This window comes from Pecten maximus, chromosome 6, assembly GCF_902652985.1.
Source record: "Pecten maximus chromosome 6, xPecMax1.1, whole genome shotgun sequence".
Taxonomy (NCBI): domain Eukaryota; kingdom Metazoa; phylum Mollusca; class Bivalvia; order Pectinida; family Pectinidae; genus Pecten; species Pecten maximus.
In genome coordinates this window covers 40,503,878-40,641,945 of record NC_047020.1, presented here as the reverse complement: position 1 = coordinate 40,641,945, position 138,068 = coordinate 40,503,878, and the positions used below count along the sequence as shown (strand labels likewise).

Below are 138,068 nucleotides of genomic sequence, written 5' to 3'. Positions count from 1 at the left end.
GCGGTGTCAAGTTTGTTCAAATGGATGACTTTGACCTACATTCAATGTCAATGGGGTCAAATATGCTTGGATATTCAAAAGATTTCTTCTCAATAACCAAGATGCTCCGAGATTTGATATTGAATATGTAGCATTCTGGAGTAAATGGATACCATGTTTGTCCAATTTAATTGCCTAGATTTACATTCAAGGTCACATAGATCAAATATGCTAAAAACAAATTCAATAACTAAGAAGCCAAGAGGCATTATGTTGTGCATATAGCATGCATGGATAAAGGTTACCAAATTGTCCTAATGAATAACCTTGACCCTCATTCTAGGTTAGAGGGGTCAGTATGTTTAAAAAAAATCAAAACAACTTCTTAAAAACAGAAGACCCTGTGATATTGGGCCTGCAGATGAAGGACTAATAGATTTGTTCAAATGATTTACCCCGACTTATATTCAGGGTAACATACATTTGACCAATGATATGCCGGGTATAAATGGCTGCCAACCCAGGATGTAGATATTTAAATAAATGTGTTTGACAACTTCCTGTTAACTTAAAGACCGAGGTATGCTCCATAGAATGTGTTTGGGGCCAAAATTCATTAGAGCAGTATATGTGCTACAGTATATACATGGCTATTTAAATCTAAACGTGTCAACTATGTGTTTATCTTTTCCACTTTAGTATTGCTTACATACTGACTTTTTCATACAGCATTTATTACCGCAACCCACTCCAAACAGCCCTCTTATGGTCGACTGGCCACGAGAGGGGATTACGTTTGAAGTGCAGTGGACTGTGGTAGCAAGTGATTTATTATCCAAACTTTTCCATTTTGAGAGGTTGGGAGTCTGCAAAAATATATGCCATATGCTGAACACAAAGCTTCATCATACAGCTTTCTTGCCTTTCTAGAGTTTATCAGTGACACTAGAGACACCACACAGCTGTTTAGTCCTTCTAAAGGTCGTCAGTAATGTTAGGAGCATTATACAGCCTTTTTGTCCGTCTAGGACTCGTCAGTGATGCTAGGGACATCATACAGCAGCTGTTTCCTCCCTTCTCGGACTCGGCATTGATGCTAGGGACATCATACAGCTGTTTCGTCCCTTCTCGGACTCGGCATTGATGCTAGGGACATCATAAAGCTGTTTATTCTTTCCAAAGGTCGTCAGTGATGTTAGGAACATTAAACAGTCTTTTCGTCCGTCTAGGAGTCGTCAGTTACGCTAGGGACTTCATACAATTGTTTCGTCCTTATAGGACTCGTCGTCAGTGATGTTAGGACCAAACGCGTGGAAATCCAGAAGGGAGTAAGGGAGATAAGATTATTTAATATTATACTATAAATATAGAAATGATGTAACACTTTCCCATAATTCTAGATAGATATGAAATCATATTAAAAGATATATACTCGGATAAAATAAGATATTATACATTGCACTCTAGACTACAGTAAATGTCGGGGGTAAGGCAAATCTACAATCAGAGCTGAACTCCCAGTTATATCAAAGTAAGCACCGAAATGATACAACGAAATGTGAATATAATCATATACCTGGCGATAAATCAAAATCCAGGCCCGTGAATGGAAGCATACCTGTATGACTAAAAAACTATTGATGCCTAATCAAGATAGTTACCCGATACTCGCGTTCATGTTATGCAAACGTTACCTGCCAGTATATAACAGTTCAAAGCACTGTATACATTATCAAAATATTATAATTTAGAATATCAATAGTGTATCATATGATAACATAATTTTGTTATAAAAGATAAACACTGATAAAAACTAAACATAATTTCAACAGATTTACTTTCAAAGTTCCATCTCTTTTATATTTCGATTGTTGTAAACTAAAATAAACATGATTGAAACACCTTTTAATACAAATTGACAGTTAGATATGGTAGACCCAAAATAATTTAAATTGATCATAAAGCTATTTTATCCTCCTTTGCCTCGTCAGTGATAATAAATGAGAATTTATCTTATTTTATTCGTGACGTTATCAATGACTTTATGACCCGATGATTCCAAATAAAATATTTCAGAATTTCATACTTTAAAAAAAAATGCAATTATTATTCAATAAATAATATTAAATGTTAATTTGGAATTCATTAATAATTGTCTTTTTTGAATCAATTAAATTTCATTTACGTTCAAAATATCTTCTTATTTTTTTAAAAAATCTTATCATATATTAAGTCATCATCAGCTTTAGATTCTAAATAAGTAAAATGATACCTCGATATGTTGATTTCAAACATAGACATTAAAAACATATTCCCAGATGTAGCACCATTACAATAAAAATGTTTCGTCTCCAAGCGACATCTTAATCAAGTGCATTTCGAATCATATTGAAATATTACCTGTCCTTACCGCAGGACGTCAACTCAAATTAATTCTTGTTTTATTATGCAATTAGAGTGAAATAGATAAACTGTATAGTTACAAACCTGCCCCAGAAAAAGAAATGATGACGAAACAGCAAAACAGCATAGAAACGATCATTGTTTTAACAAGGCAGCAACACCATAGACTCCTGTTGGGTTTTCTGGATTAAACTTCCTTGTTAAATTTGTATTGTGTGCGCATTTCTCAATGTCTCTAATAATAGCTAATGATATGATCGACTAAGGATTAGTAGTAAGCACTCTCTGATCAATACAAAGGGGCATAGATTATGCCCCAGTAAGGGAATTTAAAAATAAACTTATTCCCAAAGATTTAGACAAACTATATCAACGTTAAACATCAATAAATGATTTGGAATACTAACTTTGTGTGCGATGCTCGTTGATATGATTGGCTGTTCGTTGCCATTTTGAGAACGTGACGTAACGTAGATTTGACCTAGATTTACAGAAAAACAAAAGACATTCCCGAACACTACTCTTACGAGGGTTGATTGATATGTTATGAGCCTCGTATTGAAGGGGGTGCTCAAGGATGTTTTTTTTTTTTAAATCTTACTATTCTCTGACTATATAGGGCCATGTACCAAAGGACTTGCCTCATTTGGTTTGTTTATATCGACGAGGTAGCACTTAGGTAACCCTTACATGCAGTTGATGACTTTCTGCACAGCCAAGACAAGGAGTTATATAAAAGTGGCATTGAGGCCCTTAAACACCGCTGGCAAAAGTGTATAGATTATGTTGAAAAATATTACATCTCTGGCAAAATTCAAATCCTTCAATATGAGGCTCAGAACTTATCAATCATCCCTCGTATCATTCTTGTACGCTTGGAAATATAAATCTATATTTTAATGATAATTTCAGTCGTTTTTACGATTTTCAGTTAGAATTACGATTCTGTTTAAAAGTGTTGTTTTTTGTTAGGTTTTTAATACTTTTGAGTATGAACCCGGTATTACCCCCAGAGTTATTCTCCCTCTCATTATTGATGGATACCCCACGGATAACACCTCCTATTCATGGATGAGTATCCAGAAGGGTTATACCATTAAGGCAGCCAAGGAATCCCCTAAAATGCCCTGGTCCCCTGAGTAGGTTTTAGGTTTACTTTTATGCGGCCCTGACTTCGATTTATCACTAGTGCTCAGTCAGATTTGTTTTCATCATTAGCAGTAACTCGTTGTAAGTATCAATGTCGACTTCTTTGACACATTCGCAATTGCGCCGATCTACTGCTGCGTGAATTTCTTCTCTTTCGTCCTCTATGACACATAACATATTCAATTTCTTCCGGACTAAGTTTACTTTAATGCATTAGACATTCCTGTTAAAGTCGTACATTACAGTTGCCTGTCGCCCGTATACCCATCGCCGTTTCTCCATTTTAGTTTTTTTCCTGCAAGTGGTCAACTGTACCTTGTCGCAATGACGAAATCATTTTGTAATCTAACATCCGGTATGTTGTAAATCAGAATCACCCCTGTTAAAGTCTATCTTCTCTACCGTAGTTGGTTTTAAGTCAACCAGGAGGTGTCTTATGAGTTTCTAAACAGAGTGTTTAAATTTTGATCATGTATTATCCAGGCTCTTCTGGATACATCTTTGTTGATAGGGGCATGACGCTCTGACCGTAGTGTTTCTTTTCTGCGTGGGATCCTTGCAGAGATTTTCTGTGGTGGCTGCCTTCTGTAAACAAATCGTTGATACGTTTGTGGTTACCGACAAGGGACATGAGCTCGTTTAATACTATGACATATCGGGTGTCGGGATCAAGATCCCATAGGTCTTAGGTTATTACCCTAATGATCTCGACGCAAGAATTCTCAGATAATATCATACAAGGCTTGCTATCTTTTAAAATGCAATATAATTTCGCTGAGGTCTCGGACAGACTCTATAAGACTTTCCCTGCAGTATCTTTTCTACAGAAATGTCGTACAACATGGAGTTCTTCCTGAAATTGTTATAGAGAACAGATGTTGAAACTTGAAACGCATAGCATGTGATGAACATAGCATCAGATGTTAATGGCGTTCCAAATAGTAAAATTAGTAGAAAGTTTCCAATTCCTTTGTTGTGCATTTTTCCTTGAAAAGAAAATCGTTTTGCATTGACTACACTTACGCATGTCCTTTTGGTCTGGCGTCTTGGGCAGTAATGACCGATTTCATTTTAATGGTATTTTATTCTGGTAGCTGTTTATCTGAAAATAATGGTGGCTGTGATGATGGTAGTGGCGGTGTTTGGGGTTGTGTAGTGGTGGTGATGGTGGTGGTGATTATTATTGATGGTTGTGGAGGTTTATGGGGTTGTGTAGTGGTGGTGGTGGTTGGTGGTGGTGGTTTGTGGTGGTGGTGAGGTGTATGGGGATGTGATGAAGATGATGTCTGGGGTTGAGGTTGATGCGGTATATTGAGCTGTTTTTGGCTGTGGTGTAAATATATTGGGTTGCGTATGGTAACCTCAGTGCGAATGGTGTATATGGGTGGTGATGGTGGTGGTGGTTATGGTTGTGGTAGCGGTGGTAGTGATGTTGATATACAGAATATATACAGATCTTCGTTGTTTACGCCTTGGCTATAGATATAAATTCGTCTTATCGTGATCAATATTAATTCGTTCTACCCTAATTAATGTGCAACACACCTGTGCACACAATAATAGCAGCTGTCTTTCTTATCTTGATCAAAGGTAATTCAATCACTCATAAAATTATAGACATTACAGGTAAACTTAAACCCTACTTGGTGATACCCTATGAGGTCTTGGAGGTATAACCCTTGGCGTTTTCATAAATCTAGAAGGGATACATGTATAACCCTGGGACATAACCCTTCAGGAAGAACCCTTGAAGGCATAGCCCTTTTGGTTCATGAGGGCATAACCCGTAGGCTCCTAGTCATGACAAAATGGTCGGAAACCACACCCTATACTACGTGCAATATGACATGGACGCTTGCTGATATGAAAACCACATGCACCACTTTCACGACTAATTACCCGAAAGGCAATATAGAAAGGTTTACACGTTGACTTTGTTTTATTGTTTGCTGTATAAACTTTTTGCTTGTGTAAAAGTTGTGTTAAATTGAGAGCATTAACCATTGTTTCTACTAATATAAGGTGTCAAATATTCGAGGATTAATAAGTGTTACCGCAATACTTTTCCAGATCAACAAAAGATGAAACTTTCGAGAAAGGAAATTAAAGGCACTAACTTAGTCATCGCTATACGATACTTTTGATATTAGGCATGAACAAAACTCAACAGATAGTTGACGATATGGCGTTATTATTTGGGATTTCGTTAATAAAATGGTGATTCCGTGGTCAATATAATATTTTGTTGTTGTGTTTTTCCACTTCAGAAGGTGATATACCCACATATAGTTTTCGACTTTTTTCGACAAACGCATTATGCTATTCAATGATTATCCGTTGTCAACACCCTGTTTCTCATTACGAGGTCTTTTAAAATGGATTTGATCTAAATTAGTTTCGAAACGAAACAGAAGACAACCTTCCTTAACATTGGCCTTATTCTGCTTATCCAGTCAAAAATTTCATATCAATTTATATTTTGTTTATGCTTTGACCTTGATTAAGACTTCTTTTTGATGAGCTCTTTTTTCTATTTAAATTTCCGTGATTACAAATTGTTACTACAAATTGTATTGCATTTAATTGTTCCTTATATAATATATCACAAAAGTTGTCAATGATTGTTGGCTGTTTTGAATGAGTATCATACATACTTTACCAGGTTAACGGGTTATTGGAGCAGAAGAAATACACAAGTACTTGCATTGACGATAAAATTGATCGTGTGCAACCTATCTTTCTTTATTAAACAAATAACACAAAATAAGTCACTCTCAACTTTATTAGCCATTTAATTAAACACTTGCACGTCTGTACATAAATAATAGCTCATATCCATCAAGATAAAAAGAAAACTAACTAACAGAGTTATCACAAAAAGTTTCAATGTATCAAATTGGGAATTAAAATGTAGGAACGTTTCCATTAATAAATTGTTATATCACATCTCATGAACAGAGACTGACAAGAAAGTCATATACGGTATATGCATATATACATAAATGAAAGACAAAGTAGAAAGGTTAACACAGGTATAGAACAATTCAATCACTGGGAAAATATATCAAACGATTTTCAGTTTAACATGTCTGCCATAATTGTGATAGCTAAAACTAACGATTCTGTACATATATAAATAATTAATCTCAACATAACTTTAACCTGATTCCATTATGGATTTAATATTTAATAGTTATAAGATTTTATGTTTGAAAGTAAACAGCTGTGCTTCAAATCTGTCAAACGACATATAGTTTTCATTCTTTTGATTGAAATGCATTTTTTTCTTGATATCTACCAGTCCATTCATGAAATCATAAAATATAGTTAACTGATGAGTTGTCTTGATATTCCATCATGGCATTCCGTTGTCAACCCTCACGTTTATGACGTCACGATGGGAAACCCATTACTTTAAGTACTGCTTCCTGGGGATAGTCATGATCGGGATCGACCTGAACATTGACAACTTGTCTTTTATTAGCTTTGAGCTTGCAACTACAATAAAAGCAAATCTTTATGAGAAAACATCAAAATTGATCACAAATAACATGAAATTATTGTGGACTGTTAAAAACAATTTTGTACTTAGATATTTGATTTTTGGAAAGTACAATTATACAAGATTATATACACATATACGATAAATGTAATTAAACCTGCATATATATGTATACGTACACAGATTTAAAATAGTATTGTTTAACATGCATGTGTTCCACAGATCATTGGTCTGATTTTACTCATGCGATGAAATCGAAAGCACTTATCTATATCACATTATATTCGGTAATGGAAATTTTCATTACTTGTTTATTCGTTATCATTTCATTGATTTTCATTCTCGGTTGATCAATTGAAATGTCAACACATAGGTTAATGTGACCTACTTTTGGTACAACACACTTTTTCACTTTGGTGAACTCATACCCAAACCATGAAATTCCAGTGACAGTCAAGGTAGAAAGTGGAGCTCAAAAAAGGTTTTTCTCTGATGTAGTTCAAAGGGCAAAATGTAGGTCAGAACGACCTACATTTGGAACAAGACACACCGCCTTGTCTAGGTGAATAGGTGTTGAGTGTGTGATGTTTCATTGACAAGTAGTGTTGGAAATAATCAGGACAATTTGTTCTATGATGTTCGAAATGTAGGTCAGAGTTGCATTCAACTTCTTTTCGTATATTTCATTTTTGAAAAGGGGACGCATTTGAATTTGTATGTATCATCACTACCAAAAATCTGAACCGAATTGGTCCTGACTGAGGACACATGTAACTTTTCTGACTAATTGTGGACTTCATGAAGTGAAGTTTTATTTTGTTGCTTGTTTGCTTGGCTTATATATCTAAGTGGCAGAAGTCTAGTGCACGTGTTATTATTACACGAGAGGTCTATAGATTGCTACGCAGTATTATTTAGGTTACTTGCGGCTATAGAACTTTGGCGTTAAACTTTTAGAATTAGGTGAAAAACTAAATTATTAAACTTACCAAAGGAGTAAGATTATCAAAGCTATTACAATCGAGAGAAGTACCGCTACAAGTGGGCCAACCAAGGAACTTGCTGTTGGGCTATCTTTATGGGTATCTTAAATATAAAACATACAAACATAAAGTTACATTGTCATATGGTGATAAAATAATTCAATTAATTACTGATTTATTACTAATAACTGTCGTTGGGATGGCTTAATAATATTCCAATTCAATCAAAGCAAAAGTGACATAATTGCCTTGCCATTAAAACATTCAGATTACTTTCTTTTTATATTGTTTTGTTCTTTTTCCTCTTTTTTCTGTTCTTCTTTCTTTCTTTTATTGTTTTTGTTTTTCTACTATTTGGGTGTATGTGTCGACGTGAATCAATCCGAGTTCCGCTTTTTTATAGCAACATAAACGCCGTGTATCGAAACTTTGTGAGATAAATACAAGCATGCGCCATATCTAGGTCGACAACGGCTATTTACTTTATTTGTGCAATATACCATCTACATAGCGGATCACATAAGTGACACATTCTTTATAATTAGTAAAAAGATGTTCCGACCTACCTTTGTTGAATGAATTTGAGCCAGAAGTAACTTTTCCTGTGTCACCAAGGGTGGTAGAAGTTGAAGTGGTGATAGCTGGATCTAATTTAAGAAAAAATATGAGAAGGAGATACAAATTCTGAGGAAAGGCCGATAAAGCTAAAGATTCGTACCCTCAGGAACACGTAGGATTATTGCCTTCGTACTTTTAAAGGGGCATTCTTTTAATTCGTTTGGAAATCGGAAACATGCACTATTTCTATTGATGAAAAAGATGTCCGACAGATGACAATATGAGTGTCTGTGCCTACATGTAATGGAATTAACACCAAAATGTACAGGAAAACGGCTGTTCGTATACAAATACCGTATGTCTTTGCGGTATTTAGTGATACTTCGGGTAGAATGAAGAATTTTCAGGACTTCATACTGGAAGAACTTTGGTTTATCTTGAGAGTAAAACTGTCTTATTAATGTAAAGATTATATTATTTCCTACTTGGAAAAAATACGTATTTTCCATTAAGTTTAATTTTGACGACCTGAACTTTATTCAAACGTAAGAAATGCCCCTTTAACGGTAAAATGTTAATCTATTTCTGAACAAATTTTGTATATTTTATATATTAAGGCCTACCTGTTGTGATTGGACTTGAGCCAGAAGTACTAGTATTAGGCGGATCTAAAAGAAATATAAAACAAATCATGAAAAGGATTTACTTAGGAGTGACTGAAGACTCGTTAACTTCCGAAACATATGGGTTTATTCTCCTTGTACAGTTAAAAGATGAAATGTAAATATTTATCTTGAATATGTTATGTCTTCTTATTTGATGATTTTGATTTAATATACAAGGCGGTTAACGGTATTCTCTGTTTCGTTTTATATTTTCACATATTTATGTATTTATGTATTTATTTATGTACATATATATGCATATGTATAATGAGTCATGTAGTAATAACAACAGCACAGAAAACTAAATTGTCGAATCTACGAGTCAATCCGTCCCTTTATCAACACAAAAGAAAATTACAAATGATCACACAAAGAAATAGAACATGAAACAGTTACATAAGTTAAGTAGATAAACAACATAAATAAACATTAGCACAAACATTACGATAAATAAGAAGTGTAGCAAAATCTGCTTCTAGATATGTATCACAGAGAATGAAGTTCCCTTCTTTCATGCATTACATTCAGAAACATACATCTGAGCTTTACATACACTGCACACCTGGCATACACCTTCTTTTTTATGTACTTATTTCACTCAGATACGGTAATGTTAACGTTTACCACTGTATTGCTTAAATGGAGTTTTCAACACTGGTCCAGTAGCCATAATTTTGAAGCAAGTCATCTCGGAAACCTCTAAATATAATGATAAAAAATTCCACCAATTTGAACTTTTTTTATATGGGGGCCACTATCTTGTATTAAATTCAGGACCAAAAATTCATCAAAATTTACAACAAAATACACACTTGATTAACTCCTCCCGACAAAACAGGCTAGCAAACAAATAACTTTTTTTTCTACATATTTCACATCTACATGTATTGCCCAACCCACACATAAAACTTTGGAAACTTCTCTCACCTAAATATCCAACCAGTAGGCCCCGATGCATTCACCTTCCTATTAAATCTTCTGCCCAAACGGGAAAAACCCACAATCTATTTTTGATTCGGTTCTGTGGTCCCTTTAGGAATCGTGTTACTTACCGAAGCAGTATGCCGACGCACATATAGATGGATGTACTAAATGGTATACAAAGAATGAAAGACAGTCTTTCACTTCTATGTTCCATGATGAATGGCAACTGGAAAATGCGGTACGTAGACACATCGTAACGTTTGTAATCGTCCCAGCGCTTGGGAAAACTAGAATATTAAAGAAAAAAGACAGAAAAAATAAATAAATAAAGATAGGAAAATAAAAAAATGAATTAGAATAAACTAAAATTATCAAAAAAATATAAATAAAAGAGAAATTAAAAAAAAAGATAAAAGAAAAAGTGCGGCTTTAAACAATCGTTTAGTCAGGGAGCCTCGAGTTCAAGTATCCCGACAATGATATGCGTTAAGGTTCAGAAAGTACTGACGTACTAATGTTCGTTTGAAAAACAATTTTGTATATTATGAAATTTTTTGAAGTATGGTGCACCTGTCCATCTAGACTTTTATATTTCGTTAGACCAATATATATACTGACGAGTCCTAGAACAAAACAGCTGTGTGATGCAGTTTTTGACATCAGTGACGAGTCCTAGAAGGACAAAACAGCTGTATGGTGTCCCTAACATCGCTGCTGACGAGTCCTAGAAGGACAAAACAGCTGTATGATCTCCCTAACATCACGGACGAGTCTTAGGACAAAACAGCTGTATGATCCGCCTAACATCATTGAAAAGTCCAAAAAGGAAAAAACAGATGTATGGTACCCTAACATCACTGACGAGTCTTAGAAGGATAAAACAGCTGTATGATCTCCCTAACATCACTGAAAAGTCCTAAAAGGACAAAACAGTTGTATGATGTCCCTAACATCACTGACGAGTCTTAGAAGGACAAAACGACTGTAAGATGCAGTTTAATTATTATTTAGCTCTATTGTATCTAGCACACATTTGTATTGGTTGTTCAAATACCTTGTGTAACTTTGGTACAATTATTTGCAATTGACTGGACAACTACGTGTTATGCGTATTGTCAATTGCACTGTGTCTATCTTAACCTGAAGCCTCAAAGTCGTCCAATGATTTAAACGCAACTGTCCATGCCATTCACAGTATACTTATTGTTGGACTACAGGAAAGTTATTGGACATATAACATAATCGAAGATTCAGGTAACTTATTGGTCAGCTTCAAGTGACTTACTGGACGGACTATTCTACTTCTGCTAGATACATTACATGGATAACAAATAATGACAATGTAACTGTATGTTCAGATTCCTTAAACCATGTAAACTCATATTGGTTTGGTTACTTTAGCAATATAACATATGGGTCACCACTGTTAAAGGTTAAGATTAAAAAAAAAATCCGTCATAGATTCAATACAGGCATTTAATCTTAATGTAACGGTATAGCCACCAGATGGACTCTGTTTGTAGAAGTGATGTAGAGACAGCCTCCGTTTAAGCAATTAACACTGGTTTTAATGCCGTTATAGTCGATATGGCAGCAGGATGTATGGTGGGCAAATGGCATGGGAAACCCGTTAGGGTTCACATGATACATTTGTCCACCATACATCTTGCTGCCATATCGACTATAACAACATTAAAACCACTGTTCAATACTTATATTTACATTGTCTTACCATTTTCGTCAACTTTGAAAAAAACCTAAACCAACACAAAAAAAACCCCATTTTTTTTATGTCACATGACCCACTGGGTGTTATAGCCTGACGCACTGGGTGATATAGGCGTATGGTGGCAGCTGCCTCTTAGGGAACAACCAACCAATTGAAAAAATATATTTTTGAAACAGCCCCTGTGTATAGAAAGCTGTGCCAAGGATAAAATGTCTGGCAGCCACTGATTGACCAGTATGTTATGAAGGGAGAAAATAGATATGTAGCCTGATAGGTAACTATCAATAAGGAATGTTGATATAAATTTCGTAAGTCCGATTGATTTTTTTCCCAAAAGTTCAGGTAATAATAATTAACAGGTAAACATTTAAGATTTTTGAGATTTTTTACTGCGAAATTCACCCATTTTCTACCCTGGAGAAAATTTGAGCTGAAGGACCCAACTTTTTTTTATTATGTGTTATATCAGACCCTAAACTTTTGTTATAAACCATAATTGTAATTATTGAATTCAAGAATTTGAATGAAATACTCCGAAGCATTAACACTAAAGTCTATGGGAAAACAATTGGTTGGTTAGTCCCTATATCATTATGTCAATGGGAAATGCGAAGCAAATATAAATATATATCTACGTAACCGGTGAGGATTATTGACATCTAATTAGTGTATACTGGAGAAGTAAGTGGCCTTATCAAATTGATGTGCATGTGATACGGAAGAATGTACCTCAGAGTTGACATTCCTAAAGACCAAATTTTATAGATAATTAATATGATAGGAACAGTAAAAACAAACGGTAGAGCTCAGTTTGGGCAGTCATAGATGAGGGTTGGCTCGGTTACACACCTGTATTAAACGCTAGTAATGACGACTCTGGAAAATAAACATATATCAATGTGTTGGGCGTCGTGGGTGTTGTGTAACAACCACATTATCGAAAAACTGAAAATTGGTAAATGGAATGTTCAGGAATTTGTAAAGCAAATAACTACCATCGTCCATCCATATTGGGAAGCTTGTGCCGCAAGAGTCTAAGGAAGGAAAAGAGGTTGCTATTTCCCCAAGTTTCTCAGATGCAACACGGTACCAAGCAGGTAAAATAGCTACGTCACAATGCGATGGCGTTGATGGGCCTTTAACATAACTGGTAGACCTCCATTCATCAGTCAGGATCAAGTGATTTGTCGATAGACATGGGTCGTCATCTGAATTAGAGTATGAGATATCAGCAAAAACAATGATCCAAATACACTTTATGATTGTGCCCTAATCAGGGTTAAACTCTTTAACTAATAGCTTGGATTTTAAGAATTTGTTCAATCTTCTTGAAAGCTACAGTCGTGTTTATTTGGTTTACTTTTTCAAAATGAGAACATTGAAAGATGCGTCTTAAGGTGTTAAAATCTTGTGTGTTTTTTGTCCAATCTTTTTACCTCTGAGAAGATTTAATATCATCAGAAACAACTGAACTATTTGATATTATACAAATCTGTTTTAGAAACAATATTATAGGTTTGTTGATTGACCAGTACACAGTCAAATTTCTTCAGGTAAATTTGACCTGAAACTGACCTGAATTTTGACCTGAATATGACCTGAAATTGACCTAAATTTGACCTGAATTGACCTGAAGACATTTTGCCTGTGTAATAGTACATTGTTACTCAAAATGGATAAAACGAATGAAATCACTGTGTAATCACACGATATTACAAGTGTTTGCTCAACATTACGTGAACATTGAGTATACATTTTAGCTCGAAATTGATAATCATCATACACTGTCAAAACTAGTATTCAATGTTTAAATGAATACGCATAAGTAGGATCTATTCGTTCTCAGAAGGTTTTGAACAATTTTTGTTAATTGTATATAAGGTGTGCACATGACGGTTATGTGATATAGGGACATACACACACACATATAAGAACAATAGCATTGTTCTTTACTAAAATAATGGTATATTGTTCGTTAAAAATTCTATCTATATACATTCATATATCATTTTTCTTGTCATCTTTTAGCAAATTCCGATGTACTTTATGCGTACAATGTTTATATACAACTATATAACGGTGATATATTAATTAAACTTGCGTTTGATAATAAATAAATAAATAAATAAATGAATAAAATAAATAAATAAATTATAACTTGATGATTCAAATAATTTCTTGATCAACTTTGTTAATTAAATCATTAATGATTCAGAGTAAAAATAATTGTTTTTACACACTAATGATAAATATCTTCTTGAAAATATAAAGGAATATAATACTTTCGGATTTCATGTCATTCCTGATTTTCGAACTGATAAATGTAAAAAGTAATTAACAAATCAGGTTAATTAGTATTCGCCAACATTCTCATTTACAAAAATACAACCAATTTACCAAACATGGGGTTACATTAAGTACTTTTCCTTTGCTTTATTGGCATGCCCCGCCACTTAGAATCATATGGAAATGCCCAGAACAGTGTTGATACGCAATATTTGGTTATAAATTTAAGGTTAATTGAAAACAGACTAAAATGATTAGTTATACAAACCTGATCTTGCATATAATATGATTGCGAAGGAATATAATACCATAGAAACACTCATTGTTATACGAGACCGGTAAATCAAGTAGGCCTGTGGTTGTTTTATGTTTAAACTTCCTTGTTGATTAAGTTCCTAATAATAGCTTTAAAATACCCGGTCAGGGTCTCATTGTTTTAGTGCTTGGTATGACGCGTCATTTTGCTTTGTTTGGAGTAAGAACTTAAGTGAACAATAATTTATTGTAGTTTATGGAGAACTACACAAGCATTTAACGTTTATTTGGTTTAAATAAAAATTGCACTAATGCATGCACAAGTGCAAATGTATTCTACTGACGCTGATGTAAGCATGAATGAAATTGTACATGCATTCACACATGAATAAACGGGTAACATTGCACCTGCGTTTGTTTAACATGAGTATAGGTGTATAATTATATGCGTCCTGCTACCTAAATGTACAATAGTTACGTGACGCCAGAGATCTCATATTAATAAACTCTGTATTGCAGGCAAGCTAAACGATCAAAAACATTAAAAAATGCTTTCTGCGGGCTCTCTTTTGATCAATGTTTAAAAAACACAAAAGCAAAAAAAAAAAAAAAAAAAAAAAAAACAACAACAACAACAACAACAACAAAAACAAAGCTACAAAATCAATCTAGAATCAAATAATATAATTCCATGCCCTTCAAAAAACCATGAGTAAAATGAATAAACCAACAGTGTAATTACAATTGTAATTGTACGTGTTCATTACACCACGACGATACAAACATTTCTATCCACGTGCATCTGTATATGCAAGACACATGTGCATGAATATCAAAAACTAAAGATAATCCGAATATATATATATGCAACGATAATTCATAGAAAAGTTTCAATAAAAAAACATGGGAAAAATCATAAATGTACCGAATAGCAAGCATTGCTCCAAATATAAGACCAATACTTTTTCCACTAGAAACTGATGGTGAACAAACGTCCATCGCTTAAAATAGGATCATTGCAGCTACATTAAACAACATTCGGGATATAGATGGCCAAACACGAAACATGTAACTTCACAGAGAAAAAAACATGTTCAGTCGATTCCTGGCCATTAACCTGAGTAGGTTTACGTTTTCCTCGGTAGAACAATCAAAGCGGATTCATCTACATTGACGAAAGGGGATTTGTGATCTCATGTATGAACAAAATTCATTCTGCGGTAGCGATGGCATGACATATTGAATATGCAGTTTGCATCTGGCCAATCAATGAAGATCCTCGAGGAATTCACATTGTCTGTCCTTTAATTTCCATAGATTTATGTAACTGATATTATATCTTCTCTGTTTCCTGTCCATCTTATTTCGCTTTTAATATTTTGCAAATATTTTCGGCCGTCTGTCAGTTTTCATAGAGCAACCATGCATCTTTGCTTGTCTAATTTTACCGAATTATCAATATTAAACCCGAAAACAAAATGATAAATTGGCGCATCACAATCATTACTTGCCATACAAAAATGTACTGTAAATACAATTAGGAGAACCATAATATTTGCGGAACGCATTCAGCGCGAAAATAAGATTATCACTAAGGTATATTGATATATACATTTACAATATTCCAATTTATTTTTTAGTCTGTTGATATCTTGGCTACTTTTTATATTTTTAGAATCCACATACTGTTGTGGAACCAATTTCCTTTACTGATGTCATTGATTATTCGCCCATTTTCTGATACGGTTTATGTATTATATTTAGATATTTGCCCCTGAAATGTAATTTCTGAAGAAATGTCAGAAAATGTTTTTATTTTGGAATATATTAACGTTTATCCTGCAACTGCCACCGCATTGTCGGAATACACCCACCGTTTCTATTTTTGCTGTATACGGCAGTGACGGAAAACAGCTGTATTTTGGAATCTTAGCACGTGCGTCCATTCGACTGACCTACTTCAAAGTGAAACAACGTTTAAAAGGCGAACATATTTTTGTCATTTTTGACACCGTTTCACTTCAAAATGAGTATTTCGCCAAGGCTCGCCACTTTTGTCTTTCTTTACCCTCGCCAAAATACAACTTATATTTTAAGACACTGACCATGTATTCTCTATATATATCATTTAGCTTCCATATGTCCAAACAAGGTCAATGATCGCTGCATTTGGAATTGTGCTGGAAAGCTTCAAACCGTCAAACAGTACATTTGACACGTATAAAAATAAATTGATATGAAGTTTCCAAATGTAATTTACGTATAATTCTAAATTAAACAATGTAAAAGGTTAATAAATGTTTTATTTTCGCGTACCGCGAATTTATATCCTTCGCTATTATTTGAATGAAAATAACACCTTTAGATAGCGCCACTAAGCTATATACAGCTATATACTATTAAGGTCAACGGATCAAAGTGAAACTTCCGGAACAACATCTACATTATATCCTATTTGCAAATCAGTAAGCTTTTATAGACAAACATAGACAAAAGACAAGATTCAGATCCGTATCTTATCATGAATCAATATTGTTTAATCGAGTAAATGTGTTCTTCCAGACCTAGCTGTATGTTCTGGCCGTCTCCATCTACAGGAGTTTGTGCCATACGCGCTACATCTACTGGCAGTCTTCATTTTCAAGAGTTTGTATCACACGCGCAACAGCTACTAGCAGTCTTCATTTTCAAGAGTTTGTATCACACGCGCAACAGCTACTAGCAGTCTTCATTTCCAAGAGTTTGTATCACACGCGCAACAGCTACTAGCAGTCTTCATTTCCAAGAGTTTGTATCACACGCGCAACAGCTACTAGCAGTCTTCATTTCCAAGAGTTTGTTCCCACACGCGCTACAGCTACTAGCAGTCTTCTTTTCCAAGAGTTTGTTCCCAAACGCGCTACAGCTACTAGCAGTCTTCATTTCCAAGAATTTGTTTCACACGCGCAACAGCTACTAGCAGTCTTCATTTCCAAGAGTTTGTTCCCACACGCGCTACAGCTACTAGCAGTCTTCATTTCCAAGAATTTGTTTCACACGCGCTACAGCTACTAGCAGTCTTCATTTCCAAGAATTTGTTTCACACGCACTACAGCTACTAGAGGCCTTGATTTCCAAGAGTTTGTTTCACACGTGCGACAGCTACTAGCAGTCTTCATCTCCAAGAGTTTGTGTCACAAATGCGATAACTGCTGGTTTTCTCATATTCGAAAGCTTGTGTCACACGGATGCAGTTATGTTCCACACCCGGATAGTTGTCTTGTTTTCACATGTCCTTTTGTCAGGTGTGTATGATATAATGAACTCAATTCAATTAGTATATTTAGTTAATTGAGTTAAATGAACCAGGTAGCTTATGACAATAATCGATTAGTGTTTGTATTTATTTTCATGACATAATTTTCGATAACCACGTGAAACTATTTTGATTAATTTTATCCAAATTTCCACACAGATTACAGGTGATACTGTCAATTTTGTATATTACAGTGATAATAATTCCAGGAATTATTTTTTTAAAGAATATTTGGTTCCAGCGTATTTTTTTATGGACCAGGCGAGGTTCTGCATCTCAATTATTTTGATATTCCATGCTAGTTTGAGTTGATTCCAGCTGGCAACCAATGAAACATTATCAAAAATATTGTCACTTTGCTGTATAAGATATAGTAAATTTACATTTTAAATGAACATGAAATCCAGGGGTAGTAAATTTCATTATTTTCATGCTACCTTTATACCTCTATAACTTTTGGTTCTGCCACTCCGAGCCCGTTGCTGAGACAAAATTTTAGTGCCTCTTTGATCAGGGGAAATGTCACGCCAAATTTAAATCAAGTTGGTTGTGGGTTTTTATAAGAAGTGTGCGTTTGTTGTAACGACGTAATTATGACCCTGGCCATTGTTACCGTAAACTCTAAATACGTTACCTTGTTATTTTGATAGGCGTTGTGACCGGGAAGATATTTGCATATGATCCCGACCAGTCTGTTCTTGACTTCGTAACATCCTACGTCAAACTGTCCAGTTCCGCTCACAGTAAAATCCATTGTGGCGCGATTTGCATGGTGAAACTCAGTACGTGCTCTTACTACGTATATGACGTCACTACAAACACATGTTATGGACGGCAGGATGCATTGGTAGAACGCAACACTTTGGTCAATCTAACGACCGTGCCTACATGGACAAAAATGATGGACATTACCAACAGACAGAATGGTATACTTTAATGATTAGTTTGACATATTTACTGTGTAGTAGGTAAAAAAATTACTTTTCCTTTCGTTTTGCCTTTTCTGAAAGTCAAACGACTGATTTTGTCCCCATTTTATGATTTTAAGTAAGATTTAAGATATTGATGCATGTCGGCATTCTATTCTTCCTTTTGCATTTATGATTTGATGGAATTGATGAAAATGGTCTGATTGATATACAAATTATGTGTTTACATGTAATCTAAAATCTGTTTCAGAATTCCGGACGTGTGTGTTAGAGAAGTCAGGGATTCTTGTAGGAAATACTAGCTGTATATACATGTCTGACTCAAAAATATCGGGATTTAACGCTGACAATTATTGCTCGTCCTCGTCTGTCTCTGGGCGTCTGTTTGAGCCGAGATCTGAAACCTTATCAGACAATTACAAGCTGCCTTTGCTTGAGCATGGCTATACAAGTAAGTTTGCCTTGATATTGATAATTCAATTATATTCTTTACAAAGTAAGAAGGACTAAAGGGCTGTATGATGCAGTTTAATTCAGTTTTTGTCTACTTTCTATCTCTCTCGTTTTAATGTAATTTGATATCTGCAGTGTAATTTATATGACCTTTAACCTCACAAAAGTCACATCTACAGGTCTGTCAAAAATGTCAATAGAGGCGATCAGCAATTGGCATTGTCCACGTAAAGTGAAAAATGAAATCGTTAAACACAATGCATTGAAAAAATATGCCATGCATTTTTATTAGTATTTTCGTGTTTTCAAAATTTAGCATTTTCATAGCATCTAAAAGAACATACAATATCAATCTTCTCGTATTTTTTTCAAAGGTATCCATACATATCTGTATTTTGTAAACATTTTGTTTTATCGTCTTTAAACAGTAATTTCATTTCGTTAATTTCCTCCACAAAAACACTTACACTGACTGCTTCATTTTCAGACGACAATCTACCTTACTGGATCGGACTACATTACAACCCATCCAAGGCTGTTTACTATTGGCTATCGGATGGGCTGGAGGCAAACTACACCGACTGGTGCATTGATGAATGTGCTACTTCTCCTCCCCAACCCGATTTTCCAGCCTCCCAGTGGTGTACGGTCACAGTATTTTTACACAATCACGGAACTTTCGGTTGGTGGGATAAACCATGCACGGCGACATTCACCGCAATTTGTGAAATAACCTTATCATAATGTCAGCGAACTAGTACTGCATGACGGGTGTCGTCGCTGAAATCAAATATACTTACACTTCCGGGACGCCAGGTCAAATTTCGTGCATGTATTTGAATGAAGGTTCTGTTAGCATATCGATATTCTCTATTAATTTTTGCATTTGAAAATTTGTTTTGTTCTTTCTATAATGCAATTAGTGTTATAGAAATCAAACGATAATTAGTTATCATTTAGGCATACACAGAGTTTATCGTAAAGAAGGAGATTAATTCAAATAGAATGGTGTGCAAATGACCTCTGACACCGTCATCACGATTTAGTGGTATATATAAAAGCCATGCTTTGTAATATCAAAGCAAACACAGTTTCATTCCATCATGGTTCAGAAACGCAAATTGATTTTTTGTATTGTTTATTCAAAAGATTAATGGTTGACACCATCCAGTATGATTCTTATTCGCTTATTTCTAACCATTACACTCATATATCACTCAAAGCATGTACTGTGTTCTTTTCTAGTACAAACATGCACCCTCAATATGCTTTAGGTATTCTATCTTTTTCAAAAAGTAGATTTTTTTTCCATTTTTTTTATACATACGGTCCGCCATCGTCATATTTCTTCCACAGGTTACCCATCACAATAAAATATCAATATCTGGGTACTATTTCATGTTTTCTATAAGGTTCAGCCTAAAATCGATTGGATATAACGTAAAGTGGAAGAGATTAAGAGCATTCAAGCAGACTTGAGATCTTCCATTGATTAAGTATCTCGATAGAGAAAATAATCCTATCAAAATCAACACACACAAAAAATCGAGATGTTGCTGATAGTTACTAAGAGCTGCTAGTTGATACTAATTAATGCAAATCACTTCAAAATCATAATTACTAATTACCAGTAAACACTATCTTAATGATGATCTCTGCTTGATAGTAAAAACTAATTACAGGAAATAGTTACCTAAGACTAAGAAATGCTAATGCAAATTGCTTTATTTATTGCCAGTCCCTTTAGATAAAACTTTTTATTGCGGCCAGTATCGCATGATATAATATATAATTTTAATAAAATATACAATTATTTATATGTATTATATAAGGTACAATATGATATATGATATAATGTAAAATATATAGTATACTGTACAATATACAAATATTTATATAATGTATAATATAACATAATGTATGATATAATATAATATATAATATGCAATTATTTATATAATGTATAATACAATCTATAATATAATGTACAATATTATATATAATTATATGCCAGGAGAATGTCACGATTTTTTGTCATTCCAGTTTCATAATGCATTAATTAGGCACCCTTTCATATCTAATAGAAAATTGCATCAATATTTGTTAAGCACAGAGATTTATATTACGATAATAAACATACAAGGCATAATATCTCAAATCAAGTTCATAGTTAGCTTTCAAACGAATCTAACTCGTAGTGTTTGAAGCTAACAATACTGAATGGAAAACAACTATTGATATAGGTGTATTAGAAAATGGATTCTCCTCCGGCGTACTACACATGCGCTAGTATACATACACCCATGAGTGTATCCGGTTGAAATCTACACAATGTTGTCAATCAGTTATCGATTAAACCACCTGGACATAAAACGGGTTGATGTCATGTTTATACCTGTTTTATCCGTGTAAGACCCAACGGATTCCACCACACAGATGTAAGGGTACGTATATTCTTGCAGATACATTCATATTGTTTTCTATATATAGGCCTTGATCTCGACAATAGGTACCGGTAGATACACTACATAAGAACCGTATTCTAATGACCCAGATATATGCTAACCACCTACTTATATTGCTGTTCAACAATTCGGTAACACATGATTGAGATAGAACTGTATATCTTTATTTATAAAGAAAATGATATACGTATATATGTGTGGGTGTCTCTAGATCTGTGTCTGAATATGCCTGTTACTTACACAGGTAGATCTACCCTGTGTTATTCAATACAATGCAACAATTAGCAGATCGTGATATACTGTTCAGTACCCGGATGTAAATAAAATAGTATCACGCCCGTGTGACGACAAGTACAATTGCTATGTATCCGGGTTTACTAAATTCATACTTAAATGAGCTATCTATTTATGGGTCTTTGGTAAATTCCTTTGAGGAATGAAATGCTTATAAATCCCATTTCTTTTTCTGATAGCTATCACAATGAATTGTATTGACTTACTTCATACGGAGGTCTATTGAACGGAAACTTTGAACCATTTTTAATCGGGAGCATCTATCTCATCTGCCTTTCTTTGATGGCTTTTTCTTCCAAACATTTAACATTGGCATAATTCCAACAAAAGTTTTTGGACAATTTTGAACGGTAAGTCCATAACCCATGGACTAATATAGGTCCATATTATATCTATTTCATGAAAGAAATTCTTAAAAGAGTTCAAATAGTTGTATCATTTCCATTCTTTTTGATGCAAAAAGTCATGAAAATCACACGAATTTGATTATTTAACAAATAGTGAAACAATAGCTAGATCCACCTACCTTCAATAAGGCTTGCCATAACTGTACGAAAATCAAGACAATTATTACAGGTTTATTAAAATACTGAAAGGTAAGGATTAAAGCAGAAATTGGAATGAAAGGTCAAAGGTTATTTGCTGTATAATACAGTTGTACCAATGGGCATTTCATTCCTAAGCAAAAGCCATCATCATCATTGTCGATTTCATGGGGTGATGAATGGAGTTGTTTCGAGACAAAATCAATCAAGTATTTTTCTGAATCGAAGCATGTATTTGGACTATTTCGAATACCTTACAAGATAAATTTATATGGGCTTGAACATTAAGTAATTTATTGGGTACAGGAAAAAGTTGATGATTTTTATCAGTACGTTAAATAAATAAGAGAAAATATATTAATTTTCGATGAGTCCTGATCAAATCAAAGGCGCATTTGGGACTAAAAATAGCTAATTATTTTAGGGGGAAAATATTTTCACTCGGATTTCGCTGACTTCTAAGGTAACTAAATGAATATGTGACATTAATGTTTTTCTTTTCTTTTTTTACGTTTTGGGACCGTGAAAAAAGTATTTACCAAAGACACAAGACATTAGGACTTTTCAATTCGAACTAGGAGTAAGATATAATAGAGGGAAATAATGAAATGATGCTGAGAGCCTAAATTTTTGATACCTAGGAGGCAAAAATATTTGTTAATTGTTAACTCTTTTTTTAAATTTTCATTTGCAGGGACTTATCAGCTCAATATTTTTAAAATGCAGATACCGTCTTGTATACGTACCTTGATTAAGGTCGAGGCGTTGATTCTGTACGGTTTGCTATGGATTTGCCTGATGACCGTACACTTTCAATTAAACTTCATCCCAAAACACTACCTCAAACAAACACAGGAACTGGCGCAAGAAGACTTTGAACAAAGGAGAGACAATAGGGATAATGATAACCATGACAACAATGCGACGAAAAAAGTGGGACAAGTTTATACAGGACCGTCTAGTGCTGAGGTTATGAAGTGGTTCATCCATGGACCGAAACTGGTTCAGTTGCCATTGCAATCTCGTAAACATCCACATCTTGTGTCATATGACGTCCAAAAGGAAGTTTGTCATCGAGGTGCGGTTCATCTATTGATATATATACAAAGTGTTCCACAAAATACCCACTACCGTGATGAAATCAGAAACACTTGGGGTGGGGTGCACAACTTCAAAGAAATTTACGTAGAACGTGTTTTTCTTGTCGCTGAAACGGAAGATAAACGCATTATGGAATCTTTAGAAAAGGAAAGGAAAGAACATGACGATATCATCATCTGCCATTTCAAAGACACTTTTAAAAATTTGTCGCTCAAAGCGATAACCTTGCTAGATTTCGTAAACAATCGTTGTACTCAAGCCAAATATATACTCAAAGTTGATGATGATATATTTGTAAATGTTTATTCACTTGTAGAAAAATTTGTTCCACTATTAATGAAAAAGCCAAAATCTATTGTTTGCCAATGCAAATATAATCACAAACTTGTCCTTGATCGGAACAGTAAGTGGTATATACCCCCAGAAGTTCTGTCCGAGTCTGACAAGGGTATCTTACCTACCTTCTGCTCAGGTTATGTAGTCCTGTTTACCAGCGACCTCGTCCCAATGTTGCTCGATGCCTCTTATACCGTTCCTTTAGTCCCCGTTGATGATGTATACGTGTTTGGGTTTCTGCTCAAGAAGGTAGCAGATGTAAACTTCATTGACGGTTCGGACTCTTTTACACTGAATCAGGAACTCGGAATGGATGAATATCAGAACAAAACGAAACCAATACAGCATTGTGTAGTTAGTGTGTCAGAAAAGGCCACACATGAAACGCTTTGGGAAAACACTATTGACAAAATATCTCCATTTGGGAGAGAAATTATGAACAAGAATCTATTACCATATGAATACTAATTTAATTTTATGTAACAGATTTTTTTTTTTTGCATAATTTAATCGAGTGTTTGGAGTTAAGTATATTATATATGTAAAGTCACTGCAAACGGCATGTTTTATCTACTAAGACACTTCATCCTCTATAATAAGCATATTACACTAACATTAATATTTTTACAGTTTTACATACAAATCGTAACTATTTTTATTTTATGATCCGTTTTCGAAAAACAGATATTGAAAAAAATCTTGCATTTTGATTTTCAAGATAGAGTTTTGTCTTGATTTTTTTTTAAAGATTAAAATGTAGATGTGTTTATTGACAGTAAATTAAGTGTTTTTAACAGCATTTGATGCATTTTCAAAACAAACAAAAAACAATTAAACGAGCATATTATAGAATGTTCTTGACTCTCTTAATGAGTTTGCAATGTACATGTATGTTTCCATTCCATCTATAAAATATTGTTTAGACTATGTAATGATGTTTTCAGTTAAGTAACGGCAATCAGTACTTAGTAAAGTGGGGTTGCCACTGCCCCGCCCCGCCGCTTTTACTACTGCTACAATCGTTATTTAATCAGCATAATACATTTACCAAGAGATTATCCAATGATTTCTATTTTTGTAGATTTGTTTTTTTATTTATTTTTGTTTTGTTTTATTTTTTGTTTAAAATTTTAGATTGAACATGTGGTATATAAGCTAGCCTAGCTAGAGTATAGACAAATAATTGAAAAAGAACTCGACACGCTAATATGATTTTCCCCCTAATTTTGAGTTTAGAAGCCTACAATTGGATATCTGTATTTTTAATCTTTTTAATAAAATTCTTCTATATAGTTTATCAACTCTATTGATTAGTGAAAACATGTTCATTTTTTGGTGATTTATTGGGACAAAACACCCAATATGTACCTGTGTGGTGTGCTATTCTTTTATACATAAAAGGTACCCTTAGAATACGTTCATATACTTATGTACATAGCAATATATTCAGGAGAAGATAATAAATGTGTTTAATATAAAGCATGTCCCTTTAATGCTTCAAAGTGCCTGTCTTAATTCAGTTATTTCTTTATTTGTTTTGTTATTAATGTTAAATATTTACAAATTAAGGTTGTGTGTTTGATTAATTATTCTTGGTATATATTCTTATCATAAAACTTAAATTATGTTGTGTACCTCGTGTAAATAATATCAAGGTCAATAATTTGCTTGCGTTTCACGTTGAATATTTTCAAACTACTGATATAACATGAAAATGGTTCACATTTGAAGCGATACTGAAATGTGTCAACTTTTTAAAGAATTGTTTATTTTACAAATGTTTTTAAAACCAGTTTTGTGAATAATCTATTCTGTCATTTTTAAAAGAAATTTTACTTTTATAAAATTTTCAGAGATTTTATACTTTATTTATAGGTAATGAATTGTACATACTATATCATTTTATCCTGTTTGAGATGGCTAATAACGTCAAATTATTGGGTTGCAAGTTCGAAATCTACGTGGGACAGTTGCCAGGTACTGACCGTAGGCCGGTGGTTTTTCTCCGGGGTACTCCGGCTTTCCTCCACCTCCAAAACCTGGCACGTCCTTAAATGACACTGGCTGTTAATAGGACGTTAAACAAGACAGACCATACTAAACGTCAAATTATATTATGTCATTGTCCATATTGTTCGATTTTGAGGATAAGATTTATCTGCTGTTTAAGAGAACATGAATTAAAAGAAAGAACAGTTGTCTACTACATAAATGTCTTAAGAAAATCCCAATATCCTTTATTAAGCTAGAAGTCAATGGCTTTTAATGATAGTTAAAAAATATCATTGTTTACAGAAATGTCTGCATATGTATTATATATTTTGTCACAACAAGTAAACCAATGTTATTTTTAACTATCGCAAGACGTATCGTTCAGTTTAGATAGCTTTTGTGTCTTGTCAAGGGGTTGAATTGCCCTGATAATCGTCAAATCTCTTCGTTCATACTGGTGTTATAGTTACGTATATCTTGATAGGAACAATAAGATTAACATGTTTTTGTTTCGTTTCTTATAATTTTGGTTTGATTTCTGCTATTTAGAGTATACTTGTCTGAAATTCTAAACTTTTGGCTAATATACAACACAAAAAAGTTTAACTTTCGCCGATTATATTCATGATCAGGTAAAACTTAATTTTGGCAAGTAAAGAACTATGCTTAAGACGTTGAAATTGACAGTGAAGGAAAGTATCAAGTTTGAATTACAAATTCATTTTAAGGCGCAATAGAATATCGAAATATTCTGTCATACGAATGAAATATACAGTGTATGTTATATTAAACGGGAAACCGCTCAGATTTCTTTTTATTGCATTTTATATACTAAAAAACAAAATTTGAAACATCGAAAAATCAATAGTGTCAAAAAGAAAGTGTGAGAATCAGTAACATAATTCAGGACGTCATCTCTTTGTGGCGTTACTCCACGTCAACTTGACGGCGCCATTTTAAAAGGACTGGTCAACGCAATCATAAAAGCGTTTTCTGCTGTTATCGGAGAATCTGTGCACGAATAACTATCGTTTAGTGAGTATTCGGTCAAAAGCTAGTCTGAATATTTCAGAAATACAGCCAAATAACCAATTTATCTATCTTCGCTTGGAAAAATCGGCAAGTTTCAATGAGATGAATACAAAGGTTCGCTCTGATTGGTCAAAATCGAGAAAAAAGCCCGTATATTTCACTGCAAAACCAATATTTTCACTGCAAAATTTTATATTTTCACTGCTCGTCGCTGAAGTTTTATTTTGTTAATAAATATTATATTTCCCTGGCAAAAATGCAATAAAATAGAATATAAATGGAAATATTCTGTGACGATAGTAAAATTAGATACGACTTGCATCCTGAATATGCTGCACTATCAAATTGTTATTGTATATTTGCAAATCACTAGAGTTTTCTCTTCAAATTAACTGAGTGTGTAGAATACTCGACTTATTGTTATGCTATTGTGTTGGTTTAGAATTCTATCTTTGTGAAAAAAAGCTCTCCAAAGTAAGAAGTGATATGAAGTTGTTACTGTAAAGATGTTTTATATTTAATGTATTGTTATTATAAGTGTGATTATTTATATAATCTGTATTAATATTCAACGTGTATATTTTGTAATTAAAATTTACGTATCAAGTGGGATTCTTTGTTCTATTTGTTACTAAAACACTGACGTCTGCATTACGGATGAAAATACGTTTACTTGTGCATGTACATGTTTTGTGTGTCATCCATGTGCACTCAATGATTACATAATGCTAAAACCCAGTGAGTTGTCAGGATGTACATTCTCAATGCCAAATTAATGTATCTGATATATGAAAATAAGATATTTTGAAAACTTTGTGAACTTTATTCAAATTCTAATAGTTACCTGATGAACAATTAAATCCAAAATATGTGAAATTCGTTAAAAAAAAGTCGAAATATTTCCAACACTTAATTGTCAATTGATAATATCTAGACATTTAATGATTATAAACACTAAAATTCCATATCAATTTGCGGTAACTCCTGGGCTCCTTATTTAAAGTTTAGGGGAGGGACGTCCGTCGCGCTGACACCGGGGTGACAGCATTAGCTCACGGTTACTCGATCGTGACCGGCGAGCTAAAAAACGTAAGTTTGATGCAAATATTGTGGGAAAACGGCATTTCCTTTAGCTCTTAAAGCACGTTTTTCTCTATTCAGCTTTCTATTCTGACCTTGATGTGCGTGACACCATGACGTTATGAAGGAAGATCGTTTTAGTCCGCTACCGGTGAAACAGGGGACTATAGGTTTCCTTTCAGTCAGTCAAGGACATATGTACCCGACGCCAAAATTCGTCAGAGCTCTACCGGTTCATCCCTTGAGAGATTTTGATCAAACTTTACACAATGATAAAGTACCATAATATTTCGGACAAGTCCGAGTTTCAGGATTTTTGGTCGCCATGGTCACTGTTATTGCCAGGAGCCGGTAGGCTAATGTTATAAATATAAAGCGTACATATGTATCTCTTCCAAGACTCCTTTTCTCCCTAATGACTCCCTTGGCACTGCCTCATTTTTGTGCAAGCCTAAGCCCCCCCCCCCCCCCCCCCCCCAGGTTGTGGCATACCGAATTAGCAGTTATTAGGAATATCTTAAGATTTTGTCTTCCCTCTCTCTTTTGCTTTTGTTGTATTTTTTTCAAATTTTATTCCTGAGTAACGTTCATCACTTAATGGGGTGCATAAGAAAACTCAACAGGCTCATTCCAGTGTCAGTGTTAAAAGACTAGTATGCCAATTCAAATCTGACAATTGCACAATAAAGACTATCTTTATGTTGTTGGACCCAATCAAGTAATCCTCAATCTTAAATAATTTTCTTGTTTTGATACGACACTTTAAACAATACTACAAAATACAAAGACAAAGACTTGACTGTTTTGGGGGTTGTTTATTGTATTTTGACATGACAATGCATAAGCTTTTCGGACATCTTAATGGGAAGATAAAGATACGGGAAAGACACTTCAATGTTCTAACACTCTTGAATACATGTAAATTACTCCACAAATATACATTCACATTTTACCAACAACATAAGACCATTCTATAGTAATATATCGTCGCGACTAAAAAGTCACTCTATTTCTGATGGGACTGATCAAAATTCCGGACTGAATAGAAAAAATGCATCACAAATAGGTTGAGTCAATTTCAGTACTAAAATAATAAAAACACATTTAAATATGAATATATAATATATATCGTTATTATAAGATGGTTATAATTATTTCCCCTGATACATCATCCATAGTTAACCCTATCTCACCACAAACAGTATATATGTATCCCACTTATATATATATATTTTTATCCAACCACCATATTATTGAATTTATGATTTTCAAACATACTGATAATGATCCATATTATCGACTCTGAAGTACTGTATACAATAAACGTTTATGTCAAATCTGATTCATCAGGAATAAATTATGGTAAAGAAACATTTTTACAGATTGTGTAGTTGCCAAGTTCAACACGACCAGCAAGGATTTACTCAACGCTAATGTGACTTTTATATTTTAACCAATCAGGGGTTATTAAACTGTTTTTCTTTAATCAGAGTTTATCCAATTACATTTCAGCCAATCAGAGTTTATCCAATTATATTTCAGCCAATCAGAGATTATCCAATTATATTTCAGCCAGTAACAAGACTATCCAAATACATTTCAGCCAATCAGATGATATCCAACTATATTTCAGCGAATCAGAGAAAGATGAAGTCATGTTCTAAGCCAATCAAAGAATTTTCCAACTAGGTACAATTTAACCAATTGAAGTACTAACCAATAGTTTTCTCAGCTTTCTTCAGATGATAATCCGACAACATTCCTAACCAATAGGATCACAATTCGACCGTGTCCTCTACCAAATCATGCAAGGTCACTGATTAAAATATAGAAAACCCGTTATTTCACTCAAAACCCAAAAGACCAACGAATAAATATTCATGAATAACAAAAGAATATATAATACATATGTTTCCCTCTATATATATGTACTTATTAGGCAATATAATATATAAAGCATATAACAAGTAAATTATGCTAAAAATAATACTTTGTTAATTACCCCATTTAAAATAATCAGCAAACAACTTTTAAAAAAATATATATATTTTCATTTGATGAATTGACAAAAATCTATCATCAAGGCACTATTACAACATCAGCTGAAAGCACGTGCAAATTAACCTATTTTTGCATTTCATTCATCATCGGACACCCACGGTTGATTGCACTACATGAAGTGTATATTGAAAGTGGGAATCCAAAGATGAATTTCAGTGAGGCAAAGAAGCGCAGATCTAACTGCATTCAAAAGCAAACAATACCGTACGATAACTAGATTTTTTACCAAATATATAAAGCTTTGCAAAATAGATATATTTTCCATTTTTTTTTTAAATCACAAAGGAACAATTTTTACTATAATTTTGTACAATTGTAAATCACAGAGATTTCTCGATTACTTTATTAAGCGAAAACATGATTTCGCAAACGTTAATCTTTGAAATCACTTTAAATTCAAGAATGATGCGCTTTTAGAATCAGACTCTGTAATATTCCTAAATTCCTAGTGACAAATAGCTTGGCTTCCATCTAAGTGTTATTTTCGACTGATCTGAATTCGCGATTGACTCTCCTTGCGCATTAACGCGAACATAAATCACACGCGAAATATAAGCGATTTACATCATTCATGAACAATATAATCAACTTGTACAATATAGATTCAGACACTGAAAAGAATACATTTGTACGACAATAATTATACGGTATCATATTACTATAATTCTTTATTTCTTTTATCAAAATCAATTGGTATCAAACAAAAAATGACTTTCCCAGGCACATCTTATGTATGATTACAAATAAATCAAATTAAATGAAAAGGCACAATATCTGGTAGAACATTTGTAAACACCCACAAAATAAAATTTTAATTCTTTACAAAAAATACTCAGAATTTGGTATGTAAATCAAGATTATGGCATTTTATCATGATTGGAAGATTTCACCATTTTGGCATATGGTATACCTGCAACTTCAAGGCCAGGTATGATGGAATTCTGTGCGAAAATTAACTTCGTGAAGGTATATATTATAGGCTTTAAAATACTGATTAAAAAATAGTATGGTACTTAATTATCTGTCAATAGTCAACATTATATCAGATTTTAGTGACATAATATAACAAGTGCCTAACAACAAAGTACAGTAGTTTCATCATCAAAGATTTTTTGTGTTCATCTGCATACAGTATAAGGGTTACTATCTTTCAATAAGCTTCTCCATATATTTGTAATAAAATATATAAAACAGAGTCAAGTATATCATATATAGATATATGTAAAAAGAGACTAGAAAGTTTATATAAATATATCACTTAATAAAACTGCATTGGTTCATTTAAAAGCTTTATGAAATATGCATGTGTAAAGTAACATTGATAAGATTTTAAAGCAGACATTTTTGTAAATATCTGTAAAATTTTGATGATTAAGAAAATATATTCTAGGTATGGATTAAAGCATTGTCAATATAGCAAAGAACTGCAAAGAAATCTTTGTTCTCAGTAAATTACATTTATCATGATTCTCTTTAATATTCCATGTAGATTGTCCAGGTTTTTTGAAAGAAATTTTATCTGCATTCATTCAACAGCTTATTATCTCCCTTGTTTAAATTGGAACTTCAGAAGCAGACACCCAACAAAAAAATGTTAAATGAAATCTCTTTTTTTTTTACAAGTTTAAGATTGCAGAGAAGGTTATATATTGATTTTAATTCATAAGAGTTTAAAGGATGAAACATTTAAAGGTAAAAGGACATAAAAAAGACACAACCGCTATAATGCTGCATTCTGTCTGATATATATGGTCTGGATATTTAACAAAAATACAAACATACAATATACTAGAATTGTATAGATTTGGTTTTTCTATGCCTCAAGTTTTAGTGGTTTTACCAAAAGTTCAAAAGCAAATCTTTATGTTGTCTTTTAAAACAATAATAAAAAAAATCATCTGAAACTATCAATCTTTACAGTATGCATTTATTAATAATGAAAATAAAGTGCTTTCAAACAAATGCACACCTGTCAAACCTGGAAAAATATGGACTGGAATCTTTTGAAATAAATTGGCAGTCTCATGCAGGTACATAATTGGTCTTGAACTGGCCCAGATTATTGAAAATGAAATAATTTTATTGTTTTTATTCCTTAAATCTGATTATTATTAATACTGAATTATAAGTAACAGAAAATGATGTTTTAAAAAGATGATTAAGCATCAAAGTAATTGAATCAGAGACGTGTATGTCACTGGCACAGGTGTACAGCCAAATCTCGCGACACAAAGCTTCCGCTCCAGATAACAATTGAGGCATGAGATATGGAGCGAGACTTACTTATGCTGCCAATCTCTGTGATATACAAGTCTCTGATTGAACTTAAATAATTTTCAAAACATCTCTATTTCCTGAAGCCAGGCTGCAAACTTGAGTCTCCAGTTTTTCAGTTTTGACTCGCTGACAGGTGTACAGATGACAAAATGGCTACTGTTTGTACAGATCATGAAAGGCAGTCTTAAATGGTAAACTATTAAGTTTTGGTGGTAAATCTTTCTAAACTATTTTCCGGTTTAAATTTATACACATAAACTAGCCTCTAGGCATTAGTTACCACACATAATGAGTGCATGACCACTGGTCACTCACTGGTCATTCCGTTGTCACTAGGGGTCACTAAGGTCACAAAAGGTCATTCAGGGTCACTCAAGGCACATGATGATGAGGAATGTTTGGGGGCCAATCAGGATGCATTAAGAACTCTCCGCGAGTTGCCTGGGGAACAAATCGAATACGCCTCATGGAGTTAATCTCGTTGGTACGTCTCTCTCTCAAAGATCCGGAAGTGGAGCCAACTCGCGAAGATAACTGATGATCAGGGTTGGTCCGGATGGACTGAAGAACTTTATTTAACGCATTGCTTTCTGAAAAAAAGAAAGAAGAAAAATCAGTTTCTCTGATTCTGAAAAAAATGTTGATGGTGTATCAAAACACTATATATAATTTAAAGCATGATTAATTGACTTAAAATTAATATTTTATGATAAATTTTAGGTTTTGCTAAATGAAAATTTTAACATTTTCTATATACATATATATTATTCAGAAACATTAAAATAATATTCTAATTAACAGTTTTTGAAAATTCATCACAAATTACAGTAGTTCAGCTTGGTAAAATAATGAAACATTTTGGCTTTAAAAAAAAAATGTTTTGTGGGCAATTGTCTTTGTGCATTTACAATTGTAGAGTACCACAAAATCCACTTATATTTAAAAAAAAACATGTCAAATTTCCACTGCTTATAAATCCCTGTACATAAACAATGTACATGAGTATGGTTTAAATGATTGAGAGAATCAAAAAAGTTAATGCAAATAAAATTCCCTCTTAAACTGGTAATTTTGCAGTAATTCATAATCTTAAAAAGAAAGATTTTTCAATACTTCAAAAACTACAAGAAAAGAGATTCAGCAGCCCAAGGGCTGGCTGTGACATCCACAAAAAACACCCCACCCCCCACATACCTGGCGATCACATCAACCATTCTATAAATATTATATGCATGCACTAAAATAATATGTTTTAAGAACTACATGAACTTCAAACATCAGTTAAATACATTAAGATTTATTCATGAAGGGTTCAATAAAGTCAAATGTCTATTTCTGCCAATGAGATTAATTTTCAAATCTCTATTTATCAAATAAATCCTTAACAACTATTAAGGCATAGGTCACAACAAATCAGTAATATGACTATTGTTAACTTAAACAAATTCCTACATTGTTATAGGATGAATGTGGATGGCATTAAATGACAGCTTGACTATTCTATTCTAATTTTGATGATATTTATTAAAAAATGTAGCTAGTATATAAAAGCAGGTGGTCTCTTAATGCAGGTGGTCTCTTAACACAGAGAGTCTCAAAACACTGGGACTCTTATCACAGTTGTCTCATAACACATGTAGTCACATAACACATGTAGTCTCTAAACATATAGTCGCCTTTAAACACAGCAATTCTCTTAACACATTGGCTCTAAACACAGTGGTCCCTTTACACAGGTGATATCTTATCACAAGCAGTCTCTTAACACAGGTGGTCTCTTAAAACAGAAGCTCTAAACACAAGTTGTCTCTTAACACAGTTGGTCTCTTAACACAAATTGTCTCTAAACACAGGTAGTTTCTTAAAACGGGAGCTCTTAACACAAATTGTCTCTAAACACAGGTAGTTTCTTAAAACAGGAGCTGACTGAACAAAAGTTGTATCTTAACTGTTAACAAGTGGTCCCTTAACACAGGTGGTCTCTTAACACAGTGATCTCTAATTAACACATGGAAGTCTCTTAACACATCAATTTACAGGCAAATTTTGATTTGTTTCCCCCAAATGCATGCAATTAAACAACTAAAAAAGACTACAAATTAAAATACACATCAGTCCATATACATGTACATGTAAATGTACATGTATCACTGTCAAACCACAACAATTTGTTAGGGTGTCCCACCACACTGGTTATCAGAGGTACTTACATGTACCTCGGGCTGACTAAGGCAGGCGACCAGGTACTAAATACGACAGGTGTGATGTATGTATAGACTTATATATAAGTTACAGGGACTTGGAAAGAATTCTCAATACAAATATATATATATAGACTGTGAGGTTAAGAATTTAAGTATCAAATCCCTGTGAATACAGCGTTTTGATTGTATGTACAAGTATTTAAAGAATCTTGTCGAAAAATTTAAATCATTCATCTTGACCATGGTCAGAAACCATTAAGTGACTTCCTATCGATTCTGCTTCGGATAATTTGCACCTGAAATTTGGTTTGGTTCCGTTTGTTTAACGTCTGATTAACAGCCAGAGTCATTTAATGTCTCAAGGTAGAGGAATGCCAGAGTACCCAAGAAAAACCACCAGCCTACGGTCATGAAGTACCAGGCAACTGTACCATATGGGTTTTGAACTTGCAACCCAGAGGTGGAGGGCTAGTGATAAAGTGTCGGGACACCTTAGTCTAACAACTCGGCCATCGCAGCCCATTGCACCTAAGACACTGGCTTAATATAATGACTTGACTACAAATGAGCTAAAAGGAACTTCTCCTTAGCCAAGTTAGTAGGAAGAAGCTATAGACAATATACTGGCCGGGTTACACCGAAGACATACCAGCTTCTCTTTAGTACAGTATCAGGAAGCGATCTTTCATATAATTTATTTTTATGGATGAAAGGTGCAGTAGAAGAAATTACTTTCTGATGACTGTGGATTGAGTCATATCTATTTGAAATGCCTTACCATCAGCTCCCGCCATTTTCATCCACCTGTGTAGCGAGGGCATGTCTGTGTTTGCTCTCTCCAGCTTTGGAACCTGGACAAAAAATATACACTTAATATTTTTTATGAGGACCATATGATAATGATTTTGATAATGATTTTATGTTCTTGATATAAGCTACTTCATCATGGCAATATAGTTGTTTCAGAGAGAAGTCCTTATCTCCATGGTTACTGGGCCTTTAGATACCAGCTATATACAATGTACAATTGTCTTTCTCAACTCCCTGGGGAGCATGCAGCCGGAGCTGCCATTCAGAGCTAAAAGCTTGAATAGGACACTTCTAACATTACCTAATCTCATTATCATTTATATAAGAGTCAAATACAACACAATAGAATGGTTCATGTTCAAGGATACAACACAGCCCATGCTGGGACTTGAACTAGTAACCCTTTGACCACCAGCCCAGCATTCTACTGCTAGAACACCATATACAAATTGTATATGCAATAAAAGAATATTTTAGAATTTTATTTTACCAGTAATTAAATGGAGAAGATTTCGAAGAATGCATGATGAGGTTTTCTCTAAATGCTCAGGAAAAATATGGGTAAAATCACTTAATCATGTCCCAAAATTAATCCTGCAGTTGTATATACTGGTCAAGGGCTTAAATTTATCTAATTATTCTTGTAAACATACTTAATTTGATGCACTCTAATTTTAGCACAAATCCAAACTAAAACAGGTTAGTAGAATATGATAAATTAATGCAATGAAGATAAATTACAATTAGGGCTATCATAATTCAGTAGAATGTATGCTTCCATGCAGCGCAAAAACTGCTAAAATAAAATTACCACTAAAATATGTATGTTTACAGTATATAACACCAATTGAACACTTACTGGTGATTGTAACTTCTTGTTCTGTTCTTTAGATGCTCTTGTTCGTTCATCCTGCATCATATTCATGAGTTGGAACTTATCTGTAATAGACAAAGAACATGTTTGTTAAATATGTCATTTCTTCTTTGTTTGTCTTTCTTTCTTTTCTTTAATGTTTTTCTTTCTTTCTTTTTTCTTTCTTTCTTTCTTTCTTACCTTTATCATCTGCAATTTTTAGCCAGGCACTTGCTGCTTGTGCTTCTGTTGCAGGGAAAATTTCTTTCAAACCCTATTAATAAAGAAAAAATTCAGGTGTATATTAGAATAATATTTCTCAAGGACTTTATTGCACTTTCATCATATATATGTTTCAGTTAATTATCTTGTTAACTTAGTTTTTAATTTCAAAAGTAATTAACAGATTTTAGGGCCTAATCCATTGTACAGGAGAAGAAATTCACAATAATTGATTGTGGATTTAAAAATTGTTTGGTTTCATGCTTGTCATCAACAAATGATAATCGAATATATGTAGATGAATAATAAAAAAAAAAAACAGCCAAGTAACACTGGTATATTGATTTGCCTTTTAAAGAAGTCTTGACTTACATCATCAGCATATTGGTTAATCGCTACTGTTTGTGGCCGTGCGACGTATTTCTCACGGATTAGTCTTCTCCTGATGTATTCATCGTCAGGCACAACTCCATCCACTAAAATAAATTAAAAATAAATAAATAAACAAAAATGGTTAAAACATTACAGAAAAGACTGTTCCATGGTTTTATAACACAAAATAGTGAAAAAACCTACTGGAATATGTGATAAGTTCATTTCAATTCCAAATATCGATAATAATGACTGTCACATCACTTTGTCTTAATGTAATGAAGTGACTGCAACCAAAAAGACTATATATATAATTAAGTCCCATAGTCATAATAAATTCTGTGTATCAAACAATCAAGGCTTGTTTGCTAAATTAAAATCAAAGTTGCTTTCTACCTCTATAGACATCTTTCCCCAGAGTAGCATCAGGATTTTGGAGGCCATCAATGTAATGAAGTCTATTTGTCAAAAACACTCTGAAACAAAAACAAACCACATATATTTAAAATAAGATCAGGAATGGTCATCATTGGAAGGCTGCTTAATAGCATATAATTTTAATATTTATTCTTCAATCAATCCATATATACTAGCTACTGTTCAGTTAAATTCCCAACAAATTCAATTTCATAGTCCTTTAATAAGCCCATCCATATCTATTGATGTTCAGTAAAATTACCAACAATTCAATTTCATTGTCCTGTAATATATATTGCTATTCAATAATTTCATTGTCCTGTAATTGCTATTCAATAAAATTCCCAACAAATTTAATTTCATTGTCCCATAATAAGCCCACTCATTTTTACTGCTGTTCAGTAAAATTCACAATAAATTAAATTCTGTTGTCCCCTAATAAGCCCACTCATATCTACTGCTGTTCAGTTAAATTTCCAACAAAATTATTTCTGTTGTCTTGTAATAAGCCCACCCATATCTACTGCTGTTCAATAAAATTCCAAACAAATTTAATTATGTTGTCCCCTAATAAGCCCACTCATATCTACTGCTGTTCAATAAAATTCCAAACAAATTTAATTATGTTGTCCCCTAATAAGCCCACTCATATCTACTGCTGTTCAGTAAAATTCCCAACAAATTCAATTCCATTGTCCAGTAATAATTAAGTCCACCTATATCTACAGCTATTATTGAACACTCTTGGCTAGCAAAGTAGCCTCCAACCCAGGCCATCTTAAAATCCACTTGAGGCTGCTGCAAATACAACCTTTAATATCCATCCTAACACCAGCAATCATTAAATCTTTAGATGGACAATTGTACTCATAAAACTGACCCATTATACAAAATGTGCCCAGTGGGCCCAGTACACTCTTCTATATCTATCCTCAAATAAGTCTGCCGTCACATCGTATTAACCTGCGATGTTATTTTGTTAAAACCTTTAAGTTATATTATCTATTTATTTATTTATTCATTCATTTACTTTTAGCATCTGTACACCACCTAAGATGTTTCCTAATTAATAATAATAGGCCCTCGGCGAATTAAGTATCGGCCGTGGGGGATCGTTTTTAAAACATTACAATTTTTTTTTTTTTTTTTTTATATCTCCTATATTTGTGTAACTGTTCCATGTTCTATGTCTATATGTGATCGTATTTAATTTACCTGTGTCTTGATAAAGGGGCAGATTGCCTCGAAAATTCGACAATTTACTTGTCTGTACTGTCGTTATTACTACTTGACATATATATATATATAAAGATCTCCCCAGTATAAAAGTTTAGTTTTACAGAACCACTTTTAGCTTACTACATTTGTACATGTATTTCAAAATTGATGATTCTGCAAAAATTAAGAAGATGGTTTATTTGTGGGCAGGGGCTAACTGATTTACTGATAGTAATACAGTATCTATTTTTTTCAAAGTTTCATGGTCAGTAAAATACATTAAGTTAATAATTTTCAAACTTCATTTTTGTATCTGTTCTTTCAAAAAGCATATTTATCATATTCATATAACCGAACTAAAATATTTTCTTTTCATGAAAACTGTTTTGTAAATCGACTCTCTTACTAGCAAACTAGCTTGTAGGTTAGTGCTGGTTGTGCATTTGAAACTCTATCATAAAAGCGTATACCAGGTCTTTCAATTTGTGGACCTTAAAATACAAGCTTTACAATAAATGTTTAAACTTCATTTTTGTACCTGTTCTTTTAACAAGTATATCTATAATACCCCATTATAGTCTTGCCAAGTTAAAATATTTCCTTTTAATGAAATTTGTTTGGGAAATCAACTCTCTTACTAGCAAAGCCTGTCGTAGATAGTGGGATGTGTATTTAAAACTCTTTGATAAAAGTGTACAACCTATTTAAGTCTTTAAATGTAACATGTATGTATTTGAAAAGGAACCCTAACAAAAGAAGCGATTATAAATTATTCTTCAAATAAAGTAAAACTGTTTTCTTTATGCATTGCATTTTAATCAATTTCAATATCAATAGACCTTTACCAGGTAACGTTAGGCTGAATGAAAATAATTACTTGGTTCTTCTAACAATAGTTTCTATATATTATAGATGGGGGAAGAATAGCTAACTTATTTTATTTTCTGTATCATTTTATTGGTGAATATGAAAAAAAAACCCAGATTAGGACATTTTTTTTTTTTTTTTTCAACCCAATCTTGTCCGTTTTCATATAAACTGGTTCAAAATATGGGAAACAATGATTTATTTTGGCTCTTTGTTTTTTTTCACATAATTATCATGCGCTCTTATTTTATGATTATAATGAATATTACAGGAGAAAGATTGTTGGTGATTCTTTTTTCCACAAATTCTTCTCCCAAAGAATAATGAGGGAGATTTTTACTTTATTCAACCAGGAAAAATATCCGAGATGAAGGGGCCTTTTTTTCATTTCAAAGCAGAAAGGGAGCCGGCCTGAGAACCCAAGTAGTTTTGTTTAGCCGAATGGCTATTAATTTTAAATTTGCCAACCAATTCTTTGACAAAAGTTTCAAGCATATTGAAAGTTAGACCTGTACAATGTGTACACTTTTCATGTAAGTGAACAGATTAAAAATTGTTTTGTTCCATCTCAATATCCAATATGGCTATCACAGTCAAAGGGCTATATGTAGTGAGTACTTGCTGTACTATCTACTAATCACAGTTCATTTTCCTGTGTATGGGTTGATCGGTTGAGCGTTTATTAGAAGTCATGGGTTCGACACCTAGCAGAAGAAGTGATTTTGATTGAGATATAATCATGTTACATACATATAAATATTTTACTTTATCTATAAAAATGAAGAAAAAAAAATTAAAAAATGAAAATATGATCCAGTACAGTCTAGACAGACTCAAATAACAAAAAAATATTAGTAATAATTAGAGGTATGGTACATAGACTGAATTGGTATTGTCTTCAGGATATATTATGAGATTATAAATTCATGTATATATATATAGACTTTTGGGTTTTTCACAAAACAACCCTAACTATGTTGGTGCAAAGTTAATGGACTGGGTCAAATGTCCAATAATATAATGCTTCTACCATGTTTATTGTTAATTAATGAACCTAATGAACACCTGTAACTTGATGGGTGAAATACTTTTGAAACATTATGATGAAAGTTTTAGCACATAATGAAGTGTATATACTACAACACTCTTGTCAATGTTAGCTTTGATCTCAACTTCATTCTTAACAAAATACTGACAGTATAATTTCTGGATATTTTCTGAGGCTGACTTAGATTTTAATTGACATTGATGAAGAAAAAAAAAGGAATTCCTGGTGTAGCTGCATGACCCTCCAGCCTGTAATCTCCTGTCTTGCCCAAATTTCCTCTCACCAGAAGCTAGAACAGGGGATCTTATATAATTATCTGTAAAGATGTGTAAGTTCAGGTGTTAAGGCCAGGGGAAACTCTGGATCGCAATAACCTAGTGTAAGTGAAGGCAAATCATAGTGACGAGACTGAAACTCAAACACAGGACCTCACAATATACAAAGATGCTCTAACCATTTTTGTTATATTGTAACAGTAAGGAGTAGTGAAAATATCCTGCCCGTACCAGGCTTCAAACTAACAACCCTTCACTGTCAAGGCAACAAAGTCTAGTTCTGTTAAACTAAAATGAATGATGCTAGTCCAGAATTACTCTGACTGTCTATATGAATACATATGTATATCCACAATATACATGTATATTACCTTATCTGAGAGAGTGCACATTTCATTCCAGTTTGATACAGTGTGACAATATCAGATCGAATGCCAAAATGTAATTCTTTTATAACTCTTGATGTTTTTTTTTTTTATTTCCATTAGTTTATTTATTTATTTATTTGTTGTTTTTTTCTCAATAATATCATATATAGATTCTATATACATTGTACATGTGCAATGTAAAAAAGTTTTTTTTTAACTCTTTATAATATGGTATAATACCCCTGCAAAGAAATAGGCTCAACACTATTATATCAATTTGATATAGAAATTAATTAATATGATTAACGCCGAGTTTATTATTATATAGAACTTACAGAGGTGGATGAGGCTTATTTTTTCTTGTTGGTGACGTTGGCCTGGATTTTGTCTGTTCATCCAATGATCTCCCTTCATAATGGCAGTTATATGATGTGGCATATGTAGGTTTGGCGGACCACACATGTCGTGCGTTTTCTCTGATGTGTCTTAGTTCTCTCACATCTGGCCTTGGGACATTTAATAAAGCATGCTCCTTCAACATTGTCTTATCCAAAGGAAACGCTGTTTTAGCTCTTCTCAGATTTGTCACTGGTTGGCCAAATCCTGGCAATATATGTCCCGTCGCCATAATTAAATATGGGTTACTTATATAAAAACCTGTATTACGAACGCGTATACATGCGCGTGTTTTTCATTTGCACTCAATATACAGGTAAAGTCAATGATCTTATCTTCTGTTTATGTGCACTAAGCAACGATTTAGGAACCGGAAGTTCAGGGAACCTGCTACTTCCGTTATCAGAACGAGGCTTGTTAACATTCTGGTATTACTAATTACAGCTTGGTAGAGTCGGGCAGCGTGGCAGTGCCATGCTCTTTATCACAGGTATGTATACGAAGTGCCAGTACTTTATTTCATACTACACTGAGACCACCGATAGTGGATTTAGTACCGATCGGCAATTGACTTAAACAAGATAATGTAATAACTATAATTTGACAGGATTTATCGGTATGTGATGATATGATGCGGCCTTAATTGCTAAAAATAAAAATAAAAAAATAAAAAAAATACAATAAATATTCAAATTTCGAATACAAAGTGTAGACGGGTGAATTCATTTCAGTCATATTTTTTTCTGCGTGTGAAAGTGTCGAATATATATTATATGGACTATAATGCATACTTAAGATACTTAAGATTTGATATCCATATAAATGTAGTTATGTTTTCCAAGGTATCTAATCTTGCAATTTTAATCAATCACCAAAGATCGCGAAAATAAAACCTCTTAAGAAATACTTAATTTTTCCGCATCTAGTATATACATATCTCGCTGACAAGATATCAAATTGCCTTTTTATTTGTTTTTGATTAATTATAACATATCAATTTGAATAAATCTTAGTAACGCCAGTACATGTATACGTAAACTGTCGATATTGCCACAGACTAATTAGATCTATATATAAGTTTGTGGTATGACCAGAAACATATATAACATATCTTAGCAATTACGAAAAACAGTGTTCTTTACATTTTAAGAAATCTTGTTTTTCTTTTAACAAAACGTCGCAAACAATAGCTTAATTATTCCACCACGCCAGGAACCAACATCATAAGAAATGTAATGAAGTAAAGTGAATAATTTAAATTTCCCGAGAAGGTCGGAAACGATGCAATTCTTCATGACAAAAGGATTGAACAATAAAGACGGTATAGTGTGCGGAACGTCCTTGGGGTTACATATGCATGTACAGATGTTGTAAGAATTTTTAGATGGTAACAAATGGTAATCAGCGAGACATATCCGTTTATTTTTATTTATTTATTCAAATTTTTATTTTTTCTTAGTTTTGTTCGTCATTTTTTCGTTTGTTTATGGTGTTCATAATAACTGATTTCAATTTAACCTCAGGTGTACGTACAATGTAAACCAGGATTGTATAATGAATAATCCAAACCTCGATCTCGATGGATCTTATATTAGTGTGTAGCGAAATAGCCGGGGAACTATAATCAAAGTCCCGCAGCCCTCGGTAGGTGTCCTCGAGGTAGCGTCAGACACCCGCCACAATACCCGAGTTTAGAAATAAGTAGTGTGGGTCGTCGAGAACCACAATTCAACACCTTCAGCAACATCAGCGGTTTACAGAGCATATATAACTAGCAACACCGCTCTCGCTTTCATCAAAACACGTAGTAACATCCAACAAAGTAACACCTAGGCACTCCAACTCGAACTCTCCCTCGAACTTCCCTTTCCGCTCTCGCTTTCACCCCTTCTATACCAAAACCTGCAGGAGCGCTACTGGAGCACCGGAGCCCTGTCGGAGCGGTGCAGGAGCGCTAGCAGGAGCGCCGGAGCGGTGCGCACCTGTGCCGGAACCTTCCGCTCCGGTGACTTAAATGTGTAAATAACAAGGTACATAACACTTAGAAAAACAATTAGCCGCGAGTAAATATTGACCATGTGCAATATAGATGGGACATCGCTGGAGCTCCCAGTCGGGTCCAGCTATTTGTAGTGGGTAATAGGGATGAGAGGCGATTAATACCTCTCTGACAGGGGCAATAAACATGAACGTGAGCCGAACAGACGATTACTGCCACGGGCGTGGTGAATTGATTACTTCACGGATTATCATCCCGACGTGTCCCTCCCATCTAATTACCAACGGTCAACAGATAGACGGGCTATTAAAATTCCTAAAGCAAAGATGGTATAACAGAAAATACTACACTAATATAGAAAAATACTACAAGTGCATCTTTGTCAAATATATAAAACCATGTCATTATAATCATTTTAAGAATTTTGTTTCTTTATTTTCTTTTTGTGATCACAGTGCATTAATTTTGTTTTTGTTTTTGTTCGGCATAGCCGTCTAATTTTGTTTTGGCCCCGGATATGACGCGACAGGTGGCGTTACTGGTCTAGATGAAATATGTGATTGGTCAATGTAGCGGTCAATGCAAAATGCAGATATACAGTTGAAAACGAAACAAAGTTAAAGGAACCTCACGGTAAACCAATATTTATTTTGTATTTTTTATCATATTATTGGGTATATCGTTTAAAAAAAATAACCTTCTGAACAATAACCATTCGAATTCGATGATGTATGTACATAAAAACATCAATTATCAATTATTAAAAGGTTATCACAATTCGCTGATCAACAATCTGAATATGCAAAAATTTTGTGACATATACGATAAACGCATGCGCACAACAAACTAAAACATATGGAAACAAAAATGGCTTCCAATGTGAATCGACTGCGGTTGAAAACGATAACAGCTTCCGCAATGAAGAGAATAATAGGAAAATGGGTCAAACACAATCCTAGAATTAAACTTGGGAAGCAGTACAATAGACTGTAACAGTTCAAACATGAAAACAGCAGTAATACGGACGCCGCTCGTATTCTGCTTGATTGTTTGAGAGTAGGTCATGACAATCTCGGTAATATTTATACAAACTCGGTAAGATTTCCACAATCTCGGTAATATTTACACAAACTCGGTAATATTAACACAAACACGGTAATAGTTCCACAAACTCGGTAATATTTATACAGTCTGTACCAGTACATCGCTACATGTACTGTCACTATATACTATATGAACAATGTTTACACTTATTTACACATATATATGTGTGCCGTAATATATACAGAACGTGTTATTTAACATTTAAACCACTGTATAATATCGTTATCCAACTAACCCAGATGGAATATAGATATCGCCTTGTAAACTATCGTGTGTTTGTGCTGCCACGATTTCAAAACAGTCACGTAATGATTTAAAAATAATTTCCGCGCTAAATTTAGAGGGGGATTCCCAACTAAATCGAGTGGTCAAGCTGGGCATAGGGATTGACTGTGAACATTGGGACAGCACAGAAGCATAACTGGAAAGGAACGAAACGCGTACATTCATTGAAAATTACAACGTTTTTACCGTGATGTCCCTTTTAAATGCAGTCTTATTACCACCAAAAATGATTCAAACTGATATAATTTTGTTATCCGTGCTGAAACTGCGCATTTATTAATTACAATGTAGTTCGTTAACTTATTTCACCAGTAGTTTTGCATTATAACCACCAGCATTAAAACTATGCCGTTTATCTTTTTAGCCCACCATCATCAGATGGTGGGCTATTCAAATCGCCCTGCGTCCGTGGTCCGTCGTCCGTCCGTCCGTCCGTCCGTCCGTAAACAATTCTTTTTATCGCTAATCCTCAGAAAGTGCTGAAGGGATCTTTCTCAAATTTCATATGTTGGTTCCCCTTGGTGCCTAGTTATGCATATTGCATTTTGAGACCAATCGGAAAACAACATGGCCGACAGGCAGCCATCTTGGATTTTGACAATTGAAGTTTGTTATCGCTATTTTTCAGAAATTACTGAAGGGATCTTTCTCAAATTTCATATGTAGGTTCCCCTTGGTGCCTAGTTATGCATATTGCATTTGGAGACCAATCAGAAAACAACATGGCCGACAGGCAACCATCTTGGATTTTGACAATTGAAGTTTGTTATCGCTATTTCTCAGAAACTAATGAAGGGATCTTTCTCAAATTTCATATGTAGGTTCCCCTTGGTGCCTAGTTATCCATGTTGCATTTTGAGACCAATCGGAAAACAACATAGCCGACAGGCAGCCATCTTGGATTTTGACAATTGAAGTTTGTTATCGCTATTTCTCAGAAAGTACCGAAGGGATCTTTCTCAAATTTCATATGTAGGTTCCCCTCGGTGCCTAGTTATGCTTATTGCATTTTGAGACCAATCGGAAAACAACATGGCCGACAGGCAACCATCTTGGATTTTGACAATTGAAGTTTGTTATCGCTATTTCTCAGAAACTAATGAAGGGATCTTTCTCAAATTTCATATGTAGGTTCCCCTCGGTGCCTTGTTATGCATATTGCATGTTGTGACCAATCGGAAAACAACATGGCCGACAGGCAGCCATCTTGGATTTTGACAATTGAAGTTTGTTATCGCTATTTCTCAGAAAGTACCGAAGGGATCTTTCTCAAATTTCATATGTAGCTTGGGACCAATCCGAAAACAACATGGCCGACAGACAGCCATTATCGCTAAATCTTAAATTTTGTATTTAGGTTCCCCTTATTTGAAAAGGACTAGAGGGCTGTTTCTGAATTTACACTGATTAGTAAGACTTAGAGGAAGGGAAAAGTAGAGAAAAGATCAATCTGACATGGAACCTATAAAGATCAATCAATGGTGGGCGCCAAGATCCCTCTGGGATCTCTTGTTTAAAGATATTTCTTGTTTGACCTCCCCTTGTAACAACCAAAATCATATGACGGAGGGGACTCGTTTGCAAGGGCCGTTTCATTTTTCGAAACTTCACCCATCCAACCCCATCCAATATTTTAACGTTTGCACGCAATAATATTTCGTTAGAATGCAATATATATCACTCGAACGTCAAAGAAATAATTCGTTACAGTATAGTGATATTTCTTTCGAACGCAATAATACTTCGCTCAAACATAATTTAATATTTAATATACATTATATATTATTTAATATCAACATTTCCCAGCCATCGTCAAAGATACTGATGACAACTGTCAGAGATGTGCATTGAGACTCGTGTTAACATGTGGTCCTGCAACATTCTAATTCAGATTATAAATCTAGAGTGGATCGATACTTCGGTAACGTAACCAAGGTTAGTAGTCGGAGGTTGACTGATTTAGTATACAATATATGTATCCATATATATATATGTGTGTGTGTGTGTGTGTGTGTGTGTGTGTGTGTGTGTTTAAATGCATGTACACCATATATCAATACATTTGTACACAGGGAACCTGAGAATTTGATACAGGCTATGTGTATTTCAGACATTTTTTAGGGGGGGGGGGGGGGAGGTGGGTTGAATAATTCGGTAAAAAATGTCCGTCCATCGGGTAATGAACACCGGGTTCATGTTTACCGTATTTTAATCTTTTTATCTCGCCACACGTCTCCACTGTGTATAGTAGGGACAATATGAAAAGAATGTAAAGAATCATATCTAAGTTTCTAACGTATATATACTGTAGTATACCTGTATACTGTGGATTAGATATGGTTTTAATCTGAACTTGGAATTACACAGTAGGCTAGCTATAACGACGTCGATGGAAATTGCTCGTAAAGGTCCTTTTCCCGATCAAAATTCTAAACATGGAAACCTTGTGCATCATTTACGCTTATTTAGTCTCGGCTTCTTTCCGTTTGTGAATCTTAAATCTGTTTGTGATGAAATATAGACTTTTTAATTAGTACGCTAAATGGCAGTGTTATTTTTAATTAGTTATGACAGGGACGTATGTGATCCTATATTGCTCTTGATACCTACAAATTAAAACTAAAAATAAACTTTTGTACGTCTTAGCAGGTATAAATAACCGTTTATTCCTGGAAATTGAAGACCGGAGCCATCAATAATATGTATAGATCTTGATGACTGTCTCTGGCCACCTAAATACATTTTTTAATATATCCGTATAATTTTCGTTCCGTAAAATACACACAACCAGTGACAGCGACTGACAGCAGCAGCTCCAGTCGGTTGCAGGTGGAGGGACTAAGAGGTCAGCTATGGCTCAATCACGCACTGGAAATGCTGACGTGGATGCAAAAGTGGAAGAATGGATGAAGTGGGACAAAGTGAGTCGGTTGTCAGCGTATCTTTCTCATTTGACACTGATGTTAAAGCATGCTTAGGCACGATAGGCCAGTTGCAACCATGTCCCTGACCTGACGCAATACACAAATAAGCTGATGTCAGACGGACGGTCAGACTGACTAGTTTACATGTATGACAAAAATAAGATAAAGTGCAACAGTCTAATTAACATCTATTCCATTCTGTTAAAATTGTAAACCTTCACAGATGTCTTAAAGGTTTTTATTTTGTTGTCAAAATGTACAGTGTAGGTTACTCTCAAGATTCAGATTACTGTAAATGAGAGGCTTTAGTGTTCTGTGATGTATGTACTCGTGTATATAAGATTCGTAGGATAAATGGCATGACCTTGATGACCGCTTGACCTGTCCAGCAAACGACGTCATTAGTCTATCAAATCAAATGTTATGAATCCTAAGCATCCTAAAATTGTCAGCAGTTGAAGGGAGACAACTCGGATAAAAAAAAACACCAAGCAAAGTTTATCACTGGTAGCATAACGTTATAAAATTCTTACTTACGGAATACAGTAGATATTATTAAATCTTAGCTTTCATTTTGTGCCTTTTTGTCATTATTTACAATCTTTTAAAGCAAATTTTGAATAATCGTATCTTCGTAAGAGGATGCATAATTTTGAACTCCCTAGGGAATTTAAGTTCTGTTTCCAGTGAAACAAAAATACTTTAATCAAACACATCTAACCAAAGACAACAATATGAAATCCATAATCTTAATAATCCATAATTGCAAGTAAGCAATAACATCTTTTTTGATTAATTAGGAATATAAAGCACATGAAACGATTTTAAATTGGAATGAGAATTTTTTTTTTTTTTTTTTTTTATCATAGTAAGTTCCTTTATGCTAAAAACCATAACTTATGATATCTTCTTAACTGTTAAATACTGGTAATATATTTGAAGTGTTTGTGTTTCAGAACGAGAAGACTCGGGACGAGATATTGAAGTTAGTGAAAGATGGTGAGGTGGAATCTTTAGAAAAGAGGCTTCTTCATCGCATGGCATTTGGAACAGCAGGTCAGAATATTAATTTATGTACTAATTCTGTGAGATTATAAATATCACTCAACAGCTAATGTTTAACTCTGAGAAATGAAGTAAAATATAATAAATTATTGGTTATAATTACTCTTTTAAGGGAAGTAAACCAATATAATTAGATTAGAAATAGGCAGAGCTTTCAAAAATCCTTACAATGAATAAGTTTCTGAGAGTCCGTTAGAGACAATATATTACAGAATGTTTCATTGATCCAAAATGCCTTACTTACCTAAAAGCATTTTCATATGGATGAAATGAGCTGCCAATTGATACTTAAATGTATCAAATTCAAAAACACAGAAAATATAAATGTATTGAATACTAACTGATGACTGATTAAAAAAAAATACAATTGTTGATCAATCAGTTGATGTTAAAACACTAAGTAATCCATTTATATCTATGTCATTTTCTGAAGATTTTTTTAGAGCTGGTGGTTGACCCCTTTCCAACTTGTAATTTTTTCATAGATATATGAAGCCAAATTATCACAACTTCCATTTTACTCCTGAGATTTTTTTTCTCAATTTAGCAATTTCTTCCAAAATGAGGCAAATTAAAAGAACCCCATCCCAAACCAATCGGGGAGAAATCTAAATATCTTGATTGTAAAAGCAAGAAATAGGATCTTGAACAACAGTGCTGTTGTGAATTGTTGTTAACTCAATGCACCTAAAGTTGAACATGCTGTATAAAAGTGCACCTGAAGTTGAACATGCTGTATAAAAGCTGGTCATTCATTTTCTACCTAGGTTTACGAGCGAGGATGGGAGCTGGTTATAACATGATGAATGACCTCACCATTATACAGACAACACAGGTAACAGTATAGTGTGGCACTTTAAATAGATAATGCTTGATAGATCAATATGTATATTTGTATAAGGACATATTGATAAGATTTAATCCAAAATATTTTTCTTGTCATTGTACCGTTACATAATTGTTTTGATCTATAAATGCAGTGTATTGTGTAGACAAAATCGACCATATGTTGCTTATAAACAAATAAAAATAAAAACTTAACCTGGCTTATTTTCATTTTATTAGCTCACCTGCCCGAAGGGCAAGTGAGCTTATGCCATGGTGCGGCGTCCGTCGTCCGTCCGTCCGTCCGGCCGTCCGGCGTCAACTTTTTCATTTAAACAACTTCTTCTCAATAACCAAGAGGCCCAGGAACTTCATAATGGGCCTGTAGCATACTAGGGTGAAGGGCTACCAAGTTTGTTCAAATAATTGACCTTGACCTTCATTCAAGGTCACATGGGTCAAATAGGCTATAATCTTCAAACGACTTCTTCTCAATAACCAAGAGGCCAAGGGACTTGATATTGGGCCTGTAGCATGCTGGGATGAAGGGCTACCAAGTTTGTTCAAATAAATGACCGTGACCTTCATTCAAGGTCAAATGGGTCAAATAGGCTATAATCTTCAAACGACTTCTTCTCAATAACCAAGAGGCCCAGGGACTTGATATTGGGTCTGTAGCATGCTGGAATGAAGGGCTACTAAGTTTGTTAAAATAAATTACTGTGACCTTCATTCAAGGTCACATGGGTCAAATAGGCTATAATCTTCAAACGACTTCTTCTCAATAACCAAGAGGCCCAGGGACATGATATTGAGCCTGTAGCTTGCTGGGGTGAAGGGCAACAAAGTTTGTTCAAATAAATGACCTTGACCTTCATTCAAGGTCACATGGGTCAAATAGGCTATATTCTTCAAACAACTTCTTCTCAATAACCAAGAGGCCCAGGGACTTGATATTGGGCCTGTAGCATGCTTGGTCAAAGGGCTACAAAGTTTGTTAAAAAAAATGACCTTGATCTTCATTCAAGGTCACATTGGTCAAATAGGCTATAATCTTCAAACGACTTCTTCCCAATAACCAAGAGACACAGGGACTTGATATTGGGCCTGTAGCATGCTGGGGTGAAGGGCAACAAAGTTTGTTCAAATAAATGACCTTGACCTTCATTCAAGGTCACATGGGTCAAATAGGCTGTAATCTTCAAAAGACTTCTTCTCAATAACCAAGAGGCCTAGGGACTTGATATTGGGTCTGTAGCATGCTGGGATGAAGGGCTACTAAGTTTGTTAAAAAAATGACTGTGACCTTCATTCGAGGTCACATGGGTCAAATAGGCTATAATCTTCAAACAACTTCTTCTCAATAACCAAGAGGCCCAGGGACTTGATATTGGGCCTGTAGCATGCTTGGGTGAAGGGCTACAAAGTTTGTTAAAAAAAATGACCTTGACCTTCATTCAAGGTCACATTGGTCAAATAGGCTATAATCTTCAAACGACTTCTTCCCAATAACCAAGAGACACAGGGACTTGATATTGGGCCTGTAGCATGCTGGGGTGAAGGCTACAAAGTTTGTTCAAATAAATGACCTTGACCTTCATTCAAGGTCACATTGGTCAAATAGGCTATAATCTTCAAACAACTTCTTCTCAATAACCAAGAGGCCCAGGAACTTGATATTGGGCCTGAAGGGCTACAAAGTTTGTTCAAATGAATGACCCTTGACCTACATTTAAGGTCACAGGGGTGAAATCGGCTTAAATCTGTAAACAATAATTTTGCGATAGCCAAGAGCCTCCTAGACCAGATATTAGGCCAATAAAATGCTGGAATGAAGGACTAGAAAATTTATATGAATAAACCTAGCTTACTATGATAATCAGCATAGTATCTGTAGAAATGACCTCAATCAACTTCAAAGTTGCTGTAGAGCCAGGTGAGCGATACAGGCCCATTGGGCCTCTTGTTGGACAACTTAAAGACCATTTTTACTGTTTTTTTTACCAATTTACACCAAGTATCAATATATTTGTTTTATGGTTTTAAAATCTTTCTTTGTAACTCCACCAAAAGTTTGAAGCATATATAGCTAATGAAGTAAAAGAATATTTACTGACACTGAAATTATGAAACAGACCATATATTTGATATCTATATATGTTTTCCAAAGTATCTAATCTTGCAATTTTAATCAATCAATAAAGATAGTGAAAATAAAACCTCTTAAGAAATTCAAACTTTTTCAGTATCTAGTATATACATATCTCGCTGACATTACTTTCAGGGTTTGTGTAAACATTTGCTCCAGTCCTGCTCTACAGCACGTACAGATGGTGTCGTGATCGGCTATGACGGACGATACAACAGTGACCGGTAAAATTGTGTTCACAATGGACACTTTCTCATTCCTCAAAATATATAAGAATTTAGCAAGCTTACGATTTTTAACGGGAAAGTATCATTCACTAAAGAGAACATTCTAAGTTATGAGTATTTTCATTAGCTCAAGCAATGCTTTCCAACTAAATTCTTTAGATAAAAATTTTCATGAGACTGAGTCAAGTTACTTATAGACAAGTGTTTTCGACACAGATCGTTGTGATGGAACATGTGTCCTGTATAGACAGTTTGTCTGTAGTAATATGACTTCCAAAACTTATGGTTTGATTATGTGGGAATGCCAAATTATCCATCTATTCTTTTAATGGAATTTTGATCAAATCAGTGGAAATGAAATGTTTTAACTTACCAAGGGAGGTAATTCAAATGAAATCCATAATATTGTCTCCACTATATCTATGCAGGTGTTGAACATCCTGGCAGTGATTGAACTTTGATATTTACCCGTAAAAAAGATGTTTTAATCAACTTTCAATCATTTTGATGCCCATGTATTAGTTTTTGTGGAATTCAAAGATTCATTTTTCCCCCTCAGGTTTGCCAAGTTGGCCACTGCTGTGTTTGTCAATGAGAAGGTTCCAGTTTACCTGTTCTCCAGGATGTGTGCTACACCATATGTTGTAAGTATTGGCCATTTCTCTTTCCTCAGAATCTCTGACAAATGATCTTTTTCTTTCAAAGTTAATTTCATAATCATTTCTACGTCTATTATTTGTAGGCCTATGGGGTGTTGATGTGCAAGGCAGCGTGTGGAATAATGGTGACAGCCTCACATAATCCCAAGGAGGACAATGGCTACAAAGTCTACTGGGGTAATGGCTCACAGGTATGTAGTGTATAGTAGATATACTGGCTACAAAGTCTACTGGGGTAATGGATCACAGGTATGTATTGTACAGTAGATATACTAGGTACAAAGTCTACTGGGGTAATGGATCACAGGTATGTAGTGTACAGTAGATATACTAGGTACAAAGTCTACTGGGGTAATGGATCACAGGTATGTAGTGTACAGTAGATATACTAGGTACAAAGTCTACTGGGGTAATGGATCACAGGTATGTAGTGTACAGTAGATATACTAGGTACAAAGTCTACTGGGGTAATGGATCACAGGTATGTAGTGTACAGTAGATATACTATAAGTACAAAGTCTACTGGGGTAATGGATCACAGGTATGTTGTGTACAGTAGATATACTAGGTACAAAGTCTACTGGGTAATGGATCACAGGTATGTAGTGTACAGTAGATATACTAGGTACAAAGTATACTGGGGTAATGGATCACAGGTATGTAGTGTACAGTAGATATACTAGGTACAAAGTATACTGGGGTAATGGATCACAGGTATGTAGTGTACAGTAGATATACTAGGTACAAAGTCTACTGGGGTAATGGATCACAGATATGTAGTGTACAGTAGATATACTAGGTACAAAGTCTGCTGGGGTAATGGATCACAGGTATGTAGTGTACAGTAGATATACTAGGTACAAAGTCTACTGGGGTAACGGATCACAGTAATGTACAGTAGATATACTGGGTACACAGTCTACTGGGGTAATGGATCACAGGTATGTAGTGTACAGTAGATATACTAGGTACAATGTCTACTGGGGTAATGGATCACAGGTATGTAGTGTACAGTAGATATACTAGGTACAAAGTCTACTGGGGTAATGGATCACAGGTATGTAGTGTACAGTAGATATACTAGGTACACAGTCTACTGGGGTAATGGATCACAGGTATGTAGTGTACAGTAGATATACTAGGTACAATGTCTACTGGGGTAATGGATCACAGGTATGTAGTGTACAGTAGATATACTAGGTACAAAGTCTACTGGGGTAATGGATCACAGGTATGTAGTGTACAGTAGATATACTAGGTACAATGTCTACTGGGGTAATGGAACTAGGTACAAAGTCTACTGTTGTAATGGATCACAGGTATTTAGTGTACAGTAGATATACTAGGTACAAAGTCTACTGGGGTAATGGATCACAGGTATGTAGTGTACAGTAGATATACTAGGTACACAGTCTACTAGGGTAACAGATCACAGGTATGTAGTGTACAGTAGATATACTTGGTACAAAGTCTACTGGGGTAATGGATCACAGGTATGTAGTGTACAGTAGATATACTAGGTACAAAGTCTACTGGGGTAACAGATCACATTTAGGTCACAGTAGATTTACAAGGATGATCAGTTGATCTCTTTGATTGTCAGGAAAGCACATAATTATTGAAATATACTGATAGTCATCCTGCCCCCCTCCCTTCTTCCTTTCCAGTTGCTAAATCGTCCTATATACTTGTATAAGGTCATTTAAAGTATCCAAAAAATGAGAAGACACAAAAATGGTTTGTCATCAATACCTTAAATAACATGTTGAATATATTACCATTGGAGTAATACATTAAAATTTTAATTTACTTGGGTTTGCGTCTCATATATGGGAGGTTTCTAAAGATCAAAATTGTATGTCTATTGTCTATACTGTATGAAAATTTCTGAGTCTTTGTTCCAGATAATCAGCCCTCATGATAAAGGTATAGCTAGTTGTATACTGGAAAACCTAGAACCACTTGCCACTTCCTGGCAAATTTCGGACCTCGAGTCCAGTACCCTGGTCAAGGATCCATATGCTGATGTCTTTAGGGAGTACAATAAAGACCTGAAAAAACTCGTTCAATTCAAGTAAGTGTAATAATTTCTTAAATGGTTCCATTATTGATCCAGTTTAATATTTTGAATGTTGGAATATTTGTTTCTGTTAATTCAATATATTCGGGGCCACAGTGGCCAAGTGGTTAAGGTGTCTGAACGCTTTATCACTAGCCCTCCACCTCTGGGTTGCAAGTTCGTAACCTATGTGGGGCAGTTGCTAGGTACTCTCCGTAGACCGGTCGTTTTTCTCCGGGTACTCCGGCTTTCCTCCACCTCCAAAACCTGGCACGTCCTTAAATGACCCTCGCCGTTAATAGGACGTTAAACAAAAACAAATCCATTCTATTGTATGTTCATAACAGGGTTCTATACAGTTGATTTATGGAAAAAATTAGCAATATTGAAATATTTGTTATATGGTATATTAATTTGATCTTGCATGAAACAAGTGTTTCTATTGGTTAATATGATATGTTGTCATCCAATAAGATGATCATATAGAATACCATCATAATGCTGTGTAGTTTAAATTTGGAATTTACAATATTTTTGATATTTCACAATTATCTGTTTGAAGTTCTACATTTAGGTTTGGTTATGGCTATAACTTCATGTGCGTTTGAAAATTAAGGCTGGGTTGTTTGTATTCTAATAACAACCAAAATGAGCTGGGTGTCCTTTTAATATTACAGCGAGGAGACGCCCACATTGGAGTTTACGTACACTGCCATGCATGGTGTGGGCTATCCTTTTGTCCAGGAGGCTTGTCGTACTCTTGGCCACCTGAAAGTCATCCCCGTTCTGGAACAGGTAATCGCTCTCAGCAACAAAATTAATTGTAAGAAATATCAGAATATCAGAATGAGGTGACCTCATTCTGGAACAGGTTTTCACTTGCCACATGTAATTTTAGATTTGCAGACTTAATTTCCAGTGCTTAACTATAGATTCAAAAAGACTAAAACATATCTGTGCACCAACTGTGTTTTGTAGTGAAGGTCTGTAAACTAGTGGCAGTCAAGACAGCAATATTTTTTGGGCGGCCAATGCTTGACCCAAAAATCTGTATTTGCTGAAAATAATTTCTGTCAGCCTTGTCTCAATTTGTGCCTATAATTCATCATTCAGGTTTAATGGTTTCAATTCTTTATCATGAAAGCATCCTTAGATTCTTTCAGCTTCAGACTTCTACTTTAATTGTGAATTACCTCCCTTGACAGGTAGAAGCAGATCCAGATTTCCCCACGGTTAAATACCCAAACCCAGAAGAAGGCAAAGGTGCCCTGGTGAGTGACTTTCTTGATCATCATTAAAGTCAAAAGAAAAGTTTACTGGTTGTCACAATGGATATATCACAATATTGTTATGTTATGCAGTTACAATTGATGTAATTAATAGCCTCCTCCCAATACTCAATCAAACATTGAACACTTATTTTGTTATCGTGTCCCAGAAACTGGCGATGGCAACAGCAGATGCTCACAACTGTTCTCTGATCCTCGCCAATGATCCTGATGCTGACCGTCTGGCTGTTGCTGTGAAACTTCCAAGGTGAGCCACCTAGTTCTAAGCAGAAAGGTCAAAGGTCACTAGCTAGCCATTTTCAATCATGACATTTTGCATATATTTGATAGTTAGAATTTTTTAAAAACTTATCATTGATAAGCTCAATTAACATGTTTAAAAAGAGACATTTACAAATGAAGTTTCTATTAAATTTGTAGTCATTTGAATTAATTAGACTAATTAATTATACCAATTTTTAATATTTTGATTTTTAACCACTTGTAAAAATGCATTTGATATTAAGACAATGTAATATGTATGAGTCAGCTAGTTTATTTCTTGTTAAACAAATCTTTTTTTTCACTTTTCAGTGGAGATTGGCACATATTTTCCGGTAATGAATTAGGGGCTCTGTTTGGTTGGTGGAGCTGGAACCACTACAGGCAAAAACACCCAGATACTCCTGGTGAGTCTCAGTTTGGTATTACAATGCATTCCGCTTAATTGGGTTGCCTATTTGCGGGGGCTTTTTACCCGATTAATCAACTTATGCAATAAGCCAAAATGCATATTGTCATCTTGGATTTGGTCGGTAATGGTTGTCTAATGACTTGGGTTGATTTTGGATGAAAATATTTTCATTTATTATTGTTAATAAACTGTGTTTTTGTTTGTCCTTTTACTGATGTCAAATTCCATATTGTATTAAAATATGTATATTACTTAATTATGTGCAAGGTACTTTACTTAGTTTGTTATTCCTAGTGAGATTGGTAGTTTTAAATACTGATGAATACTGCAGTTCAATTACATGTATATACCAGGTAAGCAGATGAAAATACTTCATCTGTTTTCTTGTATTTATTCAAAAAATATTTTCACTTTTCTATTTGATATATTTGAAACAAACATTTTAAATCTTGAAAAATCTATGCAACTCTCGAAATGTGTCTTTTTGAGTTTGTGTTCCTAAGAGAAACTTATCAGCATTTCTCGTTAGTAAGGGACATCAGTTGAAAACATAATTGATTAAACAATTATGGGAATCGGTTGGTCCTTCCAATTAAAGTTTGTCGGTTATGATAAATTTTAAATTAGTACTTCTCTATTTGAAATCCAATGGCTAGTGAAAATATACTTGAAGCCAATATATTAAATGCATTGATATTTGATGGTCACAAATTATTTTTATATAAATTTCTTTCATAGAATGATTTGAAATAAATATCTTTATTTTATTGACAATATTTTAAAGTGAAAAAGATATAAATATTATTGATATTATTTAATCCAGCAAAAGACGTTTACATGCTAGCAAGTACAGTTTCCTCTAAGATCCTTGGAAGTATTGCAAAGAAGGAAGGCTTTTGTTTTGAGGTAAGTGACCAGGAAATTCTCTTTTTATCATTTCCAAAAACTGTAGTTTCAAAACTAATGTATTTGCTGTACAGTTTAGTGGTAATTTTATTTTGAAGGGGAAACTTTTGCAAATTCTCAGGGATTAAATTTCTGCAACACATTGTTAATATAGTAAAAGCCCTAAGTCCCTAACCCCATAAATCTTTATGAGAACCACAACAATTGAATTCTAACAAGTCCATGTTTATTGTAGTGTAATAGTTCAGTTGCAAAACACCTGATAGTTTTTTGAAATATAAATAGGATTTATTGAAAATTATTTTGGTGAAAATTTGAACAATTTGTATGTAAACTTTATTCATTTTACCAAGTTTTATCAATTTATATTAATCACGCTTGTTGGCCCAAATGGAAGTGTGTGAAGGGTCTTATTGTGGTAGGAAACTGGATTACCCGGAGAAAACCCACTTGGTCGGCAGGTGACCCCACACCTTTTCATGTCCAACCTGGAAATCAAACCCTAGGCCCCCAAGATGAAAAGCAGCTGTTTTACCACTTTGCCACCCGGCCACCTAAAAAATATGTCTGCAGCAGTTTGTCATATACAGTCAAACTTCGATGTTTCGAAGTTCAAGGGACTAACAGAAAAACTTCGAAACAGCGGGACTTCGAATTATTCATGGTTGACAATAGATCAATGTTTTCTTGATAATGACCATATATGTTAACGTTACATGTCATCGGTGTCTTCGTGATGATTGTCGCCATTTATACCTCAAACACAACAAAATAAAAATACTTTTCATTAATTATACCTAAGCATTTTATTAATTAAACAAACTATGTATCGGTTACAAAACACTTATATCGCGTTTAACAGATAAAGCAAAAGAAGTACAATGCACACTTACGTAAGTCGTTAGGCTTTTCTGCTAAAGACACGTGCGGTTACGTTATGTGCATATAAAATACGGAATGCCGATCGGTTCGAGAATGCATGATTGAATGACAAATAATCGATTTACTTGGATATTTATGTATAAGTTTGCAATGTGACACTTATGAGTGAAGACATCGCTAATTGTTTGTGTTTAAAATTGGTCCGCTTGTTTTATAGTTCCGTAAAATTTACTCACCAACCGCTGATTTCAATGGCGGCGAAGATTATCAGAGACGACTACCGAATGTTTTACCGGAGTGATTTAATGTCATGGCTTCTAAATACACCTTTTATCTATCAATTTGGTCTGATTATTAATTAACCCCATGATCGGGAGTGACAACACACGCTATCGTTATCCCTATTGTCAGTCAGGGCATCTAGGGGAGAAGTGTGAAATCTTGCCGCGGGGGTCACGACCAACACCTGTCCAGTGGTCAGTACAGGTCAACTTTTGTTCGAATCATGAGATGTCAATTACCTATGACATCATAGCTAACGGGCCATGAAAAAAGTTTGATACATCGAAAACTTCGATTTATAAAAATTCGAATCATGCATATGTTCGTTAGTAGCGTTATATAGTAAGGAAATTCGGGACCAAGCAAAAAGTTCGATACAGCGAGAAATTCGAATCAACGAAGTTCGAATCATCGAGGTTTGACTGTATATGAAATATTACTACTTTGGTTTCATCAGGAAACTCTGACAGGGTTCAAATGGATGGGTAATCGATCACATGACCACTTACAGGAAGGAAAGACAGTGCTGTTTGCTTTTGAGGAAGCTATAGGTGAGATTAAATTTACTGTCTTAGGCATTGATTTAGAACAGACTGCCTTGCTGTGGCATTCATTCGTGTTATAAATGACATCTTGAGGGAAAACATCATATTGTGCACTAGTTATATTCAAGTAATGTGACAACAAGGTACTTAATAGGTTATATGACGATGGTTTGCTGTATGGGTGATGTGGCAGCCATTGAATTTATGGTAATGTGATGACCATATTATATTTTTTTGGTATGTGACTATCATATCGTACCATGTACTTTGGGTGATATTATGACCATCTACTGTGCGGGTAATGTGACAACCATGTATTTTATGGATAATGTGATGACCATGTACTTTATGGGTTATGTGACAACCATGTACTTTATGGGTAATGTGATGACCATGTACTTTATGGGTAATGTGACGACCATGTACTTTATGGGTAATATGATGACCATGTACTTTGACAGGGTTCATGTGTGGATCCTCTGTGCTGGATAAGGATGGAGTGAGTGCTGCTGTTGTGATGGGACAGATGGTGCTGTACCTTCAGAGTCAAGGCCTTTCCCTTTATGACCAGCTCAACAATATATATCAGATGTAAGGCTGTCTCTATCTATTATAACTCTTACTAGGCATAGTTTTAAATTATCAAATTGTTGTATAAGTATGATCATATATATCTTGTAACAAGTCCATACCTGGTAAAAATTCTACCTCTGTCTAATGAAATTCAGTTATCTTACTTAATAAAAAATTTGAACACAGGCCAGTTCATAGTCCTGAAATAACCCTGCCGCCTACATTAAATTAGAGTTGATGTGTAGGCCCCTTGGCTTATTAAGGACACTTACAGTGATATGTAATGTGTTGTATATAGCAGTCTGGGTGACATATACTACACCAGATATATGGCCATTGTTCTTAACAAATAAGTAAAAATTATGGAGAAAATGAACCGATTTCCCATCCTACCTACCCTATTTTTTTCTGGCATGTTAGCAGAAATACATGTATTATGCTTTTAGGCCTAATAACGAACCGACACATCTCCATCTGTCCAGGTTTTATTTTGCCAAATGCTTTCAGTATGAAACGTGGAAATATTGTCTAAAAATAGTAACCTTCATATTAACCTTTGACTTTTCTGATTTATTTCCAGATATGGATTTCATCTCTCAAGTAACTCTTATTACATATGTCATGATCCTCCCACGATAGAGAAGATGTTTGCTGAAATCAGAGATTATAATGGTACAGGAAAGGTGAGCACTCCTGTTTGTATATGATAATTATCCACTTTTGATAATCAAAGAAAATTCTGATAAATAATGATCAATCATTTAACTAAAGTGATTTAAAGTATTTACACAATGTCATGTATCCAAACAAACATTTGAACTCAAGTGTAGTATCATGCAATATGTCATTGTCAATTCTCAGTCAAGCCTCATTAAGCCAGAACATTTAGATATGCTTGTCCACTATCCAGCCAATGTGTTTGGGGACAGATTCTGATTGGTCAATTACATACCTATCAAAGGTCATTATGGGAAAGTTTGTCAAGAGATCTCAAGTTTGGAAAGTCTTCACAAGCAAAATATTTTTAGTTACATTACCTAATTTCAACCATATTGTTGTCTAAAGATCTTATAAAAGACCATGTACTCTTACAGGAATAAACTCAGTTTAAAAATAAATGCATGTTAAGAAAAGGAAAAATGTTGATATCATTTTCAAAAACCTCTGAATGGTGATCAGAAATTTGACCTGGAGATTGCAAAATTTACTTAAATACACTAAAGGCGCCAGTCAGTAACTCAACACTAAACTAAAGTCTGTAACTGGACACTAGACTCCAGTCCGTAACTAGACATTAGGCTGCAAAATTTACTTAAATACACTAAAGGCGCCAGTCAGTAACTCAACACTAAACTAAAGTCTGTAACTGGACACTAGACTCCAGTCCGTAACTAGACATTAGGCTCCAGTCCGTAACTAGACACTAGGCTTCAGTCTGTAACTAGACACTAAGCTCCAGTCTGTAACTAGACACTAGGCTCCAGTCCGTAACTAGACACTAGGCTTCCGTCTGTAACTAGACACTAGGCTCCAGTCCGTAACTGGACACTAGGCTCCAGTCCGTAACTAGACACTAGGCTCCAGTCTGTAACTAGACACTAGTCTCCAGTCTATAACTAGACACTAGGCTCCAGTCTGTAACTAGACACTAAGCTCCAGTCCATAACTAGACACTAAGCTCCAGTTTGTAACTAAGACACTAGGCTCCAGTCCGTAACTAGACACTAAGCTCCAGTCCTTAACTAGACACTTGGCTCAGTCTGTAACTAGACATTAGGCTCCAGTCTGTAACTAGACACTAGGCTCCAATCGGTTACTAGACATTAGGCTCCAGTCTGTAACTAGACTCTAGGCTCCAGTCTGTAACTAGGACACTAGGCTCCAGTCTGTAACTAGACATTAGGCTGCAGTCTGTAACTAGACACTAGGCTCCAGTCTGTAACTAGACACTAGGCTTCAATCTGTAACTAGACACTAGACTCCAGTCTGTAACTAGACATTAGGCTCCAGTCTGTAACTAGACACTAGGCTCCAATCGTTTACTAGACATTAGGCTCCAGTCTGTAACTAGACACTAGGCTACATTCCGTAGCTAGACATTAGGCTCCAGTCCGTAACTAGACGCTAGGCTCCAGTCTGTAACTAGGACACTAGGCTCCAGTCTGTAACTAGACACAAGGCTCCAGTCCGTAACTAGACACTAGGCTCCAGTTTGTAACCAGACACTAGACTCCAATCTGTAACTAGACACTAGGCTCCAGTCTGTACCTAGACACTAGGCTCAAGTCCGTAACTAGACACTAGGCTCCAGTCCGTAACTAGACACTAGGCTCCAGTCCTTAACTAGACACTAGGCTCCAGTCCTTAACTAGACACTAGGCTCCAGTCCATATCTAGACACTAGGCTCCAGTCCGTAACTAAACACTAGGCTCCAGTCTGTACTAGACACTAGGCTCCAGTCCGTAACTAGACACTAGGATCCAGTCCGTAACTAGACAATAGGCTCCAGTCCATAACTAGACACAAGGCTTCAATCTGTAACCCAGACACTAGGCTCAAGTATGTTACTGGACACTAGGCTCCAGTCCGTAACTAGACACAAGGCTCCAGTCTGTATCTAGACACTGGACTGAAGTCTGTAACTTAACACTAGGCTCCAGTCCATAACTAGACACTAGGCTCCAGTCTGTAACTAGACACTAGGCTCTAGTCTGTAACTAGACACTAGGCTCCAGTCTGTAAATAGACACTAGGCACCAGTCTGTAACTAGACACTAGGATCCAGTCTGTAACTAGACATTAGGCTCTAGTCTGTAACTAGACACTAGGCTTCAATCTGTAACTAGACACTAGACTCCAGTCTGTAACTAGACATTAGGCTCCAGTCTGTAACTAGACACTAGGCTCCAATCGGTTACTAGACAATAGGCTCCAATCTGTATCTAGACACTAGGCTCCAGTTTGTAACTAGACACTAGGCTCCAGTCTGTAACTAGACACCAGGCTCCAGTCTGTAACTAGGCACTAGGCTCCAGTCTGTGGACTAGACATTAGGCTCTAAATCGTAACTAGACACTAAGCTCCAGTCTGTAACTAGACACCAGGCTCCAGTCTGTAACTAGGCACTAGGCTCCAGTCTGTGGACTAGACATTAGGCTCTAAATCGTAACTAGACACTAAGCTCCAGTCTGGGGACTAGACACCAGGCTCCAGTCTGTAACTAGGCACTAGGCTCCAGTCTGTGGACTAGACATTAGGCTCTAAATCGTAACTAGACACTAGGCTCCAGTCTGGGGACTAGACTCTAGGCTCCAGTCTGTAGTAGACACTAGGCTCCAGTCCATTACTAGACACTAGGCTCCAGTCTGTACTAGACATTAGGCTCCAGTCTGTAACTTGACACTAGGCTCCAGTCTGTAACTAGACACTAGGCTCCAGTCCATAACTAGACACTAGGCTCCAGTCCATAACTAGACACTAGGCTCCAGTCTGTACTAGACACTAGGCTCCAGTTTGTACTAGACATTAGGCTCCAGTCTGTAACTAGACACTAGGCTCCAGTATGTAACAAAACACTAGGCCCAAGTCCGTTACTGGACACAAGGATCCAGTCCGTAACTAGACACTAGGCTCAAGTCCGTAACTAGACACTAGGCTCCAGTCTGTAACTAAACACTAGGATCCAGTCTGTAACTAGACTCTAGGCTCCAGTCTGTAGTAGACACTAGGCTCCAGTCCATTACTAGACACTAGGCTCCAGTCTGTACTAGACATTAGGCTCCAGTCTGTACTAGACATTAGGCTCCAGTCTGTAACATGACACTAGGCTCCAGTCTGTAACTAGACACTAGGCTCCAGTCCATAACTAGACACTAGGCTCCAGTCCATAACTAGACACTAGGCTCCAGTCTCTACTAGACACTAGGCTCCAGTTTGTACTAGACATTAGGCTCCAGTCTGTAACTTGACACTAGGCTCCAGTCTGTAACTAGACACTAGGCTCCAGTCCGTAACTAGACACTAGGCTCCAGTTTGTACTAGACATTAGGCTCCAGTCTGTAACTTGACACTAGGCTCCAGTCTGTAACTAGACACAAAGCTCCAGTCTGTAACTAGACACTAGGCTCCAGTCTGTAACTAGACACTAGTTTGGTTTGGTTTGGTTTATTTTGTTTAACTTCCTATTAACAGCTAAGGTCATTTAAGGACGGCCTCCCGTGCGTGCAACATGTATGCATGCGGTGAGTGCGTATGTGTGTTTTGGAGGCTGCGGTATGCTTGTGTAAAGTCTCCTTGTGGTAGTCCGGGACTTTTGCCGATTTATAGTGCTACCTCAATGGACCATACTGCCGAAGGCACCCAGCAGCACACCCCACCCGGTCACATTATACTGACAACAGGCGAACCAGTCGTCCCACTCCTAATATGCAGAGCGCTAAGCAGGAGTAGCAACTACCATTTTTTAAGACTCTGGTATGTCTCGGCCAGGGAACAGAACCCAAAGCCTTCCTCACAGGGGCGAACGCTCAACTAAAGGCCAAAAGTGAGGCATTGTCAAGGGAGACATTAGGAAGAAGAAAGTTTGTAAGAAAGAAGAGAAAATATAAGATCCCAAATTCAGTCGCCTCTTACGATCATGCAATGGGGGCAGCAGGTACAATTCTTACGCCCTACCTGCAGGGCGAAACTAGACACTAGGCTCCAGTCTGTAACTAGACACTTGATGAGTATACAATCATTATATGCATCGATATGAAAAAAAATGTCTAAAACCAGCCATATATAATTTTCGTAAAAAAGGTTGTATTATCAAAACTTCACTGTTGATTGTACTGCTCTTTTTATACAGGTACATTGTGATTTTCAGGTCACCTGAGATGAAGTCTCAAGTGACCTATTTTAATCGACTTTTGTTTATATTGATATGTTGTGAATGATAACTTATCTTACATTACAGTACCCCGAGAGTTGTGGACCTTACAAGATCAAATATATCCGAGATCTCACTGTAGGCTATGATAATAGTCAGCCTGATGGAAAACCCGTAAGTTTCTTGGGAAATTTTTGTTCCACTTGATGGTAGTAGAACCGATCATGATGAATTTCTCTCTAACTTAAACCTCTAATTCACCAACAAATTTATAGTTCTGATCATTGTAGTTCAGAGAGTGGGCAAACTTTTCCCAGAGTTATTTCCCTTTGTTGATGTTGGTGAATAATGCCATGTATGTTACATTGATGTTGGTATTCCCTATTGAAACCGTCCTTGTATGACCCAGGCTGTTGGTGTCCACTATACCCCTGTTCTCATAAGGACCTAACTGTTGTTGTCCCCCTTGACACCTATCCTGATTTGTCCCCAGCTGTTGGTCCCCTTGACATCCGTTGTCATATTTAACCCTGGTTGTTGGTGTCCCCTTGACATCTGTCGTCATATATAACCGTGGTTGTTGGTATCTCCTTGACATCCGTCCTCAATATATAACCCTGGCTGTTGGTGTCGCCATAGACACCTGTCCTCATATGCCCCCAGCTGTTGGTATCCCACTAGACTCCCATCCTCACATGTCCCTTGCTGATAGTGTCCCCAAAAACACCTATTCTTATAATGATACAGGCTGTTGATGTCTCCCTTTACACCCATATATGCCTGGCTATTTGTGTTCCCCTAATTACCTGTCATTATATGACCCTGGCTATTTGTGTTCCCCTAATCACCTGTCCCCATATGACCCTCGCCGTAGGTATCCTTCTTGACACCCGTCTTCATTTGACATTGACTGTTCTTGTCCCCTAGACACCTGTCATCATATGACCCTGACTGTAGGTGTTGACCATAGTTGTTGGTGTCTCCCCACACACCTGCCTTCATATGACCCTGGATTTCGGTGTCCCCCTAGACACTCATTGTCATATTACCCTGGCTATTTCATGGTTGCTTAAATTTAATCCAGTGCAAGCATGGCATCATGTAAATAAGAAACAACAATGGATAATATAACACAGAGTATGATTGTGTTGTACTTGTCAATATATATACATTGTGTCAAGTATTCATGAAGGCAAAATTTAGCTGTATTGAATTTTAAACCTAAAATATTAAAATTTGATCCCTCTTGACTTGTTTCAGCTGTTACCTGTTAGTAAATCTAGTCAGATGATAACCTTCACCTTTGAGAATGGCTGTGTGGCCACTCTGCGTACCAGTGGAACAGAGCCGAAAATCAAATATTACACAGAACATTGCCCAGACCCCACAACTGGGTAGGTATTATATAGATGTCACTCTCCTTGTCCTGTATTTGGTGTTTTCACTTTGTAAAAAAACCCATTACTTATCCCCTCAAACATCCATCCTTCTGTCTGCGTCTGTAAAAAAAACATTACTTATCCCCTCAAACATCCATCCTTCTGTCTGCGTCTGTAAAAAAAATTACTTATCCCCTCAAACATCCATCCTTCTGTCTGCGTCACCATTTCTGGACATTAATGCAAGTTCAAGTGGGCTGATTTAACTCTAACTTCACACACTACTTCCTTATTTGGAGTAATAGCTTGGAATCTTTCCAAGTCAAAAGGTCAAAGGTCAGGGCCAGTGTGAGTATAAACTGAAAAATGGTTTCAGCCCAATAAGTCCTAAACTCCCTGGGAATAAACTTCACACACTGCTACCCTACAGACACAGCTTGCTTAGGATTGCTTTTTCATGTGAAAGGTCAAAGGTATTGAAGGTCACTAGTGATATGTCACTTTTAATAGAAAATCCGGTTTGAATCGTCATTTCTGCACAATAATGACATCAGTTTAAGTGGAACAATCAAAGTTAATTTCTCACACTGCTTTCTTATTGGAAGGGCTTTCTCTTTATTGTTTTTTTTTTCCAATAAAGGTCAAAGGTCAGATGTTTCCTTGTGTCCTCATTACTGAAAATGACAAATCAGTCTTTCGAAAATTAACAATCGGGGAATAAGTAATGTTCAACAATTATCATGTTTTAGTCACAGCAGATCTAGTCCAGCCCACCTGTATATTCTGCCCCCCCGCCCCCACACACACACCTTTATATTCTTGCCATTCTCCAAGAGGATGTTAGATTAGACAGGTCTTACAGTAAATTTTCCTTAATTAAATGTCAGTGAAAAGGTAAACAGTGAAAATTTATGCTTGATTGTAATTTATGTATTTGTATCAATGTTTATTTTTTTGAAATGGTTCATAATTCATAAGATATTTTATTTCGATAGGATGAAAATTTCAACTTGTGTATTAAATTGTATCTATATTTGTATTCTCAAAATGGTTTCTGATTTTTATGAAATATTCGTATTCACAGAATGGACCGTAAAAGTGCTGAGACAGAACTGGAGGACATTGTCCAGTGTATTGTAAAATACTTCTATCAGCCCGACAAGTTTGGCTTTATTGCACGTTCAACTTAATAAGTTATGTGATGTTTTGTTGAGAAAAAAAATTGGTCATTCCGGATTACATTTTGTTACGAGAGGTTTATTATCCTTGAGAGGAGAATAATGTTGTCAATTCACCTTTTGTTGTTCAAAAATATTTTTCCATTGAAAAAATATCTCCCTTACCAGGAGTTGTTTGTCTTTTATATACAATGTTTGTTGAAATGTTTCTTGGAGACTGATTATACTTCATTCATTGTTATCAGGGTTATGGATCTCTTGCCAACTTTTGGGATAGAATTTAAAAATTACATTATTTTTAACTTCAGGTTAAATATATACAGCAAAACCAAGACCTTTTAGTCTTTCTTACTTAAAATATTGAAATATTCTGAAGAACTAAGAACATTTAGTCTTTCAAACTTAGGGTTTAGCTATTTGTATGTATTTCTGGTCTGTTGTAGAACTAAAACTTATTCATCTTTTTTATTTAGAATAAAATGTTTATGATTTTATTTCTGTTTTAATATGGTTAAACATATCTTTATTGATTTATATTAATGTTATAGAGATAATGTCGCTAATTGTTACCAGAAGTATTTACAATTTTTTCTGGATGTTGAAATAGTTACAGGTATTTATTAATGAATAAATGTATTGGTTATTACTATATGATTAAATAGTATTAAATACATTAATATTTCTTAAAACGGTTTTAATATTTCTATGTTTATAGGCTGTTTAAGTGCTACATCACTGACAGTGTATACACCGCTGTCACAAAATACATTTACAGTCGCACTTTCTCGTACTGAAGGTAGTGGGATCATGAAAAACCTGTAATGTATCCCAAGTATTCAAGTTAACATAGTATACTTTTTTACAGAAAATTTACTGTCGATAGAACATTAACTGTCAGAACTGAAATTTTACTTCAGAGTTAATCAGGGTCATCAAGTTGTTTGACTAATTAATACAAACAATCCAAATGTGTGCTGATTTGCTAGTAATCTAATTAGGATTACCTATAAGTCCGAAAGTTACATACCAAATAAAGAGGCTGAGCATGAAAAAAAAATTTATGATGCAATAAATTATTTTTTACTTTAAAGCTCAAAGATACCATTAGAAGGTCAAAGTTTTTGAGGCTGATAATAGCATAAAGTATATAACTGTGGTATTCTATACAAATACACAACAGCCTATTCTTGCTTTCTGTCCGTAATAATTACTCTATCTTTAGAGGATATAATTATATTTCTTTAATTATAGTTAGAATTTCTGTATTAAAACTTTTGTAAAATTTAGGGACACTTCTACTAGGAAATGAAAATGAGAATATGTTCCAAGTGATGGCCTGGTCTGAATGATTTAGGCAGTGTGGTGTTTGTTGTGATGTTTCCAGAGAGAGAGGTTTATATATATACTCAGAATATATTAATTAGAATCTCAATAATCTTTTTGATACTCCTGCCGTTTGACCACCACAGATTTTACAGAAGTTCTTATTGAAGAGAGGTACTGTTAGTAATCATTGTTATAGGCGAGAGGTATTTTATATATAAACACAATGTCATGTTTACTTGTAATTGTTTTGTAACATGGACTCGATTTCATCAATATTGTTTGAATTTATCTATCTGAGAGACTTGCAGAATTTCCTAAACTAGTTTTTTGCTTAAACTTGACGTTACTAATTTCCTTCTGGAATTTATATAAACAGGTATGTTTGGAACATTGATGAACCTGGGCCAGGACTTTTTTCATTTTTTTTTTCTTCTTTTTTTTAAGTAATGAAATTTAATTTTGTGATTGATTGAGGTTGAGTTTTAAATCACCTGTTTAAGGACGTTTAAGCAAAACTGATACAATACACTGCTGTAGTTTTTATGGAAGTTATGGTTGCAGGACTTTCAATTTATATTTTTCGAATTTTTAACAAACACTTTATTTTGAAGACAGACAGTAAATTCTGTTTAATCCAGCCAGCCGAATTCCGTTTTCAGAATTGTCTTAAACATCCACCCCTCTTGCAAGTAAACAAACTTGATAAGGAAATGCATTTGACGCTGTTTGCTTGACTATTTAATGTCCTACCCTATATAACTGTGTTTTTGTACCAACAAATGATGCTCAAATTTTTTGATGCTCAAATTTTTTCCCCTAGAAGTTTATTTATAATTAAACATACTTTCTTCCTAGTGTATGTAAAACAAAGCCCCAGGTATAGCGAAATTCCTAATTTTGGTAAACCAAGCTATGATGTGTGTATTCTAATTAGCATGTTGTATGACTGTTCCATGGTTTGTTTTCAACACATCAGTGATATATATTATGGCAGCTGGAATGTTAATTATTTTAAGTTTCACGCTTTACTTTCAGACCTTTTTTTGTTTAAATGTCTGGAATATTTTTTCATTGAAACTTTTGTATGTTCTTCGGTGATGTGAGAAAGCCCTGGTGGTGTGTATGGTGGAGCACACATACGGTAAATATGATAAAAAAAATCTGTTCCTCAATTGAGGGTGAGAAAGAGAATTTTACTTTTGAAAGAAAAATCACTATTGACAACACAAAGACATGACAACAAACTCAAAACCCTCGGCCTATGTATACATATATGTCATAAATTGATCGTGGTTTGGGAATTTGTACAAAGTCTTTGTGATTGAAAACTAAGAATTTTAACACCAAGAGTTGAGATCCCCATCTCTTTTTGAAGGAGATGAAATATTGTGGATTATACCCGTAATAACATTACTTTCATTGAATATAGAACTGCAAACGTGTATGTACCTTGGCTATAATAATATTTTGGCGATTTTCAACACCTAAATTACGATTGTATTGCGTGCAGATTTTGTTTTTACACGTTGGAATACGATCGCGTCCCCCTATTGTCTTGACAGGGTTTTTACAAGGAAGTATAACTATGACACAGAAGATATATCCCAAGGTTTTATTTATCAATCGCCAATTCATCATTGCGCTTAACCGTTTGAATTCTGTTACTGCAAACGTACATATTTTAGTGGTAATATTATTTTGGCAATTTTCGCGCGGGAAGGATTCCGCTCAATTATGACTTGTTTGCTGTGGCAAGCATGGACGTCGTGCTTATTTATTACTCCGCAATTCTGTTTTAGTTCATTCAAAATTTGAGTACGCAAAAACTAGGTATACGCCAATTTCGAGCGCGCAAAATAAGTACACCAAATAATATTTCAACACACTACAGCGCCAACGTCTATATTTTCGTAGAGATGCTACGCATATGCGATCTGTATACAACAATTAGTTTCAATCAAAATCCAATTTTAAATTTCCTAATTTTCTAAGTTTGCATTCACGTACAAAGATTGCGACGTGATTATGTGCAGACTGGTCACATCACTTCTCTCTGTAAGCATGTATAATGTGTGGGTATACAATAAATAAAAAAAGAATGATAAAACTCGCATAGACTTCTGGTTTGATCTGTGACTTGAAACTACATACAAAATGGGTATTTCACTCGGCCATTCAATTACTGGGGATTCCTGGCACTGTCCGTTATGGACAGGTGACCGCTATATAAGGTGTCCACTATTACAGGGTTGACTGTATATAAAACAACCTGAAGTATTGCATTGATTCTCATTTTCCCAGTGTAGGTTCTGTCAGTTATGTTTGATACAAGTTGATCATAGGGTGTATGTTAGTAGTCAAATAGAGATTTGTATAACAAAAAGATAATTAAACACTGAAACCTTTGTATGTTAAATTACATATTTTATTGTGTGTAAAAAATTTCAAATTATTTCATTTTTGGTACTTCATCATTTTCATCAACATTAAGAGGTTGTATTGTACACCAGACATGACAACTAAATCTTATACCAGGGTACGCAGCTAAAACATATAATGTTAAGCAAGATCAATCTATATTTATATGTCTAACAGTAAAATAATAAGTAATTAATTGTCTACTAGTTGGGCAGGTTTGTCTCCCCATGAATAAAAAAAAAAAAAAAAAAAAATAGAGGTGGTGCCTTCTTGTGGTAGATGGTGATGAACTCACTGAAAAGTGAAATTTCTTGCCCAGGAATACAACCACGGTAGGCCATGACAGTCCGTGATTTCAACTTTGTGAGAAACGAAACCATCTCGAATAGTGACACGCCTTGGATCTTAACCTTAGATTATATTCAGATGCCCTGCCAACTGAACTAGTGCGACCGTTATAATTGGGGTTAATAAAATATATTTTACTCAGCGTTTCGATAACTTTTGTGATATGCACTTCATGAAATCCACAAGGCAAATAAATGATTATTGGAGATTTAATGTTATATTATCTTCATGGATTGGCGAATTCATACAGAGATTTCCACTAGCTTATACAAACTAGTTCTGATTTCCGATTGGCGGTCTCTTACCAATGGAGAATCGACCCACTTATATCGTTAGCTTAACAGTTCAAAGAAGAACACAAGTTACGGTAGTTAACAGTCATTTAACACGTCCATGGAGTTCTGACGGGAGAGAAAGAAGCACTACTTGTGTCCGTGATTGAATATTATGCGAGCATCCACTGCTGAATGGTGGTTACTGAGTATTATATAGTACATCTTGTACCAGTCTAGTCGACGAATTTCCAACGTTGTCCTCAACAACTGAAATGTCTGCTATTCAAATTCATGTATGTTCATCCACGTTAAGCCGATTTGTTTTCTCTTTCAAAAAAACCAAACCCGGTAAACACAAAATGATCGTGCCAAATAGAGTCCAGCCTTCCCACGACGTACCTTAAAGAGAAAAAAATAAACGGATTTACCTCAGTAAATAAGCTTTCTCACGAGGTACAAGAAAACAATTGTAAATCTTTTAGTGACAAGATCTTCACCACATAATATGCCATGAATAATAATATTAAGCATTATACAGTTCGTCATTATCCATCACAAGAAGTACGTTATGTAAAATGTGAACATGTTTTTCACTAAAGGACATCATTGCTCATTACTGCCTTGTAAAAGGAAGTTGCACGAAAAGGTGGCATGAATTCAAAATCTGTAATAGGAACTGCATCGAAAACATTCATTTACATATTACAGCAAAATGTACAATGCATGTTTTTTTTTCGTAAAGAAGAAGGTGATACCTTATCCTGATATAGTATTTACATGCTAGTAATATGATTATTGTTTCACCAAAAGTTGAAGCCTTCCGAAACTCATGTGGTTTAAATCATTTTAGCTTAATGTTGATTTTATAATTTTGCGGTATGTCTATAAATAAAAGGAGAAATAACAATATACTTGCCAATGTTAGGGATTGTTTGAATGGCCAAGAACACCACACTGACGATATTGTTGACGAGAGTTAGGGCAAAGTTGGTGATACCCTCAGCCACGGGATATGTTGTTTCACAGGCCATCTCAAAGTACACGGGGGTGGTGGCTGTGAGGGTGGCGGACCCAACTACGGCGGTTATGTGGAGGGAAGCTACAAATTCCGAAACAAAATGTGCGGCAAAAATGACATATGAAATACATGTATGTGCAAAGAAGAGAAAGAAGAGAAAATACTAAAGCCTGCTTGGTATTACTCAATTTCAAAATACAGTTTAAAAACTTTTTTTTAAAGAATCCCTTATAACAACAGTTAAATCGTACATAAACATGTTTTAATTTTGAAAATCAACTTCAAAAATTAATCATAAGCGTTGATGTATTTTTTTTAGTTTCATTGCTTTTCAAATGCTTTAATGGGAAAAAAAAATAATAAGCAATCAGAAAGCCGAATTCTGCGTAGCAACAATGGAAAATTGATTAATTTTGTAATATCACTGATTAGCTAATTTTAGGAAGCCCTTTTCTGTTTTTTTTTTTTACATATATCTTTTGAAAGATTCATAGACACTAAACTCTACATAGTTTTTTCCCTCAAAACTTCTTAACCCTTGCTTTGCTGAAGAGTCCTAGAAACACCTAACATCTATATAAATATTAATTAATATGCATGATGTTCTATAAATATATTCCTCATATAATATTCAGTGGGTGTCTTTTGTACAATCCATCGCAATGACTATGTGAACGACAACATTAAAACAATGACTGTCACTATACCATAGGAGTCCGGTAATATCCGGGAGAGAAGCAGGTTCATCCACAAGGCAAAGGCACCACTGGTCAGGTACAGACCAAGCAGGAAAACTTTCTTCTTCTTGGAGAACACATCTGTGCATCTAATTCACAGAAAGAAATCGCGAAATGGCAAAACGAATTTAAAAGTCACGATATCGGGTCTACACGCCATGAAGATTGAATAGATTTTATCTATCAGTTCATACCAAATAAGCTGTGGGCTAATTTTCCTATATGATATGTACACTGTTGTACTTTAGTTTGAGGCTTTGGAAATATTTGTGTTGACCAACCAAACGATTTCATTATTATTTTCCTTTTATAGTGTTTGTGACATAGGCTAACCCAAACTTAAACTTACATAACTTACGATAGGCCTACTACAGACACCAAACTACTTTCCTCGTGCTAAGAAAGACAACTCTTGCAGCATTGATGTCTTGATCTTCTGAACGTTTGTTTTAAATGGGTACTACAAGAGCTGAAGGCTGGTGCAAAAACTGAAGTTTCTTGGCGGTAGTGAACTCAAAAGGAAGTATAAGGATAATCCCATTGACAGTTTGAGTACGTATATCATTTTAACCAAGACTTCCGGTTTTGAAATTAGAAGACCAACATATGCCAAAGAGGAAAGAATTATCTAGTTTTACTAGACAGGTGTCGCCAATGAAATAAAGACGCTGTTATGGTTATGGTAATGAGTGATGAAATGATGCAGATGTGGGCAAAGGGGAGATAACTCTAAATACCCATGATTACCATCTCTTGGGAACTCTTATGTAATAAAGTTAGAAAGAAGTTGCTGAATAAAAAAATGGAAGATGGACAGATGTGTTGTCGTTGCCTCTCCACTTAATTCCCCAAGAACATCACCACAACAACGCATATTCCTTCCAAAGCGATCTTATTATAAGAGACAGGCCGTTGTAATATTCAGTGGCCAGATTAAAAATGTTTAACTGTAAACTGCTGTTTTTTATGTGCTTACTTGGCTACGATGAGAGACAGGACAATCCCACACACGACTGAATACATGCCGATCAGACCAGCCTCGTGCTGAAACACCAATATTCGTTGTCTTTACTTATGCTACTGATAGTAAAGTCAAAAACAACACAAATCTTAATAGAACAATAATGATATCCTGGATTCCCTCCTAAGCATCAAAATGCATTCCGTTTCGAGTGATATGCAATTTGTTGTGTCATTGATTGTATTTAACTTATCGGCCGTTAGGCCAAAGCTAAAACAATGGCTTATTGAACATTGTGCGCTTAATAAAATTACGTACAAGGAAAAGTTATGTGAAATCTTGTTGGATTTTTTTCCATTTCCAATTCTCTATGTAGCGAAAACAATTTAGTCTTTGGTTAAAATAATGAAGATTATATTGGCAGATTGGTGAAGTAAGGAACTTTTTATATGTTTCAATTACAGCGCACCCATCCTTTTTCCCCATGAAAATGTGGGGGTGCGCTTACAAGGTCTAATACGGTATTATATTTACGTACTTCCCTCTGTAATGTAATGAGGTTTGAAGACTTACCTCTGTAATGTAATGAGGTTTGAAGACTTACCTCTGTGATGTGATGAGGTTTGAAGACTTACCTCTGTGATGTAATGAGGTTTGAAGACTTACCTCTGAGATGTGATGAGGTTTGAAGACTTACCTCTGAGATGTGATGAGGTTTGAAGACTTACCTCTGAGATGTGATGAGGTTTGAAGACTTACCTCTGAGATGTGATGTGGTTTAAAGACTTACCTCTGAGATGTGATAAGGTTTGATGACTTACCTTTGAGATGTGATGAGGTTTGATGACTTACCTCTAAGATGTGATGAGGTTTGAAGACTTACCTCTGAGATGTGATAAGGTTTGAGGACTTACCTCTGAGATGTGATGAGGTTAGAAGACTTACCTCTGAGATGTGATGAGGTTTGAAGACTTACCTCTGAGATGTGATGAGGTTTGATGACTTACCTCTGAGATGTGATGAGGTTTGAGGACTTACCTCTGTGATGTAATGAGGTTTAAAGACTTACCTCTGAGATGTGATGAGGTTTAAAGACTTACCTCTGAGATGTGATGAGGTTAGAAGACTTACCTCTGAGATGTGATGAGGTTTGAAGACTTACCTCTGAGATGTGATGAGGTTAGAAGACTTACCTCTGAGATGTGATGAGGTTTGAGGACTTACCTCTGAGATGTGATGAGGTTTGAAGACTTACCTCTGAGATGTGATAAGGTTTGAGGACTTACCTCTGAGATGTGATGTGGTTTAAAGACTTACCTCTGAGATGTGATGAGGTTAGAAGACTTACCTCTGAGATGTGATGAGGTTTGAAGACTTACCTCTGAGATGTGATGAGGTTTGAAGACTTACCTCTGAGATGTGATGAGGTTTGAGGACTTACCTCTGAGATGTGATGAGGTTTGAAGACTTACCTCTGAGATGTGATGAGGTTTGAGGACTTACCTCTGAGATGTGATGAGGTTTGAAGACTTACCTCTGAGATGTGATGAGGTTTGATGACTTACCTCTGAGATGTGATGAGGTTTGATGACTTACCTCTGAGATGTGATGAGGTTTGAAGACTTACCTCTGAGATGTGATAAGGTTTGAGGACTTACCTCTGAGATGTGATGAGGTAAGAAGACTTACCTCTGAGATGTGATGAGGTTTGAGGACTTACCTCTGAGATGTGATGAGGTTTGAAGACTTACCTCTGAGATGTGATAAGGTTTGAGGACTTACCTCTGAGATGTGATGTGGTTTAAAGACTTACCTCTGAGATGTGATGAGGTTAGAAGACTTACCTCTAAGATGTGATGAGGTTTGAAGACTTACCTCTGAGATGTGATGAGGTTTGAAGACTTACCTCTGAGATGTGATGAGGTTTGAGGACTTACCTCTGAGATGTGATGAGGTTTGAAGACTTACCTCTGAGATGTGATGAGGTTTGAGGACTTACCTCTGAGATGTGATGAAGTTTGAAGACCTACCTCTGAGATGTGATAAGGTTTGATGACTTACCTCTGAGATGTGATGAGGTTTGATGACTTACCTCTAAGATGTGATGAGGTTTGAAGACTTACCTCTGAGATGTGATAAGGTTTGAGGACTTACCTCTGAGATGTGATGAGGTTTGAAGACTTACCTCTGAGATGTGATGAGGTTTGAAGACTTACCTCTGAGATGTGATAAGGTTTGAGGACTTACCTCTGAGATGTGATGAGGTTTGAGGACTTACCTCTGAGATGTGATGAGGTTTGAAGACTTACCTCTGAGATGTGATGAGGTTTGAGGACTTACCTCTGAGATGTGATGAGGTTTGAAGACTTACCTCTGAGATGTGATAAGGTTTGAGGACTTACCTCTGAGATGTGATGTGGTTTAAAGACTTACCTCTGAGATGTGATGAGGTTAGAAGACTTACCTCTGAGATGTGATGAGGTTTGAAAACTTACCTCTGAGATGTGATGAGGTTTGAAGACTTACCTCTGAGATGTGATGAGGTTTGAGGACTTACCTCTGAGATGTGATGAGGTTTGAAGACTTACCTCTGAGATGTGATGAGGTTTGAGGACTTACCTCTGAGATGTGATGAGGTTTAAAGACTTACCTCTGAGATGTGATAAGGTTTGATGACTTACCTTTGAGATGTGATGAGGTTTGATGACTTACCTCTAAGATGTGATGAGGTTTGAAGACTTACCTCTGAGATGTGATAAGGTTTGAGGACTTACCTCTGAGATGTGATGAGGTTAGAAGACTTACCTCTGAGATGTGATGAGGTTTGAAGACTTACCTCTGAGATGTGATGAGGTTTGATGACTTACCTCTGAGATGTGATGAGGTTTGAGGACTTACCTCTGTGATGTAATGAGGTTTAAAGACTTACCTCTGAGATGTGATGAGGTTTAAAGACTTACCTCTGAGATGTGATGAGGTTAGAAGACTTACCTCTGAGATGTGATGGGGTTTGAAGACTTACCTCTGAGATGTGATGAGGTTAGAAGACTTACCTCTGAGATGTGATGAGGTTTGAGGACTTACCTCTGAGATGTGATGAGGTTTGAAGACTTACCTCTGAGATGTGATAAGGTTTGAGGACTTACCTCTGAGATGTGATGTGGTTTAAAGACTTACCTCTGAGATGTGATGAGGTTAGAAGACTTACCTCTGAGATGTGATGAGGTTTGAAGACTTACCTCTGAGATGTGATGAGGTTTGAAGACTTACCTCTGAGATGTGATGAGGTTTGAAGACTTACCTCTGAGATGTGATGAGGTTTGAAGACTTACCTCTGAGATGTGATGAGGTTTGAGGACTTACCTCTGAGATGTGATGAGGTTTGAAGACTTACCTCTGAGATGTGATAAGGTTTGATGACTTACCTCTGAGATGTGATGAGGTTTGATGACTTACCTCTAAGATGTGATGAGGTTTGAAGACTTACCTCTGAGATGTGATAAGGTTTGAGGACTTACCTCTGAGATGTGATGAGGTAAGAAGACTTACCTCTGAGATGTGATGAGGTTTGAGGACTTACCTCTGAGATGTGATGAGGTTTGAAGACTTACCTCTGAGATGTGATAAGGTTTGAGGACTTACCTCTGAGATGTGATGTGGTTTAAAGACTTACCTCTGAGATGTGATGAGGTTAGAAGACTTACCTCTAAGATGTGATGAGGTTTGAAGACTTACCTCTGAGATGTGATGAGGTTTGAAGACTTACCTCTGAGATGTGATGAGGTTTGAGGACTTACCTCTGAGATGTGATGAGGTTTGAAGACTTACCTCTGAGATGTGATGAGGTTTGAGGACTTACCTCTGAGATGTGATGAAGTTTGAAGACCTACCTCTGAGATGTGATAAGGTTTGATGACTTACCTCTGAGATGTGATGAGGTTTGATGACTTACCTCTAAGATGTGATGAGGTTTGAAGACTTACCTCTGAGATGTGATAAGGTTTGAGGACTTACCTCTGAGATGTGATGAGGTTTGAAGACTTACCTCTGAGATGTGATGAGGTTTGAAGACTTACCTCTGAGATGTGATAAGGTTTGAGGACTTACCTCTGAGATGTGATGAGGTTTGAGGACTTACCTCTGAGATGTGATGAGGTTTGAAGACTTACCTCTGAGATGTGATGAGGTTTGAGGACTTACCTCTGAGATGTGATGAGGTTTGAAGACTTACCTCTGAGATGTGATAAGGTTTGAGGACTTACCTCTGAGATGTGATGAGGTTTAAAGACTTACCTCTGAGATGTGATGAGGTTAGAAGACTTACCTCTGAGATGTGATGAGGTTTGAAGACTTACCTCTGAGATGTGATGAGGTTTGAAGACTTACCTCTGAGATGTGATGAGGTTTGAGGACTTACCTCTGAGATGTGATGAGGTTTGAAGACTTACCTCTGAGATGTGATGAGGTTTGAGGACTTACCTCTGAGATGTGATGAGGTTTGAAGACTTACCTCTGAGATGTGATAAGGTTTGAGGACTTACCTCTGAGATGTGATGAGGTTTGATGACTTACCTCTAAGATGTGATGAGGTTTGAAGACTTACCTCTGAGATGTGATAAGGTTTGAGGACTTACCTCTGAGATGTGATGAGGTAAGAAGACTTACCTCTGAGATGTGATGAGGTTTGAGGACTTACCTCTGAGATGTGATGAGGTTTGAAGACTTACCTCTGAGATGTGATAAGGTTTGAGGACTTACCTCTGAGATGTGATGAGGTTTAAAGACTTACCTCTGAGATGTGATGAGGTTAGAAGACTTACCTCTAAGATGTGATGAGGTTTGAAAACTTACCTCTGAGATGTGATGAGGTTTGAAGACTTACCTCTGAGATGTGATGAGGTTTGAGGACTTACCTCTGAGATGTGATGAGGTTTGAAGACTTACCTCTGAGATGTGATGAGGTTTGAGGACTTACCTCTGAGATGTGATGAGGTTTGAAGACCTACCTCTGAGATGTGATAAGGTTTGATGACTTACCTCTGAGATGTGATGAGGTTTGATGACTTACCTCTAAGATGTGATGAGGTTTGAAGACTTACCTCTGAGATGTGATAAGGTTTGAGGACTTACCTCTGAGATGTGATGAGGTTTAAAGACTTACCTCTGAGATGTGATGAGGTTTGAAGACTTACCTCTGAGATGTGATAAGGTTTGAGGACTTACCTCTGAGATGTGATGAGGTTTGAGGACTACCCTCTGAGATGTAATGAGGTTGAAGACTTACCTATGAGATGTGATGAGGTTTGAAGTTTTACCTCTGAGATGTGAGGAGGTTTGGAGACTTACCTCTGAGATGTGATGAGGTTTGAAGACTTTCCTCTGAGATGTGATGAGGTTTTAAGACTTACCTCTGAGATGTGATGAGGTTTGAAGACTTACCTCTGAGATGTGATGAGGTTTGATGACTTACCTCTGAGATGTGATAAGGTTTGAAGACTTACCTCTGAGATGTGATGAGGTTTGAGGACTACCCTCTGAGATGTAATGAGGTTGAAGACTTACCTATGAGATGTGATGAGGTTTGAAGTTTTACCTCTGAGATGTGAGGAGGTTTGAAGACTTACCTCTGAGATGTGATGAGGTTTGAAGACTTTCCTCTGAGATGTGATGAGGTTTGAAGACTTACCTCTGAGATGTGATGTGGTTTAAAGACTTACCTCTGAGATGTGATGAGGTTTGAAGTTTTACCTCTGAGATGTGAGGAGGTTTGAAGACGTACCTCTGAGATGTGATGAGGTTTGAAGACTTACCTCTGAGATGTGATGAGGTTTGAAGACTTACCTCTGAGATGTGATGAGGTTTGAGGACTTACCTCTGAGATGTGTTGAGGTTTGAAGACTTACCTCTGAGATGTGATGAGGTTTGAGGACTTACCTCTGAGATGTGGTGAGGTTTGAGGACTATTTCTAACACGCCTGGCCATGCTCCTAATATACCGACTGACAGACCATACGAACAGGCGATTACCCAGAATACACCATTCCTAGGTAATAAAGTAACTACTATTTACGTCACAATTATTTATATAAACATTAAAGGGAAAATAAGTGCTCCACACATAAACAAAAGAAGAAAACAATATTATAGATAATAAAACAACAACTAAAAAAAAAGCAATTAAAATCTTTTTAGAACATCTATACCACAGGGACTTGGCGCGAATTTCCAATCCAAGGTTCATATGTACTGTATGTAATATACATGTATGGTAGCTCGTTAGGGCCAAATATCAAATCTCACACTCTCGACCTTTTGTCGAAAATGCGAGAATGCGTAAACGCGAGAATGCGAAAACTCGATGGCGAAAACGCGAGACTAATCTCGCACTTTCGCCGTTGCGATTTCCGACCTAAGTTCGAGAGAGCAAGAATGCGAGATTTGATATCATACATACATACATATACAGTGTACATATATATGGACCGCGGGTTTAGAAATTGTGTCAAGTCCATATGTCGTTTTTTTGAAAGGCTGTTTTAATGGAGAGTTTTTGTTTTGTAAAGTAGCAAAAGTAACAAAAAATGAATGAACAGTCTTATTAGAGGAAATTATGTAATAGTTACCGTAATAATGTTTTGCAGCCCTGTATGAAGTTTAGCCTCTCCGTAGAAGCCGATATACTTGGAGGCTTGCTAGGTTTGGCGGGAAAGTAAACCAGTAATAGTAGAAAAATACCAACAGCCCAACCGAATTCTGAAAAAAAGAGGGAAAATATTGACACTTAAAACATATACAATACAGTATACAATATAGGTCTGTTGTAAGTGCTGATACAGTACCTATGAGATGACAGATGCGGCTCAAAATAGATCGAAAGAAATTTTCGGGAAAGATATTTCCAGAAATTAAACATGTTAAATATAAGCATTAATAAATCAGTCGATCGTTACTGGATAAATATATCAAGTCTCCGAGTTTTGCCGTATGCCACGGATAAATTCATTGATCTAGCAATCATTTTCCATTTTAATTCTTTTACTCTTGTTACTTCAGATTTACTAAATAAAGCAACATATATAAAGCTATATATATATATATATATATATATCAAAAATCCTCAAACTATCGTTCTCTAGATTTCTTCCTGTATATTTAGATTCGGAATTTTAGCTGGTGTCCTGTATTTGGTTCTAAAATTATTATGAAAATAGTGTTTCCTGTTTATGAAGTTTTTCCCGCCTCACAAGATTGATTCATTTTGATTTTAACCGGACGTGTGGCTCTGTTTCTGTTTGGCCCCTATCACCACTGACGAGCCCCAGAAGGATGAAATAACTAGATGTCTCTATCATCACTGACGAGTGCTAGAGGGAAGAAACACCTTTATGATATCAGCAACATCACTGACGAGCTCCAGAAGGATAAAACAGCTGTATGATGCCCCCATCATCACAGGCGAGCCTCAGAAGGATGAAAGAGTAGTATGTCTATAGAATCATGGACGAGTCTAAGAAGGACGAAACAGCTCTGTGATGTCCGTAGCATCACGGACAAACCCCAGAAGGACGAAACAGCTGTATGATGTCAGTAGCATCACTGACGAAACACAGAAGGACGAAACAGCTGTATGATGTCCATAGCATCACTGACGAGCCTCAGAAGGATGAAACAGTTGTATTTCTGTAGCATCATTGACGAACTCCAGAAGGATGAAACAGTTGTATGATATCCCTAGCATCACTGACGAGTCCTATTAGTAGAAGGACGAAACAGCTGTATGATATCCCTAGCATCACTGGCGAGTCCTATTAGTAGAAGGACGAAACAGCTGTATGATATCCCTAGCATCACTGACGAGTCCTATTAGTAGAAGGACGAAACAGCTGTATGATATCCCTAGCATCACTGGCGAGTCCTATTAGTAGAAGGACGAAATAGCTGTATGATATCCCTAGCATCACTGACGAGCCTCAGAAGGATGAAACAGTTGTATTTCTGTAGCATCACTGACGAACCCCAGAAGGATGAAACAGTTGTATTTCTGTAGCATCATTGACGAACTCCAGAAGGGCGAAACAGCTGTATGATATCCCTAGCATCACTGACGAGTCCTATTAGTAGAAGGACGAAACAGTTGTATGCTATGATTGATATCCCTAGCATCACTGACGAACCCCAGAAGGACGAAACAGTTGTATGATATCCCTAGCATCACTGACGAGTCCTACTGGAAGGATGAAACAGCTGTATGATGTCCGACGTAGCATCGTTGACGAGCCCAAGAAGTATTGTACAGCGTTTCTATTAATGAATTCAACAAATTCCATATGTGCCATACACCTGTGTATCTTTAACCTTTACCTATAGATGTACATTGTATTAACTTACCTGTATATAAAAGTATCATGATCTGATTTCTCTTTTTGAGACCTGTTTCCTCCTGTAGATCAGCTGTAAAATAGCAAAAACATGTTAGATAACACAGATTTAAAAACAATCTTAAATAGTAATAAAGATAAAATATTTTATCAAAACGTCAACAGTAAATACAAATTTCAATTATAAAATGTGATCAATACCCAGCCATAATTATTTGACTTATGAGACACTATGAAATGCTAAAACGCATGATATTAATCATAATCAATTGACATATTCTAAAATTCATCAACTCATACACTAGGTTAAAAAAAAAGTTAAAATATCATATCGGAGCATATTCACTGTGTATTGAACATTGTTTATTAATTTATTGTACATATGCCTACCAAATGTAAACTATCATACATCAAGACCATTATATCTTGGATCTTAGTCACACAATTAAGGACAAAAAACACCGTAAATAAAATATGTTGTTTTTGCAGACGTGTCGTGAATTTGTTATTATCCCATCCCCATAGTATTTGTAAAACGATGATGAATTGCCAAGCGCACACCCCCTCCTCACCCATTGACGTCACTCATTACACTAGAGTAATAGGCATGCAATACAAAATTGAAAATTACTTGTTGTTATTAGACAATGGTGTGATGTTGATCGGTAAAACAAATCAATCCATTTGTGACATCTTTACTAAGCTGCTTAGCAACCGGCAAAAGCAGAAATGATATGTCTCTCTACTAATATTTACTTTTTTGATAAATCTTGGATTACCAAGATAGAAATAAGTCGATCGTTACTGGATAAATATATCAAGTCTCCGAGTTTTGCCGTATGCCACGGATAAATTCATTGGTCTAGCAATCATTTTCCATTTTAATTCTTTTACTCTTGTTACTTCAGATTTACTAAGTAAAGCAATATATATAAAGCTATATATATATATATATATATATATCAAAAATCCTCAAACTATCGCTCTCTAGATTTCTTCCTGTATATTTAGATTCGGAATTTTAGCTGGTGTCCTGTATTTGGTTCTAAAATTATTATGAAAATAGTGTTTCCTGTTTATGAAGTTTTTCCCGCCTCACAAGATTGATTCATTTTAATTTTAACCGGACGTGTGGCTCTGTTTCTGTTTGGCCCCTATCACCACTGATAAGGTTTTTCCTGATATTTATGGTATTAAAATGATGAGCGCAATGCACCAAGTTCCGGCTGCTTATCGGGACCTTCCGCGGGAAGTTAAGACCTTTTTTTTCTTCTTTTTTCCCCCGTTTTTTTTTGTTTATCGTCGATTACAAATGCGAATCACGATTAACTCAAATCAACGCTAAAGATGTTTTTGAAGATATTGTTTTTTTTTTTTAATTTATTTCATCCTAACATTGAAACTTTATTTGTATAGAGTTGAGCCCGAATCAGGAAATACCACAAGTGAAAAGAAGCTCGTTGTGGAAGCCATCCGGATCTCGAGAAAAGGACAAAGCATAATTCTTAGAGAGGTCGAAGACAATGGATTTGTTTAGCTATGGTTTAGAGTTGTCCGTAGTGTTGACAGAAGAACTTCCACATGATGGTCTTTACTGGAAGAGGAATACGTGTGGCCATTTCGCAGAACACATGGTTCTTTTTTCACAGTGCATCCAGCGTCAGATTAACAACAGTTATCTCGTCCCTTGCTAGGTATGTACACCGCTAGGCCAGAAGCCTCTCCGCACAATCTAATTCTTCTATATAATCATACCATTTGAAGTTGTTTTTTTGTTGTTTTTTTTTTGTTTTTTTTTCCAAAGAATATTCCTGAATTTGTTGATTGGCCAATTTTGAACAAAGGTCTTTACGCTGAAAGATGTTGTATTAAATTCGAAAGGTTATTTACTACATCAATTTCCGTGATGATGATGATGATGATGATGATGATGATGATGATGATGATGATGATGACGATGATGATGATGATGATTGTTCGTTAGAGTCACATTTATTTTTACAGATTCATCAAGAAGAATGTGGGGGATGGAATAGAAGTTGTTGGAAGGACGTCATCGATTTTTGTGATAAAATCATGTAGATCATACCTTCGATTTGGCGTACATCGTAACAAGGATTTGTTTGGTTTTAATGATCAGCTCGGATAGAATCGAAATATTGTTTATATTGTTTTCATGTTTGTGGAATTGATCACTGATGCCCCAAATGGTATAAAATGTTTGATGTATCAGTGACGTTTGGTTTGTTTGGTTTGTTTTTGTTTAACGTCCTATTAACAGCCAGGGTCATTTAAGGACGTGCCAGGTTTTGGAGGTGGAGGAAAACCGGAGTACCCGGAGAAAAACCACCGGCCTACGGTCAGTACCTGGCAACTGCCCCACGGTGGTTTCGAACTCGCAACCCAGAGGTGGAGGGCTAGTGTTAAAGTGTCGGGACACCTTAACCACTCGGCCACCGCGGCCCCGTCAGTGACGTATATATGTTCTTGGTTGTATGGCTCTTTAAGATATATTACTATTGATCTCTACACTTGTGGTACTGGGATGTTGGCTACATCATATTGCTCAATTCGAAGGTAACTGATGTAGACTCTAGTTAACACCAATTACGAAACAAGTTATATCAACTTATATTTCGGATGGAGGGTTTGGTTTGTTTTCGTTTAACGTCCTATTAACAGCCAGGGTCATTTAAGGACTTGCCAGGTTTTGGAGATGGAGGAAAGCCGGAGTATCCGGAGAAAAACCACCGGCCTACGGTCAGTACCTGGCAACTGTCCCACGTAGCTTTCGAACTCGCAACCCAGAGGATCGCCGCCTTGGTTGCAAAAAATAAATATATCACGATTTGACATAGAATCAATTGTAATTTATGTTGAAATTTATATTTCTAACTCGTAACCCAGAGGTGGAGGGTTAGTGATAAAGTGTCAGGACACCTTAACCACTCGGCCACCGCGGCTCCCCGGATGGAAGCGTGCGAGTGGTCTTACTGTGGGAGGAAACCGGAGTACCCTGGAAAACCCACGTGGTCGGGCAGGTGACCCCATACCTTTAGTCTATAGTCAATTAGGGGAAAGATGTGCTTTGTTTATATACATGTATATCTGTTACCTGTTAATAATGTAACAAACCTTATCATCAGTTGTATACGGAAGAGCATTAGGGCCATGAAGCAAAAAAATTAAATTCATTTTTTTTCATGTTAATAACTCGAAATTTCGACTTACTAACTCGAAATTTCGAGTTATTATCTCGAAATTTCGAGTTTGTAAGTCGGAATTTCGAGTTAGTAAGTCGAAATTTCGAGTAAGGAAGTCGAAATTTTGAGTTATTATCTCGAAATTTCTAGTTATTAACTCGAAATTTCGAGTTAGTAAGTCGAAATTTCTAGTTATTAACATGAAAAAAAGAATTAAATTTTTTTGTTTAATGGCCCTAATGCTCTTCCGTAGTTGTATCATTTGTATTTATACTGGTCTAGATTTAGCGACAAAACTGTTAACATGTGAATATGTGTAAACCATGCTGTGTTGTCAATATAAAATTGTAACAAAAACGAATTGTCCAAAACAGCACCCTGCTGGACATAGTAGTATTCCTAATCAATATGTTTTTAACACACCTATGCACAAATGGAACTACTCATTTTGAATATTCCACGGAAAGACCAACGCGATAGGTCATTCTAGTTTGACTTTTACAAGTATATGTCAGCTGAAGTTAAGGCAAATAGGCGTCCAACGAAGTTCCAGATAATTCATTGAAACAATTGAATACATATTTACGTCTCTGATCTACAACCGAACTTTTATTCTTGCCCCTAATAAGACTTCGATACAAAGTATATTGAAAGAAAACAATGAAAAACATTAAAAATCTCCATTGCATTATCAAACATAAAGGTACACTGAACCTATCATTCTATTGATTATCGGAAACTTTCACCTAGCAGTACTAAATCATTTATCATCGTATGTTTATTTCCCTAAATGATATCGGGATACTAATAGGAAAATAAACATCATACATGCCTCATACATCTTTACGTTTAGTTGCAAGTAACTAATATTGATTTATATGGCGGAATGTAATTGATTTAAATGTATACCGGTTTCAATCAGATTCACATACAGTAGCTGCGCTTCATTAAAACGCATATCAGTACTAATATTTTAGTCTATATTTTGGTAAGGAACTTGTTGTTTATGATGCATGGTTTACATACGAGAGTTCGCATGCAGATACGATTCTCGGTCACCACCTGCTAAGCTTATCACTATATAGGACGAACCATATCCGTCCGTCGTCCAGAACTACGTTATCGCAGCTAATAGCTATATATAACCTTTCAGTGAAACGAAGGGAAGTAACTCACCAAAACCACACTTAGACTGATGAATTTATTTATCAGTTATTGACCTTTGGTGAAGTCAATATGGTGTTATACCAACCTTGTAGAAATATTAACCCATTAATATTGTGTATGTCATTTATATGAACTAATACTCACACGTATTTAACGAGTTAACTTCCGTTGTGTTCAATGTACCATTCCATGTACTTCGTGTTGTACTGAAGAAAATTGAAAACATCACATCACACATATCCAGTACGTGAACACATGCTTATAAAATTTTAGGCTTTAATAATTTGCTTACACACATAGAGATGTTGCTTTTGTTATAGAGAATATATGATAACCTTACTAGTGCAACCTAATGGACAATTTCCTTTCGCCTAGTGATAGTATGTCTGCTTAATTGACCACACCAAGTACAATAACTAGGAATCTTCAATGGAGCCGAAGAACCTTCTTAGTGTCTGTCTTTTTTTTAAAAAAGACAGTGAAAAGGGACCAGTGTAAAAGTTGTGGGTATAAGGTCACCTCGGTCAGGTCCGGGATAGCGGATTCCATTCGGATTCCATTCGGAGTCCATTCGGAGAGCAGGAGGTCCCAAGTTTGAGCCCGAGCGGCTCCTTTATTACAAAGCTATATGAAGACCGTAATATATAGTACATTTGAACAATGCAGTCAGAGAATACAATACTTTTAGACTTTACCGCAATCTAATCAAAATTAGGCTTGTAATTTCCGCTTCTCTAGGATACACTGCAATACAAGATCATAGCGTTAATAGGCGACGCGCTGATTGGCTGAGCTCAAAGGTCATGCTGAGATGACCTCCTACGGGTGTTGATGGATCTTGCATTGCAGTGTATCGTAGAAGAACGGAAATTACAAGTCTATATACTTTACCGCACATTAGTTAATATAACACTGATTGTGACGTCATCGATCTCATGGTGACCAAACTGACTTTGCTGTAGCTAGAACTTTGGAAACTGGTGTTACATATGCATAGAGGCATAAGTGAACTATTGTATAACAATAAACCATAGCTATCGTATTAAAGTGCTAATTAAAACAATAATATTTTAACAAATGCTTAACTATTACTGGCAAACTAGCATAGATTCTACATGGTTATTGTGTTTTGTAATATAAAGTACCGTCATAGAACAGAAGTGACATTTTATACTTACTTTTTGTCGTCCGGTACCATGAATGGACCTAAAAATACATAATATTAGTCAAATTACCAGTATAAAATGAGTTTGGTAAATAACCAAGCTGTTCTCGCCACCCCTTCCCATAACCATAATGGTTTCTCTCCTTTCCCCTCCCGCCTTCCCTCCCCTCCCCGTCAAATTCAAGGTTTTTGAAAAGAGTTTGACAATTTTTATGGCATCTTGCAATGAGGGCTGACATTTCTCCGTTCTATGTGTAGACTTGTTCACTTGTTTATACATTATCTATTTATTTCCTGATAACAGTATCTTTTATCAACATATTTGTGTTTTTTTCTCGTCGACAGGTGAGACATTCATCAGGTGATTGAGATAACACGACGGGATACTCCACGTAAATAACCGTAAATCAATGTTCTATAATATTGCAAAATGTATGAGTAATGCATACCATTTATCAACATATACAGCATTTTAGTTAAAACTTATCATATGTAAAATACTGCCGAATAAACTGATGCTGGTTTATTTTCATATGTTTAGCTCCTGTACATTCCATGAACAAATCAAATCACCATACTTAATAGTGAAATGGTTCTTAATGTTGAAATATGTATGGTTCATCACTTTATTTGATTTCATTCTGAGCCATCCCGTAAGCTAAGGTTACATGACGCTCTGGACAACCAAATAAAATTCAAAAGTTCCTGAATGATTTTGTCACACACATCAACATCTCACTCCACATTCATATGACTAAGCAATAGGCTAACCATAGAAACGCCATTGTAAATGAAATACAATGTACATAGTCACAGTGAGGTAACAGATAAGAGCCTACGAGAGCTGTAATGAAAGAAGTGAAACACTTCATTTAAGTAGGGCCCTGCAGAATCGGGAGTCTTCTGTCTATAAAAGATATATTGAAGAACCAAAAATGATCAGCAGTCCAATGACAACTCTTGGAATCGTGACCTTTTCGCTTCCCTTCCTTTTTGCCCTTTTCTGTTCAGTGTTCCAGTCTCTGTGGTGACATGCATCATCATTTAACTGTTGCTGTTTCAACAACGCTAAATCCCATAAAAATCATTCATTTATTTGGTATCTTCCACTGTCACTGCAAAGTATTTTGAAATGTCTTTGGGAAGGAAACTGGAGGAGGGCTTGACATTGAAATTCCTTCACGTGAAATTCACATGGATTTTTTATGTGAATTTAACGTGAATATGAAATTCATGTGAATTTCACGTGAAAATGGCAACGAGTTTCACTTTGTTTGCCCTTGAAATTAAAGTGATCATTTTCATGTGAAATTGATTTGTAGAATTTTGCCTGTGTGCATGCCTAGCACCAGGGCAGCAATACAGCAATTCAATACATTAGTCTTTTATTAAATAAGCATTGATGATGATAATAAACATTTGATATTCATAGTTTATGAACAAAGCTTACCTATCACAAAGGATAGACCAATTCCCGCCAGATTGGCTACCGTTGCTATGGCTGTTGACAGGGTCCTCTGATGTGGAGGAAACCAGGCGGCAGACAAAACAGGGGGCACCCCCATACTGACAGGGGTTCCAATGCCGTTCAAGAACTGACCAATCCCTGCCGTGACCTTTACATACGGGGACTTGTCTGTTATACACCTTACACCAGCTCCGAGCATCATGACGAAGGCGGTCAGCACACAAGCCCATCGTAATCCTGTATCGATATATTTACCATTAAATGATACTAGAAGGCCAACAACGTCTGTCAACTTTACATGAAAAGGAAAACCTTAAAATATCGCGTTGCCATTAGCCCATTATAACACCTTAGAACTTGGAAGACACTCTCTCTGAAGTAATGTTTTCAATTTTTTATTGATCTGTTGTAAATGTCAAAGGCATGTCTTAATTTTTTTTTAAAGTTATTGAGTGCCTATGATATCAAGGAATTGAGTCTTCTAAGGAGATGTGTTTGTGAGACAAACTACATACACTATAATGGAATAAGACTGGCTTCATCAGCGACACATTGTCCATGATTGTTTATATGAATACAAACTTGAATAAAGTGTGATAATTTTCCTTTGAATACTTTAAATAAAAGCTTGGAATTATCTTTGGAAAATATACAATTATGACTTCGGAAATGGAGATGAGATGACACACATGCGTTTAATCAGATAACATGAAAGAATATAGATATGATATAAGAATTTTCTACTTATGTTAAGTACGAATGTATCACGTTCGTTTTTTTCATATTGATAAAGGAATGGATGTAAACAATGTTCGTAATTGTACTTTATCTTTAGACATTCATTACATAATAAAGTTTGCTATATTTAGAAATGTTGTTGTTTACTTAGTTATTTCGTTCGGTCATATTGAGGTCGATGACGTCACTGTAGTTATCACACGGCCAAATGATGTGCTCTCATAATACATGTTATAATATGATAATTTTGCGTCTAATTGCATCAATGCAAATACTAAAGACATATTGTAAACATTAAGGTTTTTAGTGATAGTTGTTCGAACAAATCTGTATATTTCCAACTCAGCCGGAATATAAATACATGTATGCTGCTTAAGGTTAACAGATATCTGGAAGGGGATTGTCAGACATCCAGCTATTTTTCTCAAGAAAGCAGTTGAAAGCTTCCCTGCCTCAAATTATATTTACGTCTAACTGCAAAAAAGCAAATACTTGAGATATATTCTATGTATATATTCTTTTATTATTATTATTTTTTTTATTTATTTATACTTTTTTATTAATCTGTATTGCAAGAGGGAATGATAATGTGGGGTATACTCTGACATAATAACATGGGGAGCCGTTGTTATTTGGAGATACTAGTTAACAGTAAAATATGCCCAAATGATTTAGCAAGTCAACTGACGATGTAGTGAAGACGTCCTATTTCAAACGACGAACCCTTGTACAGAAATAGAAATAATAATTTTTATTCTGTCTTTACTATATTTTGTTCCTTGAAATAAGTTACACATACTGTCAATATATACGTATATACAAATGCACGTATGTAGTATCATTATGAGAAACATGTATGTACATGCATATCTTTACAATCAAGTGATTTGAACACTTTGTTCAATTTATTCCTTAAAGTACACCGATTATTAAAAAAACTTATTCTTATATACATTTCAAGTATATTTACTTTGTTGCCATTAGATGTAAAATGATAAACATTGTTTCAAAAGATGTACATAACACATGCAAATATAATAAAATAATCAAACACATATATTGGAAACTTACCCTTAACATCAACGATCCAAGAAAATAAAAACACAACGAGTAAAAATGCTATAGGTCCTAGATCAGTAAGTAGTGCCGTGTCACCGTCATTCCATCCGAAAGCCTGGTGGCTGGAAGCTGCTATAGGTCCCCAAGTATTCCATAGCATGGCCTGGGTGAGAGTCAACAAACAGTACACGGAAAGAATATACCATCTTCGCTTATACACTTGAGTTTCCTCGCATTCCTTGCTGATGTGGCCATTTTCAATTTGGGTTTTCTTAGAGGAATCTTTCTCGACGGTGAAGCCTTTGTTTATATATCCGTTGTGATTTATGTGTGAATTCAAGCTAATTTTAGGAGATTCGTTGTTGTTATCCCTGGAAGAAGATAATTTAACCATTGCTGAATCGTTGCCTGTTTCCATTGACAGTTAAAAGAACCGCTGCAACTGATGGTATGATGAATTGTAGAACTTTGCGTTAATAAAGCATGAAAATAACTAACTACGCAAGCAACATTGACATGCAAATGATACTAATTCCCCAAAACGGCAAAGAGGAAGCATAACCGGTATGATAAAAATACACGCAGAGATTTAAGCGAGTACTTAACTTTATCCATCGATAGATATGTAAACATCTATTATCTTATCTATTGTAAACAGTCCAGGACAAGTTAAAGAACAGATGTGACCTTGACCTCATTTGTATTTGGGGTGATGTGGTAGTTTCGGTGATAGTGATTTGTATTAGTATATTTAATTCGATTAGGGATTTTCATGTTTGTCAACAACACTACACTTAACACTCCTTATTGAATGCATACTTGGTCGAATAACTTATTTATCTTCGATGATAGGTTTCGTCTTTATCAAGTCAACGCGTCACACCTCACTAGAACACACGATGTACACGAAGAAAATTCTGTATAAAGGAACTCGTTATCGGCAAATTTCATCAAGTTTCTTTTGTTGTTTTTATTTTATTATATTCGTCTATATAGGTCTCATCTCGCCATGTAAAAGTTAAGTATGTATCATAAATATCCTTCGTTCTTAAGTTGGCTAAAAACATATCTTAAAAGCCGCACACACATATCAACAACACCTCTAAATAAAAAAAGATAGCAATTGAAAATCTGAATCATACAGCTGTTCCGTCCTTTTAGGGCTCATGGTTTTATTCTATATTTCGGCAAAGACGCGGATTGGCTCAAGAGTCATGACAAATTTCAAGTTCAAATATACTTTATCATTTCCACTAGTAAGCCATCGCTTTAATCATACTAGGGCATTTGTCCACTGATAGCAATGCCTTTGATGTGTACGTGTGTTATAGGGTGATGCCAGTTCAAGGTTCATATTCAAATACTGATGAGCTACAAGGCCATAACATACAGCAACTATGGTTTGATAAACATAACAAGTCCCCATGGTGTGGATGCAATAAACTTTATGCAAACTTTATGAATAATTATGAACAAAAAAACAGAAACCAAACGGAATACCAAGCAGAGGTTTCTCAATTGAAGAATCGTCTGCATTTTTATTGTTAAAAGTTTAACCATTGGGAGCCAGAGCGAGAATAATAGAATACACAATAAGAAAATATTTAAGCGTTTACCATATTTAAGCGTTTTTAGCGCTATAATCATTATGATAAGTTATGATAACGCTAGTTTATTTTTGCCAATATCTTTTGGTAATGTGCTAAAATTAAAATTTCGTCTAAATTCTCATATAGTGTTTGCGTGAGATTTAGACGTGAAACTCGATTAAACGTTAAATTCACAATATAAAGGGAAGTAACTTACCAATTTGTGATAAACTCTCGGTAGCTCGAAGTCAAAATGCAGTGTATAAGCAGGGGTTTAAAAGAGAGATTATAAATTGGGTATTCGATAATCAGAATCTATTTTTAAATTATTAAAAAAACACAATTGCTACAATTCACAAATTTTAAGAATTGTGGATGTTGTTATTTATTATACACGTAATGAACAAAAATGCAAGAAATCATGGTTAAGATAGCAGCAACAGTTATTGCGTTATATGTTTCTCGGGCTGGTCATCTTTATTACTGCCTTCGTCCATGTTAAGTCGGTTGTATGTGTCTTTCATAGCCAGCAGTACGGGGAGAGACACCACGATTGAGCCAAGTAGGACCCAGTTTTCCCAGGTTGTTCCTGCAACACAACGAATTATGCAAATTGTAACAAGTATTGCAAAAAAGAATTATGCAATTTGTTTTATGCAAATATTGCAAATATAAACCAGTTCTGGGTCCAGTTTTTCTAAAGGTAATTAGCTTTAATCAATTGATTAGCGAAAATCTCATTTTATTAACTTTAAAATATGTGTATGTATATTTCTTAAAATAGGCAGGTAGGAAGAGACTGACGACGTTTAGTTTTCATAAAATGTTATCGAGTTAGTTTTACCGCAAATGATTTTATCAAGGATATTGATAAAACGTTCGTTGTCATGTATTCAGGAACCATATATGAATTAAAGTACAACGGATTTTGATGACGCAAAACGACCTTTTTAACATATGGGCTATATATTAATGTTTTTCTACAACTGTGTAGAAACCAAGAAATAAAGTACCCACAGTTATTGCAGAATCATGGTGTCAAATCTAGGTACGTATTTTTGATCTTAACATAATCACATGTAGTTGTGAAATATGCTATCAGGGACAATCGTCTGATCTAAAATAACCACTGTATATATGACACACTGCTTTGTTGTTAGGAAACAAAATTAATGTATTTAAAGCATAGCAGATTGCCAATGGAGTAATTTGTGTATGACGTCATCAAATTCTGAGTTCGTAATTTATAAACAAACCAATGAAAATCGTGTTGAAATGAAATTAAAATTCGAACACTCTCTATTTATCTTACCGATGTTAGGAACCATCTGAATAGCCAGAAATATCAGACCAGCGATGTTGAAAAGTAAGGTAAGAGCGAAGTTGGTGATGCCTTCAGCGACTGGATAGGAATTCTCACACGCCATCTCAAAGAACAATGGTGGAGAAGCATTCACGCACAGCGTTCCAATGATGATGGAGGCATAAATCTGGACTGAAAGAAATAAATCAGGGTCCGTCAAAGCGCATATTCGGCGTGGGAATTTTATACACTTTATTTAGTTGTAAAATTATGATCATTGGAAGACATATTTATTTAGATAGTAACATCTTTCAGTGCACAAATCGGCAGAAGCAAAAATGAATATCCCTAGCGTTATTCAGCTGTTTCGTCATTCTAGGATTAGTCAGTGATGCTAGATGGCCTATAGTGTTGATACCTTGTAGGTGACGGAGGTAACTCAAAATATGTCAAAACGTTAATCCAAATTCCATTATTTTCATTATCGGATTTCATCGTTAAGCAATTAATTACGTAATATCATCCATAGATGTTCGGATTTGGTACATATTCGAAATGCAGGGGTCCTTTCTCTTCGTCTCATCGTACGAGAGCGTAACCATCGAAATCGAAGATCTTTTCAAAATGAACAGACTTACTCAATGAATTCTCGATAACTCCGTTCAGTATGAGATTCAGCCAGAGGAACGACGCCGTTGCTACGATGTAAAGTCCAATTAGAAACGTCTTCATATGTTTGGAAAACACATCTGCAAATCTGGAAAGATACGAAATATCTATAAACGTCAAAAATTAAACTTTTTTGTTTGTATCATAGAAATGTATGGTGTGTAAAAGAGGTGCAGGGTATTCTTATCCATATCAAATATATACATGTAGTTAACTCTGTTGGCAGAGGTTATGTCCCCCTGGTTTTTCCTTACCCTTCATGTCACATGTAAATTCTTATGAATATTGGCACGCGCTCAGGATATGGGTTTTCTGTTATCTAATAAACATCCAAAGGTGTTATTTACTTCTAAAACAAGGTTATGGGACATGTAAGTACACTAAAGATATTTTACATTTTTTTTTTTTTTGCGAAAATACAATACAAATCCATGGATTTAAAACGCCAAATAGAATTTACATTCACGCAATGACTGAATATCAATCTCAAAACTGAATACAAACAACAGTTCCAGTGTCTTAAGTAAAGATAGTTAATGCAGTATGCAAAATAATCTTAATAATAATACGTACGTGCCAGATTGTTTTTATTATAATACTTATGTGCCGAATTGCTTTTATGATAATACTTATGTGTTAAATTGCCTTTATGATAATACTTACTTGCCAAATAGGATTGCTCCAACATTTCCGGCAATAATAGAATAGAAACCTATCCAGCCTGCTTCACGCTATAAATAATATAAAAGAACATATCTGTGTTTTCATTACAAAGGAAACGATGCACATTTGTTTTACCGTTATAAATCTCATTGAATATATCGAATGTTAGAGGAATCTAACATTGAGAAAAAAACCGAAAAAAAAAACAAAAACTAAACAAAAACAAAAAACAAAACGCAACAAAGAAAACCCCCCCAAAAAACAAAAACGAAAGCAACAGAAGACGCTCATCTTTTTCGAACAACTGGTCTTAGTTTCCTTGTAGTTTTTTTCAAGTGTCGCTTTGCATATCTATAGTTTGTTCGTATTTTATTTTCGATTTATCGATTTTGAGTTTGAATTTGAATTTTGAATTATTTTTTCCGCTTGTATATAATCTTTGTTGTTTCTGATAAGCTCTGACATCAAAATCTCAAATCCATTATCTACCGATAATTTTCTAAGGACCCCCATCAATTTAATTAACTATCAAAGAGAAAAAAATGTTTATTGCTTATTAATAGAATTTTCTGTCAGTCAATGTGATACACCAGACAGAGTACCGTGCTGACGTCATACCTGAGTTACTCCATGTGGTTTAAGGTTGACGTCCAGCACTCCCTCCCACATCCCCAGTACGCCAGTGGAGACTCCATATGTAAGTCCAACCATCCAGAACATCTTGTTTCTGGAATAACCAAGGAACACGCGAGGAATCCAACACTATGACTTACAAATGTAAAGAATCCTTGTAATTGTGACAGAGACATTATTTGCAAGTATTTCCTAATGAATTAGTACATTTGCATATATTTAGGTTAGCAATCCATTGATAGACCAACTCATATTCAAATTTTTATCCAGAGTTATGTTAAAAAGGACATGGAACGAAGCTTAGTTTTTTTTTTCACTTTTGACATTTTTATTTAGATTTTCCAAAGAAAGATTCACATGATACAGAAAGAAACAAATACAACTTTCACACACACACTTACGCACACAAACTGTATGTATCTTGAATACAACGTAGGTAGCTTAGCTATAGATAGTAGGTGAATAATACATGAAAAAAACTTTACATAGAAAAGTAGCATAAAAAGCATAGATTTAGGTTTCGGAATCGATGAAAAAATGCAGGCAACAATTCTGTTATATCTATGGATCGAAAAGAATTTTACGAGTGACTAGAGTGTACTTACTATTTATGTTTGATGTATATTTTTCCCTACAAGTTTTTTTACTTTCAAACATGAGTTGTTCCGCTTTAACACGTTTATATATATATATATATTGTTTAACAATGGGAATAATAAGGTTATGTATATCATATTGTTTACCTATTTTTCAAAACAGTATTTTTTTGACAGATTTAAATATTTAGAGTTTTCTTTAAATATCCAATTTTCAAGTAATACCCAAAGCCTCTCAACGTGTTCACAGTCATCAAACATAATACAAAGTTCTTACCTGACTAACGCCCGAAATCCAGATTTGAAGTCAAGGCGCTCGACAGACGCCGATATGCTGGGTGGTAACTTTGGCTTAGCGGGAAAATACAAAAGGACCAGGAGGAAAATCAATACGCACCATCCACACTCTAGGAACGAAAGCATTAAAATGTAATACAGGATAAAATAGCTATGTTATTAAATATTAACAGTGAAATATCGAAAAGTATTCATCCTGTGAAAGTGATATGTTCTACTAGTGTTCAAAACACTGCTAACAAGCGACAATGTGGAAAGTTAAAAACTGACCCGGTATACATGGCCATACAAATGTAATAAACATAATATCTTACAGTAGCTTCAGTAATACCAAATATAGTTCACTCGTAGGGCTAATATTTGGATATTTATAAAATATTTGCCCCACTTGTGAAATATATTTGGTTTTAAGGAAGACACTGTTAGATATCCTCTATTGCTTACCAAATGAAGTGAATCTGGTATACTCTCACAGTGGTCAATAATGACTTGGCTTTTTTTATTTTGACCTTCAAAATCTAACCAGGCGTATAAGTCAATGTTACCATACTAAAATATATGTATGAGTATTATCAATTGAATCCCAGTACACAATCACTATTATTTATGATAGGGAAATGTAGACTACATCTATCAATATGTCAACAACATTATCTAGCAGTTAGATAATGTTCGCCAGACTTAGATAAGATTTGAAGGAATGGTATATTAATATCTGAACGTAGCGTATGGTTTATTTTTTTTTTGAAAGAAGGCGATTTTGACGTTATATTGTTTAAATATTATATCGATTCGTTTCAGTTCTATATTTTATAGGATAATGTCGTTGATGAAGCAGACTAAACGCTAAACGTAAACAAGTAAGCAGCGTCTTGTTGTTTACCTATATGTATATGCTTACCTATGTACAGCATTATCATTATATCGTGTCGAATTCTATGGATTTCATCGACATCATCTGCAGATAGAGATATACACGTACAAATAATACATAGTCTTCTCTGTGTGGTTTTCTGATACGGAATTCACAAAAGTCAGTAAAACAAATCCGAAATATTTTTTAAACCTTAATAAAACAAAAAGTAGGAACCATACATCTTCTGTGTTTCGCCTAAATGACTATTAGTATACCGATGCATCTTTTCCTTCATAATATCATTATATATATATTTTCCACTTTTCCCCTTATTTCAATTTTACGTTTTTATTGTTTGAGGCGATTATGTGAATACGTTTTCTACAGCTACTCAATTTTGCTCCATACAAACTATTTGCTTATATTTACCATTGTTACCCGTACTTGTGGCATTGTTCAATAAAACACTCATGTTATTCTTCCTGTTTGAATGAAAAAACATTTACAAATATCAATCTCTATACCGATCAAAGATAAATGACTTCAAAACTGTTGGATAAATAATTTTCAACACTCTTTACAGATCAAAGATTGGTTTCAGTAATGACAATGTGTTCTGTTTATCTATTTTTTTTCTTTTTTTTTTATTACTGAGTTTGTTTCAGAGACTCATGATTTCTGTCCTTTTTTGTTTGCTTACTGAGTTTGGTTGTGAGACGATGAGATTTCCTGCGACTCTGGTACCATGTATGGCCCTACAAGACAGATACAATAAATCAACACGAGTGGCAGAATTTTATGTTCTATACATTTTAATGATTTTTCATTTAATGTTACTTGATTATCATTATTTTGCAGTTATGCGAGAACGATCACAAAGGTAGGCAACTCTGACAGGCCAACGTTAAAAAAGGATGAGGTAACACGTTACGATCGTCTACCCGAGATGTTCCGGATGTCTTCTACATTTTTCTTTAATTCCATTAGTTGTTTTTATGTCATATTGATTGAAGTTGTAATTTCGTGTCGAATCTGAGATTAATTTATGTTCTTTAATATTGGAGTTGTAGAAGGAAACGTTCTCTCCTTATTTGACAATCAGTATCGAAATCGCTACCAACCTACGAGATAGGCGACAGCCACGCCTAGGTAGTTGAAGGCGGTCGCTGTGGCTGTTGCAGTTGTCCTCTGATGCGGAGGAAACCAGGCTACCGACAACACTGGCGCTATTCCCATGGCAACTGGTCCACCCAAACCGTTGAAGAACTGGCCAATATTGACTGTCCTAAAAGTATTGATTATTTCGTACAAAATTGTGTACGTTTCGTATTAAGCGGTATTATGACGTTAAAAGATAATATTATTGTCAATGGCATATTCACTGTCGTTCGTAAATATACCGCATATAGCAAGCCAACATATCTACATTAAGAAAATGGAAAATTTGACAATAAACGTTGCGTGTTTATTTTCATACCACGTGACATATGGTGGTTCTGACGTAATGCATCTGACCCCTGACCCGACTGCTATGAGACCAGCTGCAATGAGACACGCCAATCTGATACCTGGAATTACAATGCATTCACTTATAATCTCAAAAGTGGCGATATGCTGTATATAGCTAAGCTCATAGTTTGCAATTTTCCTGGTCGAAACCATTTCTGTATCAAACAGACACACACACGCGTATAAGCATACGATATACGTTTTCAAATTTTATTATTTACAGTGAGGTATTTAGTAGACATAAATATAGCTCAATTTTTCTCTATATAAGTCACTACACTGTATACAGCATTGCCTAACAAGCATTCGAAACAATTAGCATAGATACATGTTATTTATATTTATTGAAATTCAACTCGTGAAGAGCGTTAATTGTTTCTAAAAGATTCGCTCGATTTTTCTTTTTATAATGCCGAAGTGTAATCAATTCACATTATTTAGGCAGCTGTAATATATTATTTCCCATAAATATACATAAAAAGCGTTGGATGCATTTTATAATATGAAATTGTTGAATACGATTTAGAAATAATACATCAAACGTTTGAATACTTTTAATATCATATGATATGGTTGTATAAGTTTAAGTACAAATGAACTTTTTTCACATTTCAGATTACATACGATATTTGTGAACCTGTTTCACTAGGAAATTGAAATGTTTGACTATTTGTAATTGCAAATAAGATTGTTGCACATACATGGAAATTGTATTAGAAAACCCGTCACTTACCTTTTACATCCACGATCCATGAGAAAACAAACGAAGACAAGACGAATGAGATCGGTAACCAGTTCGGCAGTAGAGCCATAATTGAGACATCCCAGCCAAATGCTTTCTCGCAAGAAGCTGCTATGGGGCCCCATGTATTCCATACAGTTGTCTCCGTACAGGTCAGCACACAGAACAATCCCAGTACGTACCAACGCCGCTTGTAAATCTTACTTTCACCTGCAGGCTCAGTTTTTATTATTTCGCTAGAATCCTTGGCCAAATCCCGTGGATAAATATTTCCGTTACTGACGTCATTCTCATCATCAGATACTATGTATGATAAATTTCTCTCGCCAGAATCTTTATCAGATATTTCCATTTTAACTAATTTGTGTTCTCATAACATGTATTTAAGATAAATGTTAAAATATCCTTAAAATCCCAAACATCAAATGGAATATGCAAATAAATCCAGTATGGCTGATGTCATGAATTGACTGATAGTTACAAAACCTTACGTGTGATTTAAGTGGCTCTGAATAGGTTCCGACTATGAAAATGTTGTCGTAAGCTCTCTAGACGCATACATGTGTGCCTGCCAACAGGGGTACGGAATCTTGTGGTATGTACCAGATTTCCATAGAGCCTAAATAATGCAGGAGTCATATATCATGTACATCTCAAGGACAGTTTTATTGGATTACGATAAATACTCTATCGTCAAGGTCATACAGAAATTAAAGCGGAGAAGATAATAAAGATGTTGCATCACACAAAATTGAAACAAACAAAAAACAATAAAAATAATAAAAACAAAAACAAAAAACAAACCATAAATAATGATTTACAAAACAACAGCAATATCTAAAAAATCTAAGATGTATCTTTTTTATATAAAAAAGCTTTACTTATATTTCTATAGCGCAATACTGTAGCCTTTTTTGCTTTTTGAAATAAATTTGCTCCAGATAACATAATCGTAATAGTGTTACAGAATGTAAATGATGCAGTATGTTACAAATACACATAAGGCACAGAAGTAAACAGGGGAGTGTTAATATCATTTTTGAGGTTATGTAATCCTACCCTATTACGTAAAGAGATATATGCATCCCCTTTTTGTTGCCCCGAATTCCGGAATTAGTTGTGTTCTTTTTGATATTACTGACAGTTGATCTATCAACAGCTTACTGTTCATATAGTATTTTCAATGGTTGTTTTTTTTTCTCTTAGGGATAAATATAATCACGAAAAATAGATATTATGGAAATAAAATCAATAATAAAGAAAACTATGGTGTGTTTCAGGATTAATGTGAGATATACATCGACCTATAAAAACTGTTTTACGGTTATTATTTGAGGGACTTTTGTCGAGGAAAAATATAACAAAAGCGGTATCATATATCACTGCCTTTATTAATGCTCAAATGAAATTTAAAAATATCAATTTACTAATTCATTGAATTCAGTTTGTCGACTTTAATTCATCAACCCTATAAAACAAAAATTAAAATTTGCCACTCATGTAGACCTGTATGATAGAACAGCACCACTTCAACGGAAAATACACCACTCAGATACAAAGGTAAAGAATAACTTTAATTAAATTCTTAAGTGACGTCATTTCTTTTCTGATATAGTTTCATCAACACTCAGTCTATTATAACTATCATCCATTAAAAGTAGAACAGGTATACCCACACCTATTGAGCCGAGAATGCTCCAGTTCTCCCAAGCCGTACCTGTAAAACAATATTACTTTAATATAATATTACATTACGCTATATTATATAATTATATATTATATTATGCCTCATCATGTCAAATCATATTTACCTTACATCTTTTAAGTTAAGGCCAAGGTCAATTATGAAGATTGATAAATATATGTATTAAAATTGAAAACAATGCATAGTAGTGTAAATTATGTTTTGTGATATATTTGAATATGGTCGATATTACTATTTCTTAGCATGTTACAATGCACAATTTTACAAGTTTTCAATTACTTAAAAAGATAAACACTGTAAAAGTTACCATAGAAATACTCTCTATCATGCAAATATATTATAAACAAGCGATAAAGGTAGTCAGTTTCAGACATGCTGGTGTTTTGCACCGGTTTCAAAACTGCACAAGCTGAATTCGAGATCTTTCACTTAAACAAGTTGAGACAGATTAATCTGATATGCGATAAGTGCAGATTTATAACCCGGATTACTTTTAGGAGAAACGCTATCTCAATATCCTATACCTCACACATGATGATTATATAAAAACATTAAAGGAGCATGTTACCCAGAAAACAAACAACATCGAAACGAATACAAGGTGCACAATTAAAGTGCATTGGTACCACTGTTCATCGAAGATGGATAATAGAGGAAAGATGTTTTATTTACATTTTAGATTTATTTCAATAATCCCAAACATAAATGGTGTTTAAATTGCCAAGTATAAGTAGGCAAATACAACAGGGAATGTAATGTTTATGCAATATAACGCGATAAAACCTGCCTGTATTCGGTATGGTCAGGATACCAAGAAACACGAACCCTACGACGTGATATAACCTACATTTTGTTTATATCAATTGGATTTCCAGAATCACGAGCCCCATCACGTGATATAACCGTCCTATATTTGGTATCATTTGGATTTACAGAATCACGAGCTCAGTCACGTGATATAACCGTTCTATATGTGGCACGGCTGGATACCCGGAAACACGAGTCCCACCACGAGATGGAACCTACCTATATTTGGTATCATCTGTATAACCAGAACAACGAGTCCTACCACGTGATATATATACCTACCTATATTTGGTATCATCTGTATACCTAGGAACACAAGTCCAACAATGTTGAGCACCATCAGCATGACGACAGTGGTGATACCCTCCGCTATTGGATAGGTAATCTCGCATGCCATCTCCATCCATAAAGGTACACTGGCGTTTACAACTAGAGTACCTACTATGATAGATACGTATATATGGGCTGTAAAAACGAATGGTGTATAAATCAGTTACATTTCCAATTGTGAAATAAATCTTGCTTTAGTCGACCTGTGCTGATGAATGTTCATTTGGAAGCTAATATGAAGAACAATATATGTTGATCCATTGTTATCGTTGATTCATTGTTATCGTCTAAAGTAAAATTAAGTTTTTATTATGATGCATCAATTATATCAACCCTGTTCGTTAATCAATGAAATTTTTATCTAAACCCAATTATGTATTAATCGACCATATAAATTAAACTTGTATCTACATATGTACTACGTATGTACAAATGAACTATGACACTAATTTGCCCATAGTTACATAACACAATAACGTAAACAAAATGTAGATACATAATAATAACTAAAATGTAACTAAAAAAATATTATATGCTACAGTAAGACATGTATACATTTAATGTAATTCTGTCTGCACGGAAGCAAAGCCTAAATTGTTTTCTGGTTTAAACCGTACTTTGGGGTATTTTGGCGTCGCCACAATTTGCTCAAAATAGGGTGGTTAAATATTGGTGTATGGCGTGTCAAACGTTGCAATATTCAATTATTCCATATTTGTAATTAATGTTTTATATCTATGTTCAATAATTAATATTCATATTCAATATTTTATATCTATGTTCAAAAATTAATATTTATATTCAATATTTTATATTTATGTTCAATAATTTGTAAATATATATTCGATAATTTGTAAATATAATTATATTCAATAATTTGTAAATATATGTTCAATAATTTGCATTATTGGATGACATGGAGGTGAATTAATTTATCCTGAGCCGAGCCATAGCACAGGTCCCGAGCCCGAGATTTGGTTATTTCCGTTTTCTGCTGCTCAATGGCTTAATTGATTAAAGACATTTTTCTACAACAATATGAGTTGTTGTTTTTCAGCTTACCGTGCCAGTAACAATTTTTTTAAGTATGTTGAAATGACCTGTATTGTATAGTATAGCCTTTGTTTGAATAGATATTTTCTGAGAACACATCAGTATAAGTCTTTTGTATTTACACAGCTAATGCAACAATCAAAATGAAAACGTGAATGAAATTTATGACACATTTAGAAGAAAACATACCTTTATTGAATCGTTTTTATATATATATAAAAAAAAAGAATATTCCAACTCACATCAACACAGATCGCGGAAAGACGGTTGCTATAATCCGGATATTGTTCCGACAATTTTTTTCGTGAAATTTTGGCATGTTTAATTTTGGCTCATTCACCCCAGGCGCCAAATAAACCAAAATATAACCACATCCAGAATATCCCAAAGTACGGTATAGATTTTCGGACAATATGTAAACAATTTATTCATTTACAAACTGAAGATGTATCATTAACTAGAAAGTTATGACTACTTGCTATCAGGTTAACTTTCAATTCATTGGATATTTAGATATTCAAAACCGAATATATTTACCTATTGAACGGGGAATAATGTCAACCAGAATCAGGTTGAACCACAGGTAATCGAGAAACGCCACGGAATATAAGAATATTAGAATCTGCCTGATATGTTTTGAAAACATGTCTGAAAGTCTGAAATAAAATTTAATATTAATTCTATATTTTCATCAGCATAGTAATCGATACACAATAGGAAATACTATAAACAATAAACCACTCTGATAAAAAACAAAAACAAAACACAAAAAAACACTATCATATTAAACGGTTAATTATTGAATAATCAAGAGACAAAATAAACAACTGAAAAGAGTTAGAGTTGGGTCTGAGGAAATAATTTCGTAGAAAATATGTTAACTTACAATTTTCCTAGAGAAAAAGCATATAGATTTTGACGAATGCTTAACTTGACACTGACAATACTATATTGATAACAATCATTTAGGAAAGGAAGATACACTTTTATTAATTTTTACACGATGATTGATCTTTCGAGAAAATAGTGGTATTAAGTTATAATAAATTTTATTTAGATTGTGCTGTGTGCTGAATTATGTAACAATTGATAAAAGATGACATTTGTAACACCCACCTGGCCATAACTAGACAACCAAAACATCCGGCAATAATTGAATAGAAACCAATCCACCCAGCTTGGGTCTATCAAAAAAGAACGGAAATATCATACACAGTATATAATCTGTATCGAGGTATGCATTAGGTTTACAAAAGTATCTTCGTGGATCAAAATGGTAGGTAGGACGTCATTTTGACAGCTTTTATTTGTGACGTCATATTAGCTGGTCATAATAGTCATAGTAGTGAACGCCACTGTGTGTCTCGCTGACGTGTAGTAAGAAGATATATTGTACATGGTGCCATACCTTGAAATGAAAGACGTTTACTATTTCATTTATCAACGAACTCATTACACTTCATAATCGGAAATAAAGTGGTAATCGGTAAAATAAAACCGTATTTATTTGAGAAGTTAAATTATTGGTCACCACTTATGGTTTGTAAATTCTATCATTTAAAACAAATCCATAATTATGTATTTATTTATTAAGGAAACAGCTATCTATCTATGCCTTTTGGTAGCGACATAAAACACAAAAGTGATACTGTAAAACATATCTATTGTCAATTGCTAGCTATAGGCATTTTAAGTACAGTATTACAAAAAAATGGACAAAATATTGCCATTTTCAATACAAATCTAGAGCAAGATACAGTAGAGATGTAAAATTTTCGTCCTTCTAGGACTCGTCCGAGATGCCAATGTCCTACAGTGTTAATACCTCGGAATCAGGAAACTAAGATAGGCCAAAACAAATTACAAAATCTAGAGAGAAAGGTGCAACATAGCATGAGCCGTGTCACTATTCAAATGCATTAAAACCATTAAAAGAAATCAAAATGATTCTATTAAATTTTAGTGGAATATTTCAGATTTACTGAATAATTATAATTCGTAAGGAAAAATCCTTATATTTACCTCTGACACGTCATAGGACTTGAGATCGACTGACAACGTTCCGGCCCATAATGCTGTTATACCTACTGGTAGTCCATACGCCAGGCATAGTTGTAAAAACTTCTTGTTCCTAAAATAATATCATCGCGTTGGAAAAGAAGTAATTTTAGAGTGTGTGTTTCTATTATAAGGTGTACTGCACAGGTGGATGTTTTGAAGAGGCCCTAGTCTTTTCTATATTCGAGGCTAACATAAAGTCCCGAAATAAAGACATCTAATAATACCGTGCAGGTAATGTATTTCTAATGATTTTTGATTCTTTTTATTGCTACTTTAAAAATACAAGTAACAAAGAAAAGCTATGGTCCGTTTCATAATTACTCCAGATGAAAGTAGACCCGTAAAAATGTGAAACATCGGAAAACAAAAGAGGTCCGTGGGGCATGCATCGCTCACATAGATAGTAAGGTGATTATGGCAAAGCAGTCTTAAGTTATGTTTACACATATTTTTTTTTCCATTTTGGGATTTGTCTCCCAGTACTGTGTATTGCAGTTAACACTTTGTAAGCATGTAAACCTGCCGATTCCTTCAAACTTACCTCATTAGTTTTCTAAAACCTGATTTGATGTCCAAACGTTCTTTCGATGCTGTAGTACTTGGTGGCTTAGGAGGTTTGGATGGGAAGAATACTACTACCATAATTAACAGTAGAAAGCACCACCCACACTCTGTCAATAGTTAATGTATTGTTGCTATATCAATTAATTACATTATTATAAATATATATATAAAAAAATCAAGCTTAAAATTCTCATTTCTTTTTTACCAATCAAAAATAATTAAAACAACTCATATACTCTTCTTGGCCTGGACGGCAGCTGAACAATTACACTCCTGTATTTACCCATTTTAAACTGTTATATCTTTTTATACATTAAATGATATTACAAGAGTTCATATCAGCGTTATCATATGCATTTTGTATTCTAAATAGCATTGGAACAAATAAGCACAACAACGAAAACGGTGGCGGCACCGAAATATAGGAAAATGATCTCTACGGAAAAACATACCAGCGTAAAAGACTAGCGTGATCCGATGTCGTATCCAGGCAACCTCTGATTCATCTGTAATATATAAACATGTTGATTCAAAACAAAGTTGATGTGGTTTAGTCAGAGGTTCGAATTATGTAAATGTATGATCAGGAAACGGCATTTTTTTCGGGATATGAAAATACAATATTGCTAATGGTAGAACGCTTTTATACAAGTATGTTCTAAAATACCTTATACAAGAAAGAAGCTGAGCTACTATCTCGGCCATTGTTGCTAAAGCATAAGATATAAATAAATAATAGCCATGTTATATACTATAAGTGGATAGAAGGTAATGTCTTCTTTATAAATGACTTAATAAATGAAATTGGTGAATTCTTATCTGTGAATGAGTTTAAACAGAAATTTAATATAAACACAATTTTTTTAACCTATCAAGGGCTTCTTTCTGCTATTCCAAGAAGTGAAACAAAATATCATACAAAATGGTAGAAAACTTGATAATGTTTTAAGCAAATAAACAAGTCTACTTAAGACAAACATTAAAGTTGCAAAATATTTATATAACCTTATAGTAAGTAAATACCAGAAATTTCAAGTGAAAAACATAGACAAATGGAATGAAAAACTGGAAACTACGTTCAATTCAGAAGAATGGAAATTCATATTTAAATCACCGATTTGGCTGACTGATGATACAAACATACGAACATTTCAGTACAAATTGCTTCACAGAATTATTTATACAAACACTAGACTGATGAAAATGAAATTAGTAGAAAGTGAGCTTTGTACGTTTTGAATGGCAAGTAGGGAATCCTTAGATCATTTTTTGGGGGGAATATCCTCACTCCCGTGTTTTATGGGAATTTCTAAAAAATAGGTTTGGTACTTTTTCCACTATACATTTTCTTATGACATGTTCTTCTGTGATACTAGGTCCAAACAATGATCCACAGTTTGATAGCATGAATTATTAATTATTGTATTTTACTTGTAAAAAAATATGTATATGCTTGCAGATGTAAGTACACTACTCCATCCGTTGATGGCGTCTTGACAATGTTATCCTTCTACAGATAGATTGATAATCATAGTTAAATATTTTATCCGCATACAAAAAGAGAGACAGTTAGGGAGATATGGAGAAATATTGCCACAGCACTGAAGTTAGACAATTTATTGTAAGACATTACAGGCATCATCTTTACACTGAATCAGTTTTAATATATGTAGATGTTTAATCTTTAACATACCTAGGGTTCCCGGTTATACAGTATATCAACCCTGTTTTTTTTGTTTTTTGTTTTTGTTTATTTTGTTTTTTGTTTTTTTTTATTAACCATTATTAACTTAAATAAAAAGTTTTGTTCATTCCAATTTTCAAATGAATATTAATATGCATATAAACATTAGTTAACTGTCCTTTTGTGGGAATTGATAGGTTGTTACCCGGTACTTGAAACCAAGGGGGAAATATATGTCAGTGACAGAATCGCGGAGGGGTAGTAGAGTTAAATAACATTTATATGTATCAATACTACAGTTTGGTATAATCTTAGTATGCTTGTGCCATGTATTATGATTATGGTATCATGTATTATGTGAACATTGAAAAATAAAAAATTAAACTCCATTTTCTAAAATACATTCACTAAAACGATTAGACCACGGAGAAAGAAAAGGAGTTCAACAATTCAAATTGTGTCCCAGTTGATATTATTTAAATCAACTACAAAGTCAACATATCAACATATTTTCAGTTTCAGAGAAATTTCATGTTTATTAATTTCAAATTCATTATATACAGGAAAGACAGTCTTATTTGTCAATGTGGATTCGTTGTCAAGTTACATAGATATCAAAATGGTCAATGACGTCATCTTCTACTTTCAGCAAGCCTCGCCTCGACTGGCTAATAATACAAGCAAATCAATGGAAGAGTAACACGTGATAGCGTTCTCTCGTCAACATTAAATCCCAACTTACCCTGGTCGTGTATTAAATTGGAATTGGTTGCCATCGTTCTGTTATCGTGTTGAGTTAGGTTCCCGCTATAACGAGAAATATATCATATATACTGTAAATGTTGTTCGCAATATTCGTGAGGGATTTAATTTCGCTATATTCATGGTCATGAAATAAAGGACGAAATTGTTTTACCAGTATATATTGTTACGTATATACCGCAGAATATTTACAAGGCGGTGTTGTGCGAAATGTTATACCCCCGAACTTATTCCGACAGGAACGACCGCGAAACATTAGTCCCGTGACATTTACCAGTTATACAGTACTCCTCTTCAAAAGCCAATGCTTACAATATCTCGTGCAGAAATTGTATATCTGAGGGTAAATTGTATATCTGAAGTAAATTGTATATCTGAAGGTAAATTGTATATCTGAAAGTTAAAATGTATATATTAAGGTAAGTTGTATATATGAAGGTATATGTTATATATGAAGGTAAATTGTATATATGAAGGTCTGGAATTTCGAACACTTTATTGAATGAAATATATTTAGTGTACATATGTGCTTTTGTGGTGATCGACAAGCAAATAGAAGGTATTGAATATAAACAATATTATGAAATATTGAATAGATTTCTAAATATTTCAAAACAGTTAAAGAACGAACTCACATATGCGATGTATTCAGTACATCATTTCTTTCAAACAAAGGGCCTACAACATAAAATTACATCAGTATTTTATTGGTTTTGCGACAATTAACAAAATTGTACATCTTACTTAAAAATGAGAACTAATGGTTGAAAGGAATCTAAGAAAGACTAACGCGAATGATTCCATTGGAAAGGTAGAAGATTTAGATAATGTGTTCCTGAAGAGTAACTGTCTTTTGCTGTACGTTATCGGCGATGCTAGCATTGTAACGTTTACCTCATACCAAGGTAAGGTGGCGTTCCTAATATGAGAACCGAGTTAGTGACAACGAAAACAGCAAAGCACTTTAGCAAACATTGCCCACTTCAAACTGCATATCGTCAAACGAAATACAGTTTTCCCCAGTAATATCCTATCTGGGATTTCACAGAATCTTTCACCCCTTCAGGATGAGACGGGAATCGTAGCACGACGGAGAAGATTATTTGATTAACAAGCACAGGGCTTGCCTCATCTAATCTGGGTGACCGATTACTTTCTCGTGCACTGTTACTCATATATGTATCGAAAGCGTTATCTCAATGAATAGTCGTTTTGGCGTGATGATGACGTCATACATTTTTGAAGAATAGGCAATCACCTCATATCAACTCAATGGTGAAACAAAGAAAATCCCTATCGTAAAAAAACGTAGACACGTCTGTCCAGGACAGGAGAAATTCAATAATTTAATAACATTCCTGTTCATTAAGAGTGGTATTCTCATCATAAATTGCTTCCAGTTTATTGAGCGGTACACTCAATTTTCTATGTTAAGGTTATGGGTATTAACATTGTTTAAACGTGATACATTAATAAGAATATATAAAACATTTATCTTACCGGTTTTGGAATATGCATGTGAATTATGGGATGGGTGCAATGTTTTAGAATCAAATTTATTAGAAAAGGCCCAACGTGAAGCGGCACGTATAATAACTGGTTTACCTTCATATGCTAGTAGCACTTCTTTATACATTGAAACGGGTCTAGAGGCAATTTCGGACATACATAAGAGAAGAAAACTACAATTACTGTATAAGATGAAAAATAAAATATAACTCCAGATTTTTTAAATATTCTAGTGCCCCAATCTGTTGGTCAAAACACCCTTTATGCATTAAGAAAAATAGAAATAATTTTGTTATTCCTAACTATAGGCTTTCCAATACAAATTCGTCCTTTTTACCTTCAACTCTTCGTCTATGGAACGAACTAAATCATAATATTAGATCTTCTCCTTGCTTGCGCATTTACACAATATATAAATACATTAAAACCTCCATGTTATTATGGTTTTGATGATAGGAAAATTAATGTAATTCATACTAAGTTAAGGTATCAAAACAGTTCTCTCAAATATGACTTATTTCGTTTTAACCTGGTAGAAAATGTTGAATGTATTTGTGGTAACCTCTGTGAAAATGCCTTTCATTTTTTCTTTGAGTGTCCAAATTACGATATACAGAGGCAATAAAACAAAGTTAATAAAAACAAGTAATAGATTTTAAAATGCATGATATTTGTTTGTTTTGTACTTCCTGCCTTTTGACAAATCGGAGAGCAATGTTACAAAGATGTTACAAAGATGTTACAAAAATATTGAATTGGTGACCTTTAGTCTTTATTTTGTCAAATATTGTAATTTTGTATTTGTTTTGGGAAAGGGCGTTGATAAGTTGTAAAAACTTGTGCCCAATCCCTTTGTACTTTGTACAATAAAATATGTTTGAATCAAATTGTTTAAACCAATGAAAATGCAGGTAAGCACAGAAAATTAAATTGTATAGAAATAAATAGTCTTTTTTTCTCTAGTGGAAGCTTTAAAACCAATTTATGAAGTGGTACATTGTGAGTATCTGCAGTACCTATGAGAAAGGATGCGGCCACTCCACCATAGTTAAAGAGGGTTGCTATGGCTGTAGATGTGATCCGCTGGTTTGGCGGGAACCACGCGGCAGACAAAACAGGTGACGCCCCCATAGCCACTGGGCCACCTAGTCCGTTCAGAAAAGCTGATATGTTGGCTGTCCTGTAAACATATAAAAAGCAACATTCAATCTCATCATAATGGTAGAGATTTATATTAGTAAAATACCTCCTGGTATATCCATTGTTATACACGATTTTCTGTTGTTTACTCAAGCTCATAACATATGGTTAGTACATTAACCAAATAGAAATATATAGGGATAAAAGAAATTCAATGTTGCTTGACTATCTTCACCACAATCATCAACACAAAACGAGGATCATATAAACTTCATAAGCATCATTGTAAAACTGCATTTTCTATCTTGAGCTATCTTTATCTTATCTCTAGTAATTGGGCTCAATGAAACGAGAGGAATAAATTATTCTAAATGAAATTCGACACGCCTGAACTTCCATTTGTTTGCGTTTTCGTTGAATTTATAGTACCATGTAACATGTCTTGGCCAATTTTAAAGCGGCCTTTTTATGACTACCGCACTGAACAACATACAGAGGCAACTGGAGTAAAGACCACAACCACAACTACACAAGACAGGCCGGTTTCTTAGCGTCCTGTGTTGGGATCAACCATACCCCTTGGCTAAGTTTACATTTCCCGACGCCCTATCAATTGAGCTATCGCAGCCCATATCTTTGAAAAATGAGTACATTTTCCTGGTAGAACATAAATTTCTCAGTTGCATGTTTATGATAAATATTTCCATTTATAATTTCTTTTCTACATTAGAGAAACAAAATGTCAATTTTCGGGAACGTGCAAATGATTGTTATAAAAGTGTCATTGGTGCGTCGAAAGGTACGATTTCCTAAAGTAAACGTACCATGTGATGTACGGTGGTTCTAATGCAATACATCTGATCGCTGACGAAATAGCCGTCAGTGCCGCGATAATTACACAACACATCCGGATACCTGTAATAGAAACATTTAATAGTAAAATAACGTAACATTAGTGGCAATGAGAAAAAGTTCCTGTCTTCCAATTTAAGAAATATATTTCGACCACAAAAATTAGTTGTCTTACTCTGAGAAATAGTTAAACGCAGTCTTGTTTCAAGTATGCGTATACTAATGTAATTTAGATATATTCACCATATCCAATTTGAAAGAATTTTTTATTGTACAATGTAAGCGTGCGTTTATTTACCATGTCATATAAAAAATTCTTATGATAGTGCTTCCGTTTCAAAATAACCACATTTTATGTTCTTTTAAAATCATCGTAATAACCATAACTATATCTGATGAAATGATGGTATTAATGCACATATCATATATTGCATTCTCATTTTAATGTTCAATAATCCTCATTTAGACTTTCCTATATCCTAATTTCTCTTTTGTATTCTGACCTTTTGCCTCAGCATCACTAACGAGTCATAAACGAAAGAAACAGATGTATGATGTCCCTTACATCACTGATGAGTTATAGAAGAACGAAATTGCTGTATGATGTCCCTAACACATTACGAGTCCTAGAAGGACGAAACAGGTGTCCTTAACTTCACTGATGAATCATAGGACGAATTAGCTGTATGATGTAACCAGAATCACCGAGGAATCCTAGAACGAGGAAACAGTTGTACCATGTCCCAAGTGTACATCACTTTATGTTGTCCATAACATCAAGGACAAAACAGCTGCATGATGCAGTTTTAAATATTATTAAATCTTATATAACTTTATATAAAAATCCTTATGAGAGTGGCACTGTTCCAAAATAACCACACGAGTTTTGTTCTCTTAAAACCAGAATTATAATTGATGAAATGCAATTTTATCGCATTCTCATTCTAATGTTCAATAAATGATGAGTTATAGAAGAACGAAACTGCTGTATGATGTCCCTAGCATCACTGACGACTCCTAGAAGGACGAAACAGTTGTATGATATCCCTAATATACATCACTCTATGTGTCCCTAACATCAAGGACGAAACAGCCGTATGGTGCAGTTTTATATATTACTAAAACTTTACTTATATATTAAATTTATAACATATTTAAGTGTTTTATCCATTCGTGTGTTTTATGCATTTTGTTGTCATACCTTGCACATCCATACTCCATGATGCCACCCATCCCGTCAGAATTGATCCTATTGGACCCCAATTTGGTAGAAGCGCGAGGATAGTATCATCCCATCCGAAAGCTTTTTCGCATGATACAGCTATAGGGCCCCACGTATTCCACACAGCAGCCTGAGTGAAGGATATAAGAGAAAAAACGGCCAAAATGTACCAGCGACGACCATATATTGCTATTTCCGGTCCGCCATCTTTGTGATCTTGACAATCGCCATTGTGTGCTTCTTTTCCATTATAAATGTTCGGTTTGACATCAATGTCCTCTGTATGTGTATCTTTATCGCCAATTCTGGGTGTACCTTTAATCTCAACCAAATCTAAAGTGTCGCCTGTGTATGCAGTAGAATTGTTAGGCTGTTTGATAAATTCAGTCTCAGGTTGCTTAGATACATTCGTCGATTTTCCATGAGGTGTTATTTTGTAAATTCGTTTCACCATTTTTATCTGTCATGGAAATAAAATGATATTTATAAATTGTGTTACTAAAACCATTATAAGATCTATCCACTTTTTTATTTAATTTATTATTGACCATTAATTGATTTAGTACTGTTAATTAATTACCAGAATACAATGTACTGGTTGATAATGAAGAAATTGATAAATACAATGTAGTCTGAATAATATACCGGCAAAACTCTGATTATTGACTAGAATTGGGATACTATCTGAATACAATGTACATCGTTCTTCTGAATAATGTATACTAAACAAAAGTTCGCAAAACACTCATTATTGACTGGGTACACGGTATAATGAGTATAAACAGACTGCCCTATGTACATGTATTACACAGCCGGAAGACAAATGCCATGACCTACAGGGTGTTGATACACATAAGGTGCGCTGTCTGATAACTCATATCTGTTAAGGTCGTGAGAGGGCAGATTTTGGAACAGATAGAAGAGGACACAATTTGTGCAAAATATGCCCCCCCCCCCCCCCCCCCCCCCCCTCCCTCCCCTCCTTCCCCGAAGATACTTCTGGAGAAACTTGGACAAAATTCATTTAGTCGTTCATGACGAGCAAAGAGCTAAAGGAATTATCTCTATTTCCCCTACTGGGCCCTGTCCTTCCTGCCGTCTTGTCCCATGGAGCCCAGAGTGATTATTTGAGCTAGATATATTCCCCTTCCTGCAAGGACGCTTCCGATAAAGTTTGGTCAAAATCCTCTCACTCATTAATGAATAGTAGCGATTTAAATGACTTACCACTATTCCCCCTATTAGGTGCAACCCCAGTCCAGCAAGTACAGGAAATAGAGGTAAGTGATCTAAATCACTACAAATCATTAATGAGTTGGTGGATTTTGACCAAATTTTATCAGAAACGTCCTTGGAGGAAAGTCCATCATTTTGGCAAAATGTGTTCCCATACGAAGAATGTTTTTGTCCCAAATTTGTTCAAAATCCATCTAGGCCTTTACGACCAGCAGCGATTTAAAGGAAAAGTTGACGGACGACAGACAGACGAATGACGGACGCCGCGCCATGGCATAAGTTCGCCGCTCCATCGGACCAAGGTAATATAAACACTTACCTTGAAACTTTCTTTCTGACAGCTATTTCAAAGAATACTGGACCTAAAAGTATTTGTACCAGCTGTAAAATACAAACATCCTTTAAATATATATAAACTCTCTAATAAAAAAGAATGTTTCAACATCTAAAGATAACGATTAAGGTAAGAGCCATGGTGTGTATGGATACTATGATATGTAGATAAAGAGACAACGGCCCACGTTTACCTCCTTGATGGAGATACGCGTCTGTTTATATGGGTAAACACTGATAATCAGTAGGTACATAAACATAAATCGACGAAGGGTCTTCGTATACACGTAACATACTGTCAACTCAATATGTTTAGTGGTTATGTTATTTTGGCGTTATCGTACCGAATTCCTTGGGGCTTAATTATCAATTGTCTAAGTCTATGCGGAAATTCTGTTATTATTTTATATCCTATTCTGAAGGTAGTTCTTTATTGTTTAATTTGTTAAATATATTGCATCTGCATTGAGCAAAAAGTAAGGCGAGCAAATTGCTATTTCGGAAAGGAGTTAGTCTCCTAAAGTGTGGTAAATGCAAATCATAGTTAGTTATTTGTTTTCTTTTGCTGCCTTGTTACCACAATAATCTCAAAATAGGCCAAACAACTACGTATTCAAATTCAGCCTCTAAAAGCAAATCTAGCTTGATATAAGCATATAGTACCAACACTTTATTAATGTCACGACTAATAAATGTTAAATGACGAGAATTCATAGTATTTCTAAATTTTCTCGACATTTCTCTTTCTTAGTTTGATTTAAGGTATTTCTATTAACAAACAACATACCTGTGTGTTACCAAATCACTTCATTGTAACTAACAAGTTCTCCCCCTTTAGACTTCTTTTTGAATGCCCACTTTCTGTCGTCGGCATTAGAGGTAGGTGGTTTAGCTTTCACGACCGCCTCTTAAATTCCCTTGTTAGTCCTGTTGACACTCCTCTCCTTTGTGGCAAGTTAAAAACCCGCCACAGTATTAATGCGAGTTTCGATTTTGGGATATCAGGCCCCAGTTTCGTCAATATCCTTTTCATTATGGAAATTTCTTAATCTAAAATGTTATACACGAAATCATTATAGAATTTCCGGAAATAAGGATGTTTTCTTTAAATCAAATAATGATTTCTTAAAGAAACCTTTTAGCCAATTTCCTCAAGTTCAGAAATATTGATGAAACCGGAGCGAGATATCCCAGCAACGAAACAGAGCATGGAATTGTTGCCATGGTGAGATAATTTTGGTATCAACAATATTTTTGTACGCCTATGGAAAAGTAGTTTGTTGAATATTAATTCCATATTGCAAAGCATAGCAACAAATGCAGTGTATGCAAACGAGTCCTCGATGGCGTTTTCGGTTTCCTGAAAACATTCTGTCAGAACAACCCACAACTCAGAAACCATATCCAAGAGCGGTTGATAGATATTTTAGGCAATAAATCAATTGAGAGTTGCACTTCATTTGGGATACCTAGTTATTTCTGGGACAATGAGTTGTACGATTTCTTTCCTCCCCCCTAATACTTTGGTATAAAAACTTCGCGATATGTTATCCTAATATGGACTGTGTAAACCTGGCTTATTTAGTCAATAAAACTTGAGTACAAAGCTGAAAAAGTTTAAACCTCCAACGTTTTTTGTTTTGTTTTTGTTTTGTTTTTGTCAATAAAACTTGAGTACAAAGCTGAAAAAGATTAAACCTCAAACGTTATTTTTTTCTGTCAAACATTATGTTAAGTGTTATGATATATTTGTTTATGTAGCTATCAGTGGACAGCCTTCATCTAAATGGACCAACCACATTTTTCTTTCTGATATCGCTTTTTCCTATCTTTATGGTTGTTTGACGAGTCTGAGCGAGTGAGAGAGTAGCTCTGTATAGGAATCCTTCCGTAACTTCTTTTTTCATTCCTTCATGTAAGATCAGTCATTGTGTTATCCGTTAAGATCAAGTCGATTTGCCTTGATATTTCATGTTAAGTCTGTACTGCTGAACAGAATTTTTCACCCCTTTTAAAAAAAATGTTTTCGATCTCGGTCTGAAGATTTTGATGAAAACAAAATCAAACCATCCGAAATTCGAAAGAATATTTTATTACTGGAGCTTCAATATAATTTTGGGTACAAATTAACAATCAAACAAGAGGCCCATGGGCCTTAATGGTCAACTTAGACTTGAAATATTATTTTTTTTATCACACCCATAAGCCCAGGAGGTCAGTCAGGGCCAACATATGCATACCATCAATCTGACATTCAATGCTGATAATGTTAAAGTTATAATTAGTTTCAATAGAAATCAAACAAATGATGGTCAAAAGTGTAATTTCCCTATATAAACTATAGTAAAGTTTACTCACTCCCAAGGGGCAAACGTGAGACCATAGGGTTAAAAAAATCATATTTGTATCAGATTTTCGGATATCTATGTGGCTCATTTTTTCGAGTTTTCGTAACTGACCATCAAATCGTCTGATTTTTTTTTTGGCTACATCAGTTTGCCTCTGTAAGTTTACAACAGAGTGCGCAACATTTGCCATGTCATCAGAAAATATAGTGTGCATAAAATTCAGTTCATTTTAATCTACAAATATGCTGCGACATTCTTTTCTCTTATAAACTAAAAAAAAAAAAAAATACAAATTAAACTACATTGTATTACAAAAAGGAACGGGGCTTAACATACCATATTGTTTTGTTCCAAGGTTACACTCGAAATTCCTTGACAAATCACCATCAACACTAATAAATGATTTCATATCGGATACATATATTTTGATACTCTATAACTTTACTGACCTTGTTTTTAACCAACGTGTATAATAACAAAGGGCGTCGAACGCATTTGAAAACAACAATACAAATATACATTTCACTCTGCCTTTCTCTTTACTGCGACACTTGTGTACAAATGCTTGTATTGTGAAACAATGGTATATTGTGAAACAATGGTATTGTGAAACAATAGTATATTGTGAAACAATGGTATATTGTGGAACAATGGTATATTGTGAAACAATGGTATATTGTGAAACAATGGTATATTGTGGAACAATGGTATATTGTGGAGCAATCGCTTTTGTATCCTAGCTACTCTTCATGTACTATTCACATTTCTCTGTTTTGAATATTGGTTGAATGACGTCCCTGCACAGCTTTCCTGGAAAAAACATCCTTATCCACGCAAGACTTAGTATTGATCAAACCATGAAGAAATGAAATATATATTAGCCACACGAGTGAAATATATTTGGTATTACTGAAGACACTGTTAGATATTCTGTTTATTACATTTTTTATCAACGAAAAACCTACCCCGTATGCTAACTAGGCCTAATGTAAACAAAAAAAGTAGTTTCCCCTGTCCAGGTGCTGACATATATGTCGGGCTTTCTGATTGGTCAATTATTTTGGTATTTTCTAATCATTAATTTGATTGGTCAAATCAGCAAAAGTGATTTTATGATATTGTGAAAAATATGATATTTTTCACTAGTGAAAAATATCACTTTTATAGAATGAATAATTTTTGATATTTCACTGGTAAAAATGTAATAATATGTTTTTCTTCAATTTAAAAGAATCTTTTGATATCTCCCCACTCTTCTAAATCTGTGGAGTTACATCTGGAATATATCCGTCATGGTTGAAAAAGCAATCAAACGAATCAGAAACCTCACCTATAAAATTTCCCCTTATTGAATATATTGCAGAATTTTGTTAACAAAAATAACAAAACTACTTTCTCTTGCTATTCTATCCATGGTTCTACCGTTTGACCTATTTAGATTTGTCTTAGCATTTCACATGTTATTTGCATGGTGTGACCTACCTGTGCCACCCTGATCATTTTTTACCTTTCTGTACACACACCTTACCGCTGTGGATGATTGTTTTGCTCCCAACACCCGTCAATGAGATACCCTACCACAGTAGATGACTATTTTGCCCCCAACATCCGTCAATGAGACACCCAACCGCAGTAGATGACTGTTTTGCCCCCAACATCCGTCAATGAGACACTCTACCGCAGTGGATGACCGTTTTGCCCCCAATACCTGCCAATGAGACATCCCACCGCAGTAGATGACTGTTTTGCCCCCAACACCTGTCAATGAGACAATCTACCGCAGTAGATGACTGTTTTGCCCCCAATACCTGTCAATGAGACACCCTACCACAGTGGATGACTGTTTTGCCCCCAATACCTGTCAATGAGACACCTAACCCCAGTGGATGACTGTTTTGCCCCCAACACCTGTCAATGAGACACTCTACCGCAGTGGATGACTGTTTTGCCCCCAACACCTGTCAATGAGACCCAACAGCTCTCAAAGAGACACCCTGCCGCAGTGTATGACTGTTTTACCATCAACACCCACATCTGAAATTGCACAACAAACCTCTTCTCACTAAACAAATTTCACATAATTGCTTGTAGTAGGCTCATACTTGCAGGTTCTATATAGACGAAATGTATTGCCATTAGCATTTCCATCATCATTCCACAATAGATTTTGCCAGCTGTCAGCATCAATATTTGTAATTGTTCTTAAATATTTCTCATTTTGTAGTTTCATGACTTTTTTGCTAAAACCATTAAATTCGCCTTTACTTTTAGATTATGTACCCTTGAATGCCAAGAATTACGGAGAGAACATTTTTGAATTTTACTCAACGTCCTATCACTTTCCATATAAATTATTCTTAGATCAAGTCTTAAAGCATCAACAGTCGATTCCGTGGTAGTTGACGCCAATCCAATGTCACCTCTTATTGCCAAGTTACTGTAAAGCTTCGATTCTCCAAGAAAATATCGACAGACCTTGTTTTGTTGTAATGTTACTTCTCTGTAGAATTTTATACCCCATAGTCTACTCGCGAAGTAAGTTATAGGCTCCACTAAAGAAATGTACAGTTTTGTATAAAGCGAGTAAGTCATACCACCGACGTAGGGTGAACTTTGAGTAAAAGGCATAAAGGGCTCTACTCACAGATTTACACAACTCTCGTACAGCGAGATGTAGATCGAGATGTTCGTGGAACCACAGTCCCAAGTATTTATACTTAGAACATATGTCAACGTACATCAGAGGCACCACATGTAAATTTAAATTATGTAAATTTAAATTGTGTTAAAGTCGAAGAAGGATTGCAAAAATGGACAACGTTAGTTTGGTCCTTGTTTATAAACTTTTTTCCATTTTTCACACCATTTTGCTAGTTACTATGTTTATTTCGAACATTAATTTTCAGGCTGACCAGAACAAACATCCGAGTATTTATTGAACGTCAATTAGGGTTAAAGTTCGTCAAAAGGTCGAGCTGTCCTATACTTGAAACCAATATCGGCTGTACTAGCATGCAACTCACTTCCGAGATCAATTATCGAACTGACCATTATGACGTAGTCATAATTCCAGTACCTTGATTTATCAACACAACTCCAGTGGTCAATAACAATATATTTTTATTGATCAATGCAACAACAATTATGGTCTGGCTACAACAAGGTAGAAGTGACCTGAAAAAACCGCGGGTCAAAAGATGCCTTGGCCCGGCTAGAATTGCGCGAGGGGTCTTAGTGTGGGGGGAAACCGGAGTACCCGGGGAAAACCCACGTGGTCGGGGCTGGTGACCCCAAACCTTTTCACATCCGATCGGGGTATCAAACCCCAGTCGTCTTGGTGAAAGGCAAGTGTGTTACCACTGTGCCACCCGACCACCCCATGGCTTGGATCTGTAATTGAAACAAAAGTTTATGTCATTAAAAAGGAAAATGAAGATGTGATCATCATTGATTATATATAGATCTACAAACGAAACATGAATTCTGTCCTGTCCAGGACCTATCCTATCCTATCCTGTCCTGTCTAGGACATATCCTGGCCTGTCTATCCTGTCTTCCTGTCCAGGACATATCCTGTCCTGTCCTGCCCCCCTGTCCTGTCCCCCCTGTCTGTCCTGTCCTCCCTGACTGCTATGTCCTGTCTGTCCTGTCCCCCATGTATGTCCTGTCCTCCCTGTCCTGTCTGTCCTGTCCAGGAACTATCCTGTCCGCCATGTCCTATCTGTCCTGCCCTGTCCCACCTGTCTGTCCTGTCCTGTGCTCCCTGTCTGTCCTGTCCTGTTCTCCCTGTCTGTCATGTCCTGTCTTCTCTGTCCTGTCCTCCCTGTTTGTCATGTCCTGTCTTCTCTGTCCTGTCCTCCCTGTCTGTCATGTCCTGTCTACTATGTCCTGTCCCCCTGTCTATCCTGTCCTGTGCTCCCTGTGTGTCATGTCCTGTCCAACCTGTCTGTTCTGTCTGACCTGTTCTGTCCCCCTGTCTGTCCTGTCTTGTCCCCCTGTCTGTCTTGTCTGACCTGTCCTGTGCTCCCTGTCTATCCTGTCCTGTGCTCCCTGTCTGTCCTGTCCTGTCCAACCTGTCTGCCCTGTCCCCCTGTCTGTCCTGACCTGTCCTGTCACCCCTGTCTGTCCTGTCCCCCTGTCTGTCCTGTGGTCCCTGTCTGGCCTGTCTACCCTGTCTGTCCTGACCTTTCCTGTCACCCCTGTCTGTCCTGTGTCCTGTCCCCCTGTCAGTCCTGACCTGTCTTCTCCCCCCCTGTCTCCTGTCCTGTCTGTCCTGTCCTGTGCTCCCTGTCTGTCCTGTGCTCCCTGTATGTCATGTGCTCCCTGTCTGTCCTGTCCCCCCTGTCTGTCCTGTACCCCTGTCTGTCCTCCCTGTCTGGCATGTCCTGTCTTCTCTGTCCTGTCCTCCCTGTTTGTCCTGTCCTGTCTTCTCTGTCCTGTGCTCCCTGTCTGTCCTGTCCTCTGTCTGTCCTGACCTGCCCTCCCCCTGTCTGTCCTGTCCTCTGTGTCTGTCCCATCCTGTTCTCCCTGTCTATTCTGTCCCCCTGTCTGTCCTGTCCTCCCTGTCTGTCCTGTCTTGTCCCCCCTGTCTGTCCTGTCCTCCCTGTCCGTCCTGTCTTGTCCCCCCTGTCTGTCCTGTCTTGTCCCCCCTGTCTGTACTGTCCCCCTGTCAGTACTGACCTGTCTTGTCCCCTCTGTCTGTCCTGTCTTGTCCTCCTGTATGTCCTGTCCTGTTCTCCCTGTCTGTCCTGTCCTGTCCAACCTGTGTGCCCTGTCTGTTCTGACTTGTCCTGTCCTCCCTGTCTGTCATATCCTGTCTTCTCTGTCCTGTCCTCCCTGTCTGTCCTGTCACCCCTGTCTGTCCTGTGGTCCCTTTCTGACCTGTCATCCCTGTCTGTCCTGCCCTGTCCTCCCTTTCTGTCCTGTTCTCCTGTCAGTCCTGACCTGTCCTGTCCCTTCTGTCCTGTTTGTCCTGTCCTGTCCTCCCTTTCTGTCATATCCTGTCCCCCCCCCCCCCCGTCTGTCATGTTCTATCCTGTCTGTCATATCTGTCCTCCTGTCCTCCCTGTCTGTCCTGTCCAGGAACTATCCTGTCCTGTCTGTCCTGTCCTGTCCTCCCTGTCTGTCCTGACCTATCCTGTCCCACTGTCTGTCCTGTCCTCCCTGTCTGTCCTGTGCTCCCTGTCTGTTCTGTCCCACTGTCTGTCCTGTCCTCCCTGTCTGTCATGTCCTGTCTTCTCTGTCCTGTCCTCCCTGTCTGTCCTGTCCTGCCTTCTCTGTCCTGTCCTCCCTGTCTGTCTTGTCCCCCCTGTCTGTCCTGTCCTGTCCCCCTGTCAGTCTTGACCTGTCTTGTCCCCCCTGTCTGTCCTGTCTTGTCCCCTGTCTGTCCTGTCTTGTCCCTGTCTGTCCTGTCTTCTCTGTCCTGTCCTCCTGTCCTGTCTTCTCTGTCCTGTCCTCCCTGTCTGTCCTGTCCTGTCTTCTCTGTCCTGTCCTCCCTGTCTGTCCTGTCCTCTGTCTGTCCTGACCTATCCTGCCCCCCTGTCTGTCCTGTCCTCCCTGTCTGTCATGTCCTGTCTTCTCTGTCCTGTCCTCCCTGTCTGACTTGTCCCCCCTGTCTGTCCTGTCTTGCCCCCGTGTCTGTACTGTCCCCCTGTCAGTCCTGACCTGTCTTGTCCCCTCTGTCTGTCCTGTCTTGTCCCCCTGTATGTCCTGTCCTGTTCTCCCTGTCTGTCCTGTCCTGTCCAACCTGTCTGCCCTGTCTGTTCTGACTTGTCCTCTCCTCCCTGTCTGTCATATCCTGTCATCTCTGTCCTGTCGTCCCTGTCTGTCCTGTCACCCCTGTCTGTCCTGTGGTCCCTTTCTGACCTGTCATCCCTGTCTGTTCTGCCCTATCCTCCCTTTCTGTCCTGTCCTCCTGTCAGTCCTGACCTGTCCTGTCCCTTCTGTCCTGTTTGTCCTGTCCTCCCTTTCTGTCATATCCTGTCCTCCCCCCCCCCCCGTCTGTCATGTCCTATCCTGTCTGTCATATCTGTCCTCCTGTCCTCCCTGTCTGTCCTGTCCAGGAACTATCCTGTCCTGTCTGTCCTCCCTGTCTGTCCTGACCTGTCCTGTCCCACTGTCTGTCCTGTCCTGTCCTCCCTGTCTGTCCTGTCCTGTCTTCTCTGGCTTGTCCTCCCTGTCTGTCCTGTCCTGCCTTCTCTGTCCTGTCCTCCCTGTCTCTCTTGTCCCCCCTGTCTGTCCTGTCCTGTCCCCCTGTCAGTCCTGACCTGTCTTGTCCTCCCTGTCTGTCCTGTCTTGTCCCCCTGTCTGTCCTGTCTGACCTGTCCCACTGTCTGTCCTGTCTTGTCTTCCCCGTCTGTCCTGTCTTGTCCCCCTGTCTGTCCTGTCTGACCTGTCTCACTGTCTGTCCTGTCCTGTCCTCCCTGTCTGTCCTGTCCTGTCCTGTCCAACCTGTCTGCCCTGTCCAACCTGTCTACCCTGTCTGTTCTGACTTGTCCTGTCCTCCTTGTCTGTCATATCCTGTCTTCTCTGTCCTGTCCTCCCTGTCTGTCCTGTGGTCCCTTTCTGACCTGTCATCCCTGTCTGTCCTGTCCTGTCCTCCCTTTCTGTCCTGTCCTCCTGTCAGTCCTGACCTGTCCTTTCCCTCCTGTCCTGTCCTCCCTGTCTGTCATATCCTGTCCTTCCCCCCTGTCTGTCATGTCCTATCCTGTCTGTCATATCTGTCCTCCTGCCCTCCCTTTCTGTCCTGTCCTGTCCTCCTGTCAGTCCTGACCTGTCCTGTCCCTCCTGTCCTGTCCTGTCCTCCCTGTCTGTCATATCATGTCCTCCTTCTGTCTGTCATGTCCTATCCTGTCTGGCATGTCTGTCCTGTCCTGTCCTCCCTGTCTGTCCTCCCTGCCTGTCCTTACCTGTCCTGTCCTCCCTGTCTGTCCTGTCCTCCCTGTCTGTCCTGTCCTCCCTGTCTGTTCTGTCCCCCTGTCTGTCCTGTCTTGTCCCCCTGTCTGTCCTGTCCTGTCCCCCTGTCAGTCCTGACCTGTCTTGTCCCCCTGTCTGTCCTGTCTTGTCCTCCCTTTCTGTCCTGTCCTCCTGTCATTCCTGACCTGTCCTGTTTGTCCTGTCCTGTCCTATCCTGTCTGTCATATCTGTCCTCCTGTCCTCCCTGTCTGTCATGTCCAGGAACTATCCTGTCCTGTCCTCCCTGTCTGTCTAGTCCTGTCCTGTCATCTATGCCCTATCCTATCTGTCCTGTCCCCTCTGTCTGTCCTGTCCTGTCCCGTCTGTCCTGTCCTGTCCTGTCCTCCCTGTCTGACCTGTCCTCCCTGTCTGACCTGTCCTCCCTGTCTGTCCTGTCCCCCCTGTCTATCCTGTCATTCCTGTGTGTCCTGACTGACCTGCCTTGTCCTTTGGAATTCGTAAGGCATACTGAGTCAATACACAGGCGTCTGTATTTAACTGTCCCTACTCCTACTACATGTATACCTCACACAATTCCACGTCATTGACAACTGACCAAATTCCCTGTAGCTCACTTTAACTATAATATGAAAACATCAAGACAAAAACATTAAGCAGAAGAATCAAACGTGTCCCCGGTTTCTACCATCATGTCATCGTTCGACTTCTTTTCACAGCTCTTTTCATTTTTCTGTGTCTCCTTCTTTTTTCCATTTCCTTCATTCCCCCTCCCTCCCTCTCTTTGGGAATTGACCACTTATACCTCACTCATGACTTCACATCATCATCATCATCATCATCATCATCATCATTATCATAATACATTCATACATACATACCTAGCCATAAAAAACAAAAGCCGGATCTTGACCTCCACCGAGTTTGTCTGGTCCATGCGACTTCCAGATGGCTTCCCTTCGGATGGCCACAGGACAGTTCCGCAGAGGAAGGACCTGTACAAACATAAATAAAGAAAAGAAAAGAAACTATGGAAAACAAGGGTTCCTCAACCAAAAGACTTCCCATATTTTCTTTTCTTTTCTTTTCTTATCTTTTTTTTTTTTTTTTTTTTATGTTTTTTTTTTTTATTATTTTTATTATGTTGGGTTTTTTTTATTATGATTTTTTTTTTTTTTTTTTGTAATTATCATTATTATAATTTTTTTTATCATTATTGTTATATATATATATATTTTTATTTTAATTTGCTGAGGGTAAACATCGGAGCTTAACATGAACATAAGATAAATATTAAATGATAACAAAAATTCTTGCGACGCCATTCAACAAGCCGATGTCACAAATCTTGGAACACATCTCCACATCTTCCATCACTGGCTGACATCGGCTTCATTTCAGTACAGGGAATCTGTAATAAAAACATCATATATATAAACCGGTTTGATATCATTACAGCACACAATAAGTATCCGTCGTCGTCGTCGTCACCATCATCGTCATCATCGTCATCACCACCACCACCACCACCACCACCACCACCATCATCATCATCATCATTACTTATCATCATCATCATTACTTATACATACCTAGCGAGGGACGGGGAACCAGTTGTTGATCTGGCGCTGGATACATTTTGGGAACAGAACCATGTGCTCTTCCTTAAAATGAGCACACATCTTTCTTTGCCAGTAAAGGTCGTCTTTGGGTAATTCCTTGGTCAAATCTGCAGACAGCTCAAGTCCGTAGTTGAACAACAACATCGCCTTCGATCTCTCCGAGAAGTTTGTTTTGCTCCTATGTCGAGATTCGGAAGGCTGCCAAAGTCTCTTCCTTTCTACCTGACATGGACTAGTTCCACAGCTGCGGCAGGTGGAAGGACCTGTACAAGCACATAATGTATATAAAACCATATATTTAGAATACAAGGATTCCGCTAAGACATACAAAAGTGTACGTAATTTCTCTTCTTCGCTGAATTAATGCGAATGATTTGGAAATCGTCTGCAATCTCATGCAAGATAAAAAGACTTTTGTAAATTGATAAATATTACTCACGGGCTCTCCAATCCTTGAACATGGAAACCATGGATTTCCATTTCCTTTTGGCGCTGTTTCCAATGGACGACGCGTTTGCAAAGAGCATGGTCATAGGAGCGCACATGAGGTTACAAACTACCTCGGTTCCAATTCCCTGAAATCAAATTAATTGTTTCATGATCAAATTATTTCATTAAAGCTGTCAATATTCCCCACAAGATCTTCAACAGTTCCAATATGAAAATATGTAGCACGAAAAAAGTTATTCTTCTTTTTTAATAGGAGTTTACACGGGAGTTATAAAATGTATACGTACTACAGTACCCTGCTAAATTGTATATATAAGTTATAAAATTTATGTCATATAATACTTGCCCATAATACATCGGCTGGCGCTGGACAAATGTTCTCCGCCTCCGTTCCCGCAAGATAATTTAACGTCGCTGAGAGGTAACCTGGCTCGGACTCCACACTACATTACAAAGTTATGAAGTTAATACGATATCTCAGACACGCCATATTTGACGTTAACTTGAGTATACTGTGATAAGAATTTGTAATTAAGGATTGAATCTTGATTTGGTCGATTTCATGGGGTCATGAATTGAGTTGCTCTTGAGACAAATTTAATGAACTGCGAAGCAGTTCATGTTGAATTTGTCTCAAGAGCAACTCAATTCATGAACCCATGAAATCGACCAAATCAAGATGCAATCCTTATATTTCAATTGTTTTTTTTTTTTTGAATAAAAAAGTCGGTCTAGATATTATTAATGTCTCGAAGCTTGTGCAAGTCCAAATGCGGAAAAGCCCGAGGAGTTCCGGATTGTGCATGTCTAGTCAGTCGAGTAAAATAGTCCGCAATTTTAGGATTAAAAACAGCATTATTTTGTCAAAATAGAAGTATTTAGCATATCTGGTCTTTCATAAAATACAAGAATACATTATAAATTTGATAATTTTAATAATTATTCCATATTTATAACAACAATGTAGAAAAAGTGAAATCGTTCCGCGGAAGGATTTTAACCATGTATTCATACGCACTGATCAGTGTTAATCTGGTCAAATTCATGAGCAAATGAAACAGATTAAGTTTGGTAGTTTCATTGAGTCCAACTTGAGTAGAAATTGAAATATTCAACAATAAAAAAGATGGACAATGTTTAAACTTACCACGTAAAGTATTGGTAGACAGTGGTAAACTGGTGCATGGCACTCATCAGTGCCACAGACATCAATAACATCCTACTATAGGCCTATCCTATAGTATATTATTATAATATTGATATTTCAGTTAAATCAGAAATTTTGAAAATATGTAAAGCTTTCGTTGTCAGCTGTACATCTTGAAAATGTCTATGTAATAGTCAAACCATGATCGATCACAAAAAAAAAAACAAAAAAACAAAAAACAAAAAAATCATTATCGATTAGTCATAGAGGAAAATCGATTAATCGGAATAACACAATTTGGTGATATTTAACGTTCAACGTCTCGTCTTTTTGCTCAAGTTTAGTCTTTGGTTTTTTTTTTTTTTGTTTAACGTCCTATTAACAGCCAGGGCCATGTAAGGACGTGCCAGGTTTTGGGGGTAGAGGAAAGCCGGAATACCCGGAGAAAAACCACTGGACTACGGTCAGTACCTGGCAACTGCCCCACGTAGGTTTCGAACTTGCAACCCAGAGGTGGGGGGCTAGTGTTAAAGTGTCGGGACACCTTAACCACTCGGCCACCACGGCCCCTCAAGTTTAGTCACGTATGAGGATATCGTCATCATATAACGATATATAGAAACTACCAAAAACAATGACTTTAAACAGTGGGGCAATACTAGTAAAATTGAAGTTATTTTTATTTCAAATACAGACGAATTAAATGAGATTTGAATCAGATTTGAATCCAAGTAAAATAGAAGTTATTCTATTTCAAATACAGACAAATTAGATGGGGATCTCGAAATGAACAAACTAAACTTAAGTATTTATCATAGGTATTTGGCGGTTAATTTAAATGCTAAAGGGAAATGGGAGGACCATATTGAAAATACATACATGTATATATATATATATATATCTGTTTTAAAAAAAGGTTAATTCCCATAGAAAATTGAAGTATGTGCTAAAACGAGATACTTTATTGAAAATGTATAAAACTTTTATTTGACCAGTTTTGGTGTATGCTATTGAGCTATGGGATGGTTGTATGTTTGAATCTAATTCCATAGAAAAAGTCAAACGAGAATCTGCTTGGATCATAAACCGGATTAGAAACATTATCTGATAGACGTAAGATAAGGAAATTAGCAAATTACAGTTACTTAATAAGATGGAACACGATCGAACTCCAGATTTTCTTAGTGCAATTCAACCCCATACAGTTGAACAATATATCTGTTACAGGAGAGGAGAAAATGCGGGGTTCGAACCCGCGACCTCCGAACACTAGGCCTAGCCGGATGCTCTACCAATTGAGCTACCTGGTCACCGATGATCGAACGAGTCCAGTCCCGCTACACATCCAATCTGATTAAAATCAGGTGCTAGTCTTTTTTTAGCTACGTTAACATTTTACAGATGATTTTGATCAGATTGCAAAATATCCCCAAATCTTCTTAGAAATAGCAAATGATTTTGAAATTCCTAACAACAAACTTTCTACTACAAATTCGTCCTTTTTATCCTCAGCCCCTTCGTTTGTAAAATGGACAAAGATATTTTAGCTCTAGATCTGCACCTTCCATCGAAGCTTTCAAAAACCAAAAACCAAAAACCAAAAAACCCCACAAAAACAAAGTACTACATAAGAGTTGAAAAGTTGCTATTTTGTGTTAATCTTGTAGAAACCCCCGAATGTGGTAATCCTTTTGAGAACGCATTCCACCTTTTCTTGGTGACCCTCGTTTTGATATTTAATGTAAACATCGACATTGCTTTACAACGTTATGGAAAGAAAATCTGCCCATGAATTCAAATATTACGATTTTTAGAAATGTACATGTTATTTCATTAAAACCAGCAACCGATTTAAATATCTTTGATGAATTGTTAAATATTGTTAACTTTGGAGAACAATGCTTCCACAGTTGTCTTTTTTTTTTGCCAAAGTTTGTAATTTGTTCTTATTTTTGGAGAGGGCGTTGATAATGCTGCAATAACTTGTGTCCAATCCTACTGCTTTTTTCTTTTGGCAATAAAATATGTTTAAATCGGTTACCGATCAAAATAAGTATAAATGTTCAAACTTACCACGTAAAGTATTGGTAGACTGAGGGCAACTGGTGTATGGCGCTCATCAGCGCCAAAGACATCAACAATACCTTACTCGGCCTATCCATCGTGTGAATCGCAATGTTATACGGAAGAGTTTAGAAGACTGTCAAACTCCGCCTATTTCGATTGCTAAGCAGCTTAGCAACAAGTGTATGTGACGTCACAAATGGGTTTATATATTTTACAAATCATGACGTCATACCATTGTCATCTTAAAGAAGGGCGATAACTAGTTAACTTAAGGTCTCACACCACTTATTATTTCACTATATGTTATGGCTCATTATTCGGTATATACTGACTGTAGGTCAGTGGTTTTTCTCCGGGTACTCCGGCTTTCCTCCACCTCCAAAACCTGGCACGTCCTTAAATGACCCTGGCTGTTAATAGGACGTTAAACAAAAACAAACAAAACAAAACGGTATAGGCCATTTTTACCGGGGCAATCGCCTGAATTTTGAAAAAAAAAAAAAATCACCAATTTTTTCTTACTGAACATGATAATAACATGTTAAATAACACATTTTGGAACTTAAAAGATCATTTTCATATGTAAATCAAATCTTAGAGCCCACCTCAAATCTGTGACACGTAACATTGACGGTCAAGTCACGTAACATGACAGACACTAGTCATTGACAATCTTGACAGACACTGTTACGTGGAGTATTTTTGTAGCGGAACTGGACCGGGTCGATCATCGACGACCAGGTAGCTCAATCGGTAGAGCTAGTGTTCGGAGGTCCCGGGTTCGAACCCCGGTCTGGCCGTGCACTTTTCCACTCCTATTAGATTTGGTGCCGTGACCAAACCTTGTTTCAAGTGAGGTGAATACTTGACAAGGGGATACCCGAACCTGGGTTGTGAAGTCTTCGGGGTCGAAGACTTAAAAAAAAAGGAGGGAAGAGTGTAGCGGAACTGGACCGGGTCGATCATCGGCGACCAGGTAGCTCAATCGGTAGAGCATCCGACTAGTGTTCGGAGGTCCCGGATTCGAACCCCGGTCTGGCCGTGCATTTTTCCACTCCTATTAGATTTTTACTATTTAACGCAAATAGGCATGCAAACAATTAATTCAACCTACATGTTGCCATAATATTTCACAGTTATGTTGAGATTACAAACTAACGTAACAAGGACAGACTGTTGGTGTGTCTGTCATGTTACGTTACTTTCGCTATCGAGTCTGCCATTTCACACATTTTTCGTTTAACTTGAGGATACTTTTAATTGCTTGTATTATAAATACTTTATTATTCCACCTGTAAAGCTATTGTTGGCTTTGAAATATTTAATGTCACTGATTCTACTGCAGATCGTAAAAATCACATCAAATAAACCATATAAGAATCACGTAACATGACAGACATCAGCCATTGACAATCTTGACAGACACTGTTACGTGCTTCAGTATTTTGTAAAATTAAAGCAACAACGTGGAGTATTTTTACTATTTAATGGAGATGGGCATGGTAACAATTAATTCAACATACATGATGCCATAATATTTCACAGCATAACCCCTCGGGGTTCATAATGTTGAAATTACAAACTAACGTAACAAGGACATATTGTTGGTCACAGGTGTGTCTGTCATGTTACATTACTTTTGCTAGGTTGTGTCTGTCATATCACATAAATAACAAACATGTTTTTCTTGCAAACTATAACATTGATGAATCGAAAACATATTTAAGTTAGTAATCTTCCCACGATACAATGCATATTCTACCTTTAAAACTATTCCAAACTGCATCAAAACAACATAATACACCCATTAACGTAAGTTTTGGTTTGAACGTAACATTAGGACAGACTTACTTTACTTCCATGCAGCCGTCACACATGAGCAATGGATTGTGGGAAAGTTTGAACATACACGCGGCAGTCAAGTTTATTTAGGAAGTTCCCGAAAGCTATATTTAACGATCTATTTTAAGAACGAAACAGGAAGCACCATGGACGGACATGATCGATGTGTTATCATGTTCACAAAATATGCTAGCGATATGTTGAAGACTTTTACATGATTACAATCATTGTTACCATTTCATCAATATCGCAGCAAAAACATTTCAAACAGTGAAATATTAATACCGCCAGGAGTAATAAGTAAAGTTATCTCCAAGTGGACAGACGTTACGTTCAAATAACAGCTGTAAATCTTCACTTCATTCTTCCACACGAGATAAAAATGTGGTATAAAAAACGGTTAAACGCACTTTCCTAATGTTGTAATTATTGTTTATGTTTAAAAAAAAATAGGCAGGAACGAGTGATTTTTATTGACAAAATCTGTTCATATCGATTGAGGGCGAAATGTCTATTTCCAGTGACTAAAGAATGACGACTTCCTGTGACATAATTTGAAAAAAATTATAGGAACGGCGATAGGACCCTAACTATTGAACTGAAACTGTTTATTCTATTTCTTCATCAACATTTCTGTCGACTAGTAAATATTTTATGTGTGTAGCTCTTCATTTGGTAAAAATATTTAAAAACCAATTTCTGTAATTAAGATACACTGTGTAGGTTCAAGACCGAATAAAGAGCCTTATTACTAATGACTCCGTCCGCTCAATCGGTCACTTGAGGTTCAAATGTTGTGAAATTTATATCAAAATAAAATTTGAAGATTTCCATACCAGAGAAATGATGTTATTAGAGAGGTTTAATCGCATATCAGAGCACACCAGTACTTAGAAGACAGTAACCCTGCTATTTACAGTGGACAGGGGAACCCTCGTTTTGATATAATGTACATTTTGTAAACATCAACATTGATTTACAACGTTCTGGAAAGAAAATCTGCCAATGAACTCAAATATTAGACTACAAGTTTTAGAAATGTTATTTCATTAAAACCAGCAACCGATTTAAATATCTTTGATGAATTGTTAAATATTGTTAACTTTGGAGAACAATGCTTCCACAGTTGTTTTTCTTTTGCCAAATTTTGAAATTTGTTCTTATTTTGGGAGAGGGCGTTGATAATGCTGCAATAACTTGTGTCCAATCCTACTGCTTTTTTCTTGTGGCAATAAAATATGTTTAAATCGGTTACCGATCAAAATAAGTATGACATAAATGTTCAAACTTACCACGTAAAGTATTGGTAGACTGAGGGCAACTGGTGTATGGCGCTCATCAGCGCCAAAGACATCAACAATACCTTACTCGGCCTATCCATCGTGTGAATCGCAATGTTATACGGAAGAGTTTAGAAGACTGTCAAACTCCGAGTTTACCGATTGCTAAGCAGCTTAGCAACAAGTGTATGTGACGTCACAGATGGGTTTATATATTTTACAAATCATGACGTCATACCATTGTCATCTTAAAGAAGGGCGATAACTAGTTAACTTAAGGTCTCACACAACTAATTATTTCACTATATGTTATGGCTCATTATTCGGTATAGGCCATTTTTACCGGGGCAATCGCCTGAATTTTGAAAAAAAAAATTCACCCATTTTTTCTTACTGAACATGATAATAACATGTTAAATAACACATTTTGGAACTTAAAAGATCATTTTCATATGTAAATCAAATCTTAGAGCCCACCTCAAATCTGTGACACGTAACATTGACGGTCAAGTCACGTAACATGACAGACACCAGTCATTGACAATCTTGACAGACACTGTTACGTGGAGTATTTTTGTAGCGGAACTGGACCGGGTCGATCATCGGCGACCAGGTAGCTCAATCGGTAGAGCTAGTGTTCGGAGGTCCCGGGTTCGAACCCCGGTCTGGCCGTGAATTTTTCCACTCCTATTAGATTTGGTGCCGTGACCAAACCTTGTTTCAATTGAGGTGAATACTTGACAAGGGGATACCCGAACCTGGGTTGTGAAGTCTTCGGGGTCGAAGACTTAAAAAAAGGAGGGAAGAGTGTAGCGGAACTGGACCGGGTCGATCATCGGCGACCAGGTAGCTCAATCGGTAGAGCATCTGGCTAGTGTTCGGAGGTCCCGGGTTCGAACCCCGGTCTGGCCGTGCATTTTCCAACTCCTATTAGATTTGGTGCCGTGACCAAACCTTGTTTCAAGTGAGGTGAATACTTGACAAGGGGATACCCGAACCTGGGTTGTGAAGTCTTCGGGGTCGAAGACTTAAAAAAAAGGAGGGAAGAGTGTAGCGGAACTGGACCAGGTCGGTCATCGGCGACCAGGTAGCACAATAGGTAGAGCATCCGGCTAGTGTTCGAAGGTCCCGGGTTCGAACCCCGCTCTGGCCGTGCATTTCCCAGTCCTATTAGATTTTTACTATTTAACGCAAACAGGCATGCAAACAATTAATTCAACCTACATGTTGCCATAATATTTCACAGTTTATGTTCAGATTACAAACTAACGTAACAAGGACTGACTGTTGGTGTGTCTGTCATGTTACGTTACTTTCGCTATCGAGTCTGCCATTTCACACATTTTTCGTTTAACTTGAGGATACTTTTAATTGCTTGTATTATAAATACTTTATTATTCCACCTGTAAAGCTATTGTTGGCTTTGAAATATTTAATGTCACCGATTCTACTGCAGATCTTAAAAATCACATCAAATAAACCTTACAAGAATCACGCAACATGACAGACATCAGCCATTGACAATCTTGACAGACACTGTTACGTGCTTCAGTATTTTGTAAAATTAAAGCAACAACGTGGAGTATTTTTACTATTTAATGGAGATGGGCATGGTAACAATTAATTCAACATACATGATGCCATAATATTTCACAGCATAACCCCTCGGGGTTCATAATGTTGAAATTACAAACTAACGTAACAAGGACATATTGTTGGTCACAGGTGTGTCTGTCATGTTACATTACTTTTACTAGGTTGTGTCTGTCATATCACATAAATAACAAACATGTTTTTCTTGCAAACTGTAACAACATTGATGAATCGAAAACATATTTAAGTTCGTAATCTCCCATGATACAATGCATACTATTCCAAACTGCATCAAAACAACATAATACACCCATTAACGTAAGTTTTGGTTTGAACGTAACATTAGGACAGACTTACTTCACTTCCATCACAGGGGCATGTCTAGTTTTATATTACAAAAAATAGTGTCAATATATATAGGTATTTCTGACTATGTTTTGTAATATAAAACTAGACATGCCCCTGTGCTTCCATGCAGCCGTCACACATGAGCAATGGATTGTGGGAAAGTTTGAACATACACGCGGCAGTCAAGTTTATTTAGGAAGTTCCCGAAAGCTATATTTAACGATCTATTTTAAGAACGAAACAGGAAGCACCATGGACAGACATGATCGATGTGTTATCATGTTCACAAAATATGCTAGCGGTATGTTGAAGACTTTTACATGACTAAATACAATCATTGTTACCATTTCTTCAATATCGCAGCAAAAACATTTCAAACAGTGAAATATTAATACCGCCAGGAGTAATAAGTAAAGTTATCTCCAAGTGGACAGACGTTACGTTCAAATAACAGCTGTAAATCTTCACTTCATTCTTCCACACGAGATAAAAATGTGGTATAAAAAACGGTTAAACGCACTTTCCTAATGTTGTACTTATTGTTTATGTTAAAAAAAATAGGCAGGAACGAGTGATTTTTATGGACAAAATCTGTTCATATCGATTGAGGGCGAAATGTCTATTTCCAGTGACTAAAGAATGACGACTTCCTGTGACATAATTTGAAAAAAAATATAGGAACGGCGATAACTATTGAACTGAAACTGTTTATTCTATTTCTTCATCAACATTTCTGTCGACTAGTAAATATTTTATGTGTGTAGCTCTTCATTTGGTAAAAATATTTAAAAACCAATTTCTGTAATTAAGATACACTGTAGATTCAAGACCGAATAAAGAGCCTTATTACTAATGACTCCGTCCGCTCAATCGGACACTTGAGGTTCAAATGTTGTGAAATTTATATCAAAATAAAATTTGAAGATTTCCATACCAGAGAAATGATGTTATTGGAGAGGTTTAATCGCATATAAGAGCACACCAGTACTTAGAAGACAGTAACCCTAATATTTACAGTGGACAGGGGACCCCTCGTTTTGATATAATGTAAACATCAACATTGATTTACAACGTTCTGGAAAGGAAATCTGCCAATGAACTCAAATATTACAAGTTTTAGAAATGTACATGTTATTTCATTAAAACCAGCAACCGATTTAAATATCTTTAATGAATTGTTAAATATTGTTAACTTTGGAGAACAATGCTTCCACAGTTGTTTTTCTTTTGCCAAATTTTGAAATTTGTTCTTATTTTGGGAGAGGGCTTTGATAATGCTGCAATAACTTGTGTCCAATCCTACTGCTTTTTTCTTGTGGCAATAAAATATGTTTAAATCGGTTACCGATCAAAATAAGTATGACATAAATGTTCAAACTTACCACGTAAAGTATTGGTAGACTGAGGGCAACTGGTGTATGGCGCTCATCAGCGCCAAAGACATCAATAAAACCTTACTCGGCCTATCCATCGTGTGAATCCCAATGTTATACGGAAGAGTTTAGAAGACTGTCAAACTCCGACTACTTCGATTGCTAAGCAGCTTAGCAACAAGTGTATGTGACGTCACAAATGGGTTTATATATTTTACAAATCATGACGTCATACCATTGTCATCTTAAAGAAGGGCGATAACTAGTTAACTTAAGGTCTCACACAACTAATTATTTCACTATATGTTATTACTAATGACTCTGTCCGCTCAATCGGTCACTTGAGGTTCAAATGTTGTGAAATTTATATCAAAATAAAATTTGAAGATTTCCATACCAGAGAAATGATGTTATTGGAGAGGTTTAATCGCATATAAGAGCACACCAGTACTTAGAAGACAGTAACCCTGATATTTACAGTGGACAGGGGAACCCCCCATAGGGGGGATTTCACGCTTTTTTACACATGGAATCCTACACCTTTCTAATTTATACCAGAAGTGTAGATTTTGGATTTTTAAAATCTCAAGACCCTACTCTTTATTGTCATATATAGAAAAGTACCCATTGTGTGAGTTATTTACTGAAGAAATAGCAACAGACCCAAGAAACACATTTTTCTTTAGGAACTTGGTTCAGGTGAAACACCTGTTGATTGGCTGAATTAGTTGTGCGGGACCTTAAAATTATGTGTAATTGGTAAAATAATAGAAAGATATGCATTGAAGTATATCTTTTAAGAGATGCACAGTTATTTACAGGACATTCTGGAGTTATCCCTGATGACAGATGTTATAACCAATTATAATATATAACTATTGACACAGGAAAAGCTCTAGATTTAGGGGAGGGTGGTAAGGCCGAGTATTCCGAGATACCAGTAAATAGGAATCGGCTTTAAAACATGTATCACAATTTTGCTAATAAAATTCTGCCCCGATCCTGCAGGCTTGGTTGATCCCCGATTTTACAAAATTGGTTCCACTTGCCTAGGGATGCTTCAGACTATACTGGCTCAAAATGCATTCAGGGGTTGTGGACCAGTAGTGTAGTAGGAAGGGATCCAAACCCTGGTACTCTTCAACATTTTTCTGGAACTCTAAAACCATACCCTAAACCTTAACACAAAAGGCCAATAGGCCTTGCCATTCTCTAACTGTAAATACCCTAGTACTGTTGTAGTATACACATTCAGCAAGTATAGAGGCACTGTTGGCCATGGGGGCCATCTTGGATTTCTGACTTATCAAGAAAATAACAACACTTGGTCAGAAACATCTCAGGATCATTTCAGCAAAGTTCTAGCTAAATCTCACTGGTGGAGCTTCAGAAGTTTGAAATGTGTTTTTCAAGTCAGTGGCCATCTTGGATTTTTGACCAAAATACTTATTCAGGACCACTCAGGATCATTTTAAACAAGAAGCTCATGAGCC

At 35.9% G+C, this 138,068-nt stretch overlaps 8 protein-coding genes across 10 annotated transcripts; 2 read left to right on the top strand and 6 right to left on the bottom strand.

Annotated features, from left to right (window-relative positions):
- Positions 1-21,407: 21,407 nt before the first annotated feature.
- Positions 21,408-24,661, top strand: LOC117329783 (beta-1,3-galactosyltransferase 1-like). Its single transcript, XM_033887916.1, has 2 exons — positions 21,408-21,554; positions 23,109-24,661. Exons 1-2 carry the CDS (start codon positions 21,491-21,493, stop codon positions 24,317-24,319), a joined length of 1,275 nt encoding a protein of 424 aa, XP_033743807.1. The 5' UTR covers positions 21,408-21,490; the 3' UTR covers positions 24,320-24,661.
- Positions 24,662-28,750: 4,089 nt separating this feature from the next.
- On the bottom strand, positions 28,751-41,714 carry LOC117329784. Its single transcript, XM_033887917.1, has 7 exons — positions 41,283-41,714; positions 37,151-37,230; positions 36,755-36,858; positions 36,362-36,434; positions 36,167-36,246; positions 35,276-35,348; positions 28,751-32,883 (listed from the first exon to the last, which is right to left on the bottom strand). Exons 1-7 carry the CDS (start codon positions 41,573-41,575, stop codon positions 32,666-32,668), a joined length of 921 nt encoding a protein of 306 aa, XP_033743808.1. The 5' UTR covers positions 41,576-41,714; the 3' UTR covers positions 28,751-32,665.
- Positions 41,715-47,523: 5,809 nt separating this feature from the next.
- LOC117329781 (phosphoglucomutase-2-like) lies at positions 47,524-70,653 on the top strand. Its single transcript, XM_033887913.1, has 18 exons — positions 47,524-47,652; positions 48,612-48,711; positions 49,488-49,555; positions 51,830-51,918; positions 52,481-52,565; positions 52,664-52,771; positions 54,485-54,654; positions 55,317-55,434; positions 55,845-55,910; positions 56,078-56,175; positions 56,502-56,596; positions 57,425-57,507; positions 59,129-59,222; positions 59,678-59,807; positions 60,370-60,472; positions 64,748-64,834; positions 65,921-66,054; positions 67,124-70,653. The coding sequence occupies exons 1-18, from the start codon at positions 47,584-47,586 to the stop codon at positions 67,227-67,229; spliced, it is 1,803 nt and encodes a 600-aa protein (XP_033743804.1). The 5' UTR covers positions 47,524-47,583; the 3' UTR covers positions 67,230-70,653.
- Positions 68,977-92,707, bottom strand: LOC117329782 (solute carrier family 49 member 4 homolog). The gene is made up of 11 exons (XM_033887915.1): positions 91,491-92,707; positions 89,664-89,918; positions 88,227-88,254; positions 87,193-87,254; positions 82,689-82,751; positions 80,924-81,053; positions 80,235-80,343; positions 74,316-74,383; positions 73,310-73,428; positions 72,501-72,683; positions 68,977-71,983 (listed from the first exon to the last, which is right to left on the bottom strand). Exons 1-11 carry the CDS (start codon positions 91,894-91,896, stop codon positions 71,874-71,876), a joined length of 1,533 nt encoding a protein of 510 aa, XP_033743806.1. The 5' UTR covers positions 91,897-92,707; the 3' UTR covers positions 68,977-71,873.
- A 263-nt stretch (positions 92,708-92,970) lies between these two features.
- Positions 92,971-100,881, bottom strand: LOC117330186 (solute carrier family 49 member 4-like). The gene is made up of 12 exons (XM_033888408.1): positions 100,327-100,881; positions 99,562-99,652; positions 99,206-99,369; positions 98,785-98,839; positions 98,514-98,566; positions 98,130-98,186; positions 97,209-97,338; positions 96,321-96,429; positions 95,703-95,770; positions 95,009-95,127; positions 94,380-94,562; positions 92,971-93,656 (listed from the first exon to the last, which is right to left on the bottom strand). The coding sequence occupies exons 1-12, from the start codon at positions 100,685-100,687 to the stop codon at positions 93,511-93,513; spliced, it is 1,536 nt and encodes a 511-aa protein (XP_033744299.1). The 5' UTR covers positions 100,688-100,881; the 3' UTR covers positions 92,971-93,510.
- An 892-nt stretch (positions 100,882-101,773) lies between these two features.
- On the bottom strand, positions 101,774-114,478 carry LOC117330185 (solute carrier family 49 member 4 homolog). The gene is made up of 12 exons (XM_033888407.1): positions 114,004-114,478; positions 112,775-112,865; positions 111,827-111,990; positions 109,937-109,979; positions 109,282-109,346; positions 107,308-107,361; positions 106,833-106,962; positions 106,253-106,361; positions 105,347-105,414; positions 104,768-104,886; positions 103,130-103,312; positions 101,774-102,052 (listed from the first exon to the last, which is right to left on the bottom strand). The coding sequence occupies exons 1-12, from the start codon at positions 114,476-114,478 to the stop codon at positions 101,931-101,933; spliced, it is 1,623 nt and encodes a 540-aa protein (XP_033744298.1). The 3' UTR covers positions 101,774-101,930.
- A 6,565-nt stretch (positions 114,479-121,043) lies between these two features.
- On the bottom strand, positions 121,044-136,753 carry LOC117329786. 3 transcript variants are annotated; one of them, XR_004533263.1, is made up of 6 exons: positions 130,146-130,315; positions 127,272-127,368; positions 126,915-127,050; positions 126,446-126,738; positions 125,735-126,264; positions 121,044-121,331 (listed from the first exon to the last, which is right to left on the bottom strand). XR_004533263.1 is itself a non-coding variant. In XM_033887926.1 (5 exons), exons 1-4 carry the CDS (start codon positions 136,671-136,673, stop codon positions 126,446-126,448), a joined length of 615 nt encoding a protein of 204 aa, XP_033743817.1. In that variant the 5' UTR covers positions 136,674-136,753; the 3' UTR covers positions 126,038-126,264. The 3 variants fall into 3 exon arrangements, 2 of the variants coding, with proteins under 2 accessions (XP_033743817.1, XP_033743816.1); XM_033887926.1 differs by lacking the exons at positions 121,044-121,331; positions 130,146-130,315 and adding an exon at positions 136,585-136,753 and having other exon boundaries at positions 126,038-126,264; XM_033887925.1 differs by lacking the exon at positions 121,044-121,331 and having other exon boundaries at positions 126,038-126,264; positions 130,146-130,327.
- LOC117330183 (U1 small nuclear ribonucleoprotein 70 kDa-like) lies at positions 122,168-122,938 on the bottom strand. The gene has a single exon (XM_033888406.1). The coding sequence runs from the start codon at positions 122,936-122,938 to the stop codon at positions 122,168-122,170; it is 771 nt and encodes a 256-aa protein (XP_033744297.1).
- Positions 136,754-138,068: the final 1,315 nt, after the last annotated feature.

What these genes read in the sequence shown, in the direction of transcription:
- LOC117329786 (XM_033887926.1), bottom strand. Translation starts at nt 136,673, where the DNA reads ATGGATAGGCCGAGTAAGGTTTTATTGATGTCTTTGGCGCTGATGAGC. An exon ending in CGCCAGCCGATGTATTATGG is followed by an intron (nt 127,051 to 127,271) that starts GCAAGTATTATA and finishes ATTTGATTTCAG; the next exon opens with GGAATTGGAACCGAGGTAGT. An exon ending in GTTCAAGGATTGGAGAGCCC is followed by an intron (nt 126,739 to 126,914) that starts GTGAGTAATATT and finishes GTGCTTGTACAG; the next exon opens with GTCCTTCCACCTGCCGCAGC.
- LOC117329783 (XM_033887916.1), top strand. Translation starts at nt 21,491, where the DNA reads ATGTCATGTTTATACCTGTTTTATCCGTGTAAGACCCAACGGATTCCA. An exon ending in TCCACCACACAGATGTAAGG is followed by an intron (nt 21,555 to 23,108) that starts GTACGTATATTC and finishes TTTCATTTGCAG; the next exon opens with GGACTTATCAGCTCAATATT.
- LOC117330186 (XM_033888408.1), bottom strand. Translation starts at nt 100,687, where the DNA reads ATGGAAATATCTGATAAAGATTCTGGCGAGAGAAATTTATCATACATA. An exon ending in AATGATAATGCTGTACATAG is followed by an intron (nt 97,339 to 98,129) that starts GTAAGCATATAC and finishes TTTCGTTCCTAG; the next exon opens with AGTGTGGATGGTGCGTATTG. An exon ending in GGATTTCGGGCGTTAGTCAG is followed by an intron (nt 96,430 to 97,208) that starts GTAAGAACTTTG and finishes TGGTTATTCCAG; the next exon opens with AAACAAGATGTTCTGGATGG.
- LOC117330183 (XM_033888406.1), bottom strand. Translation starts at nt 122,938, where the DNA reads ATGACAGAAAGGGAGGACAGGACAGGACAAACAGGACAGAAGGGACAG.
- LOC117329784 (XM_033887917.1), bottom strand. Translation starts at nt 41,575, where the DNA reads ATGGCGACGGGACATATATTGCCAGGATTTGGCCAACCAGTGACAAAT. An exon ending in GGGGAAAGATGTCTATAGAG is followed by an intron (nt 36,859 to 37,150) that starts GTAGAAAGCAAC and finishes AATTTATTTTAG; the next exon opens with TGGATGGAGTTGTGCCTGAC. An exon ending in TTAACCAATATGCTGATGAT is followed by an intron (nt 36,435 to 36,754) that starts GTAAGTCAAGAC and finishes CTTTATTAATAG; the next exon opens with GGTTTGAAAGAAATTTTCCC.
- LOC117329782 (XM_033887915.1), bottom strand. Translation starts at nt 91,896, where the DNA reads ATGGAAACAGGCAACGATTCAGCAATGGTTAAATTATCTTCTTCCAGG. An exon ending in ATGGTACCGGACGACAAAAA is followed by an intron (nt 87,255 to 88,226) that starts GTAAGTATAAAA and finishes AATTTTCTTCAG; the next exon opens with TACAACACGAAGTACATGGA. An exon ending in TCAAACAATCCCTAACATTG is followed by an intron (nt 71,984 to 72,500) that starts GCAAGTATATTG and finishes TTTCTCTTTAAG; the next exon opens with GTACGTCGTGGGAAGGCTGG.
- LOC117329781 (XM_033887913.1), top strand. Translation starts at nt 47,584, where the DNA reads ATGGCTCAATCACGCACTGGAAATGCTGACGTGGATGCAAAAGTGGAA. An exon ending in TCATCCCCGTTCTGGAACAG is followed by an intron (nt 55,435 to 55,844) that starts GTAATCGCTCTC and finishes CTCCCTTGACAG; the next exon opens with GTAGAAGCAGATCCAGATTT. An exon ending in GTTGCTGTGAAACTTCCAAG is followed by an intron (nt 56,176 to 56,501) that starts GTGAGCCACCTA and finishes TTCACTTTTCAG; the next exon opens with TGGAGATTGGCACATATTTT.
- LOC117330185 (XM_033888407.1), bottom strand. Translation starts at nt 114,478, where the DNA reads ATGGTGAAACGAATTTACAAAATAACACCTCATGGAAAATCGACGAAT. An exon ending in ATGGAGTATGGATGTGCAAG is followed by an intron (nt 112,866 to 114,003) that starts GTATGACAACAA and finishes TTTCTATTACAG; the next exon opens with GTATCCGGATGTGTTGTGTA. An exon ending in GGCCGCATCCTTTCTCATAG is followed by an intron (nt 109,980 to 111,826) that starts GTACTGCAGATA and finishes TTTATGTTGTAG; the next exon opens with GCCCTTTGTTTGAAAGAAAT.